Source organism: Panthera pardus, unplaced genomic scaffold (genome assembly GCF_024362965.1).
Source record: "Panthera pardus isolate Hobbes unplaced genomic scaffold, ASM2436296v1 HiC_scaffold_2, whole genome shotgun sequence".
NCBI lineage: Eukaryota > Metazoa > Chordata > Mammalia > Carnivora > Felidae > Panthera > Panthera pardus.
The window spans coordinates 79032308-79176486 of NW_026526765.1; the positions used below are offsets into that span (position 1 = coordinate 79032308).

A 144179-nucleotide genomic window follows, 5' to 3' on the forward strand; every position below is an offset into this window, starting at 1 on the left:
TGCATTCTAGGAGACCCCAGGATTTTTGTGTCTAGTATTCCCCCCACCCCCAACCTCTAACTACATTAGACATCATTTAAATGCAATGAAAAGACCATAAGCTTTTGGAGTTTTTGATAATTCTCATACCTTTCCCATATCAATCTGTGATGGGTCACTTCTCTCTGTTGTCCACGTGCCTGCTTCTGTGAATCTTTCTTCCTGTCCCCATTTTTGTTGCTTCTAATAATTACTGAGGGGCCCAAGGCTCAGTTTAGGTGGATACTAAGCTCTATTTCTTACACAAAACACTTCTGACACCAAATGTGTGGTTTTATTTTTTCTCCCACACTGGCCAGTTCTCCAACTCTTTAGGTACTAACTTGGTGTCTTACAAAAGCAGTTCTGACACTATTCAGGAGTCAGTGCAAACCCCACAGGTTACGGGCTCAGTCATGTAAGATTGCCTACTCTTCAGATACCAGTTGCAAGTCTGGGCCACTAGTATTTCTGACCAACTAGCTATAAATGAATTATAACAAAAGGTGATCCTATTATTCCTATCATTCAGGAAATTAACAAGGGTTTTAGGAGACATAAGCCAGGAATAGGGGATAAGACCAAATATTTATTTCTTATTATATATCACTATATCACATTAGACTGTTGGGTCTAAAATAATTGAAATGATCATGGAAGAAGCCTGAGGAATAATAATGAGTGAGTACTGGACTATTCTTACATAGACTTGGTGATATCCAGATTTATTTTGCTGTTTTTCTTTGACTTTGTTCTGTGTAGCCAGATTTAGTAGCTATGATGACCATAATGCCTGGATTTCAAGCAGTTGGTCTCATAGTTAGAAATAATATCAGCCCACATTTTTCAATTTTGGCTAAAAGCTTTTGTCCCTATACAAATGAGGGACTTCCAGAGTAGAGAAACATTTACATCAACAAGAAAATCAGGGCTCTAGATATCAAATCATATAGGTTTTTCTGTAGTTACTAGTAGTTTTCAGCTTAATAATAATAAGAACACAGTTCCAGAAAGAATACAGGAATTGGAGAAGAAGAGGCCCATTTGGTTGGGTTTGGCCAGCCCCTTTCTGACTGTGCCAGTGGCCCCCAGAGCCAGTTGCAGTCTGGTTTTAAATGAGTCAATCGGCAAAATTTCTTAGGCTTTCCTTTCGGGAGAGTCTACAGCCTAATGACTATCACACCCAGGAATGTTTTCCTGACTTTTAGCACAGACATCATTCTGGAAGACACTCATGGCTCTGGTAATGCTAACCCAGGATAGCAATAGTTCTTGGTTTTTATGGGTCCTCATACATCAGATGAAGTACTTGTTAATTATGTAAATACCTTGAATGGATTCCAGACTGAAAGTCTACAAAAAGCAAACAGATTAATCATACCCTAAAAGAAGGCACAGGACCCACTGTACTCTTTATTAGACAAACAGGCCATCCCTGAGCAATATCTTATTCTGAAAGAAATGCCCGAGCAGGAGAAAAATCAGTGAAGTTTGCAGGGAAGTTCCAAAAGTTTCTGTTTTCTCCAGATTCTAGATGTTCCTCTTTCACCCTCTCCAAACTTCCTTCCCAAAGTCAGTCAACCACAGATATCCGAGTAACAAATGTTCACCTACACACAATTATACTTTAAGCATATGTTCACTCATACACACTGTACTTTTGCACTCAGTTCTTAAATATTCCCATGAGTCCTGTGCTCAAGGCTTTTGTCTATGTTCAAAGCATTTGTTGCTCTATAATTTATTTATGATATTTTGCAAACTGGGCTAAGAAAACTGTCCAGAAAGTGTCTTGAGTATTCTTGTGGATTTTTAGGTCCAGTAGGAGAGCCACTGGCTACAGCTCCTTTTGGGTCTTTATTAAATATTTTTCTCCAGGAATACTCAAGGAGCCATAAGTCCTAAAGCCTGTTAAATTTGAATTATTCAAACACATAAGCAAATAAACAGACTTAAAATCTATGTAACACCAAGAAGAAGAAGAAACAAACAATAAATAACTGTTTCATCTTGAATGAAGATCTATGAAATGTATTGTTCTTAATTAGGTTATTAACTACTTCCTAAGATTTTTAATCTTTAGCTTTTCAGGGCCTGGTTGTAATGTTCAAGAGCTTTAAAATCCAGGTATATTTGTATGGTTCTGTGAGCATCTCTATCATATCTCCTGATTACTTAAGCTTGGAATCAAAGAAGTGTATCAAGATCATTCTCACATGCAGCATCTATGTTCTTGCTCTATTAGCGGGTTATCAAGAAGGTTTAGAGATGATACAATGTAAAATATAGAGCACTTTTTCTCCTGTTCTTAATTAAATTCTGGTGGGAGAATCCCTGGCATTATTTTGCCTTTCTTAGCAAGCAACAAGAATCTAAAAATGCCAGAATAAGATCCACACATACTTTTCTTTGAAGGTAAAGACACTAGCACCCATAGGTTACCTGCCTCTGAAATGGAAAAAAAACCTCACAACCAAACAAAAGAATAATGTGGGTGGGGTTGGCAAAATGGACTGCAACTAACCAGGACACAGACTCCACGAATGCAGCTGAAGCAGAAGAACCAACTTTCTGATGTCATTTTAGCTCAAGACCTCATTTTTGGAACTAAATAGAAAATTGTAAGGAGGCTCAATTAATATGCAAATCAGTACCATCATCAAAGAGAGATGGGAACCTACTCAGTTTCTCATTACATACAATAGACCTATTGATTAATCTTAGTCTTATCAATAATAATGATAAAAATAGAAAACATTAAATATTTATTATGTGCTAGTCATTATAATAAATGCATTAAGTGCATTATCTCATATATTACTCACAAAAACTCTGTGAAGTAGATACTATTTATCCCAACTTTATATTATTTATTTATTTCTAAAAATAAATTTTCGTGAGGTATAATTTAGGTGCAATAAATTTAGTGAGTTTTGAGAGCTCTATATTCTTGTGAAACCACACCATAATCCTGATACTGAACAATTCTGTCACTTGTAAAAATGTCTGTGTCCCTTTGCTGTTCATTCTTCCTTCTTCCCTTAGTCCAAGACAACCACTGCTTTGCTTTCTGTTACTAGAGATTGGTTTCCATTTTCTAGAATTTTATATAAATTTTATATAAACGGAATCATACTGTATGGGTCTGGCTTCTTTCAGTCAACATAATGATTTTGCGATTTATACATACAGTTGTGTGTAACAGGAGTTAATTAGTCAATCAATTAGTTATTGATGTGTACAAATGTTGTGTTTTGTTTATCCATTCACTTGTCGATGGTCATTTTTTCCCCCCACTGTTTGACTTTTGATCAGTTTTTATTGGGCCATCTGTCTTCTTACATAGAGTTATAGATGTTCTTTATATGTTCTGGATATAAATCCTTTATCATGCAAATGTATTGTAAATATTTTCTTTCAGTCTCTGCCTTGAATTTTGGTTTAACAGTGATTTTCAGAGAGCAAAAATGTTTAATTTTGATGAAGTATAATTTATCAATTTTTTATCAATTATTTGTGTGGGGTATTTAACATATCTTTGCATACTTTCAAGTTACAAAGACTTTTCTCTTTGGTTTCTTCTAGAAGTTTGATACTTTTTAGTTTGACATTGAAGTCTATGATTCATTTATGGTTAATTTTTGGTAGGGTGTGATGTCTATTTTTTCCCACATAGATACCCAGTTGTTCCAGTACCAGTTTGTTGAAAAGAGTTTCTTTGTTGTTGAATTGCCCTGGTACCCTTGTCAAAATCAATTGATCATGAGTCTATTTCTGAGTACTCTTCTGTTCCACTGATTTATAGGTCTACTCATTCACCAATACCACTGTGTCTTGATTATTGTAGTTTTATAGAAAGCACTGAAATCTGGTAAAATGAGTCTTCCAATGGAGTTGGAGTTATCCTTTGAGTTATCCTTTTTAAAAAAAATGACCAGCTACTTTAGATTCTTTGTATTTCTGTATAAATTTTAAAAACAACTTGACCATTTCTACAAAGAGCCTCCTGGGATTTCTGATCGGGATGGCATAGAATCTATAGATCGGTTTAAGGGAGAACTGATATCTTAACAATATCGAGTCTTTTAATCCATGAATTCATGTAATTTTAAATTTATTTAGGTTTTAATTTCTCCCAGAAATATTTTATACTTTTTAGTGTAGAGGTCTTGGGTTAGATTTATTAAACCACCTTTTGTTAATTTTTTTACAATTTTTTTATAATATTTATTCTTAAATATTTTTTTGATGTTGTAAATAGAAATATTTTATCTTATATCTTAATTGTCTGCTGATATAATTGATTTTTGTATATTAACCTTATATCTTATGGTTTTGAAAAATTCACTTGCTAGTTCTATTAGTTGTTTTGCTGATTCCTTTGGACTTTTTATGGATAGCAAGAAAAATCAGAAACTTACTACATGCTGGTTATTTACTTAAAATTTCAACTTTTCTCCAAAATCTCTAAAGTCTTCAAGTAGTTGTCTTCTGTATTTTTTTTTCCAGTACCTATAGGTATTATCTGTGTAGAAAGCATAATTCTTTATTATTATTATTATTATTTTATAATGAGGAAACTGAGACCATGAGAAATTAATTGACTTGCCCAGTGTCACACCACAGCAAGTGGGAGCCATATTTTAATTCTAGGTCTTTCTTAATTTAGAGCTTTTACTATACATGCATCTATAAAATTTACCACAGTGCCAAATGAATGCCCACTAAATATTAACTGATAAATTCAAAATGATGTTTTCCTATATACTGTTGAATTACTTGAATTTTGATATTTCAGTGAGAATGAGAAAGTACTATTTGATTGAATGTCATTTGTTTTTGTTCTGTTTGTTTTGTTTGTTTTTGTTCATTTTGTCCTTCACCTGGTAGGAACATGGTCAAGAGATAGTAATTGGGTCTTTGCCCCACTTGTCGATATTCAGTGCCATTTGCTGAAATAGAGAAAAACATTTCACTTTACCAAGGGAAAAGAGAAAAAATAATTTATCACTTAACCTTAAAACGCAAAAAATGGATTTTTTCCAAGAAACAATTTTCACAGATGTATTTAACATGAAGATGAAAGATAGGATTCCAAATAAGTGTTCAGGTATTTTTACTTTTTCAGGCTTAGGATATGACAAAAGCATAAGTAACACACACGTCTTTTCAATACCAGTATTCTTTTGAGCCTAGGTGGGTAATGGGGACAGGTATACCTTTGCTTCTTTTTCTAGGAGAGTGAATGTATTAAAAACATTGGAAATCCATTTAGTTCTTAGCTTTAATCATTAAATGAGCTTGATTAGACTTAATTACACTTGTCAGAAGTTTCTTTAGGTTATTGGTCTTTTCAAAGGGCTAGCTTTAGATTCCTGATTTTTGCTACTAATTTAAGACTATTTTGGTTATGTCTACACTTACGTTTTCTTTTTCATTAATTTTTGATTTGATCTTTATTAAATCTCTTTTTTGGCACTTTCTTTGGGTTTACTTGGTTGTTCCTTCTGTAGCTTTAAAAATATTTTTTTTTTACATTTATTTACTTATTTTTGAGAGACAGAGAGAGACAGAGCACAGCAGGGGATGGACAGAGAGAGAAGGAGACACAAAATCTGAAGCAGGCTCCAGGCTCTGAGCTGTCAGCACAGAGCCCGACTTGGGGCTCAAACCCACAAACCGCGAGATCATGACCTGAGCCGAAATTAGACGCTCAACTGACTGAGCCACCCAGGAGTCCCCCTTCGCTAGCTTTTTGAAATAAAAGCTTAATTTATTTTCATTCTCTATTGTTACCTCACATATGTACTTAAGGCTACAGATTTTCTTCTGAGTTCTTTTTTGTCCATCTCCTACCATTTTTGATATATAGTGTTCTTATTTATGTTCATTTCTAAATAGATGCTAATTGCAGTTTTGATTTACATTTTAGTCTGGATTTCCTTGAAAGTGGTGCCTGAGACAAAATAGTCTGGGAATGTGACTGTAGGTATCAGGTGTGTGGGGCAGTGGGAATGAATAGGGAAGAAAGAAATGTCAAGATCAGGTTGCATCATCAAGACAGGCAAAAGGCTCAATCTCATGGAAACTTTGGAGGGGTATTTTGAAATATGTCTTAGAATTGTCCACCTGGAGATAAAATGGGGATATGCTCACCTATTAGCTCCCAATCTTCAATAGTCCAAGGGTAGTTCTATGGGTCTTAAGTCCCTTGCACTTCAAGAACGAACACACCCAAGTATAGAAGAGGTCCCCATGTGTGTCCTGTGCCAAAATATAGAAAAGTCCCAGGGCAGGAAGAGAAATGAATAGTTCATGACCCAAGGCCAGGGTGCTCCCAAGTGCTTATACATAACTATACTCAAAGCTTCTGTGACACAGATTACCACAGGTACGGCTGCAGTAAGAGAGGGTGCAGAGAGACTATGAAAGTACATAAGCTAATACAATTTCCTTTTTAACTAAAGAGCTTATTAGGGGCGTATTCTTTAAAAAATGTTCATAGATTTAGGTTGTACTCTACTTTGCTGTTAGTTTTACATTCTGCCCATCTGTTTTTTAGGGCAAATTCCATATGTTCTGTGGATTGCATCTCTCCTAAAAATCTAACCACTCTTGACATGGAAGAGATGATTTTTTGAGGAGAAAGTCTTATTTACCAGAAGGAAATATAGAGTCAAATTTACTTACTCTAAGACCCAATAGCTAATAATATCCATAAAGTTTCTCAAAATCCTCCCTATCTTACCTAATAAACCAGTATTTATAGTGCATTGTGACCACAGACCATTTCTCTGTGTACTACAGAGAAATGTACAAAGGGCAATGGGAGGAGAAGAGAGTAAAAAAAAAGGAAACTAGACTGGGTTGTTTAGGAAGGAGTCAAAGATGATATGACTTTTGAATGTGGCCTTTATGAGTAGGTAAAATTTTCCTGGCATAAGGTATAGTATGTGCAGAGGCACAGATATTTGAATGAATTCTTCACAGAGAGTGTGTGGTGCCTACTTCAGTAAGAAACCAGCTTATCTTGTCTGTTCACTCTGGGCCCCAGAATTTTTCCCATAATTTCCATGTGAGGTCTACTTGGTCTAATCATCTACCTAAAACAATTACTAAAATGACTTTATTATACGTAATTTATGAATGCAACAGAAGATTAATTAAAAGTAATTAAAAATATTGTGGAATGAGAAATATATGAAGTTTATTGTATAATCCAACTATATATAGTACATGTATGTATGTAATACATGTGACATATATACACATATAGTACATATGAAGCTAGTATTAATTTTTAGTTTATTTTGCTAGAGAATTGGCAAAAGCTTAACCTAGGTATGATCAAGGAAAATGTCTCTCCTCTGCTCTAATTTTTTATACAGTTGGTTTTAAACACTGTGTTTTTTGGCTATTTTGAAGGTTCCAGGTTGGTGCTCTCTGAAATGACTGCTTATTTATATTGATGTCTTTTATAGAAGTTCTAGAACTTGAGATCACATAAATTTGATTTTGCTAAGAACAGTTTTATCAGCTATATTTCCAGGGTGTTACTAGCCCCCAACATAATTTATAAATATCTGCCTCAAGTTTCTTATTACCCAGAAAAGAGCTTCCCTCTTTATGTCATAGTTCTGTAGCTCTGTATGTCTGTCCATTCAATTAGAGCTCTCTACTGTTTCCATTCTTACTGTAGCAAGTCAGAGGAAAGGGGATTGATAACTATTTTTGCTTTTTCGAAAGTCAGAAAACTTCCAAACACAGCCCAAGTTAAGCCAGGATAGATAGGATGGGACGTATTCAAGAGATATTTAAAATACACATTGACCTGGACCTAAGGAACAGACTAGATTTGGAAGATGAGAGACACAGAGGAGACATATATTCTGGGGAAAATAACTCCAAGATTAAAAACATGAAGTTATTTTCTATTATTTGACCAAAGTTAATTTACCTGCAGAGGCTGTTTAGTCATTTAAGTTACCAAATAAATTACTTCAGTTTTACACTTTAAAATGGCGAAAAAATCTCAGTGGTATGCATGACAAAGTACTAAATTTCAGAAACAGGATTCAGCAAATCAAAGGGTTTTGTATGCGCCTTATTACTGTATTTCTTTATTTTGTAAAATAATAAAGGGCTGAGGAGAGGTTATATGGAGAAAAATAGACTCAGAGCTAGCTCAAAGGTAGGAAACATTACAAGGAGACCACATCTCTGGCAGGACTGTAGTATGTGCTGAGAGAGATTATCCAGAACAATCAACTCTGTTTAGTGAAAAAACAAAAACAGAAACAAAAACACAACCAATTCCTTCTCGTGCTTTAAAAATACTTAAAAGTGATTAATGAAAACTAGGTTTTCCAAAATCAGAAAAGATTTTTCTATTTGTCATGAATAAAAAAGAGTTGAGAAAACATCATTTGTTCCTTGGATCTTTTAGTGAAGGGCCACTGGGAAGTTATGAATTAATATAGCTTTCACTATTAAAGTTTAATTTGACTTCATGACAACGCTAGTGTCCACCATTGTTTTCATCCCCTATCCTTTTTGCTCTCTTTCCCTGCATCATTTTCTCTTCTCCACAAATGTCCATAGGGGCAAATTGGTCTAGGTTTGCTAATAAATGCTTCACAGACAGAAAAAATTGAGGTAAATTGTCCACAAAATATCTCCCCATCATGAAGATTCTTTTACTTATCCTAATATGGTGATGATATTTCTTTGGAAAAAGGCTTCATATACCATGAGATATTTTGTGTGTATGGGATCAGAGCCTGAGCCTGGTGGGGAGGACATGTATGCACGGGTGAGCTTCACACCGTGGTTGAGGCTGACCACAAGTAGGAGAATGTCTATATGAGGTGGCAGCTCAGAGCAAGTCATGAAGCCCAAAAGGGGTGAGGAGAACTCCCATGCAAGGGAGGAGTCCACAGTGGTGATGAGCAACTGGTTAATTATGGGGGAATTGATCAAACGAATATGTATGTTAAGGTTAACACAAACCAAGTTTCTTGCTGCCAGAGGAGGGAGTTACAAATACAAAATGGGAAGAAACTAGAATGAACCTTATGGCATTCAATTGGAATAGGTGTGAAAAAAAACAGTTAATGCATGGGATTCAGTATGTAGACAGATATGGAAATAAACATCACTGTAAGTGAATGCACACTCATGCACGCATGCACGTATTCCCTAGATTTGTCCACAAAGTGGATTTGGGAGCAGCAAGTCCCTAATGGACAGTGGGCACATCTAATGTGCAGACCTTGATTTCTAAATACCATTTATTTAAAGGAATGACATGAAAGGTAGAACTCATTAATTTCAGGTCTTGAATGGGGTGGGGGGGAATAACAGATGATGTTGGACATGGACGTTATGCCATAAACTAAGGAAATGCTCAAAGAATGACGGGCATATCAGAGGATGGAGAATGCAGCTGAAAGAGGTTGACACTCACTAAATTTGGGATAAATTGAACATCAACACAGATAATAATTAGAATGCATAAATATATAAATGAATACATTGAAAATATGATGAGAAATGTGATTTTCACATAGCTTAAAAGAAGTTTCTCACAAAATTAATTACTAATTTCAAAGGAAAAAGGAGTTACAGCCTCATTTTTGTGATACCCTGCCAAAGATGCATAATCTAATGTAATCATGAGGAGAAATATTCAAAAATTTCCAGTTAAGGGACTTTTGGTAAAATAACTGGCCTATAATCTTCAAAGCCATCAAGATCATGAAGCCCAAAGTGAGACTGAGGAATGGTTCCAGACTGAAAGACATTGAAATAACATAAGTAAATATGATGTGTGATTTTTTTAATATATAAGATATTGAGACAATTGGAAAAACATGAATAGGTTATGAGGATGAGATGGCAGTGGTATATCCATGTAATTTCCCAAGTTTGGTGGTTATATTGTGATTATCTAGTGGAAAAATGTCTTTCCTAGTGGGCACTACCCACTGGAGTATCTTACTGTTCGATGGCTCTGGAAAAGTTCTTAGTGATTATTTGCAGCTTTTATGTAAGCTTGAGAATATTTCAAGATAAACATCCTGAAAAAAAAAGTAACTTGAATGACAATATAGTTCATGGTTCATGACTGGGTAAGCCCACCTATTTTAGGAGAAAATACAACAGCATTCTGAAGTTTACTTTTCTTTTCCCTTGAGCTTTGACTCAGCTTTTCAAATGTCATTTTATCCGATAAAACAAAGTCCTTAGGAAGCTTTTTTCCTCATAAACTTATTAGCAGTTAATATTGCCCAGATCAAAGTATTATCAACTAGCTAAAATACTTCCAAAAGCCTTGCAAAGGGTATATAGATATCTTACTCTCAGGTTTTTCCTGTTACATTACAAAGGAAAGCTTTCTCGCAGGCCCTCTGTTCCCTGTAATTTTAAGAAGTCCTTCCATGTCAAGCTTCACCTAATCCTTTGAGGCAATTTTTATATCTCAGAATTGTGAACTGCAGCTAATTACTGCCAGTCATCTATCTGGTGCTGAGCCTGAGCAACAACTTGTTAACACCTATGCACCTTGGCCTGTTTGTTTCTCCCTGATATTTTAATTCACAGCAGTGATAAATTGTGAAATAAAACATAATTTTGAAAATCTCCCATGAGTGAAAGTTCCAAGAAAGGAGAGCACTGAAAACTGCAAAGACAAGTGTACTTAAATCAGTTTAGTTCCCCGGAAAGATGGTAACTTGAAGGGATTTTGGTAAGTTTTTCTCATCATACTTTCTGCACAGATCTATTGAAGTATGAAATGGCTCACCTTTTTTAGAGCGTGCTATAGAAAATGCCGCTTCACTATATGTAGATAGACTTAGTTTATTTTATTTGTGTGTGTAAACTGTTTTTGTAACTTTGGTCAACATGGTACAGAATTATTGTTCTGAAAATTAACAAAGAATTTCAAAAAATATTTGCTGGAGTAAGCATACCCATATACTCCAATTTGTGATGAATCACGTGTGGAACAAGTCCTACTGATTAGCAGAATAATTAGCAACATACATGTATATCTGGCTTACCTGAAAATACTTAGACTCTTAGTTTTATCTTGTAAAATGTTAAAGCATTTCCTTATTTATTACATCATATTTACTGAATACTGATTATGTGCAAGAACTGTCTTGTATGACCAGACAGTATGCACTTCTAATACTTATTGGGGATATTTTATCTGGTTTATAGGCCAAAAAAAATGCACATTCATTTTACTTGTTCATTAAAAAGATAATTAAAATATAAATTAGTTGGGTGAAAAAACAAAATCTATGAAATTTTCATTATTCTCATAGACAAAGATCAATAATAATGAATGATTGAAAATTGTGAAGTGATAGTTGGGCATTAATTGTGTCTGTTTTTCTTATTATATCCTAAAAGCTAGAGAAGTTAGAGGCTTTGGAAAGCAGTGGGGTCTTACTCATCCTCCTTAGTTGTTTTAGTGACAAGGGAGATAAGAGAATATTGATCCAGAAGAGGAGGGCTGTTTTTTTGACTAGAATGGGAATTTATATTTGTATATATTTTGTTATATCTTCCCCACTGTCTTCCATGTTTTGATAAGAACATTTATATTTCTTTTTTCTAATTCCTTTCCCACATCCCACATCATTAGTTTTAAAATACTAATCATGGTTGCATCAGCACAGGGTTCTTGGAGATTTTGAGACTGTTGATTTAGTAGAGTCTATTCTCTCCACATCAGGGAAGACAAAAGGTCTAGAAATGTAGATAAAGGAAAGAAAGACTAGGCTACTGTGGAAATCATAGGTACCATTTCTATGCCTCTATTGGACTTTGGTAGTCTAATAGCAAATGAAAAATCTGTCCTTATATCAAAACTGAGTACTGACAGTTGCCCAAGTTTTCAATATAATCCAAATTGCTGTTAACATTCTCATAGATGAAGTGAAGATTCATAAACTCTTTCATTTACTCCACACTACCAGGCACTTTGCAGGGGAATGAGGATATAATTTTGTCCCAAATTAGCCAGGATTCCTGCCCTCATGGAGTTTATAGTCTCATAGTGGACACAAAGAGTAAATAAGTGAAAGCCAAGCAATCATTACATTGTGATCATGTTTTGAAAAATGACAGAAATAAAGGGGAAATATAGAGGTGGCTATTACCCAGAAGAAATAAGCAGAGAAAATAACTTTTCTAGATGGGCTGTGAAGGAATGGTATTGGGTGTAGTGAATGTTTCTTCGAGCATATGAATATATAGGGCCTCCAGACAGATAGGACCAGGTTCACTCTAAGGGAAAAGGGGTTATAAATAAGAGAGCGAGAATGTGGCAGTGAGGATAGGCTTTGTCCTCCTTGTTTTTTGAAGGAAGAGTATAAGAGTTTTTTTAATGTATTTACTTTTGAGAGAGAGAGAGCGCAAACAGGGAACAGGTGGGTACGGAAGATCTGAAGCGGGCCTTGTACTGACGGTAGAGAGTCTGATGTAAGGCTCAAACTCACAAACCATGAGATCTTGACCTGAGCGCAAGTCAGATACTTAACTGAGCCACTCACGTGCCCTGGAGTACAAGAGTTTCTGAAGTTCATACTCTATCCCAACATTTAAAAATGGACAAATAGCTTCTGTTAAAAAAACTGTCCTATAATTCCCTATGACATTTGAATATGTTCCAACTTCCTTACCATGGCTTTCCAGGCTCTGAATCAGGCCCCCAACTATTTCTTTGATCTATCTCCTCTCGTGTCTGTCTCTTCCTCACTATACTTTGGAAACATTAGGCACTGTATACTTCTCTAAAGATGCCAAGCTCTTTCCTGCTGTAGGCTCTTTGCACACACTGTGTCTCCAGTCTGAAACTTCTGCCCCCTTTCTGCACATGGCTGTCTTCTTATCATCTTTACATTTATTTTAAATAAAATATTTACATATTTATTTTAAATAAAATATTTTAAATATTTACATATTTATTTTAAATAAAATATTTTAAATATTTACATATTTATTTTAAATAAAATATTTTAAATATTTACATATTTATTTTAAATAAAATATTACATATTTATTTTAAATATCATGTGTTCTGGGAAGCCTTTCCAAATTGTGTTTTGCAAAGCAGGACCTTCCTGCCTCTCACAGCTTCATTTCTATTGTAGCTTTTGTGTTTTTATTCCATAATACTTTATAATTTGAAATTATTTTCTTTATTTTTTTGTTTCCTATTTGTTTTTTCTTCATTCGTCTACTCCAGTAGAGGTTGGGAAGTCAGGGTCCTTCCAGTTCACCAGGCAGTGTTTGCCACATACACCACAATTAAACAACAGGATTAAGCGGTAAATGAATGAAAGGAGCCAAAGAACTCTCTGATCAGGGTTGCTGTTCCCATAACTAAAGCACACTGCTATCGTGCTGGTAAACTCTTTGATATAAAGTAAATCTCATGTACATAAACGCCTAGATGACCCAAGTGAAATGCATCAATTATTTTCTAGTAGAAAGAACTTCACAAGTCACATTTTGACAAGTTTCAGATGACTCATCAATATTTTCACCTGAGTGAGTTTATCAATATGATGCATTTGTTAGATTTGGTTTAAAAAAAAATCCCAAAGATTTGTTCATTGCTCTGGGGTCTTTCTATTTGCTTGGAAGAAGTGAATTTGATATTAGGAAAATCAATTATTGCAATTATTGGTGAGAGAAAGACGTATTCGGAGGGGCAGAAGTAGGCATACTACCTGCAGGGGATTTTGGATACCTGAAATCCACAGGATGGGAGGGTGATCATAGTCAAACATCATTTATCCTCAACATCTCAGTATTTCCACAGTGAAATACAACTAATACAGATTGTTTATGCCATATTAGCTTTTTGCTCTCTGTGCATTGTCACTGAAAATGTTTCAGGTTACATTTTTCCCTTACAAATACATGGCATCCTTTATTAGATTCTCGCATAAGGTTAGCTCCCATAAAGGATTCTGCTGTTAATTTTGCCTTCTCTTTGAACTGCATCTGAAATAAAGCTCTTTGAAATATATTGATATTCTTGCTGGTTGGATTCTGAAGGAAAAATAGAAATTGTCTCTGTGTTGGGAGGGAATGTTTATTTTTTTTTTAATTTTATTTTCAGTACAAGGAGAGCCAGATATTCAAAAATTATATTTTTGCTTCCAGACTTGGACTTGATAGTTAATTACTAAAAATAATTACCTTTTATTATACGTTAGTCACTCTATACAAGAATTCTATTCTATTTCCTTGTAATATAATCATCATTCTGTTTTCTATGTTCTTCTATTAACAATTTTTTAAATGCCATGCAATTCATGACTAATATATTTTAAATGTGGCCTCTTAAGACAACAATGCCAACATCATGTAAGACTTATTTATTTATGCCAATAGAAACTAAAAAGTAGGGTTATTTGGATGGGTGGAAGGAAAATTGTTGATAGGTTTATAACTTTCCTGAGGTTAATTGTCATGATTTCTGCTTTGAGTTTTCTCCAAATAAGAGATGCCTCTGGCAGAATTAAACAGTTGTATCACAGACTTCTTTGAATTCATGCCTTTAATATTTTCCAAACTTAAATTATTACACCAAGCATGTATATATATGAATGAATGTACATTCCCACATGGTGGTTTTTAAATTTTAGTATGGTGTGGTAGCTCTTTGTAAAATTGCAGACATTCAGTCCCCAACTTCAGAGTCAGATGGAGTAGTTGGAGGGTCAGGCTTCTAAAAATATGCACCCTGGGTGATGCTGAGGCCAGTGACTCATAGTCCATTTTGAGAAACCCTGCCGTAGGTGTTACTTTTGGAAGCAAAAAAAAAAAAAAAAAAAAAAAAGGAATCCTGACCTTTTGATGCTACTACATGGGGTCCCTGGGAATTGGACCCAGGAAGTTAGAAAACTGCTTTCAGAGAACTCTGTGCTCCCAAGTTTGACTTTGTTCCAGATACTCTCCCTCCCCAGAACTTGTCTCTAGGATTAATGCAAGACTGCAGCATTCTATATACTGTCAAGACAATAGCTGCCAACTGGCTTTTGGGGAACTAATTGAAGAGCCTGACTTAGGGGCTTCAAAAAGATAGTTATATCCTTCCATATCTAATATAAAAGAGTTTATTTGTCCAGATGTCATGAAAAACTATGCATGCCGAAATTAAAATAGCCTCCAGAGATACTCTGATTGTGAGAATTAGAATTGTGAGTAGATTCATCAAGGCAGAAATGTTTGCTTTCTTTGTCTCTGTGTCCGGTGCCCCAGTGTTGCAGGAGCACTTAACGCCTGCTGACTCTGCCTAGAGATTTATCTAGCCCTTTCCTAACTGGACATCCCATTTGTTCTAAAGTTCTACCTATTCATTCAACAAGTGGAAAAGTTGTGGTGTAGGCATCAGTGTCACAGACCGCAACAGAGCAGGGGAAAGCCAGAATGTGTGGCCTGGAGAAGTGCTGGTCAATTCAGTGGGGGTGAAGTTTGGGATGGGAGATGGATGAAGCCAGTTGGGGCCTCAAGCTCCTATTGAACACTTTTATCTGAGAGTAAAACAATGAAAGTGAAGAATAGGAATGCCTATTTTCTCTAATTCCTTTTTCTTTTCATTTGAGAAACTTGAGTTTAATTTTTCAATATTAGAAAGCAATTGGGGGGGGGGTGCCTGGCCTGCTCAGTCAATACAGCATGGGACTCTTTTTTTTTTTTTTAAGTTTATTTATTTATTTTCAGAGAGAGAGAAAGCGAGTGCATGAGCAGGGTAGGGGCACAGAGAGAGGGAGAGAGAGAATCCTAAGCAGACTGTGCACTGCCAGCACAGAGCCTGACATGGGGCTCGAACTCACAAACCATGAGATCATGACCTGAGCCAAAACCAAGAGTCTGACATTTAACCAACGGAGCCACCCAGGCACCCCAAGTGGGGGACTCTTGATCTTGGGGTTGTGAGTTCAAGCCTCACATTGGGTGTGGAGACTGCCTAAAAATAAAGTACTAAAAAAAAAAAAGAAGAAAGAAAGCAACTGGGAGACAAAAAGTAATGACTAGAAGAATAAAAGGACCCCACAAAGTAATGTTTTCCTAACCTGTTGCAACCGTATCTGACAGCCTTCTGGAAAAAAGAGAAACCATAGCTCACTTCTCTTTTTGGATTCGGTTCACCATTTGTCTTATGTTTAAACTCTAAGAGGTACATTTTTGCTCTTTAAGTGCAAAAGTATATGTATTCACTATTCCTACAGGATTTTTGAAGGTAAGCAAAGTGTTAAATGAGGCGTTGAAACTGTAAAGGAACATAGGCTTTTCAGTTCTCATTTAAAACCTACTCCATTGAAGTACAGACTCTTCTTTTCTACATTCACTACAACATAAAGGGCAGAAATGAACTATTTCAGTTGTCTGGCAATATTGGCAGGGAAGTTGGAGTTTTAAAGAAAAGGAAGTAATAGACTTTCAGCTGAAATTTTACTGCTAGAGGATGGCCCAGAAGAGTGTTTCCTCTCTTTTGAGCACAGAGAGCTAGGATTTAATTGCATTATAAACCATTTCATCAACATATCCTTAAAATAACAGGCATCCACACCCTTTGTTCTCTTCTTACCATAATATGTCAGAGAGTCAGTTAAAATTAAAGGGGAAAAAAAGGATTTTGAGACAAAGAGGCAACCAACAAGTTAATTAATATTCCTAGAGAAATAGAAAGAGACAATCATAAATAGGATCAGAGCTTTCTCTCTTTTGTCCTTTTCTCATAGGGAGGAACTTGTTACAGAAATGAGATTGGGTCTTTTGTGGGATCTTCAACAAGCTCTAAAAGGATAAATAGAGCGAAGGGTACTAATGCCTCACTACCTCAAACTAAATCCAGTGTATTAGAGAAAAATGGAAGAAAATCTTCTAGATGGACAGGAATTTGGAGTTGGGCTCTGGACTAAACACTTGGCTTAGAAGGGAGAAATTGAGGCCTGTGCTTTCTCATTCAACTCAAGAGCAATCTGCAACAAATGTACAACTCCCATTCCCCTCCTTCCTGACCCCTAAAAGGAAGTCTCTTTGGAGGAGTGTGTTCACTTATGTTGTTATCACAGCAGAAATAGATCTAGTTCTTCCTGCAGGCCTTTTATCCCTATCATGAAGGATGCTCGACGAGTACTGTCTTTTTAATATACAAAGTCTCATCTCCGTTCTTTGTGGATCTTCATTGTTTAGGTGGAAAAATATAGTGGTTAAAGCTCAGGTTGTTCAGCAAGAAAATTCAGTGGTCAGAGATCTTTGCAGATCATGCCACCTAGCAGCTGTGCACCCTACTTCTGTTAATGGCATCCTGGATTACTGTACCCTTGGCTCCAAGGCTTTAACCTTGCTTAGATGCCCGTGATTCCTTCAGGGGCAGGCTTTGACTGAATCACAATGAAAAGATTTCATGAGACTTTTTCTAGGACTGCTAGGCCAGAGACAGTAGTGATTTCCTGCTGGTCTTGGGTAAGCCTGGCTATGAGGCCAGATCTGTTGGAGACATTCTGACAAAACAACAGGAGAGCATATTTGAGGATGGAGCCAACACAGAGGCATCAGAATAAGGATGAAGACAGGGAAACTGTAGGCTGATGACATGGTGTGAGTTGCTCGTTACATTCCTTCTGGGCAGTTAGCCCCTGTCCAGCTATTCCACGTTTTAGTTATAGAAACTCATACATTCCCTTTTTCCTTAAACTGTTTGTGTCTGGGTTTTCTGTCATTTGCCAAAGAATAAAGCCTAGCCAATACAAATGAGTTCTAATCCCAGTTCAGTCACTTTCTACTAGGTCACTTTGGACAAGTAACCCTTCTTCTCTCAGTATTACTCCCACTACTTGAAAAAAAAAGCTACACTAAAATCACCCACCTGATAGTTTTTTTCTGAAGATTAAGTGAGGATGTGCTTGTCAAGTGCCTGACTATAGTAAATGCTCAATAAATATTAAATATTGCTACCATGCAGAAAATAAAGTGTACCACAACCCTAATATCCAGGATAAAAAAATATCTCCAAAGAACTTTAAAATTCAAGTGTCCTCCTTTTGCCATTGTTACACAATTTCTTACAATGCTGAAGTGTCATTCTAGTTCGAATTTCATTCTTTCTCCCTCCTTATGTTTGACGGAGTTAAATTCCTTAGGTCCAATAACTGCTATTTCCTAACTTCCTAGCATACCCAATATGTGATGCTGACTTACCTGAAGTTTGTGATAACAGAGAAATGTGCTAATAGAGAGGACCTGGAGAAACAAGAGATTTTTCAAAATGATAGTATTAGAGGTTGACCAGTAATAAAATGAAGACAGCAAATATCCAAGGTCACTGATCAGAGTACATCCAGAAAAGGTAAATTTCAACCTTGGTTGTTCTCAACAGATGACCTAAATTAATGAAAGAAAATCAAGTGGTAGAGGTGTTCTCTACTCAGAGTTCTTTCTTCCACCATCTTGTCTTTATTCTTTCTCAGCTCTTACTTTTAGGCAGATGACTCCCAGGTGTACTTCTCTAGGCTTGACCAATTTCTCAGCCCAGCATGTCACACCTTCAGTCTCTTCCAAGTCTCTGCTGGCTCTTTTCCACCTCTCTGTTGGAATCCCAGTGGCTCAGCCTCTTGACCCAAAATATAATCTTAGCTTGTACTTTTAAACAATTGCCAGTCTTGTAGAGTCTATCCCTTGTATCTGTTGCTTTCTTTCAATTCTCTATGTCAATGTCCTGGATTAGGTCCTCATTGCTTCTTGCCATAGATTTCTAACTACTTTCCTTATATCCTACCATGAACTGTAGAATTTATTGCCTTCTGTCCTTCCTTTTTCTCTTTTCCCTTTCTTTTCTCTTTTAATGTTACTACTTCCACAATTATTGTTCTTAAAGAACAATTCTGATGACATTATCTCCCTTCCCAGGAGCCACATTACCTTTGGAAGTAGTCCCCAAATCTTGGATCACATGGGCCAAGTAAAATAAAAATATATTAGGGATCCCAAAATAGTGTCAGTTCTCATCTTGCCAAGTAAGAGCATTAGAACCTCCTACCAAACTGCCATCTAGTCTTATCATCATTTCATAAAGGCAATTGCATTTGATTCCAAATGTAGGAAAGATACAATCCAACAATAAAGGAAAGACTTTTGAACAGAATGCATTTTGTTTCATTAAAAAAAAAAAAACAACTTACACATTGTCTTTATTTTCTTCATTTCTCCCCAGTCTGGTGAAAACTTAGACTTAAACCACCACCGGCCCATGACCGGTTTTTAGGAATCACTGGCCCTACGGGGTAAAGTAAGAATTCTCAGCATAGCATTTAAGACCCAATCCATCTGGCCTATAGGAGGCTTTAGCTTGTGTAGGCAAAATGTAATTCTTTATTATTTCACAAATGCATTTTGAAAATTCCCTCTTCCCTGCCTTGCCCATTCTCTTTTGTCTAAATTGAAAGCTTCTTAATTTACTCCCCACTCCTTCCCCCTCAGTTCTCCAGGCATCCTTTTAAAGAACTAGCTCACATGCTGTTTTTCTCCCCATAGTGGTAATTCTCCTATTCATAATTAATCTCCCCTTTTGTTCTGTGCTCCATCACACTTGGACCTTTTTTACCTTTCAGAATCCACTTGCCATGTGTCACAGTGTTACTACTTATGCACAATTTCTCTATTAGTCGGAACTATGTCTTATATCCATTAATATGCTGCATAGTAAGAATCTGTGGAATCTGGGTAGAGTTTGGGAATCTTATTTTTATAGGAAATGTAGTTTTTAGGAGATAGAAAAATAGTATTATTCATAGTTTCAATGGTCTAGTGATGGAAAACATTCCTCTGCCAAAGGAGCAAGATACTATAGGACTGAAGAATCCCAAAGAGCCAACAGAAAGGGGTGGGGAGAGGGAGAGTGACCCATCCAAAGGAAGGGCAAGTTTAGAATCCTGTGGTTATTTCTGTCTGGTTGGCAGTGGATAATATGAGCTGATGGTTGGTGAGAAAGTCCTAGCAGGAAGGCAGGTGGCCAGGTTTACCTAAACTGACTTGCAGGCTGACATTCCTATGCAGTCCTGCTCACTGATTAGGAGAAATGCCAAGGTAAGTGTAGGAGGCCGACAGGAAGACAAACAAGAGTCAAGCCATGTGCAATGGAATTAAAACAGAACAAAGCACAACACCCTTTTCTGGCAATGCATTTGATTCCAACATATTTATTCCAAAGAGAAAAGTGCTTTGTCAGTCTGACTAGGAAAGAATTAGCAGGCTAGAAATGTGTGAATTATATTCCTCTAAATATGATATTTCTTGACTTTGATCTGGTTCACAGGTAACACCGTAGTGACGTACAGAAGTAGGGTGAAAGAAAAAAAAATGTGTGTATCCAAAAGGAAATAAATTCAGAGTTAAGCCAATTTTCCCTGTGACACATACACATGAAACACAAGGTTTCCAAGTGCCATTGAATTGGAAGTCTGGTAGATTAATAAAAAGGTCTATCTATCTATCTATCTATCCATATATCATCTACCTTTCATCTATCTATTTAATTACATGCTTGGTAAATGATTTGCACTTTCAGCCAACTTGCTATCCCTCACCCTGAAATTCTATGAGATCAGGAAGCTGCCACTATATTCATCTGGACAAAATGTTTCTTGTGGAATACTCTTAATTTGGCACCTGCTAATAGATATTGTGGCTGCTAATAGATATTCTAGATTTGTTGCATAGATGCTTACAGGTGTATCTGCCTGACTGGCCTGCTACTGCATGAAGTACAAAGAATACATTTAAGAAAATCCATAGCATTTATCTTGATTCACCATTGTGGGAGCAGAAGGCTGTGTAACAGTAATGTTTACAGGCTATGGTTTCAAATACTGTGGTATGCTTCATTGTGCTGGTGAAAAATATCGACTGTGAACATAATGAGTTGAGTAGGATCTGAACCATGTCAGACAATTGAGATTCTAACAGAGCACATGTTTTTTACAGAGGCTGCAAAGCTTTGTGTCTAGATATCTTCCTTTTTATGAATCAACAAACTGTACATAATGCACATGTTTACTCTTAGACTTGTTTTTCCACATAAATCATGCAATGATTTGGCGTAATTAAAAAAAATACAAACTACATTTCTAGAAAATGCCACTACTGATCATTTTTTACTCTGTTATTTGGAATTTGTATGCTAATCTCTAAGTGTATAAATATACGTGTGCCTAGATTACAGCATCTGATTAGATTTATGCTTTTTTTTTTTTCTATCATACTACGTGAACGTAGGACATAGCCCAGGCAGAGTGAAGGTATCCACTAGGGGCTGATGAATTTATCCAGTCTGATCAAAGTTGTCTTCCCAAAGACACAGGCAGGGCTTCATTGTTTTGCTTAAATTTTTGCTTTAGTTCTTTGATACAATCCCCTCTCAGGGGCCACCTATCATTCAACCAGTTAGCTAAGTCTGATGCGAACAATGAAGAATTTCACTTCTTTAATCTTCTGTCCGTATGAAGTCTACAGTGCGTGTGATATTGCAGGTTTTTTAAAGGGGAAATTTCAGAGTTGAGAGGTTCCTATTTAATGAACTTGGAATAATTTTCTTTTGGAAATACACTAAGTTACCTTTTATTAAAGACTGAATGTTTGTGTCCTCCCCTGCCAAGTCATATGTTGAAGCTTTAACCTCCATTGTGACTGTATTTGGAGATGGGACCTCTAAGAAAGTAATTACAGTTAAATGAGGTCAGCAGGGTGGGGTTCTTGTCTGAGAGGTTTAGATAAAATCAGTGTCTTTATAAGAAGAGACATTGGAGCTCTCTTTCTTTCTTTTCTCTCTCTCTCTCTCTCTCTCTCTCTCTGTAAATGCAGAACGAAGAGGTCATATGAGCACAGAGCAAAATGGCAACCACCTATAGACCAAGAGAAAAGGCTTCAGAAGAAAACCTACCTTGCTGGCACTTTGATCTTGGATTTCACAGCCTCCAAGACTGTGAGAAATAAATTTATGTTGTTTAAGCTACTCAGTCTATGATATTTTGTTATGGTACCCCAGGTGGACTAACATCCCTGTAAACTTGTACGAAATGTGAGAAAACATGAACGTTAGGGACAAGGGTGGCTGTGGCACATTATCAGTGTGGCAATTAAGATCTCAGAAACTAGAGTCAGTCAGAACAGCTTTCCTGTTATCTTTGTTTGGTCACCTCACAAGACTTTAGTTTCCTCATTTGTATAATTGGAACAGTAATGGATTCTACTTAATGAGATAAATACAAAGATCATAGGAGTAAAAGAATCACAGCAGGCCTTAAGTGCTCAGTTAATATTAGTTATTATTACTATTATTATGACATGAAAATAGGCAAAACATTGTGTCAACTTCATGTACTGAAAATGAACAAATGTGTTTATTATCTTTTATAAACTAAAATCACAAACAGTATACTCATAAAAGATTTGGTACAATTCTGATTTAATAGTGCAAATGAAACTGAGTTTTTCTTTTTATTTTGGAAGTGTATTGGTGGTAGAACTATTTTATTTTTCTGAAAATTTTTAATGGTATACTAAAATGATTTTTTTTCAGGGTAGGTCAGATAGTGTGTTAAATACCTAATAACCTATTCCTTATTCTGAAGAATAATTACCTGTTTTATAGCCAGATATTCACAATCTCATTGAAAACAGCTTCTCAAAAGTGACACTGAAGTCACACAGCAAGTCTGTAAACACTGAGGCCTGTGGTGAATACCTGTGTTACAGTCAAAGCCATTGGAACACTGATGTCACATTAAAGAGAAATGGGACAGAACTAGAAGAAAGGGCTCCTCCAGTCAGTCCAGCCCTGCTGGAAAAGAGAAGCCTGCAAAGGTTCAGAGTGTGGTACATAAACTAAATAGTGGCCAATCTCGAATTTTGAAGGAATGCGCCTAACAAAACTCTGTATGTCTGTCTACTTGGAAATTCAGTTTTTTGCTTCACAACTTGGCAAAATTCTATTTACTGTTAATAGAATTAAGAAGTGCAAAGGCAGTAAAAGAGAAAGAACAGAAAGTGCATCTTTTCCAGGTTTGTGGAAGATTTGTGGTTAATGGTTAATCGAACCCCACAAAAAAAGTTTCTGATGTGGGGCAGTGGCAGGAGTCTTGCTTGAAATTGTGGCAATATTTCCACAAAAGTTTGTTACAGAATGCCCTTTCCTAAGAAACAAATGAATTAAGGAAGAGCCAGGCAAATAACCCGCTATCCTTTAGAATATTTAGAAGGGGAAATACTGCAGTGAATGGGGTTCCTTAAGTGAGGGTCTGGGCACAGCCCGAAGACTAATGAATTACTTAGTCTCTTTCACTCTGGAGACACTACTTTGATTAGCGTCTGGGGCTGTTGTGAAGGGACTCACAGTTTATGGCTTTGTCTCTTCCAGAGCTTTATAAGAGGTAAGACACATTGGTCAGTATTTCTCACCAACTGAGTATATCTCCTCCAATGATCACAACTACAATTGACACCAAGCAATTTAGAGGAGAAACTAATTTAACCTTGAGGCATTTCAAGGTGCTTTTTAAACTGCTTAATGTAGATCTCGATATCACAATGATTGACAAAGTATTATCAGTGTCACCATAGGAACCAGAAGTGTTTTACATAGTCCCAAAAGGACCTGACACATTTTTCAAAAGACAGACCCCACTGATACCACCTGCTGTTAAGAGGTTTCAGTTCTTTGGTGTCTCTTATCTCTAGCAATCCTTGATCTTCATATTTTAAGATTTGTTTCACCAGTGAGAGGAAGAAAGACCCTTTTCTATTATTCAATAGTTTCATTGTTTATCTCAGCCTTACAAATGACAGTTGAGGTGACTGCCGATTCCATTTGGTTTCTGGTATGGCTGTAGTTCATGACCCTTTGAATACTAACAGGCTAGCTAGAATGCTGCCTGTGAGCCCAGGACGCTTCGTGTAGATCAGGCACTGAAGGGCAGATTAGAATTGAAAGCCAGAGTCCTATTGTAAATACAGATGCTCCCTTTATGATGAACTCTGGGCAGTTGGGACCTGCACAACATTTTTCTTAAACCTTGAGAGCAGAATCTCCAGGATAGAAAGCAAAGGGCCTATGTTTCCTGGAGGCCATGATTTAGGATTCCAAAATGTATATTTGTTTTCCCCTGATATTCCCCACAATGAAATTTGCAGGATCAGCCATGCCCTCCTCTGAATCCTGTTACAAAAGGCAGATATTTTTCTTAGGGTGAGTAAATAAACATAAAAAATCTGAGCAAATATCACTTCATAATTCCTTTGGTGCTAAATCCCATGTGCTCTGAAGCTCTTTCTTGGGTTTGGATAGAGAAGTTTACATTTTTGCCAGGCATTTTTTTTTTTTAAGTGAATTAAGGCAAGAAAATGAGCTAGACTGAAGTTGGACGAAGCTATTGAGTCTACAGCCCTTCTACAGTGTGACTTAGGCATTCTTGCCTAATCAATGCTGTTAATTAGTCTCATTTGGTGACCAGTGTGGGCAAACATTCCCCTGATGTGGGAAGTGACTCTGAGGTCAGAATTATTCAGACTATGTTGTTCCCAACCTTTTGTTTTGAAAAATTGCAAGCCTGAAGAAATGTTGAAAGAATAACACAATGAACACCTACATACACATACACTCATATGTAAATACACATAAATAAATACATTCACTTATATTCACAAATGGTTAAATTTTATAACATTTGTGTGCTCTTTATTATCTATCTACCTTCTATCTATGTATCTATGTATCTATCTATGTAAATATATATCCTTTCCAGTTTCTTTTTTTCCTTTTAGCCACTTGATTTAAAATTTTTTTTAATGTTTATTTATTTTTGAGAGAGAATGTGAGTGGGGGAGACACAGAATCTAAACCAGGCTACAGGCTCCAAGCTTTCAGCACAGAGCCTGACACAGGACTCGAACTCACAAACCGTGATATCATCACCTGACCCAAAGTTGGACACTTAACCGACTCAGCCACCCAGAGCCACTTGAAAATAAAGTGTAACATCATGTTACTTCTCCTCTAAATACCTCAGTATTTACCACCCAAGAATAAAGACATTTTCCTACGTTATCACAATGCCATTTTCACTCTCAAGAATTTAAAAAGTGGTATAATATACAATAATATCTAATAGCACATATTAAAAATTTTAATTGTTCTTTAAATATCCTTCATAGTTTTTTAAAAAATCCAATCAAGGTTCATGTTTTACATTTAGTTGTGATATGTTTTCAGTCTTCCTTAATTTGGAAACAATTTTTGTCTTTTATGACAGAAACATGTTGAAGAGTGTAGTCCAGTTATCTTTGAATGTCTCACAGTTTGGATTTTACTGGCTGTTTCCTCATGATTAGATTCTAGAAATGTTGACAATACTACATAGGTGGCATTGTATACTTCCCATTTCATCATCTCTGGAGCCACAAACACTAAACTTAATCACTTGGCTAAAGTAGTTTATGAAAGCTCTCTTTCACAAAGGCACTCTTTATCCTTTTAGAAATTAACTAACTTATGAGGTAATTCTTTGGTATCATATAAATAATAAGAATATTCTGTTTTCCGGCAAACTTTCACCAAATGATTTAGCATGAATGGCTTCATCAAGGATGGAGACACACACACACACACACACACACACACACACACACACACACACGTAAATGCAAAACTCATTTTTCTACTTACATTGGGGGGGGGGTGGTGGTGAATAATGAAGACTTAAAAGAAGAGAATACACTCTCTTACTTGCTTGCACTTGCAATTTCTACAGAATCACCTTCCATCCATTTCTCACTAGGCACCAACTCTGTAAAAATTACATAGATTAACCAAAGGGGCAATTTTATTAACATAAATTTATTTTGTAATTTCAAATGTATAGCATTTGCTTATTATTAATTCAGTTTGTGAGATCTATGAGCCTGTTTTAATGAATGTAATGACTTGACATTGGGGTCTCTGGATGGTATTTGCAGTCATGTAAGTTTCAACACCCAACTTACAGTTGGATTCTGTTTGATTGTTCAGTAGAAAAAAATACCAATTTTGTAAAACATAGCAGCTTATTGTGAAGTCTCAAGATTTTTTTTAATGTTTATTTATTTTTGAGAGAGAGAGAGAGAGAGAGAGAGAGAGAATGAGTAGGGGAGGGGCAGAGAGAGAGGGAGACAGAATCTGAAGCAGGCTCCAGGCTCTGAGCTGTCAGCACAGAGCCCGACCCAGGACTTGAAGTCAGGGACAGTGAGATCATGATCTGAGCTGAAGTAGGATGCTTGACTGACTGACCCACCCAGGTGCCCCTCAAGGTGTTTTTAATAACCTTCTCTGGAAGCCTGAGAGGATGTAAATGGAATTTTTTAAATTTTGAGTTGCATGGAACAACAATATTTAAAAATTGCTTGTATTCTTAATCAATAAGTAGAAGTCTGATTAGAAGTCATTTAAACCTAAAGTGATGGTTAGAGCTAATCACAATTTAACATTACCAATATGTTATGGATTTGCTTGTTGTTGGAAAAGTGACATAAACAGATGTACCTAAGTCTTGCCTGGCATGTAATTTAACTTTAACCACATTTGTTGTCATAAAAATGTATATAGTTTTTGTTCGAGTGGACTGGTACAGGCCTGATTTTGAACAAGTTAGGTTAGAAATAAAATATTCTTGTTCAGTACCATATTCCAATGTGCATGAAGAGAATACAAATGAGCTTCACATAAAAGTACTGGACCACATAGCACTGATCAAGGGTTTAAAGTTTTCCATTGTGTTAAAAGCCAGAGATCTGTGATGGCCTACAGGCCTCTGTTCCTCCGGCTTCTTCTCTTTCGATTTCCCTCCAGTCTTAGGGCCTTCGCATCTGCTATCGTCTGGCTGCCTCTCCACTCCCTTGAAGTCTTTATTAAACCACGTCTTCTCAGACAGATGTATTCTAATCTCCTGATTGATTCTGTAGCTCCTGCTTAATTTTCCTTTGTTACCCTTATACAATATTAGTATGTTATATAATTTACCTTTTTTGTTTCTTTTTTAATTTTTTTTTTCTACCATGACTGGAATATAAATTTAATGGAGGGCAAGGATTTTTGACTGTTTCTGTTCATTCCTGAATTCTGAGACTTGAGGACTCTTCCCGACATATAATATGCACTCCATGAATATTTGTTAAATAAGCAAACACTGTAAAATAAAGATCTACATGTTTGTATATACAATATATAATGTTTACTTTGAAAAGTGAAATTCAGATCAAATGTTTGCAAGCTCTCCGAAGGGCTACATAGAATTCTAGGGTTTTCCAGGCCCAGTCTGAAATCAATTGCTAAATACTGTGTTCTTCCCCTTATTTCTAGAAACTGAAAGCTGTGTAGGAAGCCCAGGAGTGAGGAGGGGAAGCACACTCAAATGGTTTCTTTCAACAAAAGGTATCACAATGCATCACTGCTACTTTCCAACGTTCTTACCTGTTTGATTCAGTTCTGAATATAAATAAAAATTTTATAACCACCTATTTCTCCCTCTAATACAACTTAAAGCTGCATCATTAAGAAATTACGAGACTAGTTTTCTCTTCCTAAGCTTACATAGATTGTTAGACCTGGAATGGCTTTTAGTCATCATCAAATACAAATGCCTCACTTCCAGGTGAGACATCAGGCCTCAAGAAGTTGCATCTTGCCCCAAATCATCTAGCTGATTCGTACAAACCAACAGAGATTAAAACCAGGTCTTCTGCTGCCCAGTTGAGTTCTCTCTTCAATGTGTGCATGAAATGACATGCTCTGTTTTTATACAATATGGAGTCATTTAGAAATCGAACAATAGCTCAATAGCTCATCCTTCATAAAAAGGGATGGCTTAGAGAGAAGACCACATTTAAAGGACATGCTCACTGTCCTCTTGCACTGAAAGGCCAGTCTTCTATCCAGTTGTTCAGATGAGGAGTCTAAGAACCCACTCAAATGCTATTTTCATCACCATTGCATTTAGGTTCACATAAGAACTTGGCATTCTTTAAAAGAAATTTTTTTTGCCAAGGAACAGAGAAGTACACAAAACTTGTAATAAGAATTGAACTTAAAAAGGGGAATATCATGCAATTTTCTTTCTGTTGCACTAATGAAAGCAATACTGACAAAAAGAATTAGCAGCATGTCAGCCGATAAGCTCTCCAATATCCTCCAATAAATTGTTTGTGCTGTGGTAGAGAGCTTCAAAGCAGGTAAAAATGTGGAGGAGATCTGAATATAATTATGTTTACGTGTAGTTTTCAAGATTAAATACTCTCTGGTTTCCAGAGTCTCATTAGTTTCATTTTTCAAAATATGTAGGAAAAGAAATATAAATGTGGTTTTTTTAGGAGTGAAAAATCACTATGAAGTTTTAGTTGGGAAGAAAATCAGTTTTTTATTTTTTATATTTTTTATTTTTTAAGTTTATTTAAGAGAAAGAGCATGCACACGTGCGTGCATGAGTGAGGGAGGGGCAGAGAGAAAGGGAGGAGAGAATCCCAAGCAGGCTCTGTGCTGTCAGCCCAGAGCCTGATGTGGGGCTCGAACACATGAAACATGAGGTCATGACCTGAGCCAAAACCAAAAGTCATGTACTTAACCAACTGAGCCACCCAGGCACCCTGAAAATCAGTTAAAAAAAAAAAACCAAACATTCAGATCCATATACTTACTTAATGTTCTAAAACCTGTATCTAACTATCCAAATAATTTTTAGAAAAGCTAAAATAAAAAACTTCAAATGAAGTATAAGTTTGTGAAGATGTGTCCTCATATCTTATCCTGACACAAGTCTCTCTCTGGGGTGTGAAGGAAAGCCTCAGACTGGGAGGGCTGTGGGAGGATGCAATTATACCCGGATTTGTGGAGTACATACCTGCACTTAGCTTTCTTTTTGTGTCATCAGCCAAGATCCTGTCAAGTAAAGATAAAAATGCATTTTTGCTCATATACACTTAAGTAATTTTAATGTTTTCAAGTTTGTTCATTTAAAGTCCTATTTTTATTTTACCTTTCTATCTTTTTTCCCAATTTCTTTTCCTTGGAAATAAAAACAATACACAAGAATATATTAGAGATATAAAGAGTGTAACAATATTGGAGAATATGGAGTGAACCAGATACCTCCTTCTGGATTCTGCTTTCTGTCCAACCCCACCCCTCTCCTCAAGCCTCTCCATTCTCACTTTATGCTCAGAAGCAAATCTCTGTAATGGTTTTGTTTTTCTTCCAGGGGCTGAATTTTAAAATGGAAGGGAGAATGGAGAAATATTAAAACAGACTATTAAAAGTCTAAATACACATAGATGCTTAGTATCCCCACTGGAAATATTGCACTGCCATTAGAAGTACAAAATCATAAAACTACTTTGGAAAGCCATATAATATAATTTACTGAAGTTGACTTAGCCATACCCTATAAAACTTTTGGGATTAGAAATGAGACAAGAATTCTTGCACTCACCACTTCTATTCAACTTCATACTATAGTTCTTGCCAGAGCCATAAGGTTTAAAAAAGAAAGTAGGATTGGAAAATAATAAATAAAATTGTCATTATTAGTAGGTGATACATTTCTTCATGTAGAAATCCCAGGAGTCTACAGATATGGTCGGTATAAAAACAACCAATTTTATTTCTAACTAACAAAGACTATAAAATTAAAAAAAAATTAAAAAACAATTTAAACGCCCTTTATAAATAGCATCAAAAGTTTCAAGTACTTAGGCAAATCCCCAAAAAAGAAAACTAGAAAACATTATTGAGACAATCATAGACTTAAATAAATGGAGGGATGTTCACTGATGAAAAGTTTCAACATTTTAAAGATATCAGTTTTCCCTAAATGGATCTATAAATTCATCGCCTTTCCACACGAAAGCTCAGTGTTTTATCTTTGTGGAAATGAAACAGCTGATTCTAAAATTTATATGGAGAATCAGAGGGCCCAAAAGAGCCAAGACAATTTTTAAGAATGACAAAGTTGAGAGATACAAACTACTGAATATCAAGCTTTAATATGAAGTTAGAACAATTAAGACACCGATATTGTACAAAGTATAAATGAAAACCCAGGAGGAAACTCCTACGTGGATGATCTGTGATACAGCCAGCACTGCATAGCAGTGGGGAAAGAACAGTTCTTTCAATTAATGGTGTGGGTGTATTCAGTGTCTGCACACAGTGGGGGCAGGAACTTGACAACCTCCCCTCTTCTCACCCTACTCAGCACACAAAGCAATTCCAGATGGATGGTCATTATAAAAGTGAAAGGCAAGAAACAGGGCATTTACAAGATAACATATGGGAGTACCTTTTTGACCTCAGGATAATCAAAGATACCTTTTGGTTTTTTTTTTTTAATATTTATTTTACTTTATTTTAGACAGAGAGAGAGCGAACAGGAGAGAGGGGCAAAGGGAGAGAGGAGATAATCTCAAGCAGGCTCCAAGCTCAGTGCGGAGCCCCACATGGGGCTGGTTCTATCCCACGACCCTGAGATAATGACCTGAGCTGAAATCAAGAGTCTGACGTTCAACCCACTGACCCACCCAGGTGCCCCATAGATGAATCAAAGATTTCTTAAACACAACTGCAAAAATCACTAACTATAAAGGATAAGATTGAGAAATTAAAATATATTAAAAGTAGAAACATCCATCAAAACATCTTTTTATCTTTTTTTTTTTTTTTTTTTTTTAGAGATAGAGACATGAGTAGGGGAGAGAGGCAGAGGATGAGAGAGACCGAGAGAGAAAGAGAGAGAATCTCAAGCAGATTCCATGGAGTCTGATGTGGGGCTCAATCCCAAGATCCTGAGATCATGACCTGAGTGGAAACCAGAGTCTGATGCTCAACTGACTGAGTCACCCAGGCACCCACAAAACATCCCTTGAATAGACTGAACAGGTAAGCCATTGTCTATGGTTTTAAAAAACAATAACTATGAATGTTTTTATTCCATCAACACCTATTTTGCTTATATTTTTAGCTAGGATCATCCCTGACATTTATTTTCAAAGGTTAATTAAGCTGATTTTTATTTTTTTTAATTAAAAAAAATTTTTTTTAACGTTTATTTATTTTTGAGACAGAGAGAGACAGAACATGAACGGAGGAGGGTCAGAGAGAGAGGGAGACACAGAATCTGAAACAGGCTCCAGGCTCTGAGCTGTCAGCACAGAGTCCGACGCAGGGCTCGAACTCACGGACCGTGAGATCATGACCTGAGCTGAAGTCGGATGCTTAACCGACCAAGCCACCCAGGTGCCCCAAATTAAGCTGATTTTTAAATGTTTTCTATTTTTTCACAGATTATCATTTTTCGGTTTTCAGAGTTTCTTCCTTTCACTGTTTGGTTTTTGGAAATGTTATGATTATTGCTTGTTCATTTCACACTGGTATTTAAACTTCCTATTTTCCCATTTGTGTACGAAGTTTCTGATTAGAGCAACTTCCCTCCAGTTATCGTATAAGAGGGTTAGTTTGTGCCTTTAGGGTGCGAAGTGCAGGGAATATGTCTTCAGTTTGTGAGTTCCTCTTGCTCTTGGTAAATACCATGAACCTGGGGCTTTCCTCTGCCTCTGCAAACCGTTTCCTGCATTCAATGCTTTAGTCCAGAAATAAATGTTTCTCTTATTTCTCAACTATTGCTCAGCATAAGCAGAAGTGGAAGAGGGGGCTGACCTACCATGTTGCTACATGTGTCTTCTCCAGCTCTCCTGGTGATCACCACCAAGTCCTATCCACTTTTTGGATCTATTTACTCTTCATTTGGAGCACCATTCAAACTCCATAGAATTCTTCTCCTTTCCATGTTTCAGCCTATGTTTTCTCCAGTCTTCACAGCTGTTTTCAGGGGCATGTTATCTAAGCAGTCCCCTAGGGCCTAGCACTTAGAAGAGCCCAATACTTGGTTTAATGTTGCCGTCTTGAAATTCTTAATAATTTTTAAACAATGGTGCTGGATTTTTATTTTGCACTGGGCCTTCCCAATCATGAAGCTGAGCCTGTCTAATATGGCTTTCAATACAATCTGGATTCCTTAATTGCTTTTAGGGTTCCTTAAACATTTTATTATGCTATAATATTTTTTCCTATATCTAATGCAATTATACATTTTTATTTTTTATTTTGTAAGCTTTATTGAGGTATAAAAATCACTTATTGTAAGTGTAGAGTACAAATGATTATTACTCAGTTTATAGAATTATGTGACCATCACAACAATCAAGTTCTAAAATATTTCCATCACTCCAAACAGGTTTCATGTGCCCATTTCTAGTCACTCCCTGTTCTCATCACCAGCTCCAGCACTTTTTATATTTTAAAGGAACTTTTAAAAAATATATAAATTCTTAGTGTGTGTGTGTGTGTGTGTGTGTGTGTATGCTAAATTTCTCCTCAAGGAAGATGAAGAACTTTGAAGGGAATGATAATCTTCAAAAAGGGACCTGAGTAGCCAGTCAACTTTCTCCTCTTTTCCTCTCTAATAGGTAGTTAGTAAGAGACCACTTTGTGTGAATTCAAGTCTGATGACAAGATAGTGAATAGAATCTGTTTACAGTTAGGAACTTCTACTTAAAGAAAACCTATTTGTTCTTGTTTTCTTTTGGATTAAAAAAAATTATATGAAATAATATAAACATACTACTTAAAATCATAAACTGTTTCATTGGTAAACTCAATAAAACAATAATTAGAGAGAGATATATTATACCAAGCAGACATTTATATCATTCTTCTTTTGGTTTTATATGTATAAAAATGTTTACTTTTTCTGATTATAAAACTCCTAAATGGTTATATTTATTGATATGCACAATATAGAGAAAAACAAAATATCCAATTATCCTATACTGTATCACATTTTTCCTAATATTTTTCTTTGCATATATGTGTTTATCTAGTGGGTTTTTATTTTTGTTTCAATATGGGATCATAACTCATATGCAATTTTCTCCTTGTTGTTTCCTATGTACATGATCATATATACATATCCATAACTATTTGTCAAAAACATAATTTATCTGTGAGTGACAGCTAACGTTGGCCAAAGAAAGAGCTGAGAGGCAGGGTGTTAAATACTGGACTGAATGTGAGAGTAATTTGGCACATATTTGTGATTCAGATCTTTCTAGACGGCTCTGTAGCAAGATGACTGACTCAAGGTGATAAAAATTCTTTTGTAGGCCACCCCATTATAGAACTCTAATAAAGGAGCAAGCTAAAAAAGGTAGAAGATGCTTTTAACTAATTTACTCAGGCAATCCCCATTTCATAAATATGATTTCTTTCTACATATTTCTTTCCTTTCCGTTCTCTCCTTTTTTTAAATATTATTCCATTTATTTGAAATGTCCATAATAAGCAAATCCATAGAGACAGAAAGTAGATTAGTAGTTTCCAGAGGCAAGGGGATGGAGAATGATTGCTAATAGATAACAGTTTAATTTGGGGATGATGAAAATGTTCTAGAACTAGATGGTTGCACATTGTGAATAAACTCAAAAATCACTGAGTTGTACATTTTTAAAAGATGAATTTTTGGAATATGAATTATATATATATTTCTTAATATATTTACATTATAGTATTTATTTGTATGTTTCTGCTTCATCATTATTCCTAAAGATTAGATCTATACTTAATGCAGTTCTTAACACATAGCAGGTGTTCAGTTAAAAGTTTACTGGTGAAACAATGAGGAAGAGATGAAAACAAAGTCCTTTTTTGTTCTTAATCACGATTTAGGCCACTGAATAAGCTAATCTCCCTGGATGCAGAAAGCAGAAAGATATATAGTATAATTAGATAAGTCCTATAAAGACATATAACAGCACTTGGCAAGGTGCCTGGCACATAATGAGAATATCATTACTAATAAAAATAATCTGCTTCCCTAATAGTGAGAAGCCTGAGCACCCAACACGGGAGGCCAGGAACAAGTCATGGATGCAAATGGCTAGCAATTGTGACTCACACACCCAGGGGTGGGGACAGGCATAGGCCTTCTCTGCTTTGGTTTGTCCAATTGGAAACTTCCTTGGAGAACCCCTCGGGCCACCCTTCTTTTCATCTGCAGATATATTATTGAACATTGTAGCTCAGTCCTGTCAGTTGAAATTACATTAGAAGGATTAGGAGATGCTCTGTAAGGAGAAAACAGGATTTGGCAATTTGATTTCAGGAAGACTTGAAAGGTCAGAGATGGAAGGCCAAGGTGGAAGAAAAAGGGCTTTGAGCTTTGGCAGTGAGAACCAACAATCAGCAAGAATATAGCAGTTACGGAAGTATAGGAGTAATGTCTTCTCTAAGAATCATCAACATGATAGAATTTTGTTTTTTTGAAAAGGTGGGAGATCCACTGAATTGTCTAAAAGAAATGGTTTTGGGTGATTTTGCTGTTGTCATATGATTTCTAATTAAAATAGTCTTTTTAGCTCATCAAAACAATTTTCCTTACTTAGTAAAACTAAAAAGTTATTTTATTGTCCCCTTAGTGTTTTTCATTACAGTTTTGTCAAATTGTATCCAAAGCTGCTTTTAAAAACAGTGCTAAAATTTTTATGCTTTAAATAAAATCTGTTGCCTTTTTATAAGCAATTGGCAATTATGTAAGAATTGAACCAAATAAATATACATACGTGGGGTTTTCTAGAATACAATTTTTTACACCCAGTCACTTGTTTGTTTTACAACTAGTTATCATGTCATATTTTGTTGGTTGTTTGCAGAGGAAAAGTTTTTTTTTTTTTTAAACCAAATATGGTTCTAAATAAACAGACACATAAGCCTGCAATAAAACCCTGTAATCTTGTTCATTAAGTGTTTATTATTATGTGTTTCGTGTCTGACCCTGGACGGGTTACCCAACATTCTGAGCTGTAATTTCCTATAAAATATATAAAGTGAAAATAAGAGTATCCTGTTTTCAGAGGTCTTATGAGGATTAAATGAGAAAATGAACTTCAGTGTTAAGCATAGGACTTGGCGCATAGTAAATGCTCAATAAATAGTTTTTAGAAAATTACTTGAGTGTGTGAATGTGCGAAACAGTCCAGCAGGCATTGTTTTCTGACAGATTGTGTTTATAGGACTGCACAGGAAGATTATAAACATCTGTGCCTTGGTTACCATTTTCCTGATTTATTTAACCATGTGGATTTTGTCATTTGCAACTAATCAGACACAGGCAGTGCCATCTACACTGTACAGATGGTTTCTTCAATCCATCAGCAATGCCTGGGTGTGGCAATGCCTGGGACAGGGCACATTAAAAGTTAGCAGCAAGAAAATTTGACCTTTTGAATTTTGAGACTCCTGGAATATTTTTAAACTCCTACATGCTTCACCTCTGATACTGGAAGAGTTGATCTTTCTATATATATATTACATACATATACACACACACATACATATATGTAATATATATACATATATGTAATATATATGCACACATATATTTATTATTTGTTATTATATATTTATTATTTATTATTATTATTATTTTTACAGAGTTAGCATAATCAGGGCTGCCTGACTCATTAGGGAATGTTCTGTGATAGGAAGGAAGCAAGTAGGAAAGGTTGAGACAGTTAAAAAACACAATTTAATGTCTGCTTTATTGCTCATTTTAATTACTATAATATTAAGAAAATGTAGAGGTAAGAGCAGAATTTTTTTGAAATAGTCTACCTGCAAAAGTGTTATATTCTCGTTGTAGACAAATCAGAAAACACAGAGAACAGGAAAAAAAATTCTTATAATCCTTCCATCTAAAGATGACTACCCTTGACATTTTGATAATATCCTTCATTATGATTATTTATGTACATATATACACGCATGAGCATGTATATACATGCATACACATACATGTATATTTTGCAAAAAGTGGAATCACGTCGGAAAGGATTTTGTCACTTGATTTTCCCACTTAGTGAAATATTCCTAAAATTCTTTCACATGATTTTAATGTTCTTCTTCATGATTCTTTTAAATAGATGTTAATAATTCACTGCAGAAACAAAATGTTATTTCCTGAATGTCCTAATTTTTGAGAGTTAGTTTCCAATTTTATTGCTATTGTTAAACAATCACTATTAAACAGTTTTTAGCTAAAAGAGAAAATTTTGAAAGGAATTGAGTGAGTAGCATATACAAGCTCTATATTCTAGCAAGATTATCCCCATAAAATTATTATATGTGAAATCACTTACCAGCATTAGAGAACAACACAGGGGAATAAAAACAAGCTTCTAAGACAAAATACATTTAAACAGAAGCTACAACCTCCATAGAATAGACAGAGAAGGAAATATGGATTCATGCTGAGTTTCTCAGTACAGGCAATTCTCGCTTTGAACAGGAGTGCAGGACTATGAAAACAGCCATGCTGATTGCAACCATACAAAGTAATACTCATAATGAATGAGAAAATGTAAGATTGTTCCATGACCTTTAAAAATTTCTACCAAAAATTGAAAATTCTCTATCTGTTATAAAGGTACTATTGGGGCACCTGAGTGGCTTAATCAGTTAAGCATCCACTTCAGCTCAGGTCATGATCTCAAGGTTGGTGAGTTAGAGCCCCGCACTGGGCTCTGCGCTGACAATGAGGAGCCTGCGTGGGATTCAATCTCTCTCCTTCTTTCTCTATGCCCCTTCCCCACTTGCACTCTCTCAAAGTAAATAAATAAACTTAAAACATATAAAAGTACTTGTATAATGAAATTAAAAAGAATAACAAAAGTAATGCTTATTTAGTACATTGTAATGTAACATATTACAGATATTGAGAATTCCATGTTTTATTTCCTTATAAAAAAGTCATCAAAAGTTGTTTGAACAATGCTTGCCTTCTTCTTGTAAATAACTTACGATGTATTCAAGGCATCTTTTCGTTGCCTTGGCAAATTTTGATCAGCTTCTAACATTTAATCATTGGCTCTTTCAATGTGCGGTATTACCGCTGAGAGTGCCTTTCACATGAAGGGTTTTGCCAACATCGGGCATTTCCTCTGGGACACCTGCATCCTGTTTGTCACCATTTTCCTCATTTATGTCCATACGTTTGCCTTCCCTAAACTCCTCTGACTGCACACCTAGAGCATGTCCATCAGTGGTAGTATCAAGATTACCACCACTACCTATTTCTCCTATAACTCCATAATGTTAGATTTCATTTTCAGCAGTACTACTTTTCATTTCTTTGCTGTACTTTCGTCTTCATTGGCCAAGTCCTTCTCTTAATTATTCATTATTGTAAAATTTCACGTGGATATATCATTGGGAGGCAAAGAGGCAAAACTATATGCTTTGCTGCCTGTACATGAATTGAATAACATAGACAGTAACCAACCAATCACTGACAAATTTTGAAAGAAATGACATGATTGACCATTGATCAGGATATGCCTCTGTTATTCATGCAGTGATTTGTGGACTAAAAAATTAGCTGCAAAATTTGTACTTTATACAAATTACTCACAGTTAATTGTACTGTGGTAATAGAAATGTGAACCAGGTTGTCAGGGATCAGAGCAATTTAGCTATGCCATGGTAACTGAAAGGTGTATATTGGAAATGTGCAAAGAAAGGACTGCCTGTATGTATTTACAAATGATGAATGAAGGGAATGGCTTTCCAAATGGATTTTGATAGGCTGTGAAAGGCAGCCCCTTCTATCCCGAGCTATTTAGGGGGCAACAGTGGTTTTATGGGACCTGAAGTATATGATGCACCTAGGTTTCTAACTATTGCAGCAGCTATAAAGGGGAGAATTGTGCTGATCAGGTGACTTGTTGCAATTTGTAGAAAGTGTACTTCTTCCTCCTCTGATGTCACAGCACAGCAGAGCTCAGTGAGGATTTCAGCTCAACATGGGGATCTGATTGTTTCCTATAATTCTCACACTCCCACACTGCCTACACACCCTTCATGGATGGTGACAAACAAACAAACACACACCTCAAGTCCTAAAGGGCCAAGTCTCTGACAGTCCCAAGAGGATACATCTTTGAAGTCAAGGTCAGGTCAGTGGTGTTAAACATGGGGGAAGGGGCATGTGGGTGGAGGGACAAGGAACCAAGAAAGTTGAGGAATTTACAGGGAAGTCTGTAAACAAAGAAGATTGATGTTAGCTGAAGACAAAGGAAGGACTCACTGGAAAGAAGGTGAGATTCCCCACAGGGTCTTGATATGTCATCTCAATTATCTTTGCATCACGGTGTCTGTCATGTAAAAAGCTCTTAAAATGTTTGTTAAATGAAGCAAGAAGTATTGCTGGGACTTTGGAGAAATAATATTTTAATAAAACCTAAATTAAATTTGACTACATAGGGAACACAAATAAAGTGGACTAAAGACTAAAGTTAAGATGGTTTGTGCTCCTTGGGGGCGCCTGGATGGCTCAGTCAGTTGAGAGTCTGACTTTGGCTCATGTCATGATCTCACCGTTCATGGGTTCGAGCCAGGCGTCGGGCTCTGTGCTGACAACTCAGAGCCTGGAGCCTGCTCAGATTCTGTGTCTCCCTCTCTCTCTGCCTCTCCCTGGCTCATGTTCTGTCTCTCTGTCTCTCAAAAATAAATAAAACATTAAAAATAATAATAATAAAAAAAGGTTTGTGCTCCTCTGCACTGTCCTCCAGGTATTCAGAGTGATCTGTTGGAAATGTAATTCATACTGTATAGTTTCTTGCTTAAAATTTTTCAGTGGTATCCAATGTACAAAGAATAAAATCTAAAGTGTTTATCAGGGCTCACAAAGCCTACATAATCTGATCTCTAACAAATTCTCAGATGTTACCTCTTACCACTCTCCTCCACCACTTTCCACTACCCTCCCATATTCTTTAGTTACATTGGCCTTTTTTTTCTATTCTACAAATGTGGCAAGTTCATTGTGGTATTAGGATCTTTGCTCTTGCTGTTACCTCTGTATGACAAGCTCTATCTGTAGATTTTCACATGGAAAAATTTTAACACAGTTTTTTTTTTTAGTAAAAGATGTGTGATAACGACACTCCCTATAGGAAAAATTATGGAAGATGTATCATTTGCATCAGTCAGGATAAATTGGTTATGGTGCAGTAGCAAACAACCCCTCAGATCTCAGTGGCTTAAAACAACAGGTATGTATTTTTTGCTCATGCTACATAGCCAGTGTGGATTGGCAAGAAGGTTCTACTCATTATAGAGATGCTAATATTTTATGATACCACCAACTCAACATGAGGTTTTGGGGTTTGCCATGTCAGAAGAAAAGATAGATAGTAGAGCATTGCCAATTAAATGATTTATCCCAGAAAGGACACAAATCATTGCTCAGATTTTATTGACTGTAAGTCTGGATCTGGATCTGCTGTTTTCTATCTGTACTCCCATGTTCTTATTAGGCCTTGTTGACAGGCACAAAATGTTTTTATTGGGATTTTCAAAATAATTTGAAGTACTTTTAACAATTTATATATTTGAGGTAGATAGAGATACAGATGCAAATTGATGTTAAGGACAAGGTAGATACTTTGAGAGCTGGTTGAATTATTTTTGAAAAAAAAAAAACCCAGAAAATATTGTTAACAGATATTACAAAACAAATTATTTTGGTCATTTTAGCATTATGCAATTTTTTTCAATGTGTTTCTTTTTTTTCTTCAAATTTTTATTTAAATTCTAGTTAGTTAACCTATCGTGTAACATTGGTTTCAGGAGTAGAATTTAGTGATTCATCACTTATGTATAACAGCCAGGGCTCATCACAATAAATGCCCTCCTTAATATTCCCTACCCATTTAGCTCATCTCCTGCCTACCTGAAGTACTGTCAACATTTTAGATTCTTGGGTCCCACCCTTCAAGATCTGATTTAGTTAGTCTGGGCTGGGGAGTGGTCATTAGTTTGTCTGCATTACTTCCAGTAAGTCAGTTGCAGCTGGTTCGGAGACACACCTCCAGAGTCTAGAACAATGGTTGGTCTATTGTGAGTGCTTAATAAATATTGTTTTGATTGTACAATTAGGGTTCCTTTATGAATAAGGGTTTAAAGGAATGGATCAGTGGTTTAAGTGAAAAGAATCTGTATAGGCCAAGTTACTTTAGGAGGGAGAGAAAAGCCCTGTAGTCTATTAAAAATAACTTCCAACTTCTGAAGGAGGTAATGCTGGAACTTTCTTTCATTTTGTGCATGTCACTAGATTGACCCACACATTCCAGCTATGTCACATATCTTGTTCAGAAAGGCACAAGTCTAATTATATTTTAAAAAAAGAATGGATGAATTCTTTGACTCATTCGATTTGTAATGAACTATGGAGAAAGCAAATCCAGTCTCATGTAATTATAAGTTACTTTAATTGTGTGAAGTGCAGCCTACATTTCTTTGACAATGACAGATAATAATTTCCTTTTTATGTTGTATTCAAAATCTAATAGCCAATAACTTTACAACTCTAAGTCACTGGCAACTGAACTCTCTTGTCACTTATTCTGTATTATTTTCATACTCTGGTTGCAGAATAACAATGCTAGGAGTAAAGATCATAATGATGCCATATAAAGAGAACCATAAATGTATACTTTTCAAGTAAAGCTAATGTTCCATTATGATAGAGTACCCATCCGTTGACAATTTCAACTATTTAAAAGCTGGATCGCTAAATTTTCAATATTCAGACTCTTTTCTGAAAGGAAGCTCCAGGCTAGAGGTCTCCATTGGTAAGTATTCATAAGGATTATGTTTTGGTAAAATAAAATCTGAAGGCTTCTAAAATATTAAACTTTCACGTAAAACATGTAGGAAAAAAAGACCAAAAAAAAAAGCTGATGCTTAAAATATCCATTAGTTGTTTTAAAAATTAATTTGCAGTAGGATTCTATTTTTACAATTGCTGTGAAGTCTTGCTTTAATAATATCACTATTTCCTCCTCTTCTGGACAAGTTATTCATAATGTTAGACTATCTTAAAGGCCTTGGATGAATATGGGCACTTACACCTTGGACTGTGGGCTAAATTTTAAGATAACAAGAGAATATTTGTCTTGCTGCAAAAAACAGTATATTTCTTTAATATATATATTCTGACTAGTGAATCTAAATTTCTCGGCTGGGAAATAAATGCACTGTAATAGGTAATTTTGCTTTTGCCTGAAAGTTGCTCAAGTTTAGCTGATACTTCTCTAATAGATGCTAGCAAACTAAAAGAGCTCAAAGAAATTCAAGAAAATCACATGGATTCAAAGACTTGCTTCTTTCTGTTTCTGCATGAAAGTGGCGCTTTTCCTGTATCACATCTGAGAATTCAGTGTGTATAGCAGAGGCATAGTCTCCTCTCCTACAAGTGACTCTGTAGTATTGTAATAAAATGGCTTTGTGTATTTAAAACATACCATGAACAATGATAGTTATGAACATGCATAGCAAGGAGATTGTTTGTGATGTGCTGGTTCACAGTCCTTATATCTTAATAAAGCACAGAATAGGATTAAAACTGGAAGCCAAAAGTTCCAAGTTGTCTATATTGCTTGGGACATTAGTGGGGCACACACATACACACACACACACACACACACACACACACACACACAGAGCTAATTGCATCCCTCATCTTACAGCTCATTATAATTAATATTCCTGGGGAAGCCTCTCCATCTCCTTATCTTGTTCCCATTTTCCATGCCTATTTCTTTCTTTCCTCCAAAAAATAACCTAATGTGTTTGTTATGTATCTTTGTATGTGCTCTTGTCAAATGTGTATTGTTTTGTGTCCTTGCATTTTTAATTTTCATAAGTGGGGCTAGGTTATAAATCTCAATCAGTTTTTCTCTGTTTCACTCAGGTTCTATTTATGTTGCTGGCTGTTTTTCTACTTCTCTAGGCTGTTCACTGTTATATCACTTATTAGGATCAGTGTAGTATTCACACTTGCTTTTCAAAAGCATAATTTTGGTTGTCTTCCCTGATATTTGCCATTTAGTAACGTGTTCATTCTCTGTCTCCATATTTTTAATAATCAAAAAATGGTTTGTAAATGAAAATCTTAACATAGTAGCATGAGGGAAAACAGCAGCCTTTAATAACATTTTCCACTGAAGCTCTGTAATGGCATAGGAACCTCACAGCTCTCTGACCAAAGAGAGGGCCTCCTTTATTAGATGAAGACATAATATACATGAAATACCCCATAGTACTCTTCCAGTCTCCCCATGCTTTAATCTAAATATAGACCAACTGATGTTAGAGAGCTATCCTTTAGAACGCTCATTTACATTGAAACATAGAAGCTGCTTGTGCAGATGTGGGATCAGGGATACATGAAGAAATATATAAATTTAAAATAACATAAAGCCAGAAGGTGCTGGAATCAGACCTGCTTATGACATTGGCTTGCTCAGACACCATGCATGGTAATTAAGTGACTCTACCTTTTTTCTCTTCATAGATCTTAGCCAATAACTCAGAGTCTTGAATTTCTTAAGGAAAAGCGATTATTACTATTAAGTAGAAACATTTCCTGTACTCTTTTTAAGATCTTTGGGTCCTAATGAGGAATGTGGGCCAGCCTGATGAGGACCTGCTCCTGAGAGCAGCCAGGCTGTACCTCTATCCCCTGGAACTGTGCCAGGAGGCTGTGTGCCTAATCTGCTCAGAAATCGTTCCTTTCTGTCTGTCACTGAAGCCTGAACACACTCCAGGAATTAGGCACTAATTAATGTCAACACATTATAAATGAAGAAAGAAGGGAAATTGCTTGGACTCATTTCTGAGGAAATTTTCAGCAATTCGCTTCAGTTAAAGTTAATGTGTACCTCAGGGCAGCACTGAACCAAATCATAAAATGCTGCTCATGTGGATGAGTGACCTGGAGGTGACCCGTGTGAGCCTCTTGACCGATATTTGTTTCCATATCGTGTCTCTTTTGTTAGGATGCTGCTTATAGCATTTGATGACCTGGTTGGTAGCATCAGACAGGCTAGGAATCTTAACTATGGGCTCACGAGCAGTAAATTCTAGGTTACGGACACAAAATTCTAGGAAATGACTTTCAAAATGGCACTTTCCTGATATTAATATATTGCTGCTTTATGGGCTTCAATGAAGAGTTTTTTGAGGAGTGGAACAAATGGATCATTACATGGATCTTAGGAAGTCTTCCTCTTAACTGGAAGCGGATTCTAATATGTTTTTATGTCTATAAAATTAGGAAATGGATACTAAAATCCAAATCGCTGTTTTGGGTAATCAGGATAAAAAAATGTGTACCAGTATGTCACGTTTGATCTAAAGTTATGAGATTGAGTCCAATATGTCTGTAGTCAGGAATGGGAGACTCATTTTGCAGAAAAAGCAGGTGATACGGCAGTAAACCAAAAGGGGGTTCAATTTTGTGTTCATTGTTCTTCAGGCTTCCTTATAACATGTTTTTCCCCTTTAGGATGCCCTTGATGTGCGCTTTACTGAATTTTGCCTGAGTAAGAATGCCTGAGCTTAGACAGGTAAGCACCTTGCTGGCTTTGCTTAGACCTCGAGCTCACTAGAGAAGACTCTATGCCAGCCACTCCCTCCACCTCCAGTGCCCAGCACAACACGTGCATAGGATGGGACAAGATAACTGAATAGGGGTGCCTGGGCAAAGGACTCCGTTGGCCAAGCATGCAGCTCTGGCTCATGCCATGATCTCATGGTTTGTGGGTTCAGGCCCTGCATTGGGCTCTATGCTGACAGTTTGGAGCCTCTAAGCCTGCTTTGGATTCTGTGTCTCTCTCTTTCTGTCCCTCCCTTGCTCTTGTCTCTCTCTTTCTCAAAAACAAATAAATAAACTTAAAAAAAGAGTAACTGACTGAAGAGTAATGTAGGCATACCTATAATGTCAAACCAAGTTTTTGACCATAGTAATAAACCATTGGATAATCCATTTTAGTGCATAGATCTTAAGGTTAAAAAAAAAAATAGATCCAGTCCTGAAAACTTGTATGGCCATGGGTAAGTACCCTTTAAGTCTCAACTTCCTCATCTGTTTATTAGGGTTAAATCTGTAAATAATGGATCTGTGGCAAAAAGGAAAGAGGTCTAGAGTGAAGATTTGTTTGACCACATCAACCCCAATGCTTTTACTAAAGATCTGGAAAATTTGATTCTTAATCAAAAATTGCTTTGATTGTATTCTAATATGTGTTTTCCTAAATCTTAACATGATAACATGAAGTGATTCAAGAGGAAGCATTTTTCTTTGTTTTCCCAAGCACTTAGCACAGATTACACATAAGTTTTAGTCTGTGTTCTTTCTACAAACCACAGGGTGTAGGGGGTGGATATGGAAAAACATACAAATAAAAGTCAAGACAAATGTGGCTTATTAAGAAAAATCTGTTGGAAACTTCCTGATTCTATCCATGAGTTAGTATTCCTGAAAATAATGTGTGTGATTTTCATTGTGTTTTGGTAAATTGCTGGAAGAGAAACAGGAGGATAGGAGCAATGACCTGTGGGACTTGTTCTAGGAGAGTAACAGGCAGACCAGGACCAGACAGAAAAGTCACCCAGGGGGATTCATTCATTTCTAACAGTGCTGGTATTGGAGCAAGAGGCTTTTGTACAAAGGTGAGAACCCAAGATGTGCTTTGAAACATTTAAAAGCTGAAAGAAATAGATGTTTTGTCTCTTTTAAAATTTAATAGAATGATAGCACACACTTTCCAAATGTCTTGCAGAGCACCCATTCAAATGAAAGATATATATTAAGCACACTAGAATGGCTATCTGGGTGGGGGAGAGAAAATGGAGCCAAAAGGGAATAAATACATATATTTGAGGGGCTTCATCCAGACCACTGGTGATCAAATCAAGTATCTGCACCTGGGGTCCAACAGAAACCAACCACCATCACCCAAACAACGATGAACCTGAAACATGCAGTGTGAGTGTATAGGGTTCTTAGGAGAGCCCTTTTCAATTCATATACTGGGGAATGATGCTTCAGGCTATGAAGTGCCTAGGATTCCCAGGTATAGGTATGAGTGAGCGAGTGAGTGAGTGTGGGTGTGTCTGTGTGTGCTTTCTTGAGACTGAATTTTCATGAAGACAAATAGAGCCTGAGAAAACTGCTGGCTTTTGAACACTTTGGCTTTCTTGAGTCAGGATATTCCCTGCCCAAACAAAACCTTTCCTTTCAATAGGAGCTCTCCTTAACTTTCCCATGGTGTTGTATGTGGGGTGTGTGTGTGTACAGGCCTTTGGAGTTTGTAAATAACAACAGCACACCAATTCAAGATGCACTCACTGTAAGGGTTAAAAGGGTTAAAATTGTGTCCCAGCCCAAATACCCAACAATAATGTGCGGCCCATTAAAATGCAATTAGATAAACAGTTGCTACAAGCTTGAAAAATCTCCCTTCACTACCAGGGTGAATGGGTTGGAATCTATCCACAGTTAATAAAAAGGAAAGGATGCAGGAACTTGGCTGAAATGTAAGACAAAGGGAAATAAAATACTATTTTTCAAAAAGAAATGTGGAGGTGTGCCGATGCAGGTACTCAACTGGAAATATGGATCCTTAGCTTAAAAATCAGAAGACTTCATTTTTATAAATCTGTGTGTCTGTTACCCTCTGTCAAAGGGACAATAAGATCATGGTCATAAAATATCTCAGTTACTGCACTATATTTTCTGTGTTCTTTATTCTTGACCATTTAGCAACCTACCAGTTAATTTCATGTCTGATCAGGTTAAGGTAACTCCACAAACACTCATAGAGGCATGCCTATGTTGGTGAGCTCATACCCTCAGTGTTTCTGCGTCACCTTATGACCAAGTTTCCCTTCTACTGTTCACTTACTGAGAGATTCAAAAGTTTAAAAAAAGAAGCATTATCCCCAAATGATTGTGCTAAAGACTGTGATCCATCCGAACTCACATGCAAAACAAAGCTGGGCCTCATCTGTGCATCTTTGGGCATCAGGCAACAGCTGCTTGTCATCTACCTTCACTGGAGTGTTTTCTCATTGATTGCATTCCTTCTTGTGACTCTTTCATCATAAAAGAGAGAGTGAGAAGAAGAAAGAAAGGGGGAGAGAGAAAGAGGGAAAGGGAGGGGGAGAGGGAGAAGGAGGGGAAGGGGGGAAGAGGGAGATGGAGGGGAAGGGAGGAGAGAGAGAAAGAGAGAGAAAGAGAGAGAAGGGGGTCATCATTAAGACCACAGCCACCTCACACCACCTATATAGACTTGCATACATTCACGGCAGAGAAGGCACACTCCACGACCAAAGCCAAAACTCACCTGCCTGTTCACTTCTGTGTGTATATAACCAATGCCAAGTGAGCATTGGTAGTTTTGTCAAAGTGTGCATTTTTGGCTCCATTCTACTGGCTCAGGTAGCTTAAAGAAGAGAGACATCTTTAGATGCAGCCTTTAGTGTAGGAAATGAGAAGTGACACAGCAGCAGTGAAAGCTTTACAAATCCAAGGGGACTTTGTGAGTGTGGAAAAGTCAGGATATTAAGGCAAAGAGTAAAATCATATCAACAAGGCTGAAATAGGTACATTCTTAAACTGTAACTTCCAGTTTGCCTTCATTCAGTATAAGAATAAAAGGCTAGGTCTAGATGTTGTTTTCATCATTCTGCTTATAATGCAGGACTAGACATAAGTGGTCAATTTCTTGAAAAAAGTGTCCTAGTAAAATATGAGCATAAAAGGTTTCATAAATAGTTATACTTAAAGAAATATTGAGCTAGAAATACAAATTGGTACAGGATAGACTTTCTGAAAGACCATATGACAACAGCTTTCAAAAACCTTTGAAATTGTCTTATCTCAAAGCAATCACTTGAACATCAATGCCTTACCAACATTTTTCTGGATCTGTCTCTTTAGGCAAGAGAAACAAAAGCAAAATTAAACTATAGAGACTACAACAAACTAAGAAGCTTTTGCACAGTGATAGAAGCCATCAGCAAAACATACAGGTCACCTACCAAATTGGAGAAGATATTTGCAAATGCTATATTTGATAAGGGGTTAATATCCAAAATATATAAAGAATGCATACAACTCAACACCAGAAGAACCCCAAGTAATTTGATTAAAAATGAACAGAGGCTCTGCATAGACATTTTTACCAAAAAAAGACAATATAGATGGCCAAAAGACACATAAAAAGATGCTCAACATCACTCATCACCAGGGAAATGCAAATCAAAATCACAGTGACATACCACCTCAAATCAGTCAGGTAGCTAGTATCCAAACCACAAGAAGCAACAGGTGTTGGTGAGGATACAGAGAAAAAGGAACTGTTGGTGCACTGTTGGTGGGAATTTAAACTGGAGCAGCTACTATGGTAAACAGCACGGAGGTTCCTCAAAAAATTAAAAATAGAATTGTCATATGATTATCCAAAGAAAAGGAAAACACTAATTCAAAAAGATATTTGCGCCCCCCCCACCATGTTTATCACAGCATTATTTACAATAGACAAGGTATGGAAGCAATCTAAGCATACATTGATACATAAATGGATAAAGAAGATATGGTATATATATATGTATATGTGCACATGTATATATATGTGTGTGTATATACATAAATATATATACATATGTATATATACACAATGTTATATATATATATATATATATATATATATATATATATATATACACACACACACACACACACATACATGGACACACACACACACACACACACACCAGAATATTACTCTACTATAAAAAAGAATGAAATCTTGCCATTTGTGACAACATGGATGGACTTGGAGGGTACTATGCCAAGTGAAATAAGTCAGGCAGAGAAAAACACATACCATATGATTTCATTTATATGTTAAATCTGGAAAAAGAAAACAAATAAAAACAAAAACAGATTCCCACTTACAGAGAACAGACTAGTGGTTGCCCAAGGGGAGGGAGGTCGGGGGATGGGAAAAATAGATGACAGGGATTAAGAAGTATAAACTTCTAGTTTTAAAATAAATAAGTCACAGGGATGAAAAGTGCAGCACAGGGTATACAGTCAATAATATTGTAATAACTTCGTATGGTGACAGATGGTAACTATACTCATTGTGGTAAGCATTGTGTATAGAATTATTGTACACCTGAAACTAATATAACATTGTATGTCAATTAGACTTCAATAAAAAAGTTGCTTGCCAAAGAACCAGAAGTTTATTTCTAAAAAAAGTTATTCTAAAAAAATGAAAGTTTGTACAATGTAGACTTATTTATAATAGGACTTTTTTTTAGAAGTCCAAAAATGGGAGAGTAAACAAATAATTTTGTATTCATACAATGAAATATGTACCTTTAAAGAACCATGTCATAAAAACATATTGATTCTTGGGGAAAAATGGTCATAAACTATTAACAACTGGAAGATGTAGCCTATAAGCTGTTTCAATAGTATGTCTATCATGTAAAATAGAAATGTGGAAGCATCCAGAAGGGTAGGAAGGACATTTAACAAAATGTAAAACATTATTTTTCTTTCCATGTTTTTTTATATTTTCCAAGTTTTTTTTAAGTGTTTTCTTATGTGATTAGATATAATCCCGTAATTATTATTAATAAAGACTCATTAATATTTAAAGGCCTTCTCTGAGTCCAGTAATTTACTTGAACTCAGAGGTTGTGTCACATGTGATAGATACACTGTGAGCACTAGGATAGGTGCATTCAACAGAAAGACCCTCACAGCTGTCTCAGGCTTGCACCATTTGGTGATTGTCTGTGTAAAATGATAAATTAGAACATACTGCAATTCTAGGGAAGAATGGTTCTCCCCAGGTTTTCCATCTTGCTGTCACCCATAACCAGATGCTCATACTATAATAGAAACAGTAAGAAATTATGAGTTCATGAAATGAAAGGCACTATTATATCACTGATAGTGAGAAGAGGGGGTCCAAGTTTAAATTGCTTTGGCAATCCCAACCCTGTATTTCCTGATTCTGATGCAACTGAAACCTCAGCTTTCTCATATTTCAATGGTTTATATAATATATTTATAGATACGCATAGAATTTTATGATAAAACAGTGCTTTATGGTTGGAGTAAGTAAGCAGCTGGATACCACTTTGTTTGATTTGTATAGAAGAGTGGAAGTTCAAACATAAAATGAAATGACTACCCCTTTGTTTAGCTATCATAGACTGTTTCTTTATCACAGTCACATGCAATCTATTGGAAAATGTAGAGGCAATAACAAACACAGTACCCAATACCCAGCTCCATTATAACAAGTACTATATACTTGTATATACTTGTATATACTTGTATATACTTGTATATATACTATTATATACAAGTGTATAATCCCTATATTGGTATCTCTGCACTCAAGGTAAGGGGAACAGCTTCCTATGGTCCACTTTCTGTCTTCCTGCATAGGGATTGCGTAAGGCACATTTAAAATAAACACTCATAGGAACACTCACATACCAAAGCTTTCTACTTACAACCGTTCTGGCTATGATGATGAATAATCTCTGACAAATCTCTACTCCCCACACTTTACTAAGCAACCCTGAAAACCAGGGTTTACTAACAGCATGCATCCTCTGTGTGTTGCCTTACATTTGACAAGAACAAATGACCAAAATTATAAAACAAATTTAAGTCTTGGATCCACATCACATTTCCTTTTGTAAAATGAAGTAAAAATGTGTTTTTACAAAACAATTTCTATCCTATTGATACTTGAGAGAAACCTTTGCTACTGTTGATAAAACCTTTTCTACCTTTGTGAACATGGTCAGTCATGACAGAGTGCTTCCAATAAAGAGATTAAGAGAATCAAACAAGAACCTCAGTGAAACACCAGGAACTGTTGAGATTTCAGACTTTTTTCATCACATCTCTGATTTCACACAATAAAAAGCATGACTCTACTCAAGTTAAATATCCTAGCATTGATTGCTAGATATCAGAGAATGGCTGTTAAGTGTTATCAGATTACCAAACACTTGCAATGTTTGCTTGATTGACAATTTTACAGCTGGCATACTGAAATACATTCTGCTTAGCAACTAATGTTAAGCAGAAGAAAACTTTCCGGCTATGTCATGGTTGTGAAAACAGGTGCAGGGTATCTGGAAAAAATTTTACTCTGAAAGGAAGACAAAAGTGGTCTTCAAATGAACAGCTTGAACCTGAAGTATGTTATTTCATCTAATAATAAAGGCAAAAAAACCTTTACATTTCTAAAAGTTACATGTATTCCAACAAAAATAAACAGTGTTTAGCTACCAGGGCAAACTCAATCAAACTAAGTGAATTAGAATAATTTTTTCTTCCAAGATTGTTTTTTAAGTCTAAGGACACTTTTTTTTTTTATCATTACAGTAATCTGTGTTATATTTTGATTCCTCCATACTAGTGGTGATAAACTGGTTTGTACAATCTTTTGAAATGTTACCCAAACATAAACTATAGGACAGAGTTAAGATAAATTGGAAGACATTTTTACCTTTCTTTTGTTTTTCAGATTTTGATTTTTTTTGCATGTTAGACTCTTTAATTTTAGACCATTTAATGAACAAAGTCAATAATGGTCATATACTCAAAATAACTAGAAACAGGAGATTCTGGGATTTTTCATGATGATCTCTAATAGGTACTGGAAGCCTGAGTTAGGATAAGTGGCCGTGTAAGCTCCAGGCTTCAGATGGTATGGACCTTGTTAGTGGTGGTTCCTGTGATTAGGATTTCAGCTTATTCTTCTACTTTTAACCCAATGAAAATTATCATTTCTCACATCACATCTACTCTTTTATTGCTTCTGATTGATTCTGGAAGCAATGGACTTTAGTATAAAATAGGGTGTTTTTGTTTTTTGTTTTTTAGCTAAAAAGAAAACACACTCTGGGGTAGCAATACAAAAACCTATCTTTTGTTAGCCTGGAAATATTGGAAAGATGTCTTTTTACCATTTACACAACCCTAGAAGTCATCAAATGACTCTACCCTAAGTTAATCACCAATAAATAAAAATAAAATGCTATTTTTAAAATTGTATTAAAAATTTTTTTTATTAGTTTTTTTTTTTTACTTTTTGAGAGGCAGAGAGAGACAGAGTGCATGTGGGGGAGGGGCAGAGAGAGAAGACGACACAGAATCCAAAGCAGGCTCCAGGCTCTGAGTTGTCAGCACAGAGCCCAATGCGGGGCTCAAACTCACGAACCATGAGATCATGATCTGAACCGAAGTCAGACGCTCAACCCACTGAGCCACCCAGGCCTCCAAAATAAAATGCTAGTTTGTTTTTTTCCCCTAGTATCTTCTAGCTAACATTTTTCAGATTCTTTTCCTCCTAAAGTTATTTAGTTTTGACTCAAATAGTTATCAGCCTGGTACAGCCACTCCCCAAGAATGATTCATTCATTCAGTGGCTTCTTGTTTCTTCCAGGCAATCTGTGAGGAACAATCATTTGGCCTCTTTTCTATGCTCTTCCTAACCTTCTCAGTTTAGTGTGAGAACACAAGGAGGAAGATGCGTCTGGGGTACATCTTCGCCCACTCAGAGGAGTACAGCTGGGAAGGGAGGCAGAAACGTTGTGCTCACAGACCACACAAAGTACTCCCCACCAGGCTGCAGCTGTGACAACCCAGCAATTCTTCCCTCGACACCTACGGCACATATTTCATAGTCTAAGAATAGATGTGCTTACATTGATCAAGTGGGGGAGGCTGACAGAGTTAGCCTCATATGGCTAGGTCTCAGATGCATAAAGATGTCAAGAGATCTGGTTTTAATTGAAATGCAAGCATTTGCCACGTGGTATTCTACACACGGGGTGATTTTGCCTTATATGGTCAGTAACACGTTTTGGCAATACAAAAATGAAAAACAAAATAAAAACAAGTGAAGCATGAGTTGTAACAATAACTTATTACGGACCAGAGAAAAGAATTATATCCAGTGAACATTATGTAAAAACATGATATTTATATTTTTGATTGTTATACAGATTTAACATGCTAACTAAAAAAAAAAAATAATCCAGTTGATTGCTGTTTTATTCACTTGTAGAAGGTGATTTTCCTGCAGACAGATTTTCTGGTGGTTGATATGTTAACAACAGAACACTTTGGTGTTTTTGATTACTCATTTGGCATTAGGATCACTTCTTTGAGAAAGTCTGAAGAGTAAAACAGAACTGCTGCAATATTTTTGTTATCATGATACTATAATGTAAACACTGAGAACTGACTCACCGTTCAACTGATGTAGAGAGATCAAAGGAGAGCCATATCATAATTTAACCTTAAGTGAAGGTTTGTGTGGAGATAAAAATTAGGGTGGCAGGTCAATCCTAAAATAAAATTTATTTAGTCTATTTCTCCCTTTCAAGATTTGAAACATAAAACCTATATTGGCCAATTGGTCCAGATGTCAACTTATAATAAAAGCCAAGTTCCATTAGGAAATGATACTTGCTTTTCATTTCTAAGAGGTGTCTACCCTTTTCTCGTCAAAATGTGAGAACTCCATACTTGTATATTCACTGTGGCATTTGGAACTGAACTGAAACTTGGTAGTTCTGTTTTTATCTTTATGTGACCTCTTAGTAAGAACATTTTTTAGGAAAGCATAGAGCAAGGTAAAATGTAAATACATTTTTTGTAGAGTGAAAAACTTCTGGCTTCATTATTATTGGTAAAGAAATAGACCCTTAAATAAAGCACGTTATGGCTATGCCCCAACAAGAGGTAGAATTTATAATTGAGGCAATGTCCTTTCTTACCTTGTACTGCTTAAATCTCACTGAACCTGTGGCCACCCACTTTGCTTAGACGTAAAACAGCATATATAAAGAGAGAAGGTGATAGATGTGCCAAATAACTATCCTAACTATCTGCATATTGTTGACTAATTTGTTGATTAATTAAAAGCTATGTACAGGGATCATTGTGATCCAAGTCTGGATGAACTTGATATTCAGCTTCTGGGAGGTTGTGAGAACATGTTCTAGATTGTTCTCACACCAGATGTCAGGTGCTTCCTGAGAAACTTTATTGTTGGCCCCGCAGAATTCAGGGCAGCTTCAGGAAGTGATGTCTCACCTGACACTTGTCAGATTGCCTCCTAGGACAGCAGAGAGTGGTATAGATCTATAGTTACTGCCCCCAAAGTATTATAAAATCTAAGTCTTTCTTAAGCTTTGTCACTGTGTGACTTAGTTATAGTCACCTTTGCTTCCTTTGTCCCAGGAAGAAGTGAAGACCCTAAGTGTCAGAACTTGCCATGGAGTAAAGCAAAAGGATCACCTGATAGAGGCCAGTAAAACCCAGCTCCAACCAAACCACCTTCCATCATGGCTAATGCAGAGCTTTGGGACAGCACCTCTCACTCCAGTTATTCTCTGATGCCACAAAGGCCTCAATACTACCTAATTCTCTCCGTCACCTCACTTTTAGGTACCTGGATTTTGTTTCTGGAATCTGGTCCCCTTCAATCACTGGATTCTTATCTTTAAAATTCACTCTTGAAGTCATTGATTCCCTGTCACCAACTCCCTTTTGACCAGACCACTTCACCTGAGAATCCTATCCCTGGATCCTTTTCTGGCTGCTTTCTTTCGAAAATTCCATTTCTCACTGACTGCCACATAATCTGGCACTACCAAACAAGAGTTAGAGCCTCCACAGGGAACTCCCATGCAGGCCAAGTCCTTGTTTGCACCTTTGGCTGGGTGTTGATAGGATGTCTCAAACCATGCGTGGATCACTTTTATTGAAAAAAAGGAATGTGCGTGGACAAGTTGAGCCTCCAACAGCAGGCCACATCGGCCACATCGGGAAGGGGATGTTCTGAGGGTGTGTGACAGGGAAGACTATGTGTGTTGACTATGAATGTGTTTGCGTGTGAGAGTGAAGAAGTACGTGAATGGCTCTGAGCACATGTGAGTGCGTGTGAGCGTGTAAGTGTGTGTGCAAGTGGGAAATAAATACAACAGGAAAGCCTTCACTGGTAGCAAGGTCTGAGAGATGTCGTATGCCAGAGGATCTCTTGGCTCAAATTGACCCAGGCTCTAGTTTGGCTTCTGTTACCAGCTCAGCTTGTGTGATCCTGAGAAGCCACTTTCTTGTCTCTTGGATCACAGTTTTTAAACTTGAAAGATGAGTATATGAAAAGTACTATAAATTCTTTGTACCACAAAAAGTACCACAAAATTGCTGTTATGATTCTCTTTCATCTGCCCTACTATACATTAGAAGGTGAATATACAGCCGGAAAAAGGAGGCTATGGTTAAGAAATGCAAAGGTAGGCTCAAGCCCCCTCATCACACACTTTTTAGGTTATGGTTAAAATAGTACAGGGACAGAGACTGAAAGATGACTGGCCCCACCCTGGGGGAGAAGAGGACATCTCCAGTGTGATGATAAGAGGAACACAAGCCCCCTATGTTCCTCTGCTGGTCCCTCAGACTGGAACATCTCCCTCTTAAATCCTTCTGAGACCCAGACATGGAAATAAACCCATCTGCCTTGCCTATTGATTTTAAAAGTGCCTCAATTCTTTAATGCAAAGAAGTGGGTGAGCTGGAGATGTTGCGTGCTATCTTAATTTGAGAGTAAATGTTACATGCCCCTGAGTGGCCTCCATTAATTATAACCAAGAAAACAACCTTGGCGTGCCTCACTTCTCTCATTGACTGTATCGATGGCTTTCCCAGACTTCTACATTGAAGGCAGGCCCAAAAAGCAACAAACATTAGGCAGACCTCTCTTTTCCAGCTGCTAAAAATAAATAAGTTTATCTGCAGCACTGCCTAAGGAATGACTCAAGCCAAAACTAGAGATAAATGTAAATGTCACTTCTTTTAATAAGAAAACATTGATAAATTCATACATGCGTCTCCATTCTAACTCAGGCTGGGTAATGGTATGATCAATTCATAAGCAACATACATGAAAGAGAGAAGCAGATTTATAAAGCAAATGTACTGGAAAGCCATAACCCAATATCCCTGTCAATTGAAACTGAGACCAGAAAAACAAGGAAGGATTCTAAACATGAACCAGAATAACTAACATGAAGATCTACAACACTGAGGCCCAGAGAGGTAATGTGGCTGCCACAGGATTGCCAGCAGTTTAGGACTGAGTATCATTTTCTGTTTCCCAGATTGACACCTTTGCCACTACTAGCTGCTATTTGCTATGTCCTTATGCTTTAGAAAAGTCAAATACTTTTCCAAGGTTGAGTTTTGAAGTAGAAATTACTGTGGCACTTTCAGTGTTCCTTTTCAAAGTTCCCTCCTTGGGTTCGACATCTATTTTCCACCTGCCCTCTCCTCCTGACCACAGACTTGCACACTGACACAGCCCCCTACATCCTACCTTCCTCTTCCTCAGCCTTCTTCTTCCTGAACATCTTGCTTTGTTCTCTACCTTAGTGTCTGCTCACTCCGTTTTCTCTCTGATGTCACATGGTAGCATCTCTACTTCCTGAAATCTCCACAGCACATCTCAAACATTCTAACTTCCAGAGTAATCTACATCTGTGGTTTTCAAAGTGTGGTCTGCAAAACAGCAGCATCACATCACCTGGAAACTTGATAGAAATGCAGATTCTCAGGTCTCAGACTGGACTTCCTGTCCCAGAAACTCTGATAGTCAGACCCAGCAATCTGTGTTTTAATGAGCCCTCCACACGACTTTGAGCTCTCCCCAAGTCTGAGAATCACCAACCTACCTTATCTTTTGGTAGCTTGAGTTCCAAAGCAAGAGTTCTGTGGAGTACTGTTTGTGTTCAGATTCAGCTTTCCGGCTGTATACTCAGGATAAATTACACCCTCTCTGCCTCATACTCCTCATCTGTGAAATGGAGATAGTAATAGATTTTGCTTTAGATATTTGCTGTTGGTCGATGAAATGATACAAGGTATGTACATAATGTACTTAGCACAGAGCAAAACCTAGGAAATGCTAAAAAAAAAGTTAGCATTATTCTTTCATAAGATAGTTCTACTCTACTTCACTTTTCTTTCCATATCATACTCTTACGAAACTTGTAAACAAATGTTAATCAATAGCGAAACCATGTTACTTAAGAATGTAAATTACGTTCTGAATCAGGTCTTGATATTATCAATCTTTATGAAACCATTTTCATGTTTGTATTTAAAGTAGTTATATGAATATTTAGTTTCTGTATTTCAACAGTTAATAAAAATGATGACACAGTACCACTCAAAAGAATCAGTTTAGAGAAAGCTATTTCAAGCTATTTCACTGCCACATAGGAGTACACCCAGAAAAAGCTTTGCAAGTTTGTTCTTGCAGCAGCTGATATCCTTAAAGGAAAACACACATAGGTTTGTTGCTAATAATAAGGCACCCTGGTCTTTCGGTCTAGGACAACTGTAAACTTGTCTGTGCAGAATGTCCCTCAGGCATAAAAGCAAGCTCAACAGATGGGACAGGACCCCACAAGCAACTCTTCAAATCTGAATCATGCATTTTTCTTGCATGTAAATATCATTTCATATTAATTGATATTACTAAACAGCACTTATAATTGCAGCAATTCTTGCAATTATCATAGAGAAATGAATTCATACTATTTCACATATAAAATGGCTCTTATGTATGTATTTCAAACAATATAGCAAAAGTTGTGAAATCTCTTCACCCGGTGTGCTAAAGTGTAATTCATGTCTCTCCCATGCAAATCTCAAACCCTTTTTAAATATTGTATACTTGTAATTAAAAAAATCAAACTAATAGAAACATCATTGCTCTTACTCCAGTGAGTAGTGCCACCAATTAGCAAAGAGCTTTATAGGTGATATCTACTTTTTAAATTAGCTGTTACTTTCCGGTATAGCTACTTAGTTAATGGATATTATGATTGTAAAACTCGTGTTACTTGGAACATACGTACAGTGTATGATCCCAGTGAAATGGCTCACGCCAACAGCAAAAACAAAAAGCCTGCCCAGAAGGGACCTTTTGTAAGGCAGGCCAAAACTGTATGTGCATAGCATTTTCTGGCAAGTCACTGGCAAAGTCCTCAGCTGTGAATATCCTGGACATAAGGTTGTGCAATTGTGGTTAGGGAAATATGGTGGTTGTTAGTTTAATTCCTAGCTGACCCAATTTCTATTCATATAAAATATGCTTTGGGACAGTCATCAGGAGACCACTTGGACTTTGGTTTACATGGAATTTCCTTGCCTTTTATGACATTTCACATTTTCACTAAGAGATAGAAGAATTCTATAAAACGAATCGCTTAAGCCGGTAGAAAAATATGTACGTAGAAAAATGTGTAGGTAAAGCTTTTCAGCATATCAACAAAGGTTCATATGCAGCAGTTAAGTACAAGGAATTCTAGGACAAGGAAATGAACTCAATGGAGTGGAGCCATAGAAAACTGGGTCTAAAAATCAGACATGAATGGGAGGGGCTCCATTTGGAGGCCACACTTACAAGCATAGTTTTCTGAGTTCTTTTTTGAGCATCACAATTTTGGCCCTGAAGCCATGTTGTTTAGTGCTAGGGAGGAGATCTGGAAATCAGAAATCCTCATTCCGGTCCCGAGGCGCTTGTAAGATGTCCACAATTCTCTTTGGCCCAATGTTCTTTCATGGGATTAATGATGGTTCATCTTCTTAATACCCATCTTGGAATAAGGAATCTGTATTTGAGTCGCCATTATGAAAGCAATCCTTTAAAAAAAATAACAGAACCACTGTTAAGATTGAAACACTGAGGGGAGAATGGAATCAAAAAGCTAAAAGAGCTCTCCTATAGAAGAATAGGTTTACAAACACAAATAGTGCCAGAGAGTCTCGATAGCATTCTCAATAGAATTAAAAACAGTGAGCACAGTGAATGTACCTTAACACACATGTATTTATATTTTTGTAATGCATTTGATACAGTATCTCAATAAATCTTATTTGCCAACCTAATTAGCATTGGCTTTGCTGTGTGCTCTGTCACATGGACTGAGAACTGGCTGGAGGACAAGTCCTAATGACTCAGGGCAACGTGTTGACTATAGGGTCACCGTGAGGTCTGGTTTTGTTTAATGTCTTTATTAACGATCTGGAAGAAAGAGCAAATAATTCTTGAATGAAATAATATCTGAGTGACAGGCACATGGGCTAACTGGAAAACATAATTAAGTAGAAGTGTGTAAGCGCCAGTCCTAGGCTTGCTACTGATTTGAAGGAGGCAGTCACTCGATCTTTCTGGGCCTGTTTCCCCTTGTGGAAAATGGAGATAATGGGTACTCCTGTGAGAAAACAGAGATAAGATTTTATGATTTCAAATACAAAGTATGATAATACTCCCTCTGATAATATTTAGTGCTTATCTACTGCTTAGAAGTCACTTTAACATGGCAGAACTGAGGGTAGGGCCTGTGTCAGGGAGGAACAAAATGACACTGTCAAAGGACAGCATGTTGGGAGGACTCATGGCTAAAACACCCTGCAAAAGGGGTTTGTTAATAGGTGGAGGAAGCTTAGAATGGGAAGTTCAAGAATACCAACAGACTCTTTAGTGGAAAACTGCATAGGAGGGTAAAGATAAAAGAGGGTAAATCTGTCTTGCTGTGTTTGAAGATGGGGCAGAGGGATGAGATGGAACCACAGGAAGACCTCCCACACGTCCTGCTTTTTTTTTTTTTTTTTTTTCCTGGTCCATGGAGAGTATGCACGGAGAAGATCTATTCACATCCAAGTACTCATTAATTGCTGTTCACTTTTTATATCAAAATTGAGCTGTTTAAATTCACAGGCAGAAGTCGGTAGATGATTTCAGGTAAAGCCTTCAATGTGATTATCTTGGCAGAGTCACTTCTATCTAGTCTGACATGGTGGAGTCCTAGGCACCGCTTTCTCAGTTTTCAAAGGGGGAAATTAGCTGTGGGGGGCAGGGGTAAGTGGGTGGATGGTGCTCATTTATACAAACAAAGCTAAAAATGACTTACCAAGTTTTGTTTTTTTTCCCCATTGAGAAATACGATTTTCAAACTGATCAGAATTTTTGTGACAGCTGAGACGTCACTAATTCTTTTTAGTAGTAAAGAGACTCAGGAACCAAATTAACATTAGTAAGGTTACTGGATCTTGTAATATAAAGCAGGGTTGCTCAAACTAACTTGATCCTAAGTATTTTCTAGGAATGCTTTTCAAAAATACAGATCTGGGGGCACCTGGGTGGCTCAGTCAGTTAAGCGTCTGACTCTTGATTTTGGCTTGGGTCATGATCTCACAGTTCATGAGATCAAGCCCCGCATCAGGCTCTGCACTGACAGTTGGAGTCTATTTGCTTTCTCTCTCTCAAAATAAATACGCTTAAAAAAAATTTACAGATCTCAACATTTCAGCCCAGACCCACCAAAGCAGAATCTCCAAAGAAGTCAAAGTAATTGTTATCATCAGGCAAGTGTGAACAATCCCAGGTTGAGTTAAAGGATTTATATTGTTCTAAAGAGTTGTCTAATCAACATACGGTGGTCTGATGTACTCATATCTACTAAAGCTGGAGTTCATTCCAAGCCAAGTCAGAATATTTGTGTTGTTTTATTTGGGCTTTTATTTTTTTCCTACATAAAATCAAAGATTACATAGAAGATAGACGACTTCATTGTTTTTTCAGTTTTTCTTACCAATTAGCAAAATGTATGTTAATACTTTAGAATGTCATTTTACAATTTCTAAGAGTGTGGCTTATTTCTCATGAGTTATTTGCTTTGAGTTCATTTATAATTTATAACCTACCCATTCCTAAAAAACAGTGAGGATTTTATTTCAAATTGTGTGTCTAGTGAAAGTTGAGAAAAAAACTTCAGAGTCCCTGATGTGACTGGAGGGGTCTCATCAGCAACATTCTTAAAGAAATCAGACTAAAATTCACCCTATCCTCTTCCTTAAAGCAGTGTTCTTTATGCTAAGCCACAGATTTTTTATTTGGGAGACAGGTGAAGCAATGCAAAATAGGGTAAAAATTTGATAGAACATTTCCTATGTGCTCTGATTCAATTGTAAAATCAGTAGAAACTTTAGAGGAAGACCAAACAGGCTCCCCAGCAAGAACATTAGGATCCTCGTTACATAGGAATCCCTTTCTGGTGGTATTGGGCTCATGGAAACCAGAACTATCACTAATACAGTGCTCTTAGCCATTACCCATGCCATTTCTAGAATTAGATTTCAATATTAATTTGATGTTTATTAAGAAAACATAAGACACAACTTAAATTAATGTATGTGGGATGATAGGTTGGAGGAGAAGATCCCAGAAAAATATTCAGAAAAAAAAAACCCAAAAACTCACTGAGGGGAAAAAAACCCCTGCACTTTGGAATAACATGGAAAAGAACCAAGATTAAAAACAAACAAACACTTTAGAGCCCACTAATAAATAAGTTACAAAATCATGAAAACATTCTTTGAAAAAGTAAATCTACCATAAGCGATCACTTGTGGCCTAATTTTACTTTGACTAAATATCATGGTTGTTTTAAAATATTTTTTTTTAAGTTTACTTATTTAGTTTGAGAGAGATAGGGAACACGAACGAGTTGGGGAGGGGCAGAAAGAGAGAAGGGAGAAAGAATCCCAAGCAGGCTCCTGTTGTGAGTGCAGAGCCTGATGAGGTGTTGGATCTCACCAACTGTGAGGTTCAAATCTCACCAACCTGAGCTGAAATCTAGAGTCAGATGTTTAACTGACTGAGCCACCCAGGTGCCCCTGTTTTAAAATATTTTATGGGGCGCCTGGGTGGCTCAGGCAGTTGAGTAACCAACTTCGGCTTAAGTCATGATCTTGTCATTGCTGAGTTGGAGCCTTGCATTGGGCTCAGTCTCGCTGCTGTCAGCACAGAGCCAACTTCGGATCGTCAGTTGCCCTCTCTCTCTGCCCCTCCATGGCTTGTGCACTGTCTCTCAAAAATAAATAAACCTTTCAAAATATAAAATAAAATCTTTTTTGATGTGTATTTTTTGTCTGAGGTGATTTTGCCATTTCAATCTATTTTCTCTAAGGATAGCTAACATTTTATTTTGCTCTCTTCCTTTCCTAATGGGCTATGGCTTGTGTATCCTGATTAATCTGTCTTCCTCTTCATTTTTTAGATAATTTTAAATTTTAAATAGCAAAAAAAAAATCCATCAAAGAGAGTTCAGTTGTGTTGCATATTGGTACTGGGTAAATTCTATCCCAGTGGCATGGGCAGGAACACGGTTTTCCCTTTCAGTCGGATTCAGGTTACATGTATTTGAGGCCACTAATCTGGTGTGATTCTGTAGCTCCCTCTCCACCTCTTCTTTCCTCCATGCATAATCTCACATTAATTGTGCACTAACACATCTTTACATCCCAGGGGAGCCTCAGAGGAGAGTAAGAATCTCTTTCTGACCAGGGCTTACCTCTTCACTGGGGAAGCTAAGAGCTTCTTTTTCTTCATTTCCTCTTCTACTGATGTATACATGTATGTGTGTATGAATTTATTGATTTATTTTATGATTTGGTTTTTATAGCAGAGGCGCACGTGAATGCAAGGCTGCATGAGTGGTAATAGCTTCCTCTTATCACAAACGTTTGGAGGTAGCCTTTCTCCAGCCGCTCCTCTGCCTGTGTTTAACAGAGCTCTCAGCACGTTTAAGGAAGGAATCAGAATCTTGACACACTTAGGACAGCCCTGAATTAACTCTCCCTGTGACTAAATTTGCCTAAGGCATATGAAACACTTGTTTTTACAACAGCATACTCTCACGACGTTCATTAATTACGCTAGTATTTTTATTTTCTAGTGCTGTTTTTGCTATTGTTGATGACATTTCCCAGCAAAACCAGTAATTAAATACATATTTGGAGAAACAGTGCAACTGATTAATTTCTGTGTTACCATTTGTTTATTAAAAATTAAACAGCATCTTATTCATTAATTTACCTGTCCAGCAAATGAAGTACTTGTCAAAGAGACAGTTCCTGCACCAGTGCACCTACCATAGCTGTGTAGCAGTACGCTGACCTCTTTGTAGCCACTAGCCATATTTGGTTAACTGAGCATTTGAAACATGCCTAGTGTGTTTGAGGAACTGAATATTAAATTTTATTTAATTTGAATTACTTTAAATTTTAATACACAAACAGTATAAAATAATTTATCGTTAAACACAACTTTTTTTTTATATGTATATCTCAGGAATAATTTTTATATTGTTGCATGTTAAAATAATATTTTAGATATATTAGGTTAAGTTAAATTAAAATATATTATTAAAATTTGGGGCACCTGGGTGGCTCAGTTAAGCCTCCGACTCATGATTTCAACACAGGTCACGGTCGCATGGGTTTGTGAGTTTGAGCCCCACTTTGGGCTCTGTGCTATCAGTGCGGAGCCTGCTTAAGATTCTCCCTCCCTGCCCCTCTCCCATGCTCTCTCTAGCTCAAAATAAATAAATAAACTTTAAACATGTATACATTTTTAAAATTAAATTCACTTATTTCTTTTTACCTTGTTTTAGTGGGGCTACTGAGAAATGACATATGTGGTATGCATTTTATTTCAATTGGCTAACACTGGCACAGGCAACCCAACATCTGTCAACTAGAAGCAAGTACAAAATAATATTGAAAAAACATGTGAAGAGTATGACTGGTTAGTCGAGATTTTAGGAATTTATTTTTAAAAGGTTAATCATGATTTAGAAAGAGTTAGAAGTGAATCACCTAAACACATGCATTCATGTAAGCTGACAGTTGAAGACACTGTCTGTTGAGCAAGAGAAAAACAATGACCCAAAACCCAGGTGTGACGAAATGATTAATCCAGCTGAAAGGAATTAGCATGGAAAATTGATATTATAAGATATTAGAGTTGGAAGGAGTTAAATATTCTTGTCTAAACTCTTACCCTGTGCAGAAAACTCTTTATTCAGTAAATCTTCAAGAATTATTTATTGCAGGCTGGTGACGTGCTAGGTATCGTTCTAATCTGGAGACACAACGGCAAGTAAGCCAGACAAATCCTTACTCTTGTCACATTCTAGTTGAGAAAGACAGATGATAGACAATTTATAAATCCATGGGCAAGAGAAAGGACAATTTCAGATTTTGATAGTGCTAGGAAGCAAATAAAATGATGATAGTTATGGAGAGATGGAGGGTAAAGGAAGTTACCTTCGGCTAATTTAGCTGGAGTGCTCAAGAATGGCCTCATGGAGGAAGTGACATGGGAGCTGGAAGGTGGAAAATAGGACAGTGTCAACCAAACCAAAGTCTGGGAGCAGAGCATTCAGCAGATGAACTGACAAATGGAAAAGCTTGAGGATGAGTGAGCTTGGTACGTTCGAGAAACAGAAACACTGCTCTGGCTAGGGCACATGAGGGAGAGAATAGAGGCAGAAGCCAGATCACATCTGACCTTAGAAGCTAACATGATGGCTCTGGGTTTATAATATGTGCAATGAAAACCTGTTGAAGAGTTTTGATCATAAATGTAATATGAACTGATTTTCTGCTGCTCTGTGGAGAATGGATTGTAGAGGAGAATACTTGTCCAATATCCATGAACTGAAAGTCATGCCTCCTTCCTTTGCATTCCTATACAAAATTATCTGTATGTCTCCTAGGGCACTTTTCCTTTCTTACCTTGTATTCTAATTATTCAGTTCAAGTCGTAGCTCCACTACTGGGGAAGAATTCAGTCTGATTCATCTTTGCCTTTCCTGTAGTCTCAGCACAGTGCCTTGAACATAATAAGCCCTCCATGAATATTTATTAAATGAATGAATCATGGAATGGATGATAATTCAGACTCTGCTTGAATACTTTCAATGACAAGAAGGGCATTGCTTTATAAAGCAACCCTTTCCCTTGTTAGAAGGTTCTATATGGTTTTAAAATGCTTTAAAATTGTTAGAAAATGAATATTTTTTATTTTCATTTATTCAACTTTATTCTTTCATTTGTCTGTAGAAGAGCAGAGAGAAATAAATTTCTTCTGCCAAAAGATTATCTTTAACTATTGGTGATAGTGATTATTTTCACAAATGTTTAATTTTTTGCCATCTTCAATCTTTTCAATATTTTTAGTTACATTTTTACTTATTCTCCTTACCACTTCCCTCAGTTTATACTTTAGTGTTTCATAGTCTCCTTAAAATATAATGCCCCAAATCGAATATAATATACCACATCAATCTGAAGAGTCAGAAAATATTGAGTCTATTACTAACCTTTGTAGAGATTCATACATGGATAAATGCTAAACATTTTTTTTTTTTTTTGAGAGAGAGAGAGAGGGAGTGTGCAAGTGGGGAGAGGGGCAGAAAGAGAGAAGGACAGAAGATCAAAGCAGGCTCTGCATGGACAGCAAAGAGCCCAATGTGGGGCTCGAACTCAGAAACCGTGAGATCATGACCTGAGCTGATGGCAGATGTTTAACCAACTGAGCCACCCAGGTGCCCCTATGACTAAACATTTTTAATACCTTCGTCAAAATAATGGATCATAGTGAAATATTTAATCACATTTTTAAGATGTTTCAACTGGTTGGAAGTGATGAGTAGGTACTTATATAATCCATTGCACTGGGCTTGTCAGTAGCTCACTGAAGTAATTGAAATTGGTAGGGTAGAGTCAGGAAGCATCACATTTGAATTAAAGTTAATAAATAACAGTGCTAAATTGGTAATGAGCTCTATCTTTCTAAATCAAAGGTATGCATTTAGCAGGGATCTTAATTCTCTTAATCTCCTGCTTCTCAATTTAGGTTTTATGAATCACTAAATAGTAGATGGCTTGCACAGTGTAGACCACGTCTGGGGAAAAGGAAATTTTGGAGTAGTAGAAAGCTATTTGGAACAGAAAGTCTTTCCTCGTACCACATTTCATAGATAGGTGATAATTGCACTTGCCTTCCTGAGTTGCCTGACTCACAGAATTGTAATGTTGGAAGTAATCATAAAGAGCACCTGCCAATCTATTGAGGAATTTCTTTTTTCAAACTGTAAGAAATTAACCATGAGCATTAGGTCTACTTCCATTCATTAATTCAATAATACCGTAAAGGATGAAGAGAAGAATAAATAAAACCTGTGTGTTTTTTGTCTGAATAAAGCATGATCCTTAGAGCCTGCATCACTTCCTCCTAGTTTTATCTAATTATCTGCCTTTTCTTCTTTGCCTTAATAGATTTTACTCTTTCAAAATGCACTTTTAGTTTCTATTAATGTAAGTTATCCCGAATCTTTTTTGGAATGAAGCATGATTATTTATAATAGGTCATGAGACTGAAGGATAACTTAAGACTTTACCTTTCTCTTGATAGAAAAAAAAAATTCCTGCAGCAGTGATCTGTCAACCTAGAAAATTCTAGCTGGCCTAGAATCATTCTATTTCTTTTGATTGTTCTGAAAGGAATATTTCATACTGCTGATTTAGAAATAATAATTATTAGCAGTTTGCCATTTTGTCTCAATTCTTGATACAATGTTTACTAATGTTTCTGCTGATTTTTTTGATTTGCATGTTTTCATTATAAATTAATTATATCTCATTATGGTCTAATTGACTAGATTCTTGAATATAATGCTGTCAAAAATGCAACTACAAGTTGATCTTTAGCCACATTAAAAAATGTAGAACATGTAAAATTTTGACAGTAAAGTCAATACAACAAAACCTTGGATTGTGAGTAACTTGTTCTGCGAGTGTTCTGCAAGATGAAAAAACATTTCTAATAAATTTCAACTTAATAAATGAGTGATGTCTTAAAATATGAGTAGTACATGACACCAACTATCACATGATCATATCTGAGCCAACGGTTCTTTCTCTCTCTCTCTCTTGCTACAAAGAAGGAGGAGAAAAAGGCGGAGGAATCCTTCACTTTAAATGAGATTATGAAGATTTGTAAAATGTGGGAAACAGCAAAAATTTTATAGAAAAGCACCACCCAAATAAGGCTGTAGCAGTGCAAGCAATGAATCTGTTTAACAACAATGCAATGTCACATTTCCACAAAAATCCTCAAAAGGAGGCAAAAGCAACTGTCAGTGGATGGGTTCCCTGTTTAAATTGCATGAAAAGAAAAAGATTCTGTTGAGCCAATAGATAGCAGTGATTCTGTTAGTGATAGTGAAAGTTGTCCTACACAATAACCCTCCTCTCTCTTGTCTCCCTCACACCAGCCACAAAAGTTTTCAAAGGAAAGTGCAGGTTAATCTGTTTATTTTTCTTTATTATTTTGTATTGTATTACAGTATGGTAATCTTTTTATGTGAATATTTTTGGGTTGTGGAATGAATCATCTGAATTTCCATAATTTCTTAAGGGGAAATTTGCTTGATATACAAGTGATTTGGATTACAAGCATGTTTCCAGAATGAATTATGCTTGCAAACCAAGGTTTTACTGTATTCTCAAATGTTTCTAACTCATTTGATATGTTCACAATTAAAAATAGACCTGTTAATTAAGAAAATATGTGAATGAAAAGGAAAACATTTTAAATAGAAACAGATCCTCTTGTGCCTACAAATAAACTGAATATTTACCTTTTTTTGTTTCCAAAAATGTTAGGCAATGTCCTTTCAGTGAAAGTGGGGACGAAAAACTACTTAAATAACCAAACATAAAATTAAAAGCTATTGGGTAGAATGGAATGGCTGTGGCCAACCAAGGCTAGGGTGAATGGATAAAATATAAAACAAAAACTAACTAAGTGAACAAATCAAATATAAATCAATCTATTAAAGGTGGCATCTAGGTCACTCAGTAAGTTGAGCATCCCACTTTGGCTCAGGTCATGATCTTGAGGTTCGTGGGTTTGAGCCCTGCATCAGCTCTGTGCTGACAGCTCAAGTTAGAACCTGTTTCAGATTCTGTCTCTCTCTCTCTCTCTCTCTCAAAAATAAAATAAAAACTTAAACAAATTCAAAAAATTAATCTATTAAAGGCATCTGAGGGGCGCTTGGGTGGCTCAGTCAGTTAAGTCTGACTTTGGCTTAGGTCATGATCTCACAGTTTGTGAGTTCAAGCCCCATGTTGGCCTCTGTGCTGACACCTTGGAGCCTGGAGCTTGCTTTCCTCTCTCTCTGTTCCTCCCCTGCTCACATTCTGTTTTTCTATCCCTCTCAAAAATAAATAAAGATTAAAAAATATTTTTTAAAGGCATACGAGAACCGCTGAAGAAACAGGAACTAGAAGAGTTAATACTCAAAAAAAGCGAAAATAATGGAGAGAAAAGTCCGATATTCTGTATTCTATAGCTGTGTGCATATGATAATTCTTAGTGTAGGCACAGAGATGAATACACTGGTTATGCACAGACAGAAAATTGATGTCAGAAAGACCAGCAGAGCTTCTGGTAGACTGAAATATAGAGTGATAAAATTGGAGATTAGAGGAGCTTCAAATACAGAGCTGTTTCGATCTCAAGTTATTTACCAAATTCTGAAACTATGTAATTATTGAGGCTAAAAACACAAGAAAAGAACTCTAAAAAGTAGAGCAAAACTTGTGTTAGTCTCTACTGTCAAGCAGACAATGATTAATTAGAATTTTAGACTTTCCAGGGAGAGAGGTCACAGCAAATGCACCACACTATCAGATGATAGCCCTGCAGGACTATGTCCTAAGAACAGAATTATATTAAACTTTTCCAAAGCTGAAAACCCAGCTCAACTCTCTGTGTTCAGTCAATGAGGACTTGAATGTTATGAATTAAAATCAAGAGAAAAAATGGAAAATAAAACAGACTCAAAATAACCCAGATATTGTAATTAGTAGATAAGGACTTTAGAGTAATGATGACTCAGGTTCAAGAAACAGAAAGAGATAAAAAAGAAGAAAAGGTAAAAAACAAAACAAAACAAAACAATTTTATTAGAGAATTCGAATCTGCAAAATGAATCAACTGGAAATAGTCAAACTGAGAGGCACAATATGGCAAACAAGAACTCAGTAGTGGGACTGGACATCTGGGGAAGATGGTGGAGTAGGAGGACCTTGTCCCATGGCTGTAACTAGGTAACACCCATATCAGTATAAATGCCCCAAGAAATGCTCAGAAAACTGGCAGAACAGACTCTCCACAGCCAAATGTACAGAAGAGACCACATTTAAGAGGGTAGGAAGGGCAGAGATGTAGTTGGTAGCTAAACAGACACGTGGGACTATCCCCAAGAGGGAAATATGCCTCAGGTGTAAGAATACCTATAAAAATCAGTCAAAGGATTAAAAAAATAAAAGAATGTGAAGTATGACACCACATACCTAAAACTTGGGGGGACAGAGAGAGGAGTAAAGAATGGGTTCAAACTTAAGTGACCATAAATTTTAATATAGACTGCTATAAGCATAAGATATTATATACACACCTAATGATAACCACAGATCAAAAATCAGTAATAGATAGGCAAAAAATAAAGACAAAGGAATCCAAGTATCTCACTAAAGAAAGCCAGCAAACTATGAGAGAAGAGAGAAAAAGAACAAAGGAACAGAGAACCGCAAAAACAACCATAAAACAAGTAACAAAGGGACAATCAATACATCCCTATCAATAATTACTTTCAATGTAAATTTACTAAATTCTCCAAACAAAAGACATAGGGTGACTCAATGGATAAAAAAGCAAGTCATCTATATGCTGCTTACAAAAGACTCACTTCAGACCCAAAGACACACACAGATTGAAAGGGATGCAAAGCATTTACCATGCAAATGGAAGTAAAAAGAAAGCTGGGGTGGCAATACTTATATTGGACAAAGTAGATTTTAAAACAAAGATTGTAACCAGAGACACAGAAGAACACTATAATCATAAAGGGAACAATCCAACAAGAAGATAAAACAATTGTAAATATTTATGAACCCAATATGAAGGCACCCAAATACATAAAGCAGCTAACAACAAACATAAAGGAAGTAATTGATAGTGATACAATAATAGTAGGGGACATGTACACCCCATTTACATCAATGGATAGACCATCCAAATAGAACATCAACAAGGAAACAGTGACTTTGAATGACAAACTGGAGCATATGGACCTAAGATATATAGTACAAACATTCTATCCTAAAACAGCATAATACACATTCTTTTAAAGTGCACATCGGACATTCACCAGAATAGATCACATATTAGACCACAAAATAAGCTCTCAACAAATTAAAAAAGATAGAAGTTATACCATGTATCTTTTCTAACTACAACACAATGAAACTTGAAGTCAACCACAAAAGCCTAGAAAGAACCCAAATAAATAGAGGCTAAATAACATGCAACAAAACAATGAATAGGTCAACCAAGAAATCAAACAAGAAATAAAAAAAATACATACACACAAATGAAAATGAAAACACAACAGTCCAAAATGTTTGGGATACAGCAGAAGCTGTTCTAAGAGGCAAGTTTATAGCAATACCGGTCTACCTCATGAAGCAAGAAAAATCTCAAATAAACAACTTACACTTACACCTAAAGGAGTTAGAAAAAGAACAAACAAAACCCCAAACCAGTAGAAAGAGGAAATAATAAATATTAGAGTGGAAATAAGACATAAACTAAAAAAAACCAGTAGAACAGATCAATGAAACCAGGAGCTGGTTCTTTGAAAAGATAAAAAAAAAAAATGATAATCTTTAGTCAGACTCATCAAAAAGAGTGGGGGACTCAAATAAATAAAATTATAAGTGAAAGCAGAAAAATAACAATTGACATCACAGAAATATAAAGGATTATAAGAGAATTTTATATGAATAAATTATATGCCAACAAATTGGAGAACCTAGAAGAAATAGATAAATTCCTAGAAACACATAACTTTACAAAACTGACTCTGGAAGAAATAGAAAGTTTGAACAGACCAATTACCAGCAATGAAATTGAATCAGTAATCAAAAACAAAAAACAAAAGTCCAGGACCAGATGGCTTCATGAGTGAATTCTACCAAACATTTAAAGAAGTGTTAATACCTATTCTTCTCAAACTATTCCAAAAAATTGAAGAGGAGGGAAAACTTCCAAATTCATTCTATGAGGCCAGCATTACCTTGATACCAAAACCAGATAAAGACACCACATAAAAAGAGAACTACAGGTCAGTATCTCTGATAAACATAGATGCAAAAATCCACAACAAAATATTAGAAAATTGAATCCAACAACACAATAAAAAAATCATTCACCACAATCAAATGGGGTTTATTCCCAGGATGCAAAGGTGGTTCAATATTTGCAAATCAATCAATATGATATAACATGTCAATAAGAAAAATGATAAAAACCATATGATCATTTCAATAATGCAGAAAAAATACTTGAGAAAGTACAACATCCATTTATGATAAAAAGCCTCAACAAAGTAGGTTTAGAGCGACATACCTCAACATAATAAGGAAAAACATATATGAAAATCTCACACCAAACATGCTGAATGGGGAAAAACTGAGAGACAAGGATGCCTACTGTTATCACTTTTATTCCACATAATACTGGAAGTCCTAGCCATCTAGTCCTGGTCCAGCTGTCAGAAAAGAAAAAGAAATAAAAGGCATCCAAATTGGTGAGGAAGAAGTACAATTTTCACTACTTGCAGATGACATGATACTATATAGAAAACCCTAAAGACTCCATGAAAAAAATACTAACAATGATAAATGAATTCAGTAAGGATGCAGGATACAAAATCAGCATACAGAAATCTGTTGCATTTCTATACACAAATAATAAAATAGCAGAAAAAGAAATTAAAGAAAGAATTCCGGTTACAATTACACCAAAAAAAAAAAAATATCTAGAAATAACCTTAATCAAGGAGGTGGAAAAAGCTGTACTCTGAGAATTATAAAACACTGATGAAAGAAATTGAAAATGACAAACCAATGGAAAGATATTCCATGTTCATGGATTAGAAAAACAAATATTGTTAAAATGTCTATACTATCCAAAGCAGTCTACAGGTTTAATGCAATTCCTATGCCAATAGCATTTTTCACAGAACTGGAACAAATAATCCTATAATTTACATGGAACTGCAAAAGACCCCAAATAGCCAAAGCAATCCTGAAAAAGAACAACACTGGAAATACCATAACCCCAGATTTCAAGATATACTACAATATTTACTTACTGTAGTAATCAAAACATAATGGTACTGGCACAAATATAGACACATGAATCAATGGAATAGAATAAAGAGCCCAAAAATAAACCCATGCTTGTATGGTCAATTAATCTTTGACAAAGGAAGAAAGAATATCCAGTGAGAAAAAGACAGTCTCTTAAACAAATAGTGCTAGGAAAACTAGGATAGAATTGCAAAAAAAAAAAAAAAAAAAAAAAAAACCAAAAAACTGGACCACTTTCTTACACCATGCATAAAAACAAGCTCAAAATGGAATAAGGACCTAAATGTGAGACATAAAACCATAAAAATCCTTGAAGAGAACATAGGAAGTAACTTCTTTGACATCTGCCATAGCAACTTCTTTATAGATGTGTCTCCTGAGGCAAGGGAAACAAAAACAAAAATAAACTAATTGGACTTCATCAAAATAAAAATTTTCTGCACAGCAAAGGAAACAATCAATAAAACTAAAAGGCAACCTATGGAATGGGAGATTATATTTGCAAATGACATATTTGATAAAGGGGTTAGTATTAAAAATGTATAGAGAACTTATCAAACTCAATACCCACAAAATAAATAATTAAATTAAAAAATGGACAGAAGACATGAACAGACATTTCTCCAAAGAGGACATCTAGATGGCCAACAGACACAAGAAAAATGCTCATCATCACTTACCATCGGTGAAATGCAAATCAAAACTACAATGAGATATCATCTCACACATGTCAGAATGGCTAAAATCAACAAATAAGAAACAACAGGTATTGGGAAGGATATAGAGAAAAAGGAACCCTCTTGCATTGTTGGTGAGAATGCAAACTGGTGTAGCCACTGTGGAAAACAATATGGGGGGGAGGTTCTCAAAAAGTTAAAAATAGAACTACCCTATGATACAGTAATCACACTACTGTGTATTTACCCAAAGAATACAAAAACACTAATTTAAAGGGATACATGCACCCCTGTGTTTATAGCAGCTTTACAATAGCCAAGATATGGAAGCAGCCCAAGTGTCTATTGATTAATGAATGGATAAAGAAGAGTGGTATATATATATATATATATATATATATATATATATATATATATATATATGATGACTAAGATTATCTATCTATCTATCTATCTATCTATCTATCTATCTATCTATCTATTATTCAGCCACAACAAAGAATGAAAATCTTGCTTAGTTGGTTGAGTGTCCGACTTCAGCTCAGGTCATGATCTCCCAGTTTGTGAGTTCGAGCCCTGCGTCGGGCTCTGTGCTGACAGCTCAGGGCCTGGAGCCTGCTTCTGATTCTGTGTCTCCTTCTCCCTCTGCCCCTCCCATGCTCATGCTCTGTCTCTCTCTGTCTCTCAATAATAAATACACGTTAAGAATAAAAAAAGATCAGATCTTCAAAAGAGCAAAAATAACAAGAGAAACAGGAGATATAGGAGTGACAGCTCTAAAGTGCTTAAAGAATAAACCAAACAAGCAAAATTTCCAACCCAGAATTCTATCCTAGGGAAAATATCTTTAAAAATAAAAATATTTTTTAGAAGTTAAGCTTGAGAAAATTAGTCATTAGCAGGCATGTCTTAAAAGAAATATCTGGGGTGCCTGGGTGGCTCAGCTGGCTGAGTGTCCATCTTCGGCTCAGGTCATGATCTCACGGTCCGTGAGTTCAAGCCCCGTGTCAGGATCTGTGCTGTCAGCTCAGAGCCTGCAGACTGCTTCAGGTTCTGTGTCTCCCTCTGTCTCTGCCCCTTCCCCACCCATGCACACTCTCTCTCTCTCTCTCTCTCTCAAAAATAAATGAACATTAAAAAAAAAAAAAAGAAGTATCAACAGAAGTTCTTTATGCAGAAAGGAAATTATTTTAGACAGAAACATGGGAATGGGAGGTATAGGAGCCCAGGAAATAATGAATAGATGGATAAATATAATTGAATATTGATTGTTCAAAATGATAATAATGTCTTTGGTATTTAAAAATATGTACAATTAAAATGCATGAGAGTAATAACAAAATATGGGAGGAATAAATATAATTAAACCGTTGAAGATATTAGGATTATCAGGAAAGCCAAAAAAATTGTAATAACTTGAAAATCAGTCAATGGTACTGATGTATTTTGGCCTGTAATCACCCAAAGAATTTATAAGTAATGCATAATTGACTTAATATGGAGAAAATGTAAAAATTTTTGATTAATCCAAATAGAGGCAAGAACAGAGAGGAAGGTGATATATAAAAACAGTCGAATTAAGTGGAAAATGAGTAAGATATAAAGATAATCATGTGGCAATGTCATTACAGGTAAATGGACTCAATTCTCCAAGTAGAAGACTAAGTAAGATTATCAGACTAGTTAAACAAACAGAGGAACTTATCTATATGCTTTTTATAATAGATAAACCATAAATATAAGGACAGAATTGTTTAAAAATAAAACAAAGGAACTAGATGTACTTTGCAATCAATAACAAAAAAATTGTGTACTAATATAAGACAAAGTAAGCATTAATAAAAATGCATTTGTAGAGATAAAGTGGGATATTTACAAGTGACAAAAGGGTAAAAGGAACGTATAAGATATACAGAAAGGTATAAGGCCCTAAATCTTTACTCATCCAATTTTATAGCTTCAACATACATAAAACACACATTTACAGAGCTAAAGAGAGACATAGAGAAATCCACAATCATCCCTGGGGACTAAAGCAGCTCTCTAGATATGTAATAAAATAAACGAAAAAAAAAAATCCGTAAAGATTTAGATCTGAAAGCCGATGAACACAATGGATCTTTTTGACGTAACATAGAAGACTACACCTAATAAGAACAGAATAAAAATACCTTCCAAGTGAAAATATAATATTTACAAAAATTGACCATGTGATAAGTGATGAAGCAAATTTCAAAAGATTGAAATAATTAGGAGTATGTATTTTTACCTCAGTGGAATTAACCTAGATATCAGTAACAAGAAATAAACTAGAAAATCACGAACTGCTTGAAATATAAGCTATATACTCATATACTTATAAATATAGCACAATGATAAAAAATAGGAAATATTTCAAAGTAAATCATAATGAAGATGAAACATTTCATAACAAATGATGATTCCATGAAAGAACACTGATGATTCTCACAAGCATTATGCTGAGCAAAAGAAGACAGACAGACACAAAAGAACACTGTGTGGTTTCATTTACATAAACATAAAAGTTCATAAACAGGCTAAACTCATCACTGATGTTAGAATTTAGAATGGCTCTCTCCTGGGGTGGGGAGTGGGTGTTTACAAGGCATTACTAGGAAAGCTGTTGGGAAGCTGGTAATATTCTATTTCTTGATTTAGATGCTGGATGTTTTCACTTTGTGAAAATTCAAGTTATACATTTAGAATGTGTGCACTTAAATTTTTTTTAATGTTTCTTTATTTTTGAGAGAAAGAGACAGAGCACAAATGGGGGAGGAGCAGAGAGAGAGGGAGACACAGAATCTGAAGCAAGCTGCAGGCTCTGAGCTGACAGCACAGAGCCTGACACAGGGCTCGAAGACACAGGGCTCGAACTCACCAACCGAGAGATCATGAACTGAGCGGATGTGGGACTCTTAACCGACTGAGCCACCCAGGCGCACCTAGAATGCGTGCACTTTTAAAATCCATATTTTACTTCATTTAGAACCTTGTTTTTTTTTTAAAAAAGCACAGTCAACTTCAAGGTGAATGTAGTCTCATTGAGTGCATTCTTATATTTAAGAGTCATCAATACTTTCAGTTAAGTTTGAAGGGAAGGAGCTACAAAATGCCACAGCCAGTAGAAACTGTGGCCCTGAAGTAAATGGGTAATTGTTTCAATTCTGTGCCTAAATGGAGACATATAACTGTAAGACATCCCCCAGAAAGCAGTTATTCTGTCTTAGTAACTATCTATGTTTTATACAATCTCTAAAATAGTCCTTCATTGTCAAATGGGAGAACAGATGCATGTATACACATTGGATTACCATGGTTTTAACTGAGACACAAAGGTTGAGGAACATTTTTTCCTTCTCTTGCAAATATCTAAAATGTTTCACTTTGAACTTAACCAAAGGAGGTTTAACAAATGATGGGAAAAGAAGTGTTATTATATCTGATCTAAGAATTACTGATAACATAATATTGACCATAAAGTAGAATATGTTGTTATACTTCCACTAAAATTTTAAAATTAACTCTCACTTAAGAGTAACAGTATGTTTTTAAACAGGGCTGCTTAGGCTGAATAATCATGCCCATATCCATTTGGTGATACCAAATATTGACCTGGTCACTAATATAGATGGAATCAAGCTATCATTCTTTCCCTAGTGAAGATGGCTATTTTATTTGCCATATTTATCCTCCACCTGTGTTAAACAAATACATGTTTATTAATTAATTCCAATGCCTATTATGTACCTTGCCATGTTTGGTGCTGGAAATATAATAAAGAATAGGATAGGGGCACCTGGGTGGTTCAGTTGGTTGGGCATACAACTCTTTCTCAGTTTTGGCTCAGGTCATGAACTCACAGTTTGTGGGTTTGGCCCGGTGTCCAGCTGAACACCAATAGTACACAGCCTGCTTGGGATTCTCTCTCTCCCTGTCTCTGCCTTCCCCTGTTCTCTCGCTCTGTCTCTCTCTCTCAAAGTAAATAAATAAACTTAAATTGAAAAAAAATAGGATAGATACCGCTCTAATCCTCACAAAAGTTATAATCCAGTCTGACAGAGACACAAGAAATTTATCATATACATTGAAAAATAGGAAATTTTGTTTATCAACCAGATGTTATACTCAAACCCTCAGCTCTGTGTCCTCTCTTACAGGTGAGAGATGTTGTGTACTCTGCTGTTAAATATAAGATTTGTGAGTTCACAGTCAAAACTATGAAGTCCTTGGGCATCTGGGTGGCTCAGTTGGCTGAGCATCTGACTCTTGATTTCAGCTCAGGTCATGATCTCAGGATCATGGGATCAAGCCCCACATTGAGCTCTGTGCTGAGGGTAGAGCCTGCTTAAGATTCTCTCTCTGTCCCTCTGCCCCTCTCCCCTGTTCATGCACGTGCTCTCTCTTCCTCTCTGAAAGAAAAACAAAACAAAACAACTCTCCCCCACCAAAAAAAACCAAAACAAAACAAAACAAAAAAACCCTATGAGGTCCTTTACTATGAAAAGAGTAGTAAGGGAGTACCTAGGTGGCTCAGTCAGTTAAGTGGCCAACTTTGACTCAGGTCATGATCTCATGGCTTCTGAGTTCGAGTGCTGCATCAGGTCTGTGCTGACAGTTCAGAGCCTGAAGCCTGGTTTAGATTCTGTGACTCTGTCTCTCTCTTCCCCTACCCCACTTGTGCTCTGTCTCTGTCTCTCTCTCTCAAAAATAAACATAAAATTTTTTTTTAATTAAAAAAAAAAAGAGTCGTAAGATATCTGGAGACTCCTAGTAAATAGTGGACATGGGCCATTGACCATTAAGTATGTTTTAAGGAGTTAATTGCTTTTTTAAAAAATGTATTTTTATTTTATCATAGTTTTATATAAGCATAGTTTCAAGGTGAATAGTTCCATACAGTTTATTATAAAAAATATTCTCCCACCAGCCTTCTTCTCTCCCACTACATCTTTCCTGCTGCTTTTGGGCAATGATTTTAAATTATTAAGCTCTTTATTGCTTTTTTCTTATTTAGTTATTATTAATTATTATTATTATTATTATTATTATTATTATTATTATTATATCTTGTATCTTTGTTTATAGGGTTAAAAATTGCAGATACATTTGAGGCTCTAGAATATTCCTTTCCAAACCCATTCTTCTCCCTGTCTCCCCAGATTTAATTGCCACCATGTATTTTACGCTTACTGTTTTCTTGCAAATTTGTATGATTTTGCTCTATAACTATATATGCCATAAAGAATATATATTATAGTTTTATAAGAGTGTCATATTATTTGCTGTAACACTGCAATACTGTAATTTTTCCAGCTATATCTAAGTACAGTTGACATGTAACATTGTGTAAGTTTAAGGTATATAGTGTGTTGATTTGATTTACTCATATATTGCAGAATGAATTACCACCATAGCCTTACCTAACACTTCTATCATGTCACATAATTGCCATTTCCTTTTTGTGCTGGAAACATTGAACATGACTCACTTGGCAACTTTCAAGTATATAGTACGGGATTTTAGCTATGATCATCATGTTGTACAATAGATCCCCAGAATATATTTCTCGTATACCTGAAAGTTTGTACCCTTTGACTAATATCTTTTACATTTCTTCACCTCCACCCCCCAACCCCAGCCCCTGGTAACCACCACTCTGCTCTCTGTTGCTAAGAGTTTGGCTTTTTTAGATTTCACTTATCATTGATTTCACACAGTATCTGTCTTTCTCTGTATGACTTATTTCACTTAGCATGACGCCTTCAAGTTTCATCCAAGTTGTTGCAAATGGTAGGATTTCCTTCTTTCTCATGTTTGGATAATATATATATATATATATATATATATATATATATATATATACACACACACACTATATAGTATATACTATATATACTATATATAACTATATATATATACACTATATAGTATATACTATATATACTATATATAACTATATATATATATACACTATATAGTATATATATACTGTAAATACTATATATACTATATATATACTATATAGTATATACTATATATAGTATATACTATATACTATATACTATATATACTATATATATACTATAAATACTATATATACTATATATATACTATATAGTATATACTATATAGTATATATATAGTTGTATATATATATACATATATATATACATACCTATATATATATATATATATATGTATACACACACACACACACACACACACACACACACACAAGCCATATCTTCTTTATTGGTTCATCCACTGGTGGACACAGTTTATTTACATATCTTAGTTTTTGTGAATAATGCTGCAAAATGTGGCAGTACAGATGACTTTTTCAGATCCTGTTTTCATTTCTTTTGGATATATAATCAGAATTGAGATTGCTGGACATATGGTAGTTCTATTCTTAAATTTTTGAGGAAACTCCATACTCTTTTCTATAGTGGCCACATCAATCTACATCCCCACCAACAGTGCACAAGAGTTCCCTTTTTTCCACAACCTTGCCAACATGTATTATCTCTGACTTTTTGATATTAGCCATTCTAACAGGTGGGAGGTGATATCTCATTGTGGTTTCAGTTTGCATTTCACTGATGATTAGTGATGTTGAAGAGCCTTTCCTGTACCTGTTGGGCACTTGTATGTCTTCTTTGGAAACATGTTTATTGAGTTCCTCTGCCATTTTGAAATTAAATTGTTTGGTGTTTTGCTATTGAGTTGTAGGAGTTCTTTATATATATTGGATATTAAGTAGAAACTTTTTGGTTTGATGTAGTCCCACTTGTTTATTTTTGCTTGTGTTGCCTTTGCATTTGGTGTCATTAACTGTGTGAAAATAAATAAAAACCTGAATTTCAAATGCTTCTTTCATTACATTGCCTTTCTGGAAGAAAATTTCATTCTTTAAAAATGTTTATTTATTTATTTATTTATTTATTTATTTATTTATTTAGAGAGAGTGAGCAGGGGAGGTGCAGAGAGAGGGAAAGAGAGAGAAAATCCCAAGCAGGCTCCGCGCCATCAGCACAGGCTCAATCCCACGAACCCTGAGATCATGACCTGAGCTCAAACCAGGAGTTGGACACCTAACCGACTGAGCCACCCAGGCGCTTCTCCTTTTTTTCCAAGTCAATTATTTGGATAAACTTAAATAAATCAATTTTTCCAATACAGTATCATAAATATTTGACTACTAATATTGCAACACCAATCATTGCTCAAAATGGTTATAATAATTTATGATTGCTTATGCTGCCAGACATGTTCCACTAAGATTCTAAAAAAGAAGAAGCCTGGAAACAATTTCAGAATAGATTATATATTGTGAATATCATTAATAATGGTAAGAATGAAAAACAAATTGTGTTGTGAAGACATGGTTCTTTCCTTTTATGGTCAACATGTAAAACTTTCTGGTGCTGCACCAGGTTAACATTAAGCCCATTATTGCACATTAAAAATAAGAAATTTCTCCCTGCTAGCACATAAGCACCTGCAAGGGCACAGCCAAGGCTTTGTGTTGTTTATCAGCAGGAGAGACTCTCTTCACAGAACAGCTGCCTGACGTGCAATACAAACTGTGCCTCCCTTGTGCTTTGAAAAAGATGATGTCTGTGCTGCAAGGACAGGCACACAATGACGGGAGTTTGGGCTTGCGGTTGCTTTGGCCAAATGACAGATCTTCGCTGGTGAAAAATGGATATACCCAACCTGCTCTGTATCATAAATAAACTCAGAAAACTGTGTTTGAGATGCATAGGTTGACATTCTGCTTAGTTTTTATTTGCTTCAGTGGAAAATATGACACTCAATGCTGTTTTGTTTTTATTGACCAAATTGAGATTTTCCATCCTGCTATCCGTTTTCTCCTCCCTCTTCTCTCCCAAGGACAAATTTAAGCAAATTTCTCAGTGATTTATATTACTGTATGGTCTACAGTACTGCTCCATGGAAATATTTTTATATATGTGAAGTTTTTATTTGTTGTTGTTTACTTGTTTTCACTATCTCCAGAATGTGAAATTGACTGTCATGGAACTGAGAAGATTTAATTTAATGTCCAGAAAGGTCTAGTCAAGTTGAGACAACCTCATGGGTAGGAGTTTGAAAATCTATCTTTTACTCTAGTACATTGAACTCATTTTTGAAGAAGCATTAAAGAAGTATAAAGCTTTACTGATCATACAAATTCTCTTCTTAGTTTCTGATTTCTATTTTAAAAATATGGAGAAAGTGTCTTTTATTAAAATACATATGATGTAAGGTTTTGTTTGTTTCTGTTTTGTTTTAGGACAGACTCATAGACTTTTTTCCCAAATTTCTAATAACTGGTAGAATTCATAAACACCAGAGATATCAGTCTCCAAAGCTTAAATTACAAGCATTCTGACTCTAGGGTTGTTAGATAAAATACAGAGAATCCAGTAAAATTTGAATTTCAGATAAATAATGAACATTTTTTAGTATAAGTACATTTCAAACATTACATTTTTTATCTGCAAAATCTGTCAACCCTACTCTGTGACACTGTTTTTAACAAAAGATATCTTGGGTGTCAATGGCTCAAATACTATTAACTACAACTTTCAGAAGCACAAAAAACACAGTTATTTATGTGTCTCAAAAGAAACTTTAAAACTTTGGTAAGGTCTTTCATTTTGTTTGTCTTGCACTTTACTGCTTCAAATCTACATTTTATTCAGCACGCCACACTAGTAGTTTATGGGGCCATCATAAAGAAAAATAGGTGGGTGTGCTGATAGGCAGTCTGGTGCAAGATTCAGTATAATTATAGCTGCATGGTTTATGAAATCAGCTTCTATTTAACATATGCCTTTTCTTTCACATGTTAATGATGAAGATTAACAATGATTAAGGAAAAACTGTTATCGTTAAGAAGATAATCTACTACACTGATATTGGAACCAATGGATCTGGGTTTTAATCCCAGCTCTAACATATTTTAACTATATTGCTTTGGAGGAGTTACTTAACCTCCCCATGCCTCTGTTCCCACCTGTTAAATGAAGGTGAAAATGGTGCCTGTCTCATATGTAATTACCTCATAAGATTTGATATGCTAATGTATACAAATGCTCATAGACCTATATGCAACATAGAGTTGATGCTATGCAAGTGTTTGTTGTTGATATTTTTTTTTGCTTTCTATGTGCAATTAATGTATCAAGATTTTTATACAAATATTACCAAATTTAATCTTTAGAACAATCATCCAAAGTTAATTTTATTAACACATTTAATAACATTGTATAATTTGCCTAGTTAATAAAGACAGGACTCAATCAGAATGTTATCTTATAATCTGTTGATCACACACACACACCCACACACACACTTCTCCCAGGATATGAGGGTCTCTTTGCAGGCCATGTTCTACTAGTGACCTAACTAAGTCTGTAAAATGAATGCTATTTACTAAGTCATAGTATTGACTGATTCTACTGCCTTTTTCTTCCCTTTGTCAAAGCAAAATTTATGAAATCCCAAGATCCTGCAACCTACCTTTTCCTGGGCTACTGCTTTTGCTTGGTATATTTACCAAGTAATCACATTTGCAGTTCTGTTACTTAGAAAGTGCTGAGACTTCTCTTAATAATGAATAATCCTTAATTAATGCTTCCTGACATTTGACCGGGGCTACTTTTGGCTATATGCCAATTTACTTTATCATTCATGGATGCACATTCAGAAGCATGAATGCAAACGTGCACATGCATGTATATGTTAAATTTATTGTTCAATTTAGCAAGAAACTGCTTACAAGTTATCTGATGACATAGATTTCAAGAAAACAGCAAAAGAGAAATGTACACTCACATGTTGGATGGTGAAGTGATGACGAATATGGAGAAAACATTTGGGAGAATTCAGCGAGCAGAGATAGATAGGGGAGTTGCATATTAGTCAAATGAAAATAAAGGAAGTTATTGAAACTGTGCAAACACAATGAAGCACATTGAAGCCTAGTTTTAGAAGGATGAGAAACTCAATTTTTTTTAAAGATAGGTTTATTTGCAAATTGCCTGCTTTTGCAGTGTGCTTTGAGTTTCTCAAAACACTGTGAGGAAGACATGTGATCCTTAGTGATATTTCATGAAGATTCATTTCTTCTTATCTCCACTTACTTAATCTCTTATAGATGTTTCCATTGCTTCTCTCTACTTCAAAACAATAGCACTTACCACCTCCTTGCTCTGGATAAAACTACCCCTCCCAACTTTCTCCCTGGCCCTTTAAATCTCCTCTCTCTTTACTGCAGCCAGTATTCCTTTGTTAACACCCTCCCCCCCACCCTGTCCCAGCCTCTAGTTTATGCATAACACTCAGTAATGTCCTATCATACCCAGTCCTCAGTGGACACAAGATGGGGGGAGAAACTGTACAGGCAAAATGAGGACCGTCTTGAAGAAGGGGAGGGAAGAAAGGCCAGGAACATTCAGATACTAATTCTTCCTTTGCTTTTCTTTTCTGCTGCTACACTTGAAACACTTTGAAGACACGTCTAAGGCAAAATTATGTCAAGTATCATTGCAGAAATGAAGTAAATACAATTTATATTTTTATCCACTCTACTAAGTGGCTATATTTGTTATACTGAATCCACCCAAGTATCAGCTATTTATGACACTGATCCTTTTTCTTAGTCTCTCTTTCTCTGTCTCCTTTTCCCTCTTATTTCTCTCTTTCTCTGTCTCCTTTTCCCTCTTATTTCTCTCTTTCTCTCTCTCCTCCCACTCTCTCTCACAGACACACAGACACATAGACACACAAACAGATCACACACACACACACACACACACACACACACACACACACACACAGTTCTCTTCTGGTTTACATTTGAAGCTAACCAATGCACCCAATTTATTTTTCATTGTTGATCACAGACAAATGATCTCTCAACCAGTTTTAATCTTTCATTTGTAGGAAGGTTGCTGTCTGAAGAATAGTATCAAATCACCAACTATAATAGAGATATTGCAAGAGGGTCAAATATGGGATTTATAATGATGTATTTCTTATAGTTTAATATTTAGTGATGGCTTGAAATAAAAGATGTGCAATATAATAAAGAATTTATTTTTTATACTTTTATGGTAAACAACAGCTCAACACTAGTAAATTAAAGATTTAATGTTTGTAATGTGGGATACAAGAAAAGTAAGTGGAGAAATTTTGATGGACAGAGAGGGTTATAAAATATAAATATTAATAATAACAATAATAGCCACTGTTTATTGAGTACTGGCTTTCTGCTGGAAACTGGGAAAAGCTTTAAGCATACAGTATCTAATTTAACCTTAAATCAATACTGATAGAGGAACTGTTATCCCATTTATAGAGGGAGGATCTGAGGTTTATATGGATTAGCTGCCCATCATCTATCAAAGAGTGAAATTGCAGAACTAGAATTCAAATTCATTTCTACCTAATCTATTATTGTGCTTTAAACTTTATGGTAAGTGTGCATGTGAGTGTGTGTGGGTGATATATGTATACATACTTATGTATATGCAAAGACACATAGTAATTTCTCCCATAGGCAGTTTGTGATTTCAGATAAGATGTTCAGGAGGTGAGGACAGCTTTCTGCAAGGGTATGGGATAGATGGTCATAGCATAACTAGTCACAGAAATGTGTTTGGAGGCTGGAGGATTAAAGAGTAAAGGAAGGGCAACTTCACAGTGGATTCTCTCATGTGTAGCAGTTCATCGTTATCTTTGCTATCCTTTCCCTGATGCCTTCTCTTACGGTTTCATCTACTTATTTCCTGTGAGTATATTATTTTAATTTTCATTGATTCATACTTGAGTTCTCCTTTTTCCCTCTCTTCACATCTGCCTTCAGTGTTGAGTGTCTTCATTAACTGCTATGTCTGCCCATCAATGGATTGTGGTAAAACAGAAGGATATGTGCAGGAAAGTAAACATCATTTCACAAGTGGTCTCACCTTTGAAGGTCTGTGCAGAGTATCACAAAATTCCCAGACACTGAGGACTGGTGCCTGTGGTTTATGCACAGCCTAAGAGACCCTCGTTCCTGAAAGAATGAAATAGGGGAGCAGGCTGGTCATGCTTTAACACAAACCTTGTCTAACACTATTTGGTACTATGAATAGTGCCTGATTTTCATTAGTCTCAGACGCCTCTTATATGAACATCAAATAGCTGAATGTGTCCCTAAACTTCTGACATGAGGATGGGCCTATAATTCTATATTATACATTCTCTTGGAGGTATGTCCAGGGGCCAAAGCACTGCATGGAAAGTTAGGCACATTGGTTTAGGTTTCCAGCTTGGTGCACAAATGATGGGATTATGGAATCACTCAGGGTTTTGACTTCCCACTGATAATAGGAAAACATCAGCATGACATCCCACATATGCTGAGTACCCAGAAGTCATTACAGGATGCAGTGGGTTTTACAGCATTTAGACATGGTCACTAGTCTTCCAAATGTACTATTTAGTGGGGAGACAGGCCGACCACTGGAGAGGTGGAACGCTATAAATGGGTATGCTAGGGGTTCCCATCAGTTGCAATCCTGAGAAGGGCTTGATGGCAGGGATAATTTACATTGTTGTCACAAACTTCATTCCATACAATGGGGCCTATTTTATCTTGCATAGAGAGCTTTCCTGCAGTCTGGAAAGCATCCTAATGATTACACAGAACATGTTTGTTATTTTCAATAATGTTCCAATACGTAGTGTTGTAAATAGAATATCCAATATAACAAGTATTGTTTTCTCATTTTCTTATTTCATGGCTGAAGGTATCAATAGAGAAGAATCAAAACTACACATCAATTCTACAACTCTGGCTCTTCCTTTGTTTATCTCCAGTGTGTAGGCCAACTTAGCCCTGACAAAGTGAATTACACAGGGAGAAACAGAAATTCTAGAATAAGGGCTGTTGAACCTCAGTGGGCATTAGCATCGCTTGGAGGGCTTTATACACACAGTTCTCTATGCTCCACCCCAAGAATTTCTGTTCCCATAGACCCAGAGTCAAAGCCCACAGTCTGTAATTCTAACAACTTCCTGGGAGATAGTGGTGTTGCTTTTCTGGGAACTATCCTTGAAGAACTATTGCCTTTAAATATATGAAGAAAATGGAAAAGATGCTTTCGTGCTGGAATGTTCTGCCTTCTTTCCAAAAAAGTGAATAAAGAGGAAGGAACAAATGTCCAATTTAGAAAAGAATTCTTTGTTCTTTTAGGGCAATATTAACTATGATGGGAAATCAGAGTTCGGAATTATTTCCTTTGAAGATATCCTCTAGTGCTTATGTTTACTTATTCAGAAAGAAGTGTTTCATTTTTTCCTTTTCAACTAACTCATTTTTACTATAGTGACGTATTTTAAGGAAAGTGATAGATATCATAACACATGTCACACATACTAAATTACATATCTATAAATGTATAAGAACACTAAAATTATTATACCTGAGAAAGTTAACAGTAATTACTTCTTATAACCTAATCTTTGTCCCAAATTCAAAAATTTTATTTACTTAAATTTTTTTAACGTTTATTTATTTATTTATTTAACTTTTTTTTTTTTTTTCCCAGACAAAGACACAGCATGAATGGGGGAGGGGCAGAGAGAGAGGGAAACAGAATCGGAAACAGGCTCCAGGCTCTGAGCCATCAGCCCAGAGCCCGACGCGGGGCTCGAACCCGTGGACCACGAGATCGTGACCTGAGCCGAAGTCGGATGCCTAACCGACTGAGCCACCCAGGCGCCCCTATTTATTTTTGAGACAGGGAGAGACAGAGCATGAACGGGGGAGGGTCAGAGAGAGGGAGACACAGAATCCGAAACAGGCTCCAGGCTCTGAGCCATCAGCCCAGAGCCCCGGGGCTCGAACTCACGGACCACGAGATCGTGACCTGAGCCAAAGTCAGCCGCTCAACCGACTGAACCACCCAGGCGCCCCCCAAATTCAAAATTTTTAATATTATCCCTAAAATGTCCTTTTCAGCTGGTTTGTCAATAGTAGGATCTAATCCAGGAAAACATATTTCATTTCAGAGTTGTGTCATTTAATTTTTTTTTTTTAGTTTAAAAGAGTTTTCTTTTTCATGACACTGACTTGCCAAAAGTAAAGGATCATTTATCCTGTAGAATATGCTATTTTTCTGAATTTGTCTTGCATGCTTTTGGAAAGGCTTGGTTAAATCACAGTAAACAATTTGGTAGGAGTAAATAGTAGCTTTTGTCATGTATCGCATACTGTATTACATCATGGGACACACATTTGGGTTTCTGGCCAATTACATTGCTTTGACTGTATATATTAGTGACTTCTTAGTCACTCATTATAATATTGCATTTCTCTTTGCTTCCAGAAAGTAATCTGTATGCTGGTAGTTTGGTGCTACAAGGATGTCTGATCCCTCAATACATTTTTACCTTATGGTTTTAATACCACTTTGATAATTCTTGACAAAATCAACAATTTCATTAAAGCTTACAAAGTGATAATTTGTTAATTCTTTCACTCCTTCTACATATATTAGCTCGAATTCTTTTTACAACTAGAGCTTTTGCTTTCAACTGAGGCTTCTTGACCACCTTAAGATGTATGCTCCACTGGAAAGCTTAATATTTCTCATAATACACCAATTTTCAAAGCAAGTAACTGGTTTAATTAAATATCTTAAATATTGACAAGTCAGACATTCAAGTTTCTCTGGAAAGCATCACTAAAAATGCGTTGATTTTCACAGAGTAAATGTGATTCAGTTGCCTACCATTATTTTGAAAATGTATTCACCTGACAGGAGTAAGCTGTCAAGAAGTAGGGAGCTGAAGACCAAAAGGACAATTTATTATGACAGGAAACAGGTGACCACTCTGCCAAGAAAACTCAAGGCCTCAGATTTTCTTGTTAGTGATTTCTGAGTAAAGCATTCAAGGAAGATGCACCCAACCAGTAAAGTGCTGACAAGCAAGAAGCCTTTGCTTTGAAAGGCATTCATTTCTACATGAATTAATAAAGCCAATCCAGATTGGGGAAGAGTAGTCAATAATTCTTATTAATAGAAATAGTAAAAAATAAAAAGTGTCAGGGAAATAAGAAAGCTTTAAAGAGGATATAATCTTTGCACTGTTTGAGCCTATTTTGGGAATGGTGATGGTGGAAGAAATGCTGTTCTTTATTGTACTTATAACCATGCTGAGTTTGCGAAAGGAAAACAGACTAAAGTCATTAGATGAATGTAGCAAGGCACTTAAATGTAAACACAAGGGGGAATGATTTATAGGGAAGGCTTCAGCATTTTATTCTGTCTCATGGAATTTATTTTTAAAACACCCTAAAAAACAAGCAAACAAACAAACAAACAAAAAACTCAAAAACTGAAAAAACCCAGCACTGCAGAATTAGAAACCATTTCCTGTTACTTCATGTTAAAATAAAATTAAGTGTCATGTTATTTTGGTAAGGCCGCTGGTGATAGTCATAGTCATAGTTTTTAACTATGTAGGCCCAAGTAGTTGAACTTCTAGTAGATGTTTTAGAGTTGTCTCTCTTGGATGTTGTCACCTCTTCTTTTTGTACAAGTCTTGGTCAAAGACATTTACATCTTTGTAAAGAGATTTCTGTGCCCTGATAGTCTGAAAATAGTTACCATGGGATGTGTCGATGTAAACATAGAGTCCTCCCTCTCCCTTTCTCCCTCTGCTGAAGAGCCACGTATTCCCTGGGAAGTCACACAGAACTCTGGACTGGATGAGGTTTTAATAGAAAATGCCATTAGCTTGGATCATATGCATTCCTAGACCATTGGCCTTGAACTCCTCCTGCTATATTGCCCTTAAACCCAAGCCATGCTGATATCTTTCATTTCTTCTAATGTTCTCATGTCTGTTCTCTAGTTCTGAAGTGAGTACCATTTTTTCCAGAAATATGTGCAAAAGTAATACCCTCAGAATTTTCTAGGTTGAACTTCCTGAACACACAAGTTTTGTCAGTGTAAAGAGTTGACAGACAATGGTATCTTGCAGAAGAATAGTAAAGATAACATTATTTCTTATTCCACAAATATTTACTCAATACTTACTATGCAGCATGAAACAATAATGCTTAAACAGTCAAATACGTTGTCTGTTCTCTACTACCTGTCTTATTCACAGATCATGACCATCTAAAGCAATTAAGTTGATAAAGATAGAAGAATGTTTTTGCTCTTGTAGGTGGGGTTTTCCATTTAACCTTTGTCACATTCAAAGAGTAAGATCTAAAATGTTTCCAAGTCTCAGCTTATTGTCAGTTATATAGGCCTTTTGAATCTTTGTATCATTCACATTTTTATACTTATTTATAGCAAAGAACTTATGATATGGCATAATTTCATTATAAAAAATCTAGTGATTCATGTTGTTCCTTGTTAAATTCACTTCCTTGGGTATGCTTTATCTTTCATTCAAGGTTCACATTTGCCTTTGAGACTATTATCTTTGGTTTGAAGACAAGAGAAAAAGAAAATAGGAGACACTTTGTGCCTTTGTGCAAAGGATTCTTTGAGTACAATAATAAATTGATACTTTTGAACCCTGCAGTTGTTTTAAGAACAATTTTTTTCTCAGGTTTATAAAAATAAGAAAAAGAAGTGTTACCCCTGGTAAGGTTTTGAAATCAATTAGTTGTATCTTACAGCCAATGATGTTTTTTGTTGGAGGTTTTGATGTGTGAGTTATGTCAACTTCAAAAGGAAACTTCTGTAGTGTGGGATGAAATATCATTTTAAGAATTTTAATTCTCCTTCAGTTCAGAACCAGAGGCAATTGTACTTAATATTCTCTGCATTGGCAAAGTCTTTGGTTTTAGACAGCCATGACTGTTAAAATTAAGAAAGTTTAAATGAGAGTTGGAATTGTATAGGGTTTTTTACACAAAGATTGTGATCTTCCTAAATTCTTGTTCCTTCATTAAAAAGGGGGAAAGTTTCAACATTTTCTAAACCTTGGGTAAAAAGCAATATACAGTTAAAAAGGAGTTAAGATGGCAGAGTAGTAGGAAAACCTTATTCCTCCTTCATCCCTCGAACACAGCTAGGTAATTATTAAATGATTCTGAACACCCAGGAAATCAATCTAAGGACTGACAGAACACACTACACAACTAGAGGGAGAAAAGAGACCATCTCACGGAAGTTATAGGGTACAAAGACATGATTTGGGGAAGAAAAGAATCATGGGTACTGTGGAAAGGAGAAAGCCTTGATCACAGAGACAGTAGAGAGATAGAGAAAGAAAGAGAGAGAAGGAGGGAGAGGAAGCAGTACACAGGGGATTGCACAAGAAAAACACTTTCCAAAACCATTGGCTGGGAAAATAAGAGGGGATGATTATTGCAAGTTTTTACAAGTAGTGGAGCTGAAAGTCTGAATATGTAGAACTCCGTGTCATCGCCTGGGTTGAGCCTGGCAGGCATAGTGGTACTCCTGTGTAAAAGGAGGGCAGAGGCCGAGGAGTGGACAGCATGCTCTGAGGATCCCCTGGTCTGTGCGGGGAGACACAGTTCACCTTTTTTTTTTTTTTTTTTTTTTTAAGACTACTTGGGTTTAACGTTTTTTTTTTATTTATTTTTGGGACAGAGAGAGACAGAGCATGAACGGGGGAGGGGCAGAGAGAGAGGGAGACACAGAATCGGAAACAGGCTCCAGGCTCCGAGCCATCAGCCCAGAGCCTGACGCGGGGCTCGAACTCACAGACCGCGAGATCGTGACCTGGCTGAAGTCGGACGCTTAACCGACTGCGCCACCCAGGCGCCCCACAGTTCACCTTTTTGGAGTGCATTTGGTAGAGGTGGCACTGTCTCTCAGGGGACAAAAGAGCCAGCAGGCTACATTGGGCTGCCCTGTTCATTAGCATATGAGCAGAGACACCTGCTGAGGGCAGGTAACCTGGATGCCACCTTTTTGTTAAACTTTACCATAAAATCCAAGCTCCTGTGCTGTCGTGAGATTTTTTTTTCTGGTACAAATTAGTACTAGCCACAGCTAGTGAGACCCTCTTCCAGGGGTTCAGTGCATGTTTGTGCCACATCTCATCTCTAAAATTTGGAGTTTTGAAATCCAGCCATGTGTCTGATATAACACACAGGAGCACTGTGCTGCTAGGCCTGCAGACCACTCAGACACAGATAGGGTGAAGGCAGGGATCAACAGAAGCCTGGTCACAAGAGGGAAGATTGTTCCTTCTTCTGTGAGAGCTTCCTGAACAGTGCAGAGGTCCCCTTTCCAGGGAAGAGAGTAGGTTGATGCCATTTTTCACCCCTCCCATCAGCATGGACAGACTTCAGCAAGCAGCATAGCACACACAGTGAAGGCTTGAGCACACACACGAAGCTCTGTCCCTCTGTGCTGTGCAAGTGCCTTTTTTACTAGGGCAAGTGTGATTGAGAGACAGAGAAGCAGCAGACCCCTCCCCCAGAAGACCAGTGCAAACCCCCTGAATGCACCAGATCTACTCATCATAGAGTGCTTCAAGCCTTCAGCTTTACTGGAAATAGGGCCAGGCACATGCTTTCCTAACACACAAAAGACAAAGTTCCAGATAAAATGCCAACATGGAGGAATTCATCCCAAAAGAAAGAATAAGAAGAGATCATGGCCAGGGAGCATGCCAGAACCAGAAATTAAAACAACAATCATAAGGATACTAGCAGGCTTGAGAAAAGCTTAGAAGAAACCAGAGAGAACCCTACCGTAGAGATAAAAGTCCTATAAAACAGTCAGGCCAAAATAAAAAAGGCTATAATGAAGATGCAAACCTGACTGAATGTCATGACCACAAGGATGGACGAAACAGGAACAAATCAGTGGTTAAGAAGATAAAATTATGGAAAATAATAAAGCTGAAAAGAACAGGGAATGAAAACTATTAGATCATGAATGTAGAGTTAAAGAATTCAGTGATTCCATAAAGCATAACAATATATGTAGCATAGAAGTCCAAGAAAAAGAGAGAGATAAAGGGGCAGAAGCCTTATTTGAGAAAATTATAGCTGAAAACTTCCCTAATCTGGAGAAAGAAACAGGCATTCAAATTCAGGAGGCACAGAGAACTCCTTTCAAAATCAATAAAAGTTGCCAATACCAAGACATAGCATAGTAAAATTTGCAAAATACAGAGATAAGGAAAGAATCTGAAAGCAGCAAGGAAAAAGAAATCCCTAACACACAAAGGAAGACAAATCAGGTTAGCAGCAGATGTCTCCACAGACACCTGGCAGGCCAGAAGGAAATGGCATGATATATTAAACCCGTTGAATGGGAAAAATATGTAGCCAAGAATGCTTTATCCAGCAAGGCTGTTATCCAGAATAGAAGAAGAAATAAAGAGTTTCCTAGACAAACAAAAATGAAAGGAGTTCATAATCACTAAACACCCCTGCAAGAAATATTAAAGGGGACTCTCTGAGTGCGAAAGAAAGACCAAAAGCAACAAAAACTAGACAGGAACTAGAAAGGATAAGAGAAAATCTTCAGAAACACTGACTTTAGAGGGAATACAATTCATACCTATCAATAATTAAATGTAGATGGACTAAATGTTCCAATCAAAAGACATAGGGTGTCAGAATGGATTAAAAAAAACAATACCCATCAATATGCTGTCTATAAAAGACTCATTTTAGACTTAAAGACACCTGCATATGGAAAGTGAGGGGATGGAGAACCATCTATAATGCTAATGGATGTCCAAAGAAAGCCAGAGGAGCCATACTTAATCAGAAAAACTAGAGAGATAGAGACAGAGCACAAGTAGAGGAGGGGCAGAGAGAGAAAGAGACACAGAATCCAAAGCAGGCTCCAGGCTCAGAGTTGCCAGCACAGAGCCCAACATGGGGCTTGAACCCACAAACAGTGAGATCATGATCTGAGCCAAAGTCAGATGCTCAACTGACTGAGCCACCCAGGTGACTCAGTGCCAAAAAATAGAAATGGAAGGAAAACTTGCAAACTCATTCTACGAGGCCAGCATTACCTTGATTCCAAAACCAGACAAAGACACCAATTGAGAAGAATTATAAGCCAATATCCTTGATGAATACGGAGGCAAAAATTCTCAACAAGATACTAGCAAATCTAATCCAACAGTACATTAAAAGAATTAGTCACCACACTCAAGTGGGATTTATTCCTGCAGGGATGGTTCAATATTTGCAAATAAAGCAAGATGATACATCACATTAATAAAAGAAAGGATAAGAACTATATGATCCTGTCAATAGGTGCAGAAGATTCCACCAAGAAAATTGCTAGAACTGGTACTCAAATTCCACAAAGTCACAGGATATAAAATTAACATATAGAAGTCAATTGCATTTCTATACATCAATAATGAAAAAGCAGAAAGAGAAATAAAAGGAATCAATTCCACTTACAGCTGCACCAAAAACCATAAGATACTTAGAGGAATAAACCTAACCAAAGAGGTAACAGATCTGTACTCTAAAAACTATAGAACTTGAAAGAAAGAAATTGAAAGATGAAAGAAATTGAAGATGACATGGAAATGGAAAAACATTCCATGCCCATGGGTTGGAAAAACAAATATTTGTTAAAATGCCTACATTACCCAAAGCAATCTACATATTCAGTACAATCCTATCAAAATCCACCAGCATTTTTCACAGAGCTAGAATCAACAATCCTAAAATTTGTATGGGGTCACAAAATACCCCAAATAACTAAAGCAATTGTGGAAAAGAAAAACAAAGCTGGAGGCATCACAGTCCTGGATTTCAAGCTATATTACAAAGCTGTAGTCATCAGAACAGTATGGTACTGGCAAAAATGAAAAAAACAAAGACACATAGATCAATGGAACAACACCGAAAATGCAGAAATGGACCCACAACTATATGGTCAACTAATCTCTAACAAAGCAGGAAATAATATCCAATGGAAAAAAGTCTTTTCAACAAATGGCATTGGGAAAACTAGACAGCAACATGCAGATGAATGTAACTGAACCACTTCTAACATAATACACAAAAATAAATTCAAAATGGACAAAAGACCTAAATTTGAGACAGGAAATCATTAAATTTCTTTGACCTCAGCTGTAGCAACTTCTTACTAGACATGCCAGAGGCGGTAATAGCAAAATGAACAGCAAAAATGAACTATTGGGACTTAATCAAGATAAAAATCTTCTACACAGCAAAGGAAACAATCAACAAAACTAAAAGGCAACCTACAGAATGGGAGAAAATATTTGTAAATTAAATGACTGATAAAGGGTTAGTATCCAAAATCTATAAAGAACTTATTGAACTCAACACCCAAAAACAAATAATCCAGTGATGAAATGGGAAGACATGAATAGATATTTTCCAAAGAAGACATCCAGGTGGCTAACAGACTTATGAAAAGATGCTCAGCATCACTCATTGTCAGGGAAATATAAATCAAAATCATGAGCTACCACCTCATACCTGTCAGAATGGCTAAAATTAACAACACAGGAAATAACAGATGGTGGTGAGGAAGCAGAGAAAGGGAATCCCTCTTACACTATTGGTAGGAATGCAAACTGGTGTAGCCACTCTGGGAAACAGTATGGAAGTTGCTCAAAAAAGTGAAAAATAGAACTACCCCATGACCCAGCAATTGTGCTACTAGGTATTTACCCAAATAATACAAAAATACTTATTTGAAGGGGTACATGTATCCTGATGTTTATGACAGCATTGTTAATAACATCCAATTATAGAAAGAGCCCAAATGTCCATTGACTGATGAATGGAAAAAGAAGATGTGGTATGTAGGTACAATGGATTATTACTCAGCCAGTAAAAAGAATGAAATCTTGCCATTTGCAACAACGTGGATGGAGCTAGAGTGTATTATGCTAAGCGAGATAAGTCAGTCAGAAAAAGACAAATACCATATGATTTTACTCATTTGTGGAATTTAAGAAACAAAATGTATGAACATGGAGGAAGGGGGAAAAAAAAGAGAGAAAAGCAAACCATAAGAGACTCTTTAATTATAAAGAACAAACTGAAGCTTGCTGGAGGGGAGGTGGGAGTGGGGATGGGCTAAATGGGTGATGGGTAATAAGGAGGGCACCTGTGTTGAGCACTGTTGTGTTGTGTGTAAGTGATGGACCACTAAATTCTATTCCTGAAATCAATATTACACTACATGTTAACTACCTAAAATTTAAAAGACGTTGAAAAAAAAAAAGTAGACACTAGAATAGGAAAGGTTTGAACTGCGCTGGCCCACTTATAACACGGATTTTTTTTTTCAATAAATATAGTACAGAAATGTATATGTATTTTCTCTTCCTTGCAATTTTCTTGCATTTTCTTTTTTCCTGGTTTACTTTATTGTAAGAATATAGTATATATGGGGTGCCTGGGTGGCTCAGTTGGTTGTGTCCAACTTCGGTTGAGGTCACGATCTCACGGTTTGTGAGTTCCAGCCCCGCATTGAGCTTTCTGGTGTCAGCACAGATCCACTTCGGATCCTCTATCTCTCTGCCCCTCTTCTGCTCTCTCTCTCTCTCTCTTTCTCTCTAACTCTCAGAAATACACATTAAAAAAAGAATATAGCATATATAACAGATAATGTGCAAAACATATGTTAATCAACTATTTAGTGGTAAGGCTTCCAATCAACAGTATGTTATTGGTAGTTAAGTTTTTGGGGAGTCATAAATTATACACAGATTTTCACCTGTGTGGGGAATTGATGCCTCTAACCCCTACAATGTTCAATTGTCTACCATATTGTAAATGAAAGAATCATTTTGCCTGATTTTATTGTATCTGTTCAGAAAATTTGAGATTGTTTGCAAGGTACTAAATATGGGGAGGAATGATCAGTCAAAAAGTCTTCCAGATACTTCCAGAGATTATATAGGCCCTTTAATGTCTCCTAGGAAGGAATTCTTACCATACTGCAGAGACAATAAAATGCAGTGATGTGAGCCACAAAAGGCAATCTCACTTTCCTGGATGCCTTGCTTATGAACTTTCCCTAAAGACTCACTCTGGCTCCTGACTTGCCTTGTTCCCTAGGATCTGGGGCACAATGGGATATTTATTCATTCATTCTCTAACCTTTAGTCTGATGCTAGGGGAAAATGCACAGTGCCCCTCATAAACAGATACTGTTGTGCCCTGTATCTGCTGGAGGGTAGCTCAGAGTGTCCAGGTGGAGAAGATATTATGGCTTCAGAACATGAGCCCATACTAAGGTTGAACAAAGTTGAGAATCACAGAATTCCAGGCTTGGGAAGGTCTTTTAAGTTTAATAATTTATCCCTCCCCTTACCCACACTAATTTCTAATGTGTGGTTTATGTTCCAACCTGACTTCATATAGCTCTGCTACATTTTTGAATCCACTCTGAGAAAAATTTCTGCGTTTCCTTTAGTTTCCCCCCATTGGTCCTACTTGGAAAAATCAGATAATTATTTCAGCCTTGATAGTTTGTATTTCCATAATGCTGAGGGCCTTGACTTAGTGATGTCTGTCTTCAAGTGAGAGTGGTTCAGGGGGACCCCATGGTCATGGGACATAGTAACTTATTCAACATTTATGGAATGCCTAGTAGGTGCCAGAAAATTTTTTAGGTGCTAGACAGACAGAAGTAAACAGAAAAAAACCCTGCTCTCATAGAACTCACATTGTAGTAGGAGAAGAGAAGACAGATTAAAGGAAAAACTTAAAAAGTATGGTCTGTTAGGTGGCGATATGTACTACAGGAAAAGAAATAAAGCTCGGTAGGCAGATTGTAATTTAAAATTGAGTGGTCAGGAAAGCCTCACTGAAGATGGTGATTTTGAATATAACCTGAAGGAGGTAGAAGTGAGAAAAGCTCATCAGATATTTCAGAGAAGAGCATTTCAGGCAGATGATACAGCAAGTTCAAAGGCCCCAAGCCAGGGTTACTGAGGAGTGGCAAGGAGGCTGGACGTAAGAGCAGCCAGATTGGGTAGGGTCTTATATAGCCAACTGTAGTAATAAGGCTTTTATCCATATTGAGCTAGGATTTCACTGGATATCTTTCAAAAGAGGACTGATGCACTTGAACTTACCTTTTCTGTATTAAAGGCAGACCAGCCAGGGCCATGAGCAGAAGCTGGGAAGGCAGTTTGGAGGAAAGTATCTAATAACACGGATGGGATGTGCAGGGCACTTAGAGAAAGCTGGCAATAGATAGAGGAGGTGGTGAGAATGACTCAGACTTCAAATATATTTTGAAAGAAGAGCAGATAGAGTCTGCTGAAAGCTTAGATACTGGGTGTGAGACAAAAAGAGGACTCAGAGGTGAATTCAAGTTTTTTGGCCTGAGCAAATGGAAAGGTGAAATTGTGGCCTATTGATGTGGAGAGAGACCTCTATTAATTAGAATTCCTGTCAATTACTCAGAATGTGACTTTGAGAACACAGCTTAACCACTCTGTGCCCTCACCCCTTGTTTTCATGTATAAAATGGGCTAGCCTTATCTACTTTGAGGTGGATACAAGAAGTAGAGATAATGTATTAAAAGCCCTTGCAGTGCCTGATACTGGTGGGTACTCAACAATAACTGGACCTCTTATCGATACTATTCCTTAGCAACAAAAGAACAAATCTTGGTTTCCCTGCATGATAGGCCTTCAGATATTTGGAGATAACATGTTCCTCTGAATCTTCTCAGAATGAATTCCATAGTCTTTGTGGGGGCTGGCTGGTTTCTAGGACTCTCTTTGGTACATGTAGGTTCAAACTACTCTCCTTGTTTATCAAAGGAATGGAAAACAGAAAAGAACTTTACACATTTTTCAATGGTGGGCTAAATGATCAGAAATCCATGTGTTAGCAGACGATGTTTTCCATCTTCCACCCTCCAATAATAATTGTGAATGGAGAAGCTCTATTTTGATGCAGTTGACACAAATATAAGTCAAGATAATTGGAGTCATTATTGACATGTATTTTCTTTTGTCCTTAATTCTTCATCATATCCCAATGCCACAATGCATAAATTTTAGTCCAAATAAACTTTAATACCTCCAAGTTATAAAATCCTTTCCAGCCAGCCACAATTAGAAATAGCTGTGGTTCTAAGTATGCCAGTATGATCCTCCATGGCTGCCAGTTCTAAAAAGACTGGTGGCTTTTCTAGCCTCTCAGTCCTGTGAGCTGGCTACATAGCCCACAAGTTCTAGAAAGGACAAGAACAGTACATGAGTTCTATTTGGCTGGGAACCATGCTGAAAGCAAAAAATGAATACATAAGGAAATATGGAAGACCATACAAAATCAATATGTCTTTGGTCCTCATTCTTTTTTTTTTTTTTTCAATTAAAAATTAGGGGGTTGGATTAAACAGGTCTTAAAGTTGTGTCTAACACTAATACCTTATGTTCTATTTTCTTCCTTCTGGTGCCCTCTCAATTACAGTAAATCAATGTTAACATTCTGAAATCTTTTCATGGATCAGCCTCATTGGTTACAGTGTACTCGGCAGATAGGCATGGTCCAAATTTTAAGCTCTGTTGGCAAAGCAAAGCAAGGAATTAAGACTTCCTATGTAGAGAAGACAAATTAGAGATTCTCTTAGATATAGGCTGGATCCTCATAGTCAGCTACAAATGTCAATGTTCTTTATCCAGAAAAAAAATACTTACTGATTTATTTAAATAATTTAACAAACTGTATGATGCTTCTAAATCATTTAGCACAATGTCTGGAATATAGTAGACATCTAACCAGTCATTCTGTAATAGTAATAATGTAGTATTTTAATTTTTTTTGTGTCTGTCCAGTGCAACACTACTCTATATTCATTGAGATTGGCCAGTCTATTAGATCCCTCAAAATGCACAGCAACACTGACTTAACTTGTTAATAAACTGGAACTTCACACCTGCTCCCACCAGTCCCCAAGAGGCCTTGTGAAGTAGAAACAGCTGAAATGGCCCAGGGATTGCTGGCTGATTTTTAGATCCTCAGCATTTGTATTGGTCACACATATATTCTCACTGCCAAATGAAATATACCTTTGTGCAAGAGCAAAGAAGTTGAGTTAAGCTGGTAGCTTGGCTCAGAGATACTTTTATGCCTTTATGCTTTTCACTTTTGCCTCCCTTAATTGCTACTTAAATCCAGAAAGGTATTTGTGACTCTCCATATCCATATGGACATGGACTCTCCATATCAATATATCTATATCTATATCTATATCTATATCTATATCTATATCTATATCTTTATCTATATCTATATCTATATCGGACCCAACAATTTCAAGTGAGTCTGGTGTAGATTTGTAGCCAATTGTTGTCCTGGAGGCTGGGGAGCAGGCATGTGCACACATCCAGCGGTGTATACCCTGGGTACATGCTCTGTGCCTGTTTGCTGAATCACATGTTTTCTCTTGGTGCTGCTTTTCTGATGGGTGGATTGAGATTTATGTTCATCACTAGGAATTTCTCTCTTACTGATTGGTATTTAATTTTTTTTAAAGTAATGTCTACACCCAACATGGGGCTAGAACTCAAGACCCCAAGATCAAGAGTCACGCACTCTTCTGACTTAGCCAGCCAGGTGCCCCTAAAAATTTTAATCTCAGTAAGAATGGATAAATTTTTAGTCTATATGAAAGTCTCTAAAGTAATACTCTAAAAACATTCTAGAAAAATCTAAAGCAAGTCCTCCGAATTAAAATAACAAAAACCAATTGTTCTAGCTATTGTAAAATTTTCATTTTATGTTTCCTGATTTTATATGACTATAGAAATACATTAATATATATTTATATTAATATATATATATATATATTAATGCCCTTGTGTGTATTTATACATAATCTTTATTCCCCAGGAAGTGGCTGAGACTATTCATCAATTTTCATTTTGTTCTCTTAATATGATGACCAAAGGTCTCTTTTTTCCACCAAAATGTAAGATTCATGAGGAAGGAACTTGTCCATTTATTCTCTACTGTATCTCCAATATCTATAAAAGCATATATTAAATACCGTATCGAGTATAGAAGAAACCTAAAGAGTAGAAGTGGAACAAACATGAGGTAAAGAATAACTGCTTTTAAAGGACAATAGAGACAATGTATATTGTTCTTAAATTTGAATGTGCATTAGAAGAAGAACTAGGAGTGTGTCAAGAACTCAGATTCTTAGTAGGTCCTCAGAGATTTTGGTTGTCTATCTGGGGTACAGCCCAAGATTATGTCAAGCAGCACCCTGCCCCACTCTCTTTCCCACAAATGATTCTGAGAAAGGTGGTCTGTTGAACCACACTTTGAGAAACACTGCCTTAATATCTGCTTGTTATTTATATGTACTGAATAACTAATATTCTAAGCTTAATGACTTTGTTTCTTTACCCATTCTATGCTAACTTTCCTCACCAAAAGTACATTAGTGGAAGGACTTTTAGTTTTTTTTTTTTCACCTCTTTATTCCTTATATTAGAAACACAAGGGTTTGGCAAACAATCATAAAAAAGAGCTTGCCATGTATCAACAGAAGATTAAGAGGAGTTGGGGCTGACTGACATCAGGAAATGATACCAGGACACAATGTGACTGGCCAGGTTTGGGAGAGAAAGAGAACTAGAGAATCTGCTTAGAAACAGTAAAGAGAGAGGAAATGAGATTTGAATTAAGAGCAGAAGGGGACAGGAATTGGTGGAAATAGACCTGGGCTGTGTGCTAAGAGGCATTCAGGAGAGGGTCTGATGACAAAACAACAAAAGGAGAAGCCATCAGTTTAGGGGCTTCAGGTTGAGGCAAAGAAGTAAAGCTGTGCCTTGAGTTTAGGGCGTTGCACTTGGGATTTAGCCAGAAAGGATCTGGCATCCCCAAGGAATTGGAAATAAGGGAAATAGCTGGGCTAGCCTGAGTATGAAACAGGTTGGAACTAAAAAACAGGCTTGCACATTACCATTTGCCAAGTTGGACTCTGTGACTAAGCTGCATAGTTATAAGTGATCTGCCTGTGGGCTCATTGGGCTCTGAAATCTCTCACCCTCTAGAAGAGAACTGTTTGCATTTTATTTTGATTTATTTATTTTTACTTTAAAATGGCTGGCTGACAAGGAATAAAGTATACAGACCAAGAGTGTGGAGGCAAGATTGTTGGAATCAAGATTGTGATTGAAAGGCTGCCTTATAAAAAGAAGAAAAAAATTAATCTCCTTTGACCTTGGGAGTGAAACTGATAAGTACAGAACACATGGAAATTTTGTGTGTGTGCCTCAGGTACTTTAGCACACAGCTCTCAAGAGGTGCTCATTGAATGGCTGAATGGATAACTGGTAGTTTCAGGACACTCTTGCCTAGAACAGTGGGGGTGGGGGTACACAAGGTCACTTTTCAAAATGATAGACTTATATTTTCTGCCCATTCCAGTCACAACTGAAATAGTCTAGGTGATTCTGGTAACTAAATGTGTGAAGTTGCATAAGAAACCTAACTTCTTAGCATAGCTTTTTCTTTTTTTCATTTTATAGAAAAGCATATAGCCTTTACACGGGGAGAAACTAATATCCATACCAAAATCACAAGAATACATTCTAGCTCAAAAGAATTCAATGTCTAAATAGATTGTAAATTTAAATGAAAGGCACTTGTAACAGAAACATTTATTTAGGCATACAAGACATGATGGCTAAGAGTTTGTGCCCTTGAGGGCTTAGAGTCAAGGAAAACAAGATAAATCCCAAACTTTGTTATAACTCAAGAGTCTAGAACCAAGACTTAAAGTTATTCTGTGTAACATTTTAAAGAGAAGAAAGAGAAAATCTCTTGGACTAGATTCCTAAGTAAGGGACTGAAAAAACACATGAAATGGATGAACATGTTTCCACTGGACACACGTGTAGGATGGGAAAAGTAGGGAATAATAATTCAATTATAAAACAATCCTAAACAAGTGCACCTCTGTGTGGCTTGAGCATTGAAAACAGCTAGAGATAACTTACAGGAAGTTAATACATTTAGCATCTTCCTATTCCCCTTACGAGTTGTAAAATCTCTCTTCATTTATTGTGCAAGTGACCACTGTTTTCTGCTATGTGCTGTGCAAGTGAGAAAAGGAGGATAAATTAGATGGGATTCCTACCTTCAGAGAGTTGAAATGTAGAAAGTATGCTGTGAGGTAGAAAGCTTGAAGGTCCTTACAGAGATTCTGGTATGGTGGTATGAGGGTTCACAGGGAGGCTATACCACATCCAGCTAGGCAGTCAGGAATGGCTTCCTGGAAGAGGTGGGGGATTTGAATTGGACCTGAGGATAGACAGAATTGGACAGAGTTTAGGGACCTGGCCTGAGTTCTAGATACAGAAATTCCAGTAGGATTGAAGACAGTGAAAATAGCAGGTCATATTTGGGACTGACCAATAAGTAATCTGGTTTGCTTGGGACAAATGGATCTAAGGAAAGGCACAGCTGGAGAGAGAAGTTGATGGAATATTTGAATAAGTAAATTGAACAATCTTTGTTTATTTACTTAACCTAGAATCTTGACAAGCAGTACAACGAGGTGAGAGAGCATGCCGGAGAGGATTTTGTAAAAAGATTGCTGAGTTTTTCTCTGTGGAGTGGGAGTTGCAAATTAAACTGTCTCAGAGAGGCTAGCAAGTACTGTAGATGAGTGAACTGAGCCAGGGGTAGGAAAAATAGCAACTGAAGGGAGATGATCAATGTCAATAGATCCTTGGCCCACATGTCAGGAGGTGATTTGGACCGGGCTTAAATGCGGCTAAGTAGGTGGAACACATTATTTCTGAAGAGGACAGCTGCTATGCAACTCCGGACACTTGCTGCCTTATGGTAATTGAGGTTCAGTATGACCAATTATTCAAGAGAAACTAGACGTTCGTATTTTATGTTGGCAAGGAATTCAATTTTTTTTTTTTAAGAAAGTGGACCTTACCATTGTGTGGGCCAAATAAAATAGATCTGTAGGCAGCAAGTTTGAGACCTCTGATGATTAAAGGTGCCCTTAAAGAAAGGTGGAATAGGGAAAGGACTCACACGTTAAAAGCAATGAAAGCACAGCATTGCTAGGAATAGCAGGAATAGCAAAGAGCCATTTTGGAAAACCCACAGCTTGTTTGATTATTTGTTCAGTGTCTGTCTCAGCAGACTATAAACACCTTGAGAGTGGAGGCCCTCCCTGTTTAGCTCCCCAACACCTAGCAGAGTGCCTAACATAACATGGGCATGAAAATAAATGTTTATTGAATGGACATTATTCTTAGAAATTTATTCTTAAAGCTAATGAGAAGAGCTCGATTCTGATTTTGGTTTTTTGTTTGTTTTACTTTAGATGAGGGAGGAGTGTATTGATATGTGAATAATTATATTAATGACTTGTAATTTAATCACATCAATATGTTATTAAACACATCATTTTGTTTTCAGCAGAATTCTTTCATATACACTAATATAAAACCCTCAGAGTTTATAACCTATGTGGAATCTTTAAAATAACTGTGATCATTACCTTTCTCTAATCAAAAATGCTTCTATGATTTCCTATCACCTACTGAATAAAGCCTAAACTCAACGTGATTGAAAAATTACTTCCATGATCTGGTTCTTGAATGTTCCCTCAGTTCTATCTTTTCCTTCTATTTCCCAATCTTCGGATAAGTGAGTAGGTAAGTGGCTCTTGGTTGCTGAGAACTACTTCAAATAATTATTAGGGACACCTGTTCATATTTTATAGCTCTCACAGAGACGCACTGAACACCAGGGCATAGGATATCGTTACCAGTTGCCAAATATTCATGTGAAATGGGGAAGGACTTGTGAATGGGTTCAAGGCTACCATCTTTGCTTCCTCTGTATCATTTGCATTCTAAAACTGAGTTTTGCTTAGTTGCCCTTTGTACATATAAAACCTAAGAGATAGAGACAAACAATTTGAAATGATTTGTTAACACCCAGAGTTTGCTTTATCAAACACTTTTTCCCCCCTGGTTTTCCGGTTAAATATTCTGTTTTTGAATGTTATGAGGAGTACTCACACAATGAGGAGGAAGGCTGCAAACCTTATAAAACTGCTTTCTTTCCCCTAGATGTTCTTTTACCCATTTTATTCTATGTGTTAGAGTAATGTTTCTCAAACTGCAGACTAAGGAACACTTAGGTTAGAACAACCTAGAATGTTTGTTGAAAAGAGAATTCTGGAACATACATCGGTACATGCTGAATATAAATCTCTTGGGCAGGGGCGCAAGGTTCTGCATTTTTATAAAGCTGCTCAAGTGATCTTGGTGCATATGAAATTTAAGAACCACTCTTTGAGGGTATGTGGTCAACCAAGAAGTGGCACCATTTATTTAGTATCAGTGGGTGGTCTCCTTTTTTTTTTCTTCCCCTCTACTAGCGTGGAGCCAGCTCCACAAAAATGCTACCCCCTGGAAGTTTGGCTGGGGAGACTCAGTGCAAACACCTGCATACCAGATGGGCACATCTGTACAGCTTGTACTCCTGATCCAACTTTGCATGTGTCATGCACCACTTGCTGAATTCAGAATGAATCGAAAGGGAGATGCGGATTTCACACCGATGTCTTGAGCACATCAGTCATTTTCCTTTCTTTTTGTCTTTTCTTTTTCCCTCCCTACTTCTCTCCATTTGCAGTCAATTTCTTTTTCATGAACAAGAATTGCAGGGATATTGAGCACCAAAAAGAAAATAACTCCTCTAGCTGAAGGCACTGCTTTTGTGAATGTAAGTCGCTTTATACAGAAAGCCTCAAGAAAGTGGTGCTACTATCTGCAGAGATAGACTTGTTTGGGGTTTTTTTAATGGGTCCAGGTTTCTATTAAAACCACCTAACAATTTAAGGTTTATCAATTACTGAGTGTAATAGTATGCACAGCTACACTAAAATAAGATCTGAAGACAAAAGGGTTGTAATTTTTTTCTTTTTTTCCCTAATGCAAGTGACCTATGCATCATAAATAGATGGCTAATCCCAACTATCAAAATGAGAAACCAGGAGAAGTTCATAGCATGAGATACATCTAGCTTTCTTTCCAGTGTCTTTTTTTTTTTTTCACCTGTGCTTTCCCCTCTTATATTCTTTTTTCCTGCTAGATACAGAGGAAAGAATACTGCATTGCAAGATACAAAGAAATAATAACAGTCTGTTGTTAGAGTCACAGGGAGCCAGGAAACACTCCATTAGAAATGGGCCAGAAGTCATAGCTCATGGGTAGAGGGAAGGGAACTTGTGGCATGTTGCTTAGCACTAAAGAAAAAGCTGACTACTGTTTCAATACAGGGGGAGACGAAGTTTCCACAAGGTTTTTAAAAAAGACCATCATAAAACTTCCTGATGAGAACAAATGATTACAATAACAGCATACACACACAGACACACACACACACACACACACACACACACACAGAGAGAGAGAGAGAGAGAGAGAGAGAGAGAGAGAGAGAGAGAGTGTGTGTTTAGAGCTTTTCCTATACTATTCAAGGCATTCTGCTAAGTGATATGACTGCATCAGCACATTGAACTGCATAAAAACCCTACAAGGCAGTTGGGGTTCCTGGGTGGCTCAGTCGGTTGAGCATCCGACTTTGGCTCAGGTCATGATCTCACGGTCCTTGAGTTCGAGCCCCGCGTCAAGCTCTGGGCTGACAGCTCGGAGCCTGGAGCCTGCTTCGGATTCTGTGTCTCCCTTTCTCTCTGCCCCTCCCCTGCTCATGCTCTGTCTCTCTCTGTCTCAAAAATAAAAATAAATTAAAAAAAAAAAACCCTACAAGGCAGGATGCTTCCTAATTTATAGATGAGTAAACTGATAGGTTAATTATCTCGCCCAAGATTACACAGTGGCAGAGCCATAATATGAATTCAAGTAGTCTTGCTTCAAACTTCACAGACTTTATACACTCACCACCACTCACCACTCCCCTGTAACTTCTGGAAGGTGCAGCATGGAGAAGCACTAGTTGTTAGGGGTTAGTGAATTCTGCTAAAGAAAAAAGACTTGGAAACATCCCAAAGAAAAAGCAGTTTAACTGCTAATCCCGATTGGCCAAATCTGGATTGGCATAAAAAAAATAAAAAGAAAAGCTCTGCATTATACTATCATTTGGTTAAATCTACCCTTTGCTAGAGGGTGTGGGAGGGTGGGAAAAAGCAGAAACAGTCAAATGACTTGCATGATATCTATGCTGGTTTTGTCAAACAGTGTTACTTTACAGCTCAGTTGGCAGAAGAATGTGCTGAATAAAGCTGAATAAACCTGAAAGATATCCACCAAGTCTGTCTGCCATTAAAACTCAGCAGAATATGGTTACAGTTCATTCTCCCTTCCTTGGTAAACCAGGATGAAAACGCTAAGCATTTGCCAGTCACTTGGAAAATGCCTCTTAAAGCTGACTGACCTCTTGTCCCTTCCAGTGCACTGCTGTCCAAGTGCAGAACTCCGCCTATTTATTCTTCCACTCCCAGCATTATCACCCTCTACCGCGGCGAGGTCGTTGTGGCTTTGGAACTGTGGCAAAGGAGCAGAGGTATTAAGTGAGCAGTTAGCCATTCTTCAATGCTGTGTTGCTTAAGCTGATTTTGAAGTCTTTACAATAGACTCAGCTACAGAGCATCAGCAGGAATTTCCTGTTTGGAATCCTTTTATTCTTGTCACAGCAAAACCTCTCAGAAATCTGTCCCCGTGGCTGCCAGGTATGGTGAGATTAAATAATGCCAGGCTGACACTGTATTCCTTGAAGTTCCCATCAAAGGATTTTATTATTTCCCACCATTGATTGTGGAAACACATCTGCTCATATCAGGCACACACATAGTTTCGTCTGGTTCCTTCGCTAGGGACAGGCATGTCTTTTGAGAATATGCTTTAACAGTAGTTTTGAGGATGAGAAATAGCATCCTTCATTTTTCTTTCCCAGATTTTTCTGTTGACTCCTTTCCCAACATTTTCTTGACCTCTTCCCCTTTCCTTTTCCACCCCTGCCCCCATTTCCTTCTCTTTGGATATCAGAGGTTTGGAACAACGGAAAAAAAAAAAAATCTATGGCATTTCACAGAAACCCAGGAATCATTCTCTGTGGAAAACATTTTTTAAGAATGAGAGTTGAGTTTTCGTTATTCAGTCATCAGAGTTGTATGTTGAGTTCATCCGTGTCAGGAAACCTTTAATAAAATAAATGGAGTTGTTTCTGTGCCACCGGATGTTACAAGGAATAAATGGAATTGTGCATGGGAAAGCATAAACCTCAGTATTTAGCACAGAGGAGGTGTTCAAGAAATGTTACTTCCCTTTCTCTTTTTTGTGTCTTACAACTCCTGAAGGAATTATTCTGTTTTGATCCTTTATAAACAGTAAATTGAGAACAGAATGCTCAATTCTTTTCTATGAAAAGAATTACATAGAGTTTATCAGAGTTGACATAAACATGAATATATAGAGCAGCTTACAAATAGAAATCTATAATTGCAGCTTGGTGCTGTGTTAACAGGCATACCTCCTTATCAGAGCCTTCGTGACCATTAGGGCTAGGCGGTTGCTAAGGTTTTACATGTTGTTTGACCATAGAGCTAACCAGGGATTCATTTTCCGTCTTAGAAAAAGTCTCATGGATTCTGTAAAAGCCAAACCTGAATCCCTATGCTGGAGAAAGAGGTGATGGGAAGGCAAGGGAAACAGGAAGGGAAAAGAACCCTGGTTTTGCATCATCTTCCATATCTGCTTCTGGTGGTAGGAGCATGCTTTCATGGTTCTCAAAACAAATGCCACTAGGACCTATAAGCCAATCATAGCTTCTTGGTTTGTCTTTTCTGCTATTATAGAAAGTTCTCATAATAACTCCTTGGAGGAGATAAAGATCTTCATGGAGTCCAAACCAGAATCTAGAGGTCTGAACTATGTGTCATTATTGAATGAAAATGAAAACTTAAACTGAAACTAGTTTGTTGAATTATTGGCTCATGTAATTTAAAGTAGGTAAAGCAGTCATACACAGTATATAAACAATTGGGTGTGGCTGTTGTTCTAATAAGCCTTTATTTACAAAATCATTTGGCAAGTCAGCTTTGGCCCAGAGGCTGTGGTTTGGGACTCCTGCTCCAGCTACTGTCACATGGCATGGAGAACAGTTACATTGGACTGTTGTCCTCTATCCAGTGTAGCACAAGTAGTTCTGTTGCATTTGCGATAGCCCAGTGACTCTATAAATGATCTAGCACAGAAATAGCAAATGAGCTCTATCTCATCTGTCACTTTTAAACACTGGTGGAGAATGCTTGTACAATTGTGCTCAGAAGGATTCTGAGACTGTGTCTCTGCTACACAGAAAAATATGTCGTAATCAATTAGCAACGTTTAAAACAGTCACTGAGGAAGACGGAGTAGCATACCTCATGTTTTCATCATTTGTCTTATAACATACAGGACCAACATGGCCTGATCCTTCAGGTACTGAAACTTTTTCACTCTAGAGCCTCCAAAGGTTTTTCTAGCTTGATTTTTTTCAAGAGCCTAACAAAGATCCAAGTTTGGCTCAGGAGTCACCCAATGCAATTGCCCATTTTTTCAAAAATTTTGATTAAGTTTAGTATAGAAATGATAAGATCATTTAACATATTTTATCAGATGGAATTAAGCAGGATTTCAGAGCCAACTCATTTTATGAAATACTCAGATGAGATACCTATTACTCTTTGGCGTTCTGGGAGAGGATGGCAATGTAGGATTACAGTTTTTAAAAGTCTTCCTTTAGCTCCCAGTTCTTCTGCACATAGATTTACCTAGTTAGTGGTGTACTCTCATGAACCTTTCTAATTATTAGTTTCTCCCTTCCTAGAGAAGGCCAGAGCCATTTTGAAAGCCACCAGGAGAAGCGACGATACCAATATCCGTTTGAGACACCTGCCCACAGATGATCAAGTACTACCCACAGCTGTGCAATAAATTAAGTGGTGCTTGCAGAAAACATAGTCATTGGGGGGCAGTAAGCAAATGTTAAAACTGGATCACCATTGCTCACAAGTCAGAGGGAAGGGGATTTTAGGCATTGGTTTCTCCAACTTAATACTTAATTACCCTCAGAAGCAAAGTAAGAAATTTCTTTTCAGAATTTCTTGCGAGTAAAGTTTCACAAAACAAGTTTATTACGGTTGTCTTATTTGCATGAGCAGAGGGTGCAGAGGAAATAAATCCATAGTTCCTTTTGGTTGGAGTTTGGTTTTAACCAGCTCTAGAATCAGTTATTTCATTGACCCTTTTATTAAAAAGTAAATACATTTGGGGCGCCTGGGTGGCTCAGTCGGTTGGGCGGCCGACTTCAGCTCAGGTCATGATCTCGCTGTCCATGAGTTCGAGCCCCGCGTCGGGCTCTGTGCTGACCGCGCAGAGCCTGGAGCCTGTTTCGCATTCTGTGTCTCCCTCTCTCTCTCTGACCCTCCCCCGTTCATGCTCTGTCTCAAAAATAAATAAACGTTAAAAAAAAAAATTAAAAAAAAAAGTAAATACATTTTAAAAAGGTATCTATTTAAAAATATTTGTGAACACTTTCTTCTAAATTAGATTAGAATGTTCTTTCTTATCAAAGAATGCGGTGTGAAAGAACGGGAATCAGGATGGAGATGGAAAAAAGACAAAGAAGAGCAAATGTTAAGACAGGGGTTCTTATCCTAGGCTGGCCTCACAGAGAATTTTGTAAATTACCTGACACTGTATGCAAAATTTTACATTTGTGTGTGTTTGTGTGTGCATGCATACATACGTGCGAAGTTTATTTTGGGGGAAAATATTAGCACTTCAGTTGAAAATCACTGTTATATAGATTGAATCCTTATCCAAAGAGGGTATCCTGAGTAAGTTCAGGAATTGCTGAGTCTGGCCTGAGGCCTGAGAAAGGTAGGGGCCAAGGAAAAATGGATATTAATTAAGAAATATATTATGTACTTCCCTAGCTTGCCCAAGGGAGGCCCTGATCCTAGCTACACAATTATCCATCCCGGAACCAAGGTGGAATTATGGCAGCAGCCAAGGCAGGCTTTTCTTGGGAATCAGTGACCTATGACTGCTTCCCTCCTTCTCCGTTGTTAAGATAACAGCTGGTGCGCCCTGGAGAGGCCCTGACAGTGAACGATCGCCCAAGGACAAGGCACCAGCTGAAAGCCAGCTTGGCTGCAAATTAGACTATAATGGCACAGTGGCTTCTGCTGAGAAGCGATTTGCATCAGAACCCACCAACAATGCACATTCTGTTGGGCGGGCATTTATAAGAGAAGGAAACCAGAAATACTTCATTTCTAAATAACTTGGGAGAAGATTCACCAAAGGAAGAGGGGCAGATAAGGAAACTGTAATATCTGTTTTTAGGTTATACTACATAGAATACTCATTTTGCTACTCAAAGGGGTAGATCTGTATCAAATTCACCCCCTATAGTTGCAGGTTGGCCTTCCTTCTGTACTCCCATAGTACTTTGCTTATAACTCTATTATAGAACCATATAAAAACTGTGTTTAAACATGTATTTCACTAAATTGTGTGTTTATAACGCTTAGGTATATTTTCCCAAAGGTCAGCTTACTGTGGTTTTCATATCAATACTCCAGCTTTCTAAGACCCCTTTACATATATAAATACACATAATATACATATATATATATATGCACACACATACATATTTTTAATTATGTACATATATATATATACATATATATATATATACATATATATATGTATATATATATATATATATATACTTAGTTGTTTTAAGAAACAATGACTGAAACTTGGGGAAGAACCCTAATAATGTGAAACATCAGAGGAGAGATCCAATAAGAACTAAATGAAATTGTCTGATAATGAAGACAAAATGCTGAAAAAAGGAAACAGTTGGAGAGGGAAGAAAACAGAAACAGAATAGGATTCATGAAATACTAATCAACTAATAATCAGCAGGGAGGAACATGACATAGGAACATATGTTATAGCTATCAGCAAGATAATACGTTATATTGGGTATAAGATAAACATATCAAATGAACGGTACTATTTTGTTAATGTAACTATGAAGATCGCCTAGAATGGCATACAGATACTTGTACATTTTGATGGTTGGTATACTCAGTTTGTCTTTTCCATCTGATGAAGAGTCTCATGGGAATAGAGTCTGTATCTTATGTGTTTTATAATCTCCAGGGCTTAGTTCAACACTTTACCAGAGTGTGCTGGATAAATATTTGTTAAAAGAAAAAGGAAAAAAAGTTGGTCTGGTACATAAGTCTGATCTTTTTGTAATCAGTCTGATCTTGTCCATAGTTCCTAACTTTACATTTCTCCCTATTCATACTCTTGCCTTACTCCTCACTGCCTCTTGAAGCCATGTTAGAATGCTTTCTCCTCTTTTCTTTGCCTTTCCCAATCTGCTTTATAGTCCCTTATGCTTCAGCACAGTTTACATCCCACACGAGGTCTCATCTGTCTGCTCTTTTTATATTGATTTCCTTCTCCTCTAGGTTAGAACTCATATGTTCATTTTCCGTTGACTATTTCATGTGTTCAAAGCTCATTTCCTTGCCTAGACTACACACTCTTTGTCAGAAGGAACCATAATTCAAAGAAGGTAAGTGTTGGTATTTCCCATGTCACCAAGGACACATCAGACACTTTGAGATAGATACATGCTTGCCAAGTAGAGAGCATTTCTGGGAAGGAGGAGGAATCTAATGTCATGGCAGAAGTGATGCATAAAGGATCTGAGCATGGCAGGTGGGTGGGGATCTAGACTCCGAGGTTTCCCCAGACTTTGGGGTAGGTTCACCATTTGCAGTAGCTCACATCTCTGAAGATTTGATAAAGCAGGAGGCTGGGCCCTTGGATCTAGTGTGCTTACTGGGGATCATGCACTTGGCTAAGCTTTCCATTCATTTCCTATTTCAGCAGCTGTAGTCTCAGAGTCTACATACTGAAATTAGATGGTTTTCTTTTATGTGGTTACAACCATTAGCTGTTCTTTCTCTCTAGGGTAGAAGTTAGTAGCAGGTAAGTAAATAGCGGCATAGAGATTTGGTCAGTTTTCTATCATTAGCAAACTCATCTTTTATTGTGTCTGTTTTTAGGTAGAGCTTAAAATAATAAAATTGTTCCCATATTTTCATCTGGCATTTGCTGATTTGACAGCGTTTTTCAGTACATGAAATAAAAAAATAACAACTCTGATCTATGTATTGTGCTAACTAACTTTTTAGGTTTTTCCTATGGTTTTTTAAAGTAATTCAGTTACACCAGTCAATAGATTAGTGTTCAGCAAAAAGAGAGAAAAAATGCATTCTTATCTTTGCCAATTAAGAAAAAAAAAACAACTAAAAATGTGCTCTATAAATTCTAACCTTTCTGTCTTTGTGAACTCTCCTTGAGGAATAAGGAAGACTTTACTCTCCTGAAGTTGTAGTGTATTTTTGTATAGCTAAGCAATGGTGTTGTGTTCTTTAACCTTGTTTTCCATAAAAACATCTAATAGCCTATTGGAAGAATAAAGAAAGGCAAGATTCAAGATCTATCTCAGTCTGATAGGATTGTTCTATGTGGTGGTGGCTTACTAATAGCTTTATTATTCAACCATGTAAGCAGAAGAAAGCACTGCAGCTTAGAGAGAACTCAGACAGATCTGCTTTCAGCATGTAACTAAACCAGTGTGTAGAAACAAGTAATTAAAAGGACACAAAGCCCGTAATCAATTGCGTACCGGTTATCTTTGATTGCTCTTGCAAAGGACAAATTACACACAAGGCTCTTGCAAGCCTGAAGAAAAAGAGGTTCTATTATCTTCTTTTTGAAATCATTTCTCTGCGAAGACAAGGGCGTCCCTATTCCAGATCTCTTGGTTTAATTAAAAGGACACAAACATCAGATGATGTTGCAGCATATCGAATGTTTCCCTGTCAGGGCAATGGAGTGAAAGGAGAGCAGGGGGTGGGGTGGGGGAGAAAAGGGAAGTGGGGAATGGGTGGGGGTGGGTTGGAAGAATTTCTTTTCCATAAAGACTGGCCTTTTTCCCTCTGACCATCTGTTTTCTCATGGTGAAAAGCCCCATTGCTGGTATCCTGGCATAGCTTTGCATGTCTTTGTGCTTGAGGGACATTCAATCTTGCATCTGATACACGATGATCTGTGACACTTCCTAACAAATGAGGCTTTGTTCAAACAAAGAGACTCCCTGATAGGAACTGTAAACTTGGAGCTTGATATCCTGTAGGAAAGGCAGGCTATGGCTGAGCTGGCACAGGAAATTCCCTCTGCAATGCAACAGAGCCGAGGGAGGTCACACCCCCGTGCACGCATATGCCCTTTCAGATCTTCCCAGAAGTCCTCTCATCTCTGTCTTCTCTTCAGAGATGGCAGCTCTTGGAGCACAGCTGCGTTTGGACCCGAGAATGGGCCCCCTCTCCATTATGGGCTGAAGCTCACCCTCAGTGATAATGGTACTTGTTTGGACAGCTTCTGCATTTTACAAAGCACTTTCATCATCATTAACGCATTTGATACAATAACCTCATAAGACCCGGTCTTATGAGGCCCGGTCTTGGGTGATCACACCCAAGAGAACAATTTTGTAAATGTTAATGCCAGTTCTTCTTTGTCTCCCTTTTCTACCTTCTTTAGCCTCTCTCGCTTTTCTTGTTTCCCTTCTTATTTCCCCAAATCATGACCTTGAATTTGAGGTTCCTAACTTTAAAACCACCTGTCTTTTCACCCTCTGATGTTTCTGTGGTCCCTTACTACTTAGACTTAGGCTGTGCAAATTTGAAAATGTATAATGAGCTGCTGAATATGACTTTGATCTGGAGCATGTGGAGAAGGCCTCAGCTCAGGAAAACACTACTTACTCTTTCCAGCCAAGACTTAGAATCTTGTTAGAATGTAATTAAATATGCTTAGAAAGCACATCACCTTTTTTCCCCCCCTTCAATGTGTTGTTTCCTCTCCTTGGCAAACTCCTACACACTTACTTAAGACCTAGGGAAGAGGGGGCTTCTACCACAGCCAGTGCTTCCTTTCTCTGGACTGTTAATTAGCATTTCCTTTGTGTTTTCTCACCCTCCTTTACGTCCAACCCAGCCTCAGTGTGTGACACATTGTAGCCTTAGCTGTTTGTTTATGTATCTATCTCCCCTCCTAAGCTGTGAACCACAGGACTGGGATAGTGTATTTATTATTCATCCTTGTATATTTCCAGTATTTTATGAAGTGCCCGACCCATAATAGACTCCCAGTAACAGTATGTTGAATAAATAAATTTGGTTGGTTAAACACTGATATAGCTGGGAGGAAAGAAACAGGAAAATAAGGCAAAACAGGGAAAACTGACTTCATTACACACATCCATAAATTTTTCTTTGGCCTGGACCCTGCATTTGGTGTTCTACTTCTTACCACTCCAACAATGTGAAGCAGTGTGTGATTTCAGGAATTATCTTAGACCTAGTTTCTCACTCTTCTGAATCAGTACTTTTTTTTTTTTTTTTTTTTACAAAGATGCTTGGATTGCAGAGAACTTAAGTAACCTTTCAAAAATTCTGTCTTTGATTACTTAGTGGACCTATTACCAAATATAAAGATTTTGGCCCAGTAAATCCATGGAGTTAAAGGAAAGAAAACTCGTCCAGTGGAATACATTAACACGAAAATTTCTTAGGGAGGGCGGAGAGCATCAGAAGGGTGAGTGGCTACATGTTCCTTCAATCTCACTTTTCAACTGGCTTGTTCAGTCTCTTAGAAGTTCTTTAATGTTTCTGAACCATGATTTCTCTAGCTATGAAATGAGAATATTAACTCTAGTATGCCTCAATGGGATTTTATGAGGATTAGCTAAATGTGATTGTAAAACATTTTGGGGGTATAAAGTACTGGATAAAATAATTGATATTCATAATTTTGAGATTGGATAGGGTTTCCAAAGGTAATGGTGGGAGGCAAGTCGCATTTGTATTACATTTTTAAAGGGGGTGGCTCAAATTCATTTTGTTCCTTTTCTAACCTCCTTTCCTTATATGCTGGTAAAAATATAACAGAAACCTGATTGGGGTATCTGTGTGGCTCAGTTGGTTGAGTGCTAGACTTCAGCTCAGGTCATGATCTCCCAGTTCATGGGTTCGAGCCACACATTGGGCTCACTGTTGTCTACATGGAGCCTGCATCAGATCTTCTGTTCCCTTCTCTCTCTGCCTGTCCCCTGTTCACGTGCTGTCTCTCAAAAAATAAAATCAAATAAAAACTTAAAAAATAATAACATAAACCTGCTTAGTTAAAGTTTGGTAGCATATTGGAATTCATTTGAAAATAACTTCTAAGAGTAATAGCAGTCAGTAGTCAAAGGGTAGAGTAAAGGTACTTGATTTGTCTTGCAACCAGTTTGAATGTTCCCCTGGAAAACACAGGAAAGGTTCACAAAGACAGTAGGGACAAACCCCTTGGCTGTTGGCATCTAGTTACTTATTCAGTCAAAGGTAACCAAGAGCTGAATCCGTAAGTGATTATCAAAAATTTAGGTAGCTTTTGTTGCTGTTGTTATTTAAAATGAGGTAGCAAATGGTAGTAACACTTGGCGTGAGTATAGCATTATATAGAGAGATGCTGAATCACTGTGTTGTATACCTGAAACTAATGAAATATTGTGGGTCAACTATACTCAATTATTTTTTAATTTAAAAAAGGAAAAGAAAGTGAGGTAGCAAAGGAATCAACTCTGTTGGCAGAGCAATGGGTACAACATATGAACTTAGAATTTGGGGTTCAACTTATTGAAGTTCCAGAAACAACTTCCAAAGGTGTTTTTAAGGATTACACCGTGAATCACAAAATTATCCCAGGGGAGAGGGAATCTAAGTTTAATGCAAAGCTAGTAAGCTGGATTCTTAAAGTAATGGCTCACATGAATAGAGTGCTGCCTTTTCATTTGAGTTCTTTATCCTGTATTACTGCATTTGATGCTCCTACACCCTCTATGAAGGAGATAGGAGAAGTCTGGGGTTATTACTAAGCAACCCACCCTGGACGACTCTTTGCCTTGGTATCAATGCAGCTCTATGTTCTGATGAAGCTTGTCAAATTCTCTGCATGTGTTTATCCTGTGGAAGTTTTGGGCGTTTTTTTGGGTTTTGTTGTTGTTGTTGTTTAATTTAATGAATGGGCTATGGAAGCAATTTTCCTAGTGTTTTCAAAAAGAAATGTTGATTTTCCTTTCAAACTATTTTTCAGATTCCTTTCCTCTTTTCCATTTTCACTGTCAGCCCTGAAGATCAAATCCTCATGACTTACTAGAGCAATAGTTCTCAGTCTCACAATACAATCTCTCTGGAAATTTTAAAAATACTGACATCTGAATTGGAATCCCAGAGAATCCTGATGTGATTTATTTGGGATGTGCCCTCAGTGTCGGGATACTGAGAGTGCCCCAGGTGATTGATTCTACAGTGTGGCCAGGGAGTGGAACCAGTGACCAATGGCCATGAGCTCTCCTCTGTCCCGTCCATCCTGCAAACCACTCACTCAGATTTAACGTGATAACCACTACAGTGACTGGTTCCTCCTGGGTCTTACTAAAAGTGCATCTCATCTCCTCTTCTCCTTTCCTTATCCCCTAATCCTCGTATAGATATTTCCTCTTGTATAGTTTAAAACTAGAAGTGGAATCAATGATAAATATAATAAAATCACAGGGCTAGGTAATATTTCCCCAACAGTGCTTTAATCATTTTTCTTATTAAAGAATTCTAAAACTTCAACATTGCTAAGTTCTAAAACTCTTTGACCTAGCATTTAATATTCTTCCACATTTTTAAAGTTTTTATTTGAATTCCAGTTAGTTAATATACAGTGTTATATTAGTTTCAGGTGTATGATATAGTGATTCAACACTTCCATACATTGCCTGGTTATTCTTCATGTTACCTCTCCAGTTTCACCAGCTACTACTACTGTTCCTTAGCCCATACCTTACCAAACTGACTACTTGCTCATCCTACAACGTGCCTCATACCCTGCCATACACCTCTGCTCTTACTTTTCTTTCTACTCATAATGCCTTGAATCAGCTCCAATTCTTCCAATATAAACTATCCTCAATATGCCAGTCAATAGGCCACTTTAATAATAAGACTTTTCAGTTTTGATGAAAATGGGTGTTATTCCTCCTTTTTTCAACTTCATAACGCTTTTACTTTTCCATCTGATAGTTTGCTCTATGACTATTTATATATTTAATTTTATTTCCTTCCTTTCTTCCAGTATGTTGACAGGCCCTCAAGGACCAAAGTAAAATATAAATAGAGCTGCTTTAGAGCAGGACAGCCTATTCTAAATCCAGGTTCTACTTCTTACTAGACGTGTGACTTTTAGCAAATTATTTTCCTCTGAGAGATACGATACCACCTTCTTAGAGGGTTGTGGGAAAAATCCAATCAATGAATCCCCATTAGAACAGTGCCCTGGACAAGGCGAGCACCCAGGAAATGTTAGCTATTGTCAATCACTTGCTTTATCTTGATAGAGACTGGCTCACCTTATTGCACATTTTAGACACTTAAAATATTTGTCAAATGTACTAAAATCTTTGGAGCTTGAAAAGATACCAAATACCAAAAACTATGAATATTTGATAACTTATCATCTTTAAGTCATTTTTATAGCTACTTGAAGGAGCATGTGGGCCCAAGTAACCTGATATTTTGTTTCAAAAAAATGGAAAACATAATTTCTGACAGGTTTGGTACCTTGTGTTGAAACCCTCAGTCCCATAGTTAGTGCTAGAGAATCACCTCTGTGAAATGCCAAAACTGTCAATCATAGTGATTTATTGCATACTCGATTCCACAGACATTTAAAAAGAATAGTTGAATATCCAGAGCCATTGAAATTCTTTAGCTTCAAACAAGTATGTGCAAAGAAACTAAATAGGTAAATTATGTATTCTGAGAGCAAAACTTCTGAGTATAGATTCCATTTAATAATATACACTTCACAGGTCTTTGGAGATAAGACTATAAATATGAGTGTCAGACTTAACCAATAAATATTTTAACAACAGCCCACCCTAACCTCATATGCATTTATACCTCAGATGCCATAAAACAGAAATGACCTTTTGTTTTTCAAGACAGAAAAAAAAGAATAAATAAAATGATGAAGTCAATGTCAAGTGTGACTATACAACCAGTTATTGGGGCTTTCCCTCTCCTGTGCTGACTTTTGAAGTGTTTGAAGTAACTTTTTTTTTAAATTAATAATTAATCTTTCCGAGGTGTTTTTTTTTTTCAGGCAGTGAGGGCAGTCAATGTTAAAGGAAAAAAAGATAAGAATAGAGGCCAAGTCCTGCCTGACTGAGGCAAGGTGTTTCCAAGGGAGTAAGACACAGACTGGAATGGACCGCTTAGGACTGCACAGTACTCCTACATGTTAATGTGGCCTTCATCTTCAGCCATTTTCCAGGAAAATTTGTCAAAGAACTAACTCTGGGCATGATATCTATGCATGGGAAGCAGTGATAAAGGTTTGAAGTAACAGTCTTTAGCTCCAAAGAGAGGGAGGGAAAGAGGAAGGGAAGGACTGGAGAAAGGAAAGGAGAAAGTGAGGTAATAGAGTCAAGAGAGTCATTTCAGAGCAGTGCTGAAGACAGTTTATCTTCCAGGAGCCACTTACTGAGGATGGCACTTGGGATTCTTTTGTTTTTGTTTTTTTCTTTGTCTTTTGTAACTAGAATTTCTGCCTATTGTCAAATGTTCAAGTTCTATTTGTTCAAAAACTTATGCGTGATACTATATTTAGATCAATGGAAGACCCAGCATTCATACTCCTAGATGGGACTGCATTTCTTTGTCAGCTCCTTATACAGAGCTCATTATCTACTAGGCACTGTGTTCTAAGTTTTGCATGTAATTACTAATTAATCCTCAGAAGGGTCCTATAAGGTAGATACTCTTATTATGCCCATTATACACATGACGTGATTGAGGCCCAGAAAGATTTAAACACCTTGCCCAAGGTCACAGAATAGGGCCAGGGACTGAACTCAGGCTGTCGGAGGGAGTGCAGGCTTGTAACTACTGATTCATGCTGTTTCAGAAGGAAACGCAGACATCACAACAACAATCGGAGCGTGTTGCCCCCACTGTGTCAGCATTTTGCTGTTGTTATGTAACGTGAAGCAGTACTCCCTTCTGAGGAGTACCCAGAGATAATGGTGGCGACCTGACAAAGGAAAGGGATTAATCCAAAAATGGACAAAGAACACCAGGAATTTGAATGGACTGTAAAGTTAGTGCAGAAACTTCCAAGTGTTTTGGCCTGGAGCCTGCATTGATCTACTGGCCGAGCGAGATGCTGGTGGCTCAGGGAAAGGCAGACAGTGAGTGTTGAGGGGTAGTTTTATAAGAAAGTGGCAAAAGTACAGGTAGAAGAGACAGCACTAAAGGCCAGAAGGGTATGAATTCAGGAAGGCCACTCTGTCACATCAGACAATGGTTTCACAAATTCTAAAGAGCATGCCTCCACTCTAGCCTTTTCCGAAGCAGGAAAATATTGTAAGGATATTTTGCAGGAGTCAGTGGTCTGGAAGTCTCAGGTTAAACCACCATTCCACAACTAACTGCCTTTAAGACTTTGGTCCACTGTTTATATTTTTCTTAATCACAGTTTCCCATTGGTGAGACAGGGTTAATACTAGCACCTACCTCAGGGTTATTGTGAACCTTACATGAAATCATTTTTACGAAGTACTTAGTAATAGTTCCCAACACAGTGAGTACTTCATAATACTTTTTGTCTTTTTCTCTCCTCCATGACACTTGATGGGTAACAATTTTGAATTCCAAAAATATTTATTCTGCTTCTATTGGCAGGGTGCTGGGATATACAAAAGTGAACAATATATAGTACCTGTCCTGGGGAGCTTAAAATATATTCATGAACCAGACCCAAAAGCCAATAAATGCACATATTTGTAATAATATATATTATATAAGCTTGTACCAATAAATAAGTGAATTACAAATATTGAAATAGTTTTGAATCAATTTTCCAGAGGAAAAAGAATAAAGTTGTTTTTTTTTTTTTTTTGTAAATTTTTTTTTTTAATGTTTATTTATTTTTGAGACAGAGAGAGACAGAGCATGAACGGGGGAGGGACAGAGAGAGAGGGAGACACAGAATCAGAAGCAGGCTCCAGGCTCTGAGCCATCAGCCCAGAGCCTGACGTGGGGCTCGAACTCACGGACCGCGAGATCGTGACCTGGGCTGAAGTCGGACGCTTAACCGACTGAGCCACCCAGGCGCCCCAAGAATAAAGTTTTGAAGATACATAAGAACATGATAAAATGCACTAACTGCTGTCTGCCAGTGTCTCTGGGACATTTCTGGCAGCTTGGTGGATATTGCCAGATGGAGGGTTCTGTGCCCATAGTGTGTGCGCTGAATGTCTTACAGGGTGGGCACTGGTGGAGTTTGTCCTTGAGACCAGCAAAGGTCTTTGTCCTTGGTTATGCCCAAAGGGATCAAAATCCATTTCTAAAGAGGAGGCATGCTGGTGAGAAAGGGTTTACACCTTTTCCTTAATTACAATAACATACGGTATCTAAAGTTTATAAGGCCTGTATCATAATTTCTGGGTAACACATCACAAAATTTCTTTGAACTGTACATTTTTCAAAAAACTCTCAGGTTGTGAGGCCAATATGCTATATGCTGCATAATAAGATATGAAAAATTAATTTTAGATATTTAATATGTAAAGTAAAACCTTGGATCATGAGTAACTTGTTCTGCTAGTGTTCTGCGATACGAGCAAACATTTCTAATAATTTTTAACTTGATAAATGAACGATGTCTTGCATTACAGCAAGAACACGATGCTGAATATCACATGATCACAACTGAGCCAATGGTTCTTTCTCTCTCTCTTTTGCTGTGGGATTGTGGATGATTTTCTCCCATGCCTGGATGCTTGGTCTCAGGCTGTGGTGTTTGGCAGAAATCAGTGATTTTTCAGAACCCACAACTGGCACTAGTATATTTATTGTCACTTCAAAGCACCTTTGCTTTTCCATACAGGAGTAAGCTTAGGAATGCTTTGCTTCTTCTAGGTCAGGCTGCCTGCAGATATACACCCTCTCCTCTGCTGCCTTATTGCCAGTTACATTAAATACAGTATTATGACACTAGTTCATTAATACTCTACTATAGTCAACATCTGTGCGAGCGTATACTATGGCCCCCATGCAGAAAAAGGTTGAAAAGAAAGCCGGTAAGAAGAAGGAGATGATTATGGTGGAAGTTAAGAAGGAAATCATGGAGAAGTATGAATGAGGTATGAGAGTAGCCGAAATTGCAAGATTTTATAAGAAGTCTATGTCTATATCTCGGATGCAGAGGAGGAGGAGAAAAAGGCAGAGGAATCCCTCACTTCAAATGAGATTAGGAAGATGTATAAAATGTGGGAAACAACACAAAATTTTGTAGAAAAGCACCACTGGAATAAGGCTGTAGCATTGCGAGCGATGAATCTGTTTAATGACAATGCAATGTCACATTTCCTCAAAATCTTCAAAAGGAGGGAAAAGCAAGTACCATTGGATAGGTTCCTTGTTAAAGTTGCATGAAAAGAAAAAAATCCATTGAGCAAATAGATAGCAGTGATTCTATTAGTGATAGTGAAAGTCGTTCTACACAATAACCCTCCTCTGTCCTGTCTCCCTCACACTAGCCATGGTTTTCAAACATAAGTTCAGGTTCATTTGTTTATTTTTCTTTATGTTTTGCACTTTCTTTATTATTTTGTATTGTCTTACAGTATTGAAATAATTTTTATATGAATATTTTTGGGTTGTGGAACAAATCATCACAGTTTCCATTATTTCTTATGGGTAAATTTGCTTGGATATACAGTTGCTTTGGATGACAAACATGTTTCCGAAACGAATTATGCTTGCTAACCAAGGTGTTAGCGTATTACCAAATTTATAGTGTAGCATATACTTCTGTTGCCTCACGTCCCATCCTTCAGACCATCTCTGATTTTAGCCACAGCTGTAGGGCATACTGTTATGGGATCTTAGCTTCATACTGACAACATCCTGCATCAAAGCCTTCCCGTGTTTCTCCTCATTTTCTGTCGAGGACCCTCTCCAAAGCCACAGCTCATGCTCAGCCCATGGACAAAACCAGTTCAAGAATATACTGAGTGTTAATGCTCCAGGTGAGCTACTGGGTGTCCTCAGCCTTCTGTCCTTCTAATGGAACAACAGCGGCACACATTCTGCATGCCTCTCAGACATCTGGCTAAATTGTACCCAATATATTTTTATGTTAATTCTTTTTCATCCTTCCCTGTTTTCATCCACCTCATTCTCTCACTCCTGTTTTTGAAGTTACCCCTAAGTAAATAGCCTGCATCGAAGTCCTTGTCTTAAGTTTTGCATGGAGAGAATTCATATTGAGACACACAATCCCAACACCTACGTGAATTAATAGTCTCAGACCTGTTAAATAAACTGAGTAAAGGGAAATGGGTAGATTAGGAAATCTGAGTTTTTCACTTAGTAAGTGAGGCCATGAGATTGAGGCAATCAGTGGAACCTTCAGTCAGATCAGTTAACGTCATAGCTCTGTGCACGGTAGCTCTCATAAGAACAATTAATTCAGAGCATTACAACTAGGGGAAAAAAACCCTCTAAAAGAACTCATCATTCTGAGAGTTGTTCAGTGGCTGCATATTTCTGTAATAAGAACAGGAACACTACATTTTAAACACATGAAAGGAAAAATTAACACTCATATCTTTCTTCCAAAGAAACAGTTTTAAGTCATAACTGAAGTTGTGCTAAAAGGACTCAAAGACATATGGGCCACTTTCACTTAGTTTAAATCAATAAGAACAACATAATGGCCTCATTCTTCTTTGGCTGGTTTATGACAGCTGCTTGTGTTAGTATGTCAATGAAAGCCTGCGACAGCAATATAAAAGCTATCCTATTGATTGTGTCATAAGCTTTGAGCTGATTAGAAGAAAAGTACATGGTGCAAAGTATCATTCTTATCATTTTATTATCATTATAAAAAGACCACAGTGATTATCACCAGCAAAGGTGTTTACATCATGGTGTGTGAAACTGACAAGTATATACCCCAAACTGATGCAAATAACAGAAATTAAACATAGAGCAAATACACCTGCTCTGAATGAAGAGAGCAATAAAATGACAGGATCTTTTGGAAAAATGGCCTACATACTTTTCCACCCCAAAATTTGTGATTCTTAATGAACATGATTATAACTTCAGGTTTAAGTTACTATAGGTGAGCTGAAGAATTTCATTTTAGATCCATTTACTGGTTTTCTCTCTTTCAGCTGTAGTAATATATCAGTCCTGATACACATAAAGCATTTAAAATTACCTATGACTCTAAGTAAGCCCCATGCCAACTTTTAGAAAAACAATCACCCTAGAAATGATAACCAGTCCTTTTGATATTCCAGGTTTATAGGAACAGTATCAGAGCAAAGTTAAGGAGAGTCCAAATAATTTGACATCATGAAATTTCTCCTGGAATATAGTCAGAAACTGGGTTTGCCCCCAAAAAGCCACTGAAGCCTCTTGAAGTAAATTAGCAGAAGAGATGTTCCCGGGCTCTTCTGGGGAAATCTGGTCAGTGTCATGAAGCTGTCATTCCTCTGAAAAGTTGCCGGAGAACTATCTTCTCCATATTTGGTAGCTATTCGAGAATTTATGTCAGTGTTGTTTATGAAATGGCAAGGTTTGAGGTAGTGAAGTTGACAGAAAATTGCTATGTGACAAATGATCTGAGAATTGTTAACTGTTGCAGTTCAGTTCACTTCAGATGTCTGCTGCAAACAAATGGTGTTCTGTGGGGCATTGCTCTCAAATGAGCAAGTCAATTTGTCTTGTAGGATATGATGGATATTACTCACTAATATTGCTTCAATCCTTCTGGAAGCATGGGGGGGAGTTGCATGTCTTTGCCCCATTAAAGTTAGACAAAAGTTTAGACAGAGAAGCGTCTACATGATTCTCTTTGTTCTCTTCACCCTAATAAAACCTTAAGGCTCTTATGAAATAGCAGCTCACAGGAAGGCAGAAACTTTGTCCACCTGGGTCTCTGAGTGACCATCGTAAACCAAGCTTGACCATATGGGTTATGTGCTATGTATGAGGGACAGACATTCGCTGTGGTAAGTCACAGAAAGGATGGTGTTTTTTGTTATAGCACATGAATTAGCCTGTCCTAACTAATACATAACATTTGCTGTAAAAGGTACTATTTATATGAATTGGCCATCTGGGATTGGAAATACCTGTAATATATAAAATACATGTTTGCAATATTTGACCAACTGTAACTCTACCTTTATTAATACTGCATGTGATCTCCATGCTTATGGTAAAATAATATTCCAGGAAAGAATAAAATGTACATTAGTGGCTCTTTTGGTGATAAGAACATAGGAGGTAGTCAGAAAATATTCTTTCAATTGGATTAGGTTACATGAGAAAGTAAGTGTGCAAGGAAGGAGGTTTTTGTCCACATACCATCTCATAACACAGAAAAAGGAATGTGGGGGGACAGGGAAACAAAATCATGAGGAGATAAGGAAAGGCATCATAGACTGCAGGGTTACACATACTAGTGATAATATGAGTAGGGTTAGACCAGAAAAATGGGAACGCAATGATTTGGACCTAGCTCAAAGTTTGAGGGAAGATAAGCTAGTTGTGCAGGTTTCAAAGGACTTTTAAGAACTGAAGCTGTGTCTACTTGATATCAAAAGTTTGATCAAGTTCCATATTGGTTTTACAGGCTTGATTTTTCTTGTATCAGCCTGACTAATTTGTGTTATGTAGATAGAGTGATAATACATTATATCTAACCACATGCCTTAACTCATGCAGGTTAGTGGTAATTCCTTTTATGCTTAAAGGACTTTTGTTTTCAATATCAACTCTTATAAAATCCAGAATAATATAAAACCTTTTAAACTTTTATATTTCCCTTTCCCCCTTGTAATTTTTTAATATTTGTATTCCCTAAAGGACTGACGCTCCACGAGGGCAGGAAGGATACTAGCCTCTTCACTACAGAATCTCCCCTAGCACAATGTTACTGCTATGTACTATGTACTAAGATAGTAGATGCTAATTATCTTTGAATGAATGTATTAATACATATATCAAGCTTTTAAGCTCCCTTTGACATAGTGTGGTCTTATCTATTTGGTTTCATTCCCCTTAGACTCCTCCACATACTCTGTACTTCACTCTGGCCAAACGGATCTGTGTGTAAGCTCCATCCCATCTTTGTTCTCTGACTTACTGTATTGCTTTCCTCAAAATGTCCCCATCTCTCTGCCTAATACTAACAGATAACTTTTATGGCTAAGCACTTTGCATATATCTTGCCATTATCCCAAACAAAATAAAACAAAACTGTGAGACAGGTGCTATTATTGTTAACACCATGATACAGATGAGGTATATAAGACTTGGAAAGTTAGGCCATCTTACTTCTCAGAGACCCACACCTCCCCACCACAGGGCTGCTAAGGTCAGCCTCCTTATAGAAGCATTAGTCCTAACCACCTTGCTGACTGCTAGCCCCTGTTCACCCCTCAAGCCTCAGTTCAAACACTGCTTCCTCCATAAAGCTTTCTTTTATTGCATTGATCTTTACCAATCTCTCTTTTTGTTCCAAACACCTGTTACTCTTAAACTCAGCGACCTGTGGTTCACCCTTACTCATTCAGTGTATATTTCATGCATATTCATTTTATCTCTCCCATGATACCTTGAAGTCTCAGATAGGAAGTGATCACTACATACTTTGTATATTCCAGAATCTAGCATATTAGAAATGACCAAGAAAAGCTTGTCAATAGATTGATAAAGAATAAAATAGTGTTACATTTGCAATATTTTCCCTAGAATTCCCATTCAGAAATTCCCCTCAAGTCTGAAGACTGACAAAGAGCTAGCTTTTGCTTTTGATAACTTTTATTAAAAAAAAAAAAAGCTTAGTTCACTTCCTGCCACTCAGAAATTTAAAATTATATGTTCAGATTTGGAATTGTTAGAAAGTTTGGATGAAATAGGATGCTTTTTAAAGATGAGGCTAAAATTGTTATTTCCAGTCATTAAAAATGTTTAGGAACAAAGGAATCATCTGACAACTTGTGACTGGTGCAATCAGAGAAGCCGGAGATTGGGATGTTTATTTTTACACATTGGGAAGGAAGAAGCAAGGATCAGCCTCCAAGTTTGACACCTTGGATGAGCTCAGTGGCTTTGCATCATATCACATGAACATAATGCCTCTCTTCACACCCCCACAGAATTAGGCAGAGGCACACATGAAAGCCCCATGCCAGAGCAATGAACATAAACTAGATCTAAGCCTTGGTAACTGAATCTGACCATATAAACAACCCAGAACAAGTGAAGAAGTGTCCTTTGAGTTTCCTTGTAAGTTAAAAATAAACTGAAACAATTATGTATTCAGATTATGGAAAGGTAATGGAATTGAAGCTGATTTAGGTAAATGATTCATGTTTCCCTAACACCTACAACTACTACAAAATTACATTTAGCTGTGGAAAAGTAAAAAAAAATAAATAAATGGAGCCCTTGGTTAGAACTGATATCCTTTAAATTTATTTCGAAATATTTCACAATAAATCACCTTAAATCATAGATTCATCATCATATGATTTAAGTCACCTTAAATCATAGATTAAAATTTCAGGAGCAAACAACAGTTATTACCTGAAGGCTCTTCTATAAACCCAACTCACAATTTAAGTTCATTCCCAATGCAGAAATGTCCATTGCAACTGCTGGTGCTTTAAGCTGAGGACACAAATAATTTACAAATTGAGGGAGAGTATAAACTTCTTCTGTGTGGGCACCTTTATAATGGGAAACAAAAAAAATGTTTTCTTATTATAAATTGACTTCAAAATAGAGACTGACAAAGGATCATAGAGTTTGTGTTGCACATATATAGCAAATGAAAATTGCTAAACCGAGCCAGAAGCCAGAAGCCAGAAGATAGTTGGACAGAACTACCTAACAACACTTCTAAGATCATGCAATGGGAGAATTAGCATGGCTTTACTGTTAACAATTTTTTGCCATTCATTATCTTGCCAAAACATTTTGGGGATTGTTATACTTTTGTCACTACTATCTGCAATTTTTAAAATTTATGTTAAGTGCAACACCTGCCATTTTTACCACCTTTTTTGACTCCCTAGATACCAAGATAGGGATCCTTACTTGTGTTGAGGGTCTTCTCTATGAGATCCGTTCTAGTCTTATACCTCCCTCCTCCCTTCTGTCTTTTTCTTTATTCTTTCTTTCTGACCCACTGTTGAGATTCAGATAAACTTATAGCCAAGGCAGCTTGTATTAGAGAATTTATCACAGCAACTCTTGGGCTATACGGTCTTAATATCTTCACATGTTACTAATTTAGTAGTCTCTAAGACTCTTGTTCCTTCTAGCTCTTTCTTAGAGTAGACCTTCTCAAGTTATCTCTCTGTACAATTATTGAAATGGAATACTAGAGTGTAGCTGAGGTCCCCTGGAAAGCAGAGGCTCAGATAAAATTAGATTTTTAAGAGAATGATTAGGGGAAATGCCAGTGAAGGACAAGAGGGGAGAGGAGCAGAATGAGTCAAAGAGTCCCTAAGACCTGATGGAGGTCTGACATCTGTGAAAGAAGATGCAGTGAGAGCAGCTTCTGAGATGCACTTGTTACCAAGCTGGGGAGAGGCCCCTCAGCATCTCCTGCAGGGGAGGAGGGCCATTTCTTAATGGCCAGGTGGTTGTATCTGCAACTACATAGTCACAGAGCCTTGATATTTAGGGCCATCTACCCAGTTCTTCCCATCCCTTATCTCAGTGGCCTAAATCTTCTCAACCTGGCCCTGACCTTAGCATAACAGACTTTCCAGAGCTCATCTTTTAAATGATTCTGGGGCTTGGCAATCCTAAATCCTAGGGCCTGTGGCCCCTGGGCAGCTGTGTCTGCCTTTCCACCACGTACACGTGCTCACGCGCGCACGCAAGCACACACACACACACATATACATAATGAAGACCTCTTCAAAAAAAAATGCCCTCTGGCTCTCATAGTTAGCATTTAATTATTTGTTAACTGACTTGATTTTCAAATTGTCTTTCTGCAGGGTATCAATACAATTTAGTATAACCAGCCAATTTCACTGTCTTTATTTGCATTTTTCTCACTATACATTTCAAATGCTTGAATCATTGCACCAGCACAATTTTTCCCTTCTGCTGGGCCATTTTTCAGAGGACGAGTGGTGAAATTTTCAGCAGTTGGGCTCTCTCTTTGTACCAGAGACTATGTGTACCTCCTTCTAGGTGGGCAGTAATGGATATAATCCCCAGACCTCATCTTACCATGTTTTTTTGGATCACTTCTGGTACCAACTGTGTCAGCCTGGGAAGCAGATGCCAATATAGAAATAGATGTGTGAGAGTTTTATTTGGAGAATGGTCCACAGAAAATAAAGGGGAGAGGGACCAGATGAGGCTAGAGAACCATGACCAGGATTATGCAGGAGTGTGATGCACATTTGACATCTGTAAATGGATATAAGAAAACAGTAGGGTGGGATGGACAAAGCCTTACAATGTGATACACTTCTGAGAAGGCATTGGGAGGGTTGATAGGTAGCCCCAGAGAAAAGATAGCCTGTTAGAGGAGCCCCACTTGGGGCAGGAGTGGCATAGATCTAGAACAACCTCTGCGATCTGTCACTGGCCATGAACAATCTAGGAATAGCATGGCTATTATATGGATTATATGGTGCAACACCACAGGCTGTCCATAGAATATACTCCTCCCAGGAGATTCTCTTTTGAAAGGAGATCTGCCAGCACACTTCAATGACTGCCACAGTTGAATTTCAGGTGTGGACACACCATAGTTTTAAATGAGGAAAATAATGATTTCTTGACTAAAATTGCCTAATTGCCCTCATCAATGTTTGGTTTATTTTTAAAAACCATGGCAACCTAATGCAAACAATTTCCACACATCCTAAGTCTTTTTTCTTGGTCATAACTATTAGCTCAGAAGTCTTTGTTTTGTACTTAAAGCTTGCATTATTTATGGCTAAATACATTACCTTGCTTTTTCTCATATTGAGATTTATCTAACCACTTTTCTACCTACTGTTCTAACTTAAATCATCTTTTCACAGTGCCCCTACTGCTAGAATTTCTGTAACAGGGACTTCCCACCTATAATAGATATTTGCAAGTTTTGACAAATATTTCTTCAATTTCATGCCTAAGTATCTCTGGGGATTTATCTATTGATTCACTTCAGATGCTTTTGAGATCCGTGAGCAGAATCTTCTGAGGACACTCCTTTTACATGGCAACAGGGGACCCATTCTCTATGTCAGCCTTGCATCCCTGTACTGAGACTAATTGAGTACCCACAAGACTGAAGAGCCTACAAAGTACATGTCAACTCTCAAGGGTGGAATTTCCTGTATACAGGGTCATGGCTTAAGCAGCAAATTTTGCAGGTGAAAGCTGTCTTGCTACCCCAGGCACACTTAACTGTACCACAGATAAAAAGGCAACAATGCCAGGTTATCCATGTGGTTGATCAACTGCCTTTGGTGACTCTGCTAATATTCTAGATGAACATGGAGAAAGTTGGTCCCTTAAGTCCAGGCTTCTATTAAACAACTGCATTCTTTCTATATAATCTTTTATGAGTAGCATTACTACCTGCCTCATGAGGTAGTTTCTCAACTTATTCCAGATTGTGTGGGTGCTAGCAGTATGATCTATAGCACTAACCTGTGTAGGTCTCTCTTTAATGCTAAGAAGTTTGACCAGCTTGATTAGTTTTGCTTGGCTGTATAATTTCTATTTGTATCTAGGCCACTATGCCTTTCCCATTCTCTCTCTGGACTGTGTTTACATATTTTTGAAAATTCCTCTTCTCTAACTCTTCTTTTCTACTTAGGGAGGAAACTTGTTCTGGTGCATGCTTTTTCATCCTTCGGCCACATTTAGTTTCTGATTTTCTGATTCATTCAATAATTCGGATGCCCACCAATTCCTGCTTTTCCTCCAGGGTAGAATTACCACTGGAAGTACCTGCTTCGTCAGAGACTATATTTCCCAGCTACCTTTGTGGCTAATTCTTGATAATGGAATGGAATGGAAATGACATGTGCCACCCTCCTTTCTGCTGGCTGGATGCAAATCATGATAAAGCCCTCAGAGATAACATCCCAACATGGATGGTACACAGGTCTCTGACTTCCACACAAAGAAAAGCTGCTCATCAGTAGAAACTGGGTAGATGTAGGGAGAAATTCATTTCTATTGTATTACATAACTGAAATTTCAGGGTTTGTCATAGTTACTGGCATTAACCTAATGAATGCAAGACTTTTCAGGCAAGGAAAGATCCTCGGTGTATTTGTAGAAAATATCACCACATTTACCTTGAGCTTAGGAACATCTCTGAGCATGTGTAGGCAGAGTTTGTAATGTTCTATGCAAGAGATAAAAAGAGATGAAAATTTTATATAAAAACAATGAAATAGGATTGGAATCTCTTTGTATAGAAATATCACTTTTATAAATAAAAATGGGTAAGAATATATTATAGGCCAACAAACCAAAATAGTGTGACTGAGGTTCCAATAACAACAAAAAAGGTATTTTGGTAAGCAGGAAAATCAGGTCAATTTATAAATTGGAAAGATTCATTTAACAGGAGATGGACTTGTAGAATGTTATATCAGCCCCAGGGTAAGGGAAGGATTTTGGAGAAGATGGAGGAATTGTGTCAAGAAAAGATGTTTAAGCAGGAACAAGTCCAGAAGGGGACAGTAGGTCAACCAGCAAGAAATGGCAACCATAAATCAATAAATCAACGTCTTAAATATAGAAAGTAAGCACCACAGATAATGTCCATTTTTATCTACTACATGTCAGTGGAATATAGCTGCTAGAATCCAAGTCCATGACTCAAATAAAACTTTTTTTTTTTTTTTTTGGCTAACTTTTGTAGCTGCCTGTTGTAGGGAAAGGTGTGATGGACATGTAGGTCTCATACAAATGTGAAGAACCACCTACAAAACTCATGGCCATCCTAACATTTGCCTTGATGATGCCAAGATATTAGTGGACTCAATTTTTTATTTATAGAGCTCAGGACTAAATTAGCATGAACTATGGAGAAAGCTCTGCACAGGCATAAAAAAATAAGCATTGAGAGCTCTTTCTAACTGGATTAGCTGCATGTGCCAAAAGTCTTTGGTAACTGGCTTCCCAGCTTTTTGAATTAAAATAATTTGAAATAATGTCATTTGAAGGACAGTATAATAAGCCTTACTTTAAAAAACTAATGCTTTACAGTTTTAAAACATTTGTTCTATTTTTCCCCATTTATCCTACAAATTCATTATCTGTTTTGAAAGTATAGGGAGTGTAGAGGATGTGAATGTAGAATTTAGTCACTTTCCTCAAGGAGCTTTGAATTCACTGGAGGATCCAGACAAATGAATGGATATGACATTACCATGGAATCAAGTTCTGTGATGCATTTATTTCAGGGAAATATATGTGTTGACTCTAAAACCATAATAAAAATAGTCAAACTCATGGGGAGTCATCCAAAGTTTTATGAGTAAGTCATTACTGAATCATTTAGTTTTGGTGACAGGAAGCTAGACAAAAGCAGTTCGAATTCTGATTTTTCCCTCCAGTTTTCTGATAGCCACCTCTTTTGCCTTTAATTCTCTTTCCTCTCTTCTCCCCATGCAATCCATTCTTATTCTCTCTTCCTCTATTTTTTAAGCTAATCTTGCACATCTGGTTGAACTGAACCTCACTTCCATGAGGCACAATGATAGTTTTAATATTATAGCCTTTGGAGTCAGACTGTTGGGGCTCACATCTAGCCTTGACACTTACTGCTTGTGTCCCTGTTTACTTACAATTTCTGTGTCTTACTCTTTTTGCCTAAACATTGGTGTTCATCCTATAAGGCTTTTTTTGTGAAGACTTAATGAGTTTATACATAAAGTGCTTAGTGCCTGACACATGGTAAGTGCTCTATGGTTGAGTATTATTTTCCTATTGTGGCTGTAACAAATTACTACATATTTCATGATCTCAAAGAACACTCATTTACTATCTCTCAGTTCTATAGCTCAGAGTCTGGATAAATTCTACTGGGTTCTCTGCTGGGGGACTTACAAAGCTGAAAAAAAGGTGTTGGCTGGCCTAGGCTCTTAGCGGAGACTATGAAGGAGAATCTGATTCCAGGTTTATTCAGCTGAGTGGCAAAATCAATTGTTTATTATTGCGGGACTGAGGTCCCTGTTTGTTTGACATTTGTGCCTCTCCACAGTAAGCCAGCAATGGTACATTGACTCTGTCTTGTGCTTTGAATCTCTTGTGCTTTGGAATCTTCTTCTAACACATCTCTCTATTTTGCCTTCCTCTTCTGCCTTTTAGGGACCGTGTGAATACACTGTGTGTACCCAGATACTCCTGGATAATCTCCCTATTTTAAGGTCAGATGATTAGTAACTTTAATTACATCTGTAAAGTCTCTTTTGCCATGAAACACAATGTATTTACAGTCATACGTGAGGAGGTGTAGGTTATAGGAACCTAAATTGTGTCTACCACAGGTTATTACTATTATTATTGTTATTGTTTAAATGAGTGAAGGACTAGCATGGGTAGGGAACAGAATGTTCTGGACAATAAAGTTTTCTAGTGAATTGGAAGTTATTTCATTTAGAGTTAAATTTTGGGGGAAAAATAATTACAGCACTGATTAACCAACTGAAATTCAGAATTCTTATCTGTGTGCACATATATAATACCAATCTCCATATATTTTAAATGTAACACTCTGTTATCTCTAAACCTTAACACAAATCTGCCAATACACTTTCAAAAATATTTATGAAATTGCCATGTTAAAGCCACCTCTGATTTAAAAAAACTGAATACAATAGTGAGAAAACTTTTTACAAAATTTAACTTGAGGGAAGTTTCAGAAATCTGAAAAACTATAGATCTTTCACATATATGTCTTGTTCTGAAAAATGATTAGGATTAATTCCTGATAATACAATAAAAATGAGACATTTATTAAATAATTAGGCTTCAACATAAAATGAAAACATTTAAATTATAATTATCTCTAAATATTTCACTGCCAGAATAAACCTAAACTAGATCTTGCTAGAAATGAAAAACAGAAAGCTTCAAAAAGTCATGAAAAAGAAAATAAAAATAAAACAAAATATGGTGTTTAACATCTTTTGCATGCCTGTAATATAAAGCTGGATAACTGTCATTCACATGGGTAAACTGTAAAGCTTTTCTTTTCTTTTGGTTTATGGACTTGTGATAGGCAGCTTGTGAGTATAGATATTTGAATCTTCTGGGCATGCTAAGTTCTCTCTCGCATCTGTTCAAAACTAAGAATCTCACTGTGAGGCTAATTATTTGTATTTGGGGCTGCAAGTGGCCTAGTACAGAAGCCACTTCACATTTTGCTCTGGACAGTAGATCTGTGTACACATGCATGTGCATATACACATGGGCACGTGTTCTCACACTTATACACACACACATATTGATGTACGTGACCAATTAACGACTTGGGTTGTTTTTCAAACATACTTTTTTTTTTTTTTTTACTTTAGTGTGTAATCTATATACTAGAGTCAGCACAACATCAGCGATCTTTAAACAGAGACATGTCACTGGGAAAGAAGTGGACAGAGATAGGCAATGAGTATTTCTAGACCTTCTGAGTTATACCATAACTTGCAATGTTCTTTCTATTTTCCTCTCATTTCCTGTTCCTATTTTTTTCTCATCCATTTTTAGATCTAACTTGCCAAAGTCTCCTTCTAAGCCTGTTTACTCATGCAGTTACTGTTTTCTCTCACTTGCCTCACATTAACCAGATTTTGGCCCAGTACAGACTTAGAATAGGGTGATTTAGATCAAAATTCAACCTCCTGTTTCACATGAACAAGATGACATTTAAGTCTCTAAGGGTTTATTTATGCAAATATCAAATATAAGGAGGACTATGAGTCACTATGAAATTTCCTAAATCTCCTTTTAGCTATAGTTAATAATTTACAGGTTGAAGGATGCATGCTGGATTATAATCAAATCCTTCAGACGAGAGGATGCTGGGACGATAGCCTTTCACTATTTAGCATCTATTTATATGATATCACTGAGACTTTTGGCATAGTTTTCATGCCCAAAATGTTTTTAACATCTGTGTGGCTGTTCTTTTTTTAAGACTGAGGATTCAGTATTCATTAATCTCTCAAACCCCAACTGGCCTTCAGAAGCAACTCAATGCTCTCTTTGAGGACTGCACAAAATATAATCTCAAAATAAATCACAAGAAGTGTAAGGTAATGGTTTTTAGTTCTAGGAAATTCAAGAGTTCCTGGTATGCTTAGGGAGTTAAGTTTAATGTGGTGAAATATTTTATGTGGCTTTGCATTATCTTTCACTTAAATCTGCCATGCGAAAAGCAAAGAAAGTTGAAAATCTCAGCAACAATAGAGGATTAGATTTAGGAGGGAATGAATTGATGCCCATTTTTATGATATATCAACCTAAAGCAGGTTTCCAGATTCTGTGCTATTCAGAAACCCATAATATTCACGATGGTGAATGTATTAAAATTGCTTTTGGAAAATGAGGATGACATTCGTTTGACACAGAGGGTGTTTAATCTCTGTAGGCAAATCAGATGGGGAAAAACAGTTTTTTTCATTTGAGTTGCATTCATTATCATTTCTGCACCTTTGATAAGATGGTCAAAATGAACAGATCAGTCAGGCTGTAGGCAGTCAGAAGGCTATGCTCATAGGCATGAAATGAACAGTTACTGACAGGGTTTTTGAGAGAAATGGAATATACGGAGGTGAACCTAACCAGAATGCTAATATGGAAACTGCCTACAGATGGTTTAGTAGGAGAAATTTTATTTTGGGTGAAACAGAAATGCAAAATATACAACTCCACAATTTAACATTTAGATTATTGTTATTTGGGAAAACAATTATTTCTAAATTTGATGGACACCGAATATCCTTAACATTTTTACAAACAAAATTATTCCAAACAAAATTATTCCAAACAGAATTTTTATGGCCTTTCAGAAAAGTGCATTTGAAATTAGTCTTATAGTGATGGGGAGACTGAAGGAAACATTTGGCCTCAAAGAAATGACCAAGAAGTGTTATTTTCAAGTGCATTATTATCATCCCTATAGGATAATTTAGAAACTTTGTGAATAACTACATGATTAGATAGGAAGCTCCATCCTTGTTAGAAGACATATGCTTGTATAATCAATTGTACATGATTACTTTTAAGTTCATGGTTTCCTTGGATGCAGCTTGCCAATAAATGTCTCTTTGATATAATATGAGAAAGAATTAATAAGAAGCAATAATGAAACTAACTTGAAAACAGTTGAAAATATAAATAGTGCCTTTGATTTTTAAAGAGAAGATGCTTGCCAGAGTAACACAGATCCAGATAATAGAGAACTCAGGAAGCAAAGTTCTGACAGTTTATAGTTTCTTGCTGGCACAGCTAAACCACTTTGGAAATATGCTTTAACTCTTAAATTTCTGAATAAGCTGGTGTGCTCCTTCCTGGCTGAATGTTGCTTTCTCTCATTTTAGCCCCATATTCTTTTTTATTTTTATCAAAGTTATACATGTACATATACTAAAAAGTCAAAAAGTTGTATAAGGTTTGCAAGAAAAACAGTACTCCTTACCACGCTCCCTGAGGAAACCACTTTTAGCTGATGTTTTGGGACTTCTCTCCCTGTTGCTAGTAATGTACTTATAATGCTACATCTTGATTTTTCAGTGTCAGGTTAGAATCTATTGACTTCCCACTACTAAAAAGTTTTTGTTCACATCACTGCTCCCTATACTTCTAGAAAAGTTATATAGATCAATAATCATTGTTTATGTTATTTTGATTATGTAAACACTTATCACAGCTGCTCCATTTAGTAAACTGTATTACTTTTCCTTTCAGGCACAAGTTTAAATTTTTCTTCCCTGTGCTCTTTCCTATTTTTTATGCCCTTCTTTCTTTCCTGCTCCCCTCCCTTCCCTTCCCCTCGGTTCTCTCCTCTCCTTTTGTAAAGCATAGCCACCTAGGAGCTCCAAGAAAGGATGTGTGTGGCGGGGAAACTTATGAGGCTTTGTGTTGTGTGAAAGTGTCATTACTTTCATTCTATTTCACTGATAGTTGATCTTGATATAGAATTCTCTACCAACTTTCCATCAGAAATCGGAAGGTACTTCTCTTTTGGCTTTCAATGTTCCCAGTTTCCAAAGCTGCTGCTGACAAAAATTTGAAGCCACTTTAATTCTTAATCCTTTTTTTTGGGTGAAGTCTTTTCTCTCTCTCTCACTCTCACCCCTCTAGAAGCTTCTTGTATTTTCTTTTTGTCCTCAGTATTCTGAAGTATGACAAAGATATGGTATGACACAAGTCTGTTTGCATGTGTTACGTTAGGCATGTAATGGGTGTTTCAACCTGGAGACTTAATGTTCTTTGGGTTTTCGAATTTTTTAAAAATTTATTTTACTTTTCTTCTTTTTTTCCAGTTTCCCAATTCTGGAACACATTTTCTTTCTCTTTCTACTTCTTCTTCTTTTCCTTCTCCTTCTCTCCCCTCCGACCCTTCCTCCTCCCCTGTTCTTCTTCTCTTTTTTCTCCTTCTCCTTCTTTCCCTTCTGCTTCTTCCCATTCTTCTCCTTCTTCCTCCCATTCTCCTTTCTTCTTTTTTCTTTCTTCTTCTCCTCCTCCTCCCCTTCTTCCTCCTTCATCTCCCGCTTCTTTTTTTTCTCTTTCTTTTTTCTTCTCCTCTTTCTCTTCCTCATTTTCCCACTCCTTTTTTGTTTGGGAATATACCTTCTGGACTGATTTTCTTTCTTTTTTTTTGTTATTTTTGTTTTCTTGAAATAAATTTATTTCTTGCTATTCTTGTTTCTGTTATGCCATATGAAGTCAATGTATTCTTTGTATTCTTGCCTTTGATAATTTCTTTTTATTTCTATTACTTGTTAGGTTTTAATTTGATATAACATTATTAGACCTATGTTTTTCAATTTACCACTTCAAATGCATCACCTCCTTCCAAGTCAAATGATCTGGAAATTCTTACCATCTACTTAACACTTTGTTCTACTTTTTTTTGGTCATAGAGATTGTTTAACCTATGTTCTATCATATTTTGAATATGCTAGAGCTCTTTTAGTTCTCAGGATGTTTCTTTTATTATAACATCCTGTTGTTTTTTTCCCACAGTTGCAATATCTCCTTTTACATCTCTCTGGACATTAATAATACATTTGTCTTTAAAGCTCTCACCTCTTTGCACAGTCTGTTCCTTTCAAGTTGCTTCTTCTATTTTTTCTTACTTTTCATGTTGTAGGCTTTCCTCAAATATATGGTAATTCCAGGAGACCAAAAGAGTTTATTGGAAGTCCTGAGACATGAGTGGATCTTGTCATCAGTGAACATCGCAGTAGGGTGATGTAGCTGAGCGTTTTGTTTCATGCCCTTTAGACATGTTATTCTGAAGGAATCAGAATCCTAGAGAAAGTGTTTCCAGTACTCTGACTAGTGGGTGAGGGCCTAACTGCTAGTTACCAGGAAACCCACTAGGAAAGGAGAGCTGGAAGTCTCAGTCATCAGTGCTTGTACTTGACGCCCCTCTTTTTGTCATGTTACCTTTGTCTTCAACACTGAGAAGTATTTAACATCCTCCCTGTTTCCTTCCTAGAAGAAAACATGCCTCCACTGTTGGGCAAAGTATTTGGAAGGTGCTGTCATTTGGCTCCCCAAACCTGGGGAGGGGAATCTAGAGATTTGACTCCTATTTAAAATCCTCCTTGTTTTAGCTCTTTCCTCCTACTCACTTATAATGGTATCTGACGCTACAATATCCTTAGCCCTTGGGGAATTCTGGGTTAGAAATGTGATGAGTTTTAAGCTTTTCCCCTTCGCTAATTTAAGATTCAGTTTTCTGGGTTCTCTTAAGTCTTTTGCCAGTTGAACATCTGCTTTCCAGCTTCTAAAATTTTGTTGCTGTTGCTTCTTTTTTTTTTTCATTCTCCCTGTGCTGGTGGGTTTATGCCTTGGGTGGGAGTCAATTTATTATTGTTTGAGTGAAATTTTTGGAGGGAACAAAATTAGATGTATGTGTTCAATCTGTGGCAGATTGTGTTTTCTGAAGATGATCACAATATCTCCTATCCCTTATCTTCTTTCTTCAATGTGACTATGACATTTCTTTTAGGAGATTGGCCCTGTTTTCTCTTCTCTTGAATCTTGATGATTATGGTGGAAGTGGTGCTTTATGGCTTCTGAAACTAGGTCATAAAGGGATATAGAGCCTCTGCTGGTTCTCTAGGGAATCTAGCCACTATACTGCGTTCAGAACATAGTGAGAAATGTGGAGAGTAGTAAAAGCCATGGTGGAGGAGAGAGGGAGAGGCTTTGTTTTTACTGGACATGAGTCACAAAATCTGTTCTTCAATTCCAGCTCTTTCAGGTAACTATGTGACTTTAGAAGTGTCAATTTCTTCATCAACAAAAGGGATCTGACATAAGATGGATTTTAAGCTTCTAGTTCTAATGTCCTACAGTTTTGTGGCATTCTAAATAATCTGGGACCAGAGTGCTGTTTAGCTCCAGAGGGTTTATTCAAACAGACTGCGGTAAGAATGATGTACTCAAGTTGTAGAAGATGGCAGTTACAGCATTTTAGCTATGGAACAGTATAATTAGATGTGCAAAGGATTCACTTGACTATAACCTTCCTCTGTGTGTCTTGTGATGGAAAGTTAAGACCATTTCTATGACACGGTCGTCTCTGCCTATTAGTTTATTAGGAAAAAAAAGCAGAAGCACACACTGATATTGAACAATAATATAGTCAAAAACAACAAATTTAAACCTATGAAAATGTCTCAGATTAATACATAATTAATTGTCAAATCGCTTGTTTACATTCTGCCCACTATTCTCTACTTCCTTCTTGCTACCTCACAGATAGTTACAAATCCCATGTTCTTTCCCATATCTTTGCTTTAGAACTTCTGAGCTCTTTGGAAATTCTGAGAACTTCTTAAAATAGTTTTACAAGTTTTCCAAGAGTCCTTGTTTATAGACGCATTAAAATCAACTTTTCTTTGCAAGAATTTTTATCCACATTCTCCCTCTATTGTAAACTGTTTGTATCCTTTCCCCATGGAATTCCTAAGTTTCTATATACATTATTATGCAAAACCAGGGCTCCTGAGGAAAAGGGAGATATCTTTCACACATGGAAAAAACCCAAATGTCTGTATTTGCTTTGGACAATCTTTAATGCTTGTGAGAGGAAGATGCACCATGTTGTGCTGGAGCTTGTCTTCATTCCTAAACTACTCCAGTCCTCTCATGGATCGTCTACCCTGAACATGGACAATTAAAAGAAAATTCCACACTCTCATTAACCTTTGGGAGGAAACATAGCAACAAGATCTTTTCCCCTCTACCCAGGAGATCTCTGAGAGTTTGGGGCAAGTCATGCAAATACTTGATTGACTGTTCAATTTGTTTCAAAACTCTACTTTACCTTTCCCTGCAGAATACTCCTCAGCTGTCCCTGAGAAGCTCACATATGTTTGGTTAGCAAAATAGGTAAGAAGAGGTAAAACTCTGAGTCATTGTTGTGATGAAAGCAACCCTGAACAAACTCTTTATTAAGTAAGTTCAGGTTTTTAAAAAGGACAAAAACATACATGAACCACTGAAGTGCCCCAGCTAAAAATAATCTTTTAACCAATAAAATGTTCTTTAGGTGAGGATTTCTCTATTACTCTGGGGCAGTGGAACTCAAACCTTATGAGTGTGAGAATTATCTGAAGGGCTTGATAAAACACAGCTTGGTGGGCTCTACCTTCATATTTTCTGATTCAGTAGGTGTGGAGTGAAGCCTAAGAATTTACATTTCTGAAAATTTTCTAGGTGACACTGATGCTACTGGTCTAGGGAAACACCTTTTAAAAACCACTACAGTAGGGAGGCTGGATACTGAGGGTCCCTATTTAATGGATAATAAACACTTCTTTTTAAGATTCCACAATAAGTAAGATCATATTTATCTTTCTCTGACTGACTTATTTCACTTAGTCTAATACCCTCAATATCTATTCATGTTGAAAGTCACTAAGAAAGTAGATCTTAAAAGTTCTTTTCAAAGGAAAAAAACTATAAATAAATGTGGTCAGGAATGTTAACTAGATTTACTGTGGAGATTATTTTGCAATATATATGTAAATTGAAACATGTTCTACACCGGAAACTAATATAATGTTATATGTCAATTATATCTTAATTTAAAAAAAGACATTTTTGGAAGTTTTGATGCTTGCAATAGCAACAAAGCCTTCCTTACTTTGTGATTTAGTTCTGTTGTGGTTTTTGGTCCTTTGAATAAACAGCTGGAGTCTCGGCATCACCCAGCATTTTGTGGCTGAACGCGTTACCATCTTACAAGAAGGAGGTTCCATGAGCCAAACAGTAATTTATATTATTGTAATGCATCATGATGATGCAGAAGGTGACATCCAGAAAGCACTCCAATGTTAGGATTCTATTGTCAAATACAATACCTTATATCACTGGGTATTAGATTTGCTCTACAGTAGTTGACTATTTTCAAAAGTAAAACTGTGTTAAGTATGAATATTAGCCAATGTGTGTGAAATATCACTTTTCTTAATTTTATTTAAATATTCCAGGTCTGTGTCTGAGTCCTCCACTTTGAGGGGATGGCAAAAAATTTAGTTTCTCAGTATTAGGTCCTACCACCCTTCAGGCTCTGCAAGGGCTTCTGTTATCTTAACAACTCTCTGGACATTGGCCATTGGTCACCACCTAAAAGTCTTGATGGGCTGTTCTGTAGGTTTGGTACACCAATTATCTTAATAATTTTGTTCACTAGGCAAATATTTATTGAGTGCTTATTATGTGTTTTTTAAAATTACATTTTAGCATATAATATTTGAGAACTGCAAAAGAAAACCACAACACATATGTGTATTATGAAAAATAAAAATAAAATGAATACCCATGAATAATTCCCCAGCAATAACTAGGACTTATCATTACTGTTTTATCTGTCTGTGTGTTCCCCCTTTTTTTTTTTTTTTAATGCTTATTTATTTTGAGAGAGAGGGAGAGAGAGGGAGAAGGAGGGAGAGAGAGAGAGAGAGAGAGAGAGAGAGAGAGAGAGAGAGAACACACAATCAGGGGAGGGGCCGAGAGAAAGAATCCCAAGCAGGCTGTGCAGTCAGTGCAAAGTCTGAAGCAGTGCTTGATCTAACAACCCTAAGACCATGGCCTGAGCTGAAGTCCAGAGTGAGACGCTTAACTGACTGAGCCACCCAGGTGCCTCTGTGGGTTCCTTTTTTCTTTCAGTGTCCTTGCCTTCCCTGGCCACCCTAAATTTTGTGTTTACCATCCCCTTATTTCTTAAAAATAGTTTCATCATGTAATTATGTATCCTAACCTAGAATATTTAACTTTGCCAATATTCAAATCTTATAAAAATGGTTTTATACTGTATGTGGTTTTCTGAAACGTGACTTTTTGGACTAAATGTTGTGTTTCTAAGATTCACCTGTGTTGCTGTGTGAGGTAATATTTATTTTAGTTTCATTGTTGAAGAGTTTCTCTTTGTGTGACTATGTTAAGACTATCATTCTCTTGTTGATGGACTTTTAGGTAGGGTTGTTATGAGCAAGGCTTTTATGTGCACAATTTTTTCTAGGATTTTTTTTTTGTCTTGAGTGAGCAATACACTGATGCTATAGAAAAGAAGGTGATATTATAATACATGTTGAATATCTTCTATTTCCCTTAAATGTTAATGATTTTATCAAGTATGTTTTATGGAAAATTAAATATATTAACCACACTATCAAATTGTATCCCATGGTCAAATAATACTGATTAAGTACTGTATTCTGTGCCCCTCCTTTGGATAGCCATGGTAACATTAGCATATCAATAGCTCTGAAAATTTCTGCAATAAAGGAAGTGTTTAATTTTATTGAACCCAGTGGTTCCCATGGGTTTTGATCACAGAATCCTTTTTGTTCATTATATCCATTAATATTTCATGGTACCAATATTCTATTGAACATATTTTGGAAATATTTATTTATTGCACCAACACTATAGCACTACATAGAGTTTTTTATTGTGTCCTTTTGACACATAAAAAATTATATATCATCTATATTCTAGAATAGGCAGGAAATCGATCATTAATTCTGTGGGTACCTGGGCGGCTAAGTCAATTAAGCATCCAACTCTAGATTTTGGATTGAGTCATCATCTTACAGTCCTGAGATCAAGCCCCATGTCAGCTTCCAAGCTAGGTGTGGAGCCTGCTTAAGACTCTCCCTCTCTCTCTCTCTCTCTCACTCTCTCTCTCTTCCTCCCCCCACTCATGTTCATGTTCTCTCTCTCTCTCTCTCTCTAAAACAAAAAAAAAGAAACAAAAAAAAAAGAAGGCTCTGACTCTTATTTAAAAAAAGATCAGGGGTGCCTGGGTGGCTTTGTCGGTTAAGCATCTGACTTCAGTTCAGGTCATGATATCATGGCCTGTGGGTTTGAGTCTCTCATTGGGCTCTGTGCTGACAGCTTGGAGGCTGGAGCCTGCTTGGGATTCTGTGTCTCCCTGTATCTCTGCCCCTCTCCCTCTTACACCTCTCTCTCTCTCTTTCTCTCAAAAGTAAATAAACATTAAAAAAAATTAAAAAAAAGAGATCATTAATTCTGTCTGAATATGTGATCATTGTGATTGATTGCCATTCACTGCCTTGTCCTGGTCTCAGTTCCATTTTTCATAGCAAGATCATCAGCCCTAATCCTACACACAGTAGGAACTGTGAAAACAGTTTTGGGACAGCTCTTGTTCAATGTGGCATTTGGGTTTAAAAATAAATTCTGGCTTCTCTATGGCCAGGAGTGGAAATATTCCTTGAGCATGACCCTAGCATGTTTGAGGGGTTGGGATGCCTCCTGGATCCACTCATGGACAGTCAGGGCTATCTTCCTGGTTACATCAAGACTTCAGACATTCCAGAAAAATCCACAGTTGCTCTACTCTCACTGGAACAGAAAGTAACTTTTGCATTTTACCAGCCTCCACTCAAAACCTTTGCTTTGTATCTTTTTTATCTTTGGCTCAGTTTTTGAATTCTCCTTCTCTCCTTTAACTGATGAAATTGTTGGCTTATTTTGATGGTATGCCCAAAGTTTTGTTTTAACATTTCCTCAGAATTCAACTCTAGTATTTTCTTTTCAACTCTTTTCAAGCTAACACATGGAAAGTAAAATCTTATCCCTGAGTCTCTTGGAACTAAAAATTCTAGAATGTTACAACTCAGGGTCAACTCTCAAGGTCCAATTAGCTAAAAAATTAGGTTCCAGGTATCAGAGTTTCTATGTCTTCTTTCTACCCAAATAGCCCCTAGAGTTTCAAGTATGAAACCCCTTTTCAATCACATTGGCTAAAGCCTGCTTTCCTGCTTTATCCTATTTGCCAGATTCTGTATGTATTCTGATTTTCCTGTTTCTTAGATTTTGTGAGTTTTTTAGGATGCCCTTTTTATGACACATGTTATCTCTCTGCCCGGTGGCACACAGGCTGTAGTGAACCACAGCAGCTTTTAGTGTTTTTTTTTAAGTTTATTTATTTTGAGAGAGAGAGAGAGAGAGAGAGAGAGAGAGCAAGCATGGGAGGGGCAGAGAGAGAGGGAAAGATAGATAATCCCAAGCAAGCTCTGCACTGTCAACAGAGAGCCTGATGTGGGGCTCGAACTCACAAACTGTGATCATGATCTGAGCCTAAACCAAGAGTCGACTGAGACACCCAGGCACCTCGAGTTTTTTTTTTTTTTTTTTCATATTCTACAAGGTCTCAATTTCATTGTCCTTTAATAATTATGAATGACCAAGCTAGGTGATGTAAATTACTTCCACAATTCTTAGTCTTTGAATGTATTTCTTGAAAGATACTTTCTTGAGTGAGCTCACCTCTCTGGGAAATCTGTAGGCCATACTACCAACTCTTCAAATACAACATGGATGTAGTTCTTTGGGCAGGACTAATTGTGTCTGAAGTATACCACATGCTCTACAGAACATACCATAAATCTCTCTTCCTGAAAGTGTTGGCAGAATTCCCACAGGCAGACATTTTGCATAGATGCAGCCAATATGGATGGGCTTTCACTGCCACAATCCATTCTTTATTTGACTTCGGTGAATTTCCTTTTCCTTACCACCTAATTATTCACTAATCAACTCGAACCATTTATTTGACTCCATCCTAACCACTCTAGTTGGATAACTTTGTCTCTTCATTCATCATAAAATCTCATGATGAATCTTCAACCTCTTGCTGTTTCCATCTTTTACCTTATTCTTAGTCTGATAGGATGAGAAGGTCTTCTCCATTGAAACCCTGTTCATCCCTTCGGTCCCTATTCTTCTGCCTTGTTAGATATTTGCTTTGCTAATTACTACCCCTCTCTACTTCATTCTCTAGCCATTCATGTCAAGGCTTAAATATAAATGCCTCAGAGGAGATTTTCCTTTTGTAAACCTAGAATAACCCAACTGGCACTCTCCATCCATTTTATTGTTTTTCATAGCTATTATTATTACCTAGTATTCCTTATTATGTGTTATTTGTAGACTTTTTTACTTCCTTAAAAAAAAAGATTCACCCTTATTTATTCTCAGTGCCTAGAATAATGCTTGGAACATAGGAGGAGTTCAGTAAATATAGTTAAATAAAAGAGTAAATGTATCCTCCAATATCTTCATTTCTATATATTCTTTCCTTTCAGCCTATAAATATGTGCATTACTTTCCCATCTTAAAAATAACAAATGTAGGGTGCCTGGGTAGCTCAGTCAGTTAAGGGTCTGACTCTTGATTTCAGCTCAGGTCATGATCTCAGTCTCACAGTTCATGAGTTCGAACCCCACATTGGGCTTTCTGCTGTCAGTGTGGAGCC

The 144179-nt window shown here is 36.9% G+C and overlaps 1 long non-coding RNA gene across 1 annotated transcript; it reads right to left on the reverse strand.

Moving 5' to 3' along the window:
* Positions 1–25783: 25783 nt before the first annotated feature.
* Positions 25784–101216, reverse strand: LOC109267652 (uncharacterized). Its single transcript, XR_002080216.2, has 5 exons — positions 101057–101216; positions 57550–57788; positions 55811–55932; positions 28971–29008; positions 25784–25889 (listed from the first exon to the last, which is right to left on the reverse strand). It is a non-coding gene; the product is annotated as an uncharacterized LOC109267652 (long non-coding RNA).
* Positions 101217–144179: the final 42963 nt, after the last annotated feature.